The sequence below is a fragment of the Dermochelys coriacea genome, chromosome 19 (assembly GCF_009764565.3).
Source record: "Dermochelys coriacea isolate rDerCor1 chromosome 19, rDerCor1.pri.v4, whole genome shotgun sequence".
Classification (NCBI taxonomy): Eukaryota; Metazoa; Chordata; order Testudines; family Dermochelyidae; genus Dermochelys; species Dermochelys coriacea.
Genome location: NC_050086.2, coordinates 16,020,905 through 16,165,083, shown reverse-complemented (window position 1 = coordinate 16,165,083; position 144,179 = coordinate 16,020,905). Strand labels below are relative to the sequence as shown.

The following is a 144,179-nucleotide window of genomic DNA, read 5'->3' as shown; positions in this document are numbered from 1 at the left end:
CTGGTCGTTGTAAAGAGTTTCCAGGTCCGGAGGAGGTCCTAGTAGAAGACCGGCAGCCCGGAGAGGTCTCGCGGAAGATTTCTCAGATGGAGATAAAGGAGCTGCTGGTCGTATCGGAGGCCTCGGAAGCGGCACAGGAAGGCGTGCGCCAGTATGCTCCACGCCAGACTACCTGCACCATAAAGGAGCCTCTGCAGGGTCCGGAGGTGAAAGACATGGACCTGAGTAAGCAGACATTTTAGGCCCTGCCCTCCCTCCTCCAGAGGTAGATGGAGAACCCCTGCAGGGACCCAGTGCAGTCCTGACCAAAAGAACTCCAGAATTGATGTCCGGAGGTTGGCCAGGAAACCCGGGGCCGGGACCAGGGTGTTGAGCCGGTACCAGAGCATGGACAGGACTAGTTTTAAGCACTAGCGCTCTCCCTCGAAGGGAGAGGCACCGGAGTAGTCCTGTCCATTTCCGGAGCCGCTCTATCACCCCGCTCTCTAAATTCTGCCAGTTCTCCAGCGGAGAGGGATGCGTGGCAGAAAGGTAAACGCCCAGATAGAGCAGCGGACCCGTGCTCCACCGGATGGCCTGAAACGCAGGTGGTTGGGAGCTCGCCTGCCGCCAGTCCCCTACAACCAAGCCAGAGCTCTTGACCCAGTTGACCCGCGCGGAGGAGGCTGCTGAATAGATGGCCTGGCAAGCCTCCACCCGCACCAGGTCGCCCGGGTCCTGGACCACGAGGAGCACGTCATCAGCGTACGCCAACAGGACCAGCCGCAACTCCGGCTCCCGCAGCACCAAACCTGTCAACCTCCTTCGGAGGAGACAGAGGAAGGGCTCCATTGCCAGAGCGTACAGCTGGCCTGAGCGGGGGCACCCCTGCCGTACTCCTCGCCCGAAGCTGACCGGTTCGGTCAGGGTCCAGTTGAGCCTTACCAGACACTCTGCGGAAGTGTACAGCACCCGGAGAAAATTCACAAACCTGGGTCCAAAGCAAAACGCCTGCAGTGTGCTCAGGAGATACCTGTGATCCACCCTGTCGAACGCCTTCTCCTGATCTAAGGACAGGAGGGCGAATGACAGACCATCCCTACACCCAAGTTCCAATAGGTCCCGGACCAGATATAGGTTGTCGAAGATGCTGCGGCCTGGGACGGTGTAGGTTTGGTCTGGGTGGAACAGGTCCGCCGGCACGGACCCTAGCCGCAGCGAGATGGCTTTTGCCACGACTTTGTAGTCCATGCTGAGGAGCGAGACGGGACGCCAATTTCGTAAATCGCGGAGGTCCCCCTTCTTCGGCAATAAGGCCAGCACGGCTCGCCTGCACGAAAGAGGGAGGACCCCGCTCTGCAAAGACTCGGCCCAGACGGTGACTAGGTCTGGGCCCAGGACGTCCCAGAACACGCGGTAGAACTCCACGGTCAGCCCGTCTATGCCTGGAGATTTATTGGTGGGCATGCGACGGAGGGCTTCCGAGAAATCAGCCAGAGTGAGAGGCAGCTCTAGCCGGTCTCGGTCGCCCATGCTGACCGTCGGGAGCTCCTCCCAAAGCACTCTGCAAGCGTTGGGATCGGTTGGATCCGGGGAGAAAAGGCTTGCGTAGAAGGCTCTCGCCATCCCGCACATCTCCACCAGATCTGTGAGGGGGGTGCCATCTTCTGCCAGTAGGCAGATGATATGTTTCTTAGCCCCCCTCTTTTTTCCAGGGCGTAGAAGAAGCGGGAGCCGCAATCCATCTCCCGAAAGAGATGGATGCGGGATCGAACAAAGGCACCCCGGGCCCGATGGTCCTCGAGGGTCCGGAGCTCCTCCCGCTTCTCCCGGCACGCTCCGCAGAGGGGTGGATCCTCGGGGCTGGCGGCCAGACAACTCTCCAGCTCTAAGACCTCCCGTTCCAACTGCTCTATCGCCGCATCCCTCCGTCGGCTGGCACCCCGGGTGTAGTCACGGCAGAAGAGCCGGGCGCGCACCTTCTCTAGGTCCCACCACCGCCGCGCCGAGGGAAAGGCACGCCGCTGCCCTCGCCAGGCCAGCCAGAACTAGGGCCCAGCCCTCCATGGCATCATCCAGGGGTTGGCTAGCAGGGGTTGTGTCAGGGGGCAGAGGCGATGGCTCAGGGACTCGAGGGGGTAACGGTGGGGCAGCACAAGGGAGGGAAGATTCCCCTTGGGGCGGGCCCTTTCCCATGCTTGGCGGTGTCCCTGCCGCACCCTCCTCCACAAGCCCCGCCAGATTGCAAACAGCGGGGGCGGGGTTCTCCCGCTCGTCTGGGCATAGTTGGGGAGGTGCCCCTTGGGCCCGAGTGGGAGCAATGGTGGACTGGGAAGGAGGAGGGGTGGTTTCGGGTGCCGGGCAGCCAGGGCCGTCGGCGATGACGGGGCCAGTGCCCTGCCGGGGCTCAGGGATCCCGGATGCCCCTCCTTGCCGGGCCAAGGGGCAGTCCCTCCGGACGTGCCCCATCGCCCGGCAGAGGTAGCACCGGGCCTTCCCCGTGGAATAATGCACGCGGTAATGGGCCCCCTGATAGGGGACTAGGAAGGACCCCTCCAGCGCCTCTCCGTCACGCGCCGCCAGTGGCAGTTGAAACTGCACTTGCCGGCGGAACGAGAGGACGTGACGGAGGGTGGGGTCTTTGCAGCCCAACGGGAGAGGGCTGATGACAGAGATGGGCTTCCCCAAGGTGGAAAGGGCGGGTAACAAGGCGGCATTGGGTAGAAAGGGAGGGACGGAGGTCAGAACCAGGCGGAGGCCCAGGTCCTCTAGCGGCTCTAAGGGGACGAACACGCCCCCCACCGCCAGGCCCTTCTCCACCGCCTCCTGGGCGGCAACCTCCGATGCTAGGAAGAAGACGACCTTGCCATACATTTTGGAGGCCGCCACAATGGCCGTGGGCCCCACCACCCTCGCCAACGCCCGCACATAGGTCTCCACGTGGGGTGAGGCGGGCACCAGGAGGCAACGGACGCCGTGCTTCCTGGTCATGGTGGGAAAGGGGCCCCGGCCGCTATAGATGGTAGTGGAGGCGGTGGGCTGGAGAAATGACGTAGCGGCAGGCGGGGGGGCTGCCGCCACCTGGGCGTATGCTCTAGGGGCCGGGGGAGGGACACCTGCAGAGCTGGTGGAGGGAACAGCGGGGAGGGGCGCCCCAGCTGGAGATGGGGCTGGGGCATTGGGGGCAGCCCCTGCCATGGAGGGCCTGGTCTTTTTAGCGGGGCCCTTCCCCTTCTTCTTCCCCTGGCCCTTCCCGCCGGCTACGGGGACTCCCCCCAAATCTGAGGGGGTGATAGACGTGGCAGCAGTGGAGGTCACCCCGGTGCCCGTCGCTGCTGGTGCCCCAGCGGGGGCGATGGCAGATGGTTCGGCAGCGGAGGTAGAAGCTTGGGGGGGTGACGGAGGGGCAGGCGGGGGAGGGGGAGCTTGGGCTGCTGGAGGGGTCTCACCCGTCTCATCCCCCGCCATCATGAGCAAGGAGGGAAGGGGGGACACCAAAAGGAGGAGGTGAAAGGGGAAGCAGGTCGACCACTCCTCCCCGCTAGGCTGCAGGCAGGGGAGGAGGGCGCCAAAAGGGGTGGGCTGGAGGGGGGGCAATCAGGGGTTAGGGGTCAGTCACCGACACAGGGTGGAATTCCGGCTCCTCTAGCTGCACTGGTGGGGGGGGGATACAACAGCATTGGGGGTGCAGTGAAAAGGGTTGAAACTAAAATGGGGAGTTGCACAAGTGCATGGAAGGGGGCATGGGCACACGGAGCGAGGGATAAGCGGGCTGGAGTTAGGGCAGGGAAACCAAGGGGCTAGCTTCAGAGGCTGGGGCGGGGCAAACAAACAAAGGCTGCAGAAGGAAATGGGCGGGGCAGGCAAACAAACTGAAGCTAGTAAAGGGGGCTGGAGCAAAAGAGGAGACAAAGCAAGTGGCAAATGGGGCAGGTAGTAAAGGGCAAAGCTGGGGGGTAGGCAGTCCGGGGGGGGCACATGTGCCCATGTGCACTTGCACAAGTCTTTTTTTAGCTGGCTGCTGCTTCTGGCCCAAAGGGTGGAAATAGGGCGTGGCAAGCCAAGCAAGCAGCTGAGTCCAGAGGCAGGAGCTGAGGCAGATGGTATACAGCCAGTGGGGGTGGTGGAGGGGGCAGCGGTGGTGGTAATAGTGATGGGGGTTGGGGGGGACACACAGATGGATCGGGGGGCAGCTCCACGCCACACCCCCTGTGTCCCTACAAACACAGTCAAAACCCCCACCACAAGAGCACAGTTTGAAAATTACTCAGTCTTAGGGTCCCCTCCACGGTGGTCTGCAGAGTCTCTAGGTGCTCCCCACTGGTAGATGATCCTCTTCTTCTCCTCCTTGGGCTTCAGCAGCTCCAGGCAGCGGCCTCTGCAGCAGCAGCAGCTCCAGGAACTCCAGGTGGTGATCCAGGCAGGCAGAATGGACCCCTCTCAGGTGGTGGTGGTGGTGGTGGTGTCCACAACAGCAGTGGCCGGAGTCCCTCACTCCTCCTCTCTGGGGAGTGGGCTAGCAGCCCCCTCCCCACCCCAGGGCTGCAGTTGCAGCAGTAGCAGCACCCAAGAGTGGGGGGTCCAGCAGCCAAGTAGCAGAGAATGGGGGGTGTCTGGCGCAGCCAGGGGAGCAGCTGGAGCAGCAGGGAGAGCTTAGGGCCTAGTAGCAGCAGGAGTAGCAGCTTCCCACCTCCCTCCAAGCTAGAAGGCTATGGAAGAGCAGTGGGAGGGAGAGAGAGAGATTCGCTCCAGGCTAAACAAATCCCTGGTACCAGGATAAGGGAAATGGCAGCTGCTCCAAGTCAATTAAGACACCTGGGGCCAATTAAGAACTTTCCAGAAGGCAGGGAGAAGGCTAGGTTGATTGGGACACCTGAAGCCAATCAGGGGCTGGCTGAAACTAGTTAAAAGCCTCCCAGTCAGTCAGGTGGGGGTGCATGTCAGGAGCTGTGGGAGGAAGTTGCGCGATTGGAGAGGCTGAGTAGTACACACCATATCAGGCACAAGGAAGGAGGCCCTGAGGTACTGGTGAAGTGGAGCTTGAGGAAGTGATGGCTGCTGTGGGGGAAGTAGCCCAGGGAATTGTACTTGTCATGTTTCTAAAAGGTCAGCTACCATAGCTGATACTATTAGGGCCCTAGGCTGGAGCCCGGAGTAGAGGGTGGGCCTGGGCTTCCCCCCCCTCCCATACACACCTTTGCCCCTGATTAATCACTGAGACTGGGAGACAACAGAGACTGTGCAAGGAAGGATAACTTCTCCTCACCTCCCTCACTGGCTTATGATGAAAATGGCTCAGTAGACTGTGACCCTTGTCTCTAGAGAAAGAAGGGTTACGTGGAGGGTCACAGTGAGCCTCTGAGGCTAGCGAAATCCTCCAGGAAACACAGGACCCACGGAGGGAAGGACAGAGCTTTGTCACAATATGTACACGACCCTTCTTGCCTTCCTGCCGAGCATCACCCAGCGCCTATGACAAAGAGGAGGGTTTTACTAACCCCACTGTACAGACAGGAAACTAAGAGACAAAGTAACTTCCCTAAGATCTCACAGTAACTCAGGGCAAAGTCAGAAATTCAGCTCAGATCTCCTGCATTGCAAAGCACTGCCTTGCCTGCGAAAGCACCCCGTCCTGCATTGAAAAATGGTTCTTCTGCCCCTTCCCTCCAGGCAACCATTCCACGCCCTGACAAATCTCACTGCCAGGGCTGTTTGCATGTTCATTATCTTAACTTTTTCCTTTCTTGGTTCCTCCCCAGCACCTAGTTATACCCTCTCGCACTAGCCAGAATAACTCTTCTTCTCCCTCGACATTCACACCTTTTTGGTCTTTGGTGGCTTTTAACATTCCGCACCTCCTGTAACACCTCATTGCTTAGCCAAGCTAGACATGAATTTCTCCTTATAACCAGTCCCTTCACCACTTCCCCATATAATCCGTGCTGCTTTTCTCCAAACTCCTTCCATCAGTGTCTTTTGGCAAAGAGATGCCCAGACATAACTGATTGCCCCTGTTTGTCTAGTTCAGCACTGCTCTGGCAGGAGAGTGCTCCAGCCTGGGGCTCCCTCGACCTTGGTGAGGGGTTCCCATCTGCCAAAAGGAAACAGCTTAACCGTTACTGTCACCCCCTCAGCAATGCTGCATCCCCAGCTGGGTCAGCAGCAGGAGGGATTTTAGCTGGGACGTGTGAAATCACAGGGGTGGTGAAAGGGCCCTAAGGGAGTTAGGCACCCCACTGTCACTGAGTTTCAATGGGATTTGAGGTTCCTGACTCCCCTAGTTTTTTTAGGAAACTGAAAAATCCCATTGTAGAACCAGATTTTCAAAAGCACTCAGCAGCTCCCACTGCAACACGGAAAGCCCAGCCCTTTAAGTTAGGTGCCTAGAGGGGTCATTTACTATGGGGAGGAAAGGGGCAGAAGTTGTCCCCACAACCTTAGTTTGCACTCCACACCCCCAACTTTTAGGCTGCGGCCTAAGGCAGCAGATTTCTGAGAACTGCCAAGGGCTGCTGATTTGGCCCAGCTGCCTCAAACCTCTATGTCCTAACCCAGCACCCTAACTGGCAGGCTGTACAGTGGGACATGCACGCACCCTGTTCTGCAGCTTGCAAAAGGAGTGCGTTTTCTCTAACATTCAGCCTAAATTTTCCTTTGTTTGCGTGTAGGACAAGGGTCGGCAACCTTTGAGAAGTGGTGTACCGAATCTTCATTTATTCACTTCAGTTTAAGGTTTTGTGTGCCGGTAATACATTTTAACATTTTTTTAGAAGGTCTCTCTCTGTAAGTCTATATATTATATAACTAAACTATTGTCGTACATAAAGTAAACAAGGTTTTCAAAACATTTAAGAAGCTTCATTTTAAATTAAATTAAAATGCCGATCTTACGCTGCCGGCCCGCTCAGCCCGCTGCCAGCCTGGGGTTCCGTCCACCTAGACCGGCAGCAGGCTGAGCGGGGCCCTGGCTGGCAAAGGGCCGGCAGCCGGAACCCCAGACTGGCAGTGTTCCCCAGACTGGGGTTCCATCCGCCGGCCCCTGCCAGCCAGGGTCCCGGCTGCTGGCTCCACTCGGCCCGCTGCCAGCCCGGGATCCCGGCCAGCCCACACAGAGTGGGTACCTACCTTCTCCCTGGTTCTAGCCCATTCTCTTCCTCTCTCTCTGCACTGAGCTGAGGGTGGGAGTGCACTGAGCACAGGGCTGGGGGTGAGGGAGCAGGCTGGGGGTTGGGGCGCAGGGTCTGGCCAGGAGCTAGAATGAGGGAGGGGGCTCAGGGTTGGGGCAGGAGGTTTGGGTGTGGAGTGCTTACCAGGGCAGCTCCCATTTGGTGCGAGGGGTGCAGGAGCTCCTGTTTGGTGCTGAATGTGGGGGGTGCAAGAGTCAGGGCATGGGGTGTGAGGGGGCTGGGTATGTGGCGGGGGTGCAGGAGTCAGGGCAGGGGGCTGGCTATGTGTGACGGGTGCAGAAGTCAGGGCAGGGGATATGTGGGGAGGGTGCTGGAGTCAGGGCTGGGGTCGTGGGGGTGCAGGGGTGAGGGCAAAGGGCTGTGTGTGTGTGAGGGGGTGCAGGGGTCAGGGCCTGGGGGTGTGTGGGGAGGTGCAGGGGTCAGGGCAGGGGACTGGGGAAGGGGGCTGGGGTCATGGGGGTGCCCCCAGCCCCCTGCCCAGAGCAGCTCACAGCAGGGGGCTGGGGGAGGATATGCCCTGATTCCACCCCCTTCCCCAAGGCCCTGTCCCCACCTCGTCTCCACCTCCTCCCCAGAGCAGCGAGTGCTGCGGCTCCGCTACTCCCCCACCCCCGCAAGGGCCATCAGCTGATGGGGGGCAGAGAGGGGGAGGGGCAGGACCCCAGCCTGCTGGGGGAAAAGGAGGAGGAGGGGGAGGGGGAGGAGGAGGAGGGGCAGAGACCCAGCCCGCTGGGGGAAGAGGAGGAGGAGGGGGAGGGGGAGGGGGGAGAGGAAGAAGGGCAGGGACCCAGCCCGCTGGGGGAAGAGGGGGGGGGAGGAGGAGGGGGAGGGGGGAGAGGAAGAAGGGCAGGGACCCAGTCCGCTGGGGGAAGAGGGGGTGGGAGAGGAGGAGGGGCAGGGACCCAGCCCGCTGGGGGAAGAGGAGGAGGAGGGGGAGGGGGAGGGGGAGAGGAAGAAGGGCAGGGACCCAGCCCGCTGGGGGAAGAGGGGGTGGGAGAGGAGGAGGGGCAGGGACCCAGCCCGCTGGGGGAAGAGGAGGAGGAGGAGGAGGGGGAGGGGGGAGAGGAAGAAGGGCAGGGACCCAGTCCGCTGGGGGAAGAGGGGGTGGGAGAGGAGGAGGGGCAGGGACCCAGCCCGCTGGGGAAGAGGAGGAGGAGGGGGAGGGGGAGGGGGGAGAGGAAGAAGGGCAGGGACCCAGCCCGCTGGGGGAAGAGGGGGAGGAGGGGGAGGGGGGAGAGGAGGAGGGGCAGGGACCCAGCCCGCTGGGGGAAGAGGAGGAGGACGAGGAGGGGGAGGGGGGAGAGGAAGAAGGGCAGGGACCCAGCCCGCTGGGGGAAGAGGGGGTGGGAGAGGAGGAGGGGCAGGGACCCAGCCCGCTGGGGGAAGAGGCAGGGGAGGGGGAACTTGCCTGCCCTGCAACAGCAGCTGGCAGGACCAAGCTTCTTCACCCTGCCCCGTGTGCCATTAAACATCGGCTCACGTGCCATCTTTGGCACCTGTGCCATAGGATGCCAACCCCGATCTAGATCCATGCTGAACAGCTTCTCTGGCTCCTCACGGGGAGTAATGTCTTGCTCGTGGCGTATGGTGCTACTCGGTGGGTGAAGTAATTCCCTCTGAAGAGGGCCAACACAAGGAACCGCTTAGCGCAACATCTCTAAAGCGGTGCCTAGACCTCGTGCAGGCTCTCTGCACAGTGGGGAATTTCACCCTTCGCTGGCCTGATTTTCAGAGGTGCTGAGCGCCTCCAGCTCCATCCAAAGTCAATGGGAGCTGTGGGTGCCCAGGCTATGGGACTAAGGGTGACAGAATCCTACCCCGAAGCCAGCTTTCTGCAGGGCTGTGGGGCCTCAGGAACCCTCCCTTTCTGATGCCCCATTCCCATGTTCTGTTTGCTTTCTGGGAGCGAATTCCTCAGTCAAAGTCTCTGATGCCCTAAATCTGGCTGGCCTGGAAACTGCTCTCAGCTGCAGTGTCTTGTTGCTCATTTACACTCCTCAGGAGTCTGGCTGAGTTCATTACTCGCTGTCCAAAGATCTTCAGGTGATTACTGAGCTAAATTTAAACCCACCAAACTTGCCCTGACTTTCCTGTGCAAAGTCTCTGGAAACTATTCAGGCTCAAAAAGAAAAGGAGTACTTGTGGCACCTTAGAGACTAACAAATTTATTAGAGCATAAGCTTTCGTGAGCTACAGCTCACTTCATCGGAAAGCTTATGCTCTAATAAATTTGTTAGTCTCTAAGGTGCCACAAGTACTCCTTTTCTTTTTGCGAATACAGACTAACATGGCTGCTACTCTGAAACCTGTCATTCAGGCTCAGGAACCTAAAATGCTGCTACTTCTTTATGGCAAAGACAGATGAACAAAACAGCCCTGAGTGAAGCCCTGCGAATTGTCCCCAGCTAAGGTATGCTGGTCTGGTCTAAAACCCTCTGTCTCCATGCTCTGCCTCTTAGATCTTACAGCTCCCTCGGGATCCCTGGCTCCTAGTTTATGTGGGTAGGGTGTTGACTCTGAGGGCTTGTCTACACGGAAGTTGCTACAGTGGCATAGCTCCTCCATTACAGCAGCTCTGCCATAGCAAGACACTAGCTACCCCAACAGCAGGGATACTCCTGTTGGCAAAGGGACCCCGCCTCCTCAAGAGGCAGTAGCTAGGTGGACTGAAGACTCCTACCATCGCCTAGTGCTGTCTGCACGGGGATTTAGGTCAGCATAATTACTCCATTCAGGGGTGTGGATTTTTCACACTGTTGATCGAAGTAGTTAAACCAACCTAATTTTCTAGACAAGGCCTGAGTTCCAACTAAATCCAGAAACACTGCAGTTTAATTCCTTTGAATTAGTCTTGGCATCTGGAACATCTTTTCACCCTATTATCTCTTTGGAAGACCTCCTCCCCCCTTCCTAGCCCCCTTGTCTCTTCCTCAGCTTTTACTCTGAAACTCAGTTATTTATCCTCTGGGAAGCCCTTTTGCATGCATGTACTATGAAAGACGTTATGCAAAATGAAGCAGGCTGGGAGAAGACAAACGAGCAATACGACTTTGGGAGTGAATAATGACTGTGATGAATTTGCTCTTTGTTAACCAGTGCACCCAAATCAAAGATGCATGAGATTTTGAGCTGTGCATCCAGAGAAGCCTGGAGGATCTATAAGAACAAGGGTTTCCCTGACAGTACATAAGTCATAGACAAGAGAGTGAGTCTAGTTCTGGCAAAAGGCACAAGTCCGGTCACAAGAAAAATGCTGAGACAGAGACAGAAGTGTTGAGTGCAGATGAGTTACAAATAAAGACCAGCCAGCCCTTGCCACTGAAAATGGGAGAAAAGGAGACAAAGATGCCGTGGAGACATAGAAAGGAAAGGGCTGGCCCGAGGCCAAGGAGCTCTTGGAGATATTAGGAAGAGGTCATGGACCAAAGGTGAAGGCAGGAGCGGTATCCAGGCAATGCTACTGGAATGTCTTTCCCTGCAGGCTGGTTGGGGTCTCAATGGAGCAAGCTATCCAAAGAGAGCACATCAATTCCAGGGAAAGGAGCATTTGAGGGTTCCCTAGAAGAGGGGGCAGTCGTGCAGGGGAGCAGGCACTGGCTCTGCTGGGGGAGTTAAGATGCTGTAGATTTGTGATCCCTGCATTTGTAAAGAGAGCAGCTGGTCGGGTTTTTTTTTGCATTTTCATGTTTCTTTCTTCCTAACGTAAGGGGTCTGATTCTGATCTCCCTGACACTAGGGGATCAGCATTGTAACTCCAGGGACCTCAGTGGAGTCACTCCTGATTTACACCAGGGTCAGTGCAATCAGGATTGGGTCCACGTGTAGGTAGCAATGGCTTTGTTGTCAGGCATTGTACACACTCATCCTTTCCCAGCCTGACCGCACCAGCTTTCAGGATGGTCTCTCAGGAGGCCTTAGCATGACTAACTGGCGATGCAGTGTCCTAACTGCATAATACTAATTATAGAAGCACTCGCCGCTTGTGAATTCCTTTGGAGGTGGGTTTCTATGGAGCCCCTCTCTGTGCAGGGACAGCTCCCTGTTTTCTGCCCTCTCTTACTCCAAGTACAATAGCAACCCTTTGCCCTGGTTTAGCGCCTGCCCTCCCTGTTCTTCACCACCAGCAAAGAGCCACATTTCACCACGCCACCCCGTTTTAGAGACGGAAAGCTGAAATACTGAGGATTCTCCCTTCCCAACCCGCCCAGGTCAGAGACACCATTGGCAGAGCCAGGAACAGAACCCAGGCATCCTGGCTCCGCCTCGTGCCCTGATCACTAGATCAGGGGTTCTCAACTTTCTTCTTTCTGAGGCCCTACCCCCAACATGCTATAAAAACTCCCACAGCCCAGTTGCGCCACAACTGTTTCTCTGCATATCCAGCATTATGGGGCAGCAAACAGGGCAATTGCCCAGGGCCCCATGCCACAGGGGGTCCCATGAAGCTAAGTTGCTCAGGCTTCACCCGGATGGTGAGACTTGGGCTTCAGCTTTCTGCGCTGGGCCCAACCAGCGAGGCCCAAGGGCGAGCCCCTCTCTGGTTTATTTTCATGGCCCCCCAGGGGCTCCCTGACCCCTGGTTGAGAACTGCTCCACTAGACCACGTTAAAAACAGTGTTCTGGCTACTGGGTCTCCTTTCTTACCCTTTGTCCTGATCTCCGGTTCATTCCCTGATGTAATGGAGCCACACAGAGATTGACTGCAATTAACTCAAGTTAGCGAACTGTGTGTCAGTGCTGGTCTGGCCACCACACAGATATTTGTTCCAGAACACACAGGTTTTTGCTTTGCTAGGCTGAGTCCAAGGGTAACTAGAGCTAATGTTAACTGGCAATCACCTAGTCTAGCTGCATTAAGTGAGACGGGTACTAGGCCTTATGTGTCTAACAATTGATTACCACCTTGGAATAACCAGTCACCCCTGCCAAATGGGGGCATGCTGCCTGGTGCTGAGAAGGAAAGTAATGACTGAACAATATGGCACGTCAGGGAGGGCTCCTAAACACTCTATTCCTCGGGATCAGGGGCCACTGTTGGACATTTTGGCCTTTGAATACATTTAGCCTGCGTCCAGCATCAGGCTTGTCCCTGGCTCAGATCAGGGGTCAGACAGGGGTAAGAAAAGTGGCGGGACTCTACCTAAGAACCGCCCATAACCTCACACTGCCCCCACAAACCCAGCTCACCTGGGTGGTTCTGCTAACCTGAGGGGAATTAAATCATTTATAGCAGGAAGGCCTAAGGGGGTACGGGTCTGTTTCCATTGCAGTGGGGAGCAAGCCTTCCAGCCCGGGGTAGACAGACGCACACTAGCAGTGTGGATGTTCTGGATCAACCTGGAGCTTGGGCTCTGACACCTACGTGGCCAGGGGGCTGGAGAGCCTGAGCTTCTGCCCAAGCTGGAACATCCATGTTCCTGTTTTTAGAGCACTAGCTCAACCCCCGCTAGCACAAACCTGTCTACCCAGGCTGGGAGACTTGCTTCCACTGCGGTAGAGACAGACCCTGAAAGGCCCAACTCTCATTGTATTTCATTGGGATTTGGACACCCAGCTCCCTTCAGTCCTTTGAAAATCCCAGCCACCATGGGCATTGTTGACATGATGAGTGAGACTTAACTGGGGGCAAGTCTCTGAGCTATTGTTTCAGGCTGTCTGCAGATTCAGGCAGATGGGCCTGCATTAGATCACATGTGGAATGTTTTCTTTGCAGTCATAAGGGCTGGCGGCTTAGGACCTGATGTGCCTCTCTCATTTACACTGGTGTAAATCAGGAATAACTCCACTGAAGTCAATTGAGTTGCACTGATATAAAACCAGTGTGAGCGAGGCTCTGAATTTTGGTTTTGGCTGTTGCAGATGCTGCCAGGAAGGCAGCTCACCAGATACCAGCTCTCTCCCACACTTGCTTTGGGGGATGCATCAGATCCTCTTAATCCATTTGGCACTTGGCCAGAGCCTTGTTTCCAAAGTAAATCCAGATTTAAGAGAGTTTGCCTGGCAATATGTCTGGATTCTAGAACTGCAGGAAACACCCCACCCCTACGTACTTCATGTTGCCAAATGCCTCCAGCCAGGCATTACTGAGAAGGCTTGGATAATGGACAGGAAAGAGAAAGTGTTGCCTTCAATAGCTTTGGGGAGCATATTACATAAGTGTCTGAAAGATCTATGTATGCAGCTCAAGAGGGAAGGGCTGCCACAGCTCTGCCAGGAACTAAGAAAAGTGGAAGGTGATTCAGGAGAATCACTCAGAGAGGTACCGCCTGGTGGGATGGGGTGTGGTGGGTGGGATGTGGCCTGCATACACTGGTTCATACTGGATTTTTCAGAGACCAACGGACCTAGAAAGGGCTTTTGGCATAAAAAAGCTGGGTTTACACTGCTTCAGGGACTTCTTTCTGATCCAGCAAACGGATAGGACCTCCAATCCAAGGGACCCTTGCAGAAGGGTTGGAAAGTCTTTGGCCCACTAAGTGCCCATAAGGCTGATGGGTGACCTCTCGTGAGCATTTAACGTGCATGTGGGAACTTGTATTGTTTTTATGTTTTCTTAGTGATGCTTTTGCCTTAAGAATAAAGGTGCTTGCTCGGAGGAGCTGGCTGGTCATTTGTAACTGCCTGCAATACATGGGTAATAGCCCTTGGAGAGAAAGTAATATGCAGGAACTGGCCTTTAGGCAGCCTGACTTGCTAGTGATATCACAGCGCAGGCAAGGAGCCACCCTTAAAACCCCGCAGTCAGAAGGGAGAGAGACGCAGGTTTCCACCCAAGAGAAGTGATGCTTGGGAGCTGGCAACCTTAACTGGATGCCATCAAAGGACCATGGAGGGGAAATATGGGTGCATTTACCCTGAAACTGACAACCAGTTCGCTGGCCTGCTCTCAGGGAGCTGTCTCCTGCCTAGCCGGTGTCCCAGGCACTGAGGTGCAGGGCAGCTCCAAGCTGTCTGTGTGGAGTTGGAGAGTCATTTCAGTGCCTGCCTTCCTCTGGAGAAGCAGCACAGCTGCAGCTTTGCAGCACATCAACAATTTGCCTGGTAACTGGAATCTGGGAGCGTGCTCTGCTCGGTAGTTGGGCTGCAGAGAGTACAGCCTGGGAGCTAGGGAGGGGGAACTGACGTAGACTTGCCAGACACCCAGCCCAGCTCCTTAGGAGCAGCAGTCTGCTGCATGTATTCAGAAAGGTGGTGAGGGGAAGGAATCTGGCTGGCTCGGGGGATTAGGAAATGGATATGCAGAAACTTCCATCTCTAGGTCATTGCTCTGTATTGGACCTAGGTCAACAGAGGCTGAAAATTGTTGCTATGCTGACTACTCAGTGGTTTGTGGGCCCCAAACTACTGGGCCTTGCTCCAGTACCCGGCGGGCAGGGGCTCAATTTGCAACACCCAGCTGGTGCTCATTGTCCCCTAGGCAGGAGGGCCAAGGGCTGTGTACACCATGGAGCCTGACCTCCCTCCACCGGCATCTCTGCAGGGCAGGGCTGAGGATACCCATTGCTGCAATAGGGAGTATGGGTGATGCTTTCGCTGCTGTTTTCCCTGCTCTGGGGATAGACAGAGGATTCCTCCCCAGGGCTGCTAATCCAACACCTTTCAGTAGCAATTAATTCACTGGCAGCGCACACACACACACACCCCCTCCTCAGCTGTCCAAATCTTTGGTATGAGAAGAAAGTTGGCTGGAAAGAAATGTCTGTGATAAACGATTCTTTCCTGCTGGAGTCAGTGTGAGAAACAACCGCATAGGTGTGCAGGAGACTGGACTAGAAGATCTCTCGAGGTCCCTTCCAGTCCTATAATTCTATGATTGTACGGGACAATGGGCATTCTTTGTAGATTGGATGGAGTTAGAGGGAATACAGAAGGAAGGGAACTTGGGGAAGAGCTGATTTCAGGAGCTATAGGCCAAATCCTACCTTGAGTTAGTCAACTGTAGATTCATAGATTCCCAGACTAGAAGGAACCATTGTGATCATCTAGTCTGACCTGTTATGGGCCATAGAACTTCCCCAAAATGACTCCAATTGCAGATCTATTGGGAAAGATCAAAATAAAACATAAGGAAACACGGTAAAGGGTTGGCTGTAAAGAGGATCATATTAGGATTATAGAGACTGATCTGTGCCCCCACACAGAGCATGTATTGGATTACAGTCCATGGGGCTATCACTTGCTATCAGTTACAGGATCATGATCCTTACATTGCAACAAGGCCAATGTAGGCTAAACGTTAGTAAAATTTCCATAAGTGTATGTTAACTGAGGGTATCACAGAACGTTTCAGAACTGCCATCACTGGAAATATTCAGGGCTGCATAAGGTGACTTTTTTGGTTCATTTAATAATAATAAAGTACTTCATTTCATAATTCAAACTTTTAATGCATCGGCTAGCTCTTCCCAACCAAGTTATGTATGGTTCAGCAGGGGAGACTGAATTAGACATGAAAGGCAAAAAAAAATTCAGCTGAATAGAGCCAGTTAAAAAACAATTTATTGGAAAGAATATGTGTTCACCAATGAAAAATAATCCCCCTTATGATCATAGATCTATGACTGCTGTTAAACCCGGGAATACTTGACACTTCAGTACAAGCCTGAGCCACATTGTTGACTACATCTAATTTAATGCGGTGTACTAGGCACTACTAATGCACAATGTGTATTATGTGTGTAAGGGAGCCAAATGTTCCATTAGTGTTTTCAACGCTGGTATCTCTCAGGCATTGTAAGATGAGTACAGTGTGCACTTCATCAGCCTGGATACAAAATTTGCTCATTGGGGCAGACATTGCCAAAAAATGGTCCAATCTGAGTCATTTCCCCCCACCCCCACCATTTGTAGAAGACGACATTAGAACAAAAGGGATGACAAATGAAAGTCAGATATGAAGCTCCACAAGAGATTTAAATGTGAAGGGTTTAATAAGAGCCTTGCACAAAGTCTGAGGACTTGGCTACATCGAAAACACTACAGCTGCGCCGCTGAAGTGCGTACGTGTAGACACTACCTATGTCCCATTGACGTAGGTAATTCACCTCCCTGAGAGGCGCTAGCTAGGTCAACAGAAAAATTCTTCCTTTGATCTAGCCCTGTCTATATGGGGACTTAGGTCACCTTAATTGCACTGCTCAGGGGGGTGGATTTTTCACACCCCTGCCTGTTGTTAAACTGATCTAATTTTCTGGATGAGTGTCATTAATGACCCAGTTAAAGGACTTGGGTGGAGTAGCCAAGCTCCACAGAGGTGCTTCAGAACTGCCTCTGAAAAAGAAGAAAGGCCTTGCAAAGGAAAATGGGACAAACCCTGAGGCCTGCTCTATGCTAGAACATTAGGTTGGCTTAACTGCATCACTCAGGGATGTGAAAAATCCACATGCCTGAGTGGCCTGGTTAAACTGACTGAAGTCCCCGTATAGAGAGTACTAAGGGCTTGGCTACACGTGCGAGTTAGAGCACATTAAAGCAGCCCGGGCGCCCTAGCTCACTACCTGTCCACACTGGCAAGGCACGTAGAGCGCTCTGACTCCATGGCTAGAGTATCCTGGTGCTCCACCTTGGCGAGAGGATTAACACTTGTTATGCCTTGGCTGAAACACCCGGGCGTCAGTGTGAATGAGGTGTTGCATTACTGTGCTCTGATCAGCTTCCAGGAACGTCCAATAATCCCCTTAAGTCAAGTGTCCACTCTTCTCATTGTTTTGGAATCGCTGCAGGAATGCGGATATGCCCTTTGAAAGCTCAATTTCTGACAGCCGGCTGCTTATCTGCTCCGGGACAAAGCAACCATTATTGTGGAATGCTGTGTGAGAGAGAGAGGTGGGGGGCAAGGAGGGTCTGCTGCTGTCTGAATTTACAAGACAGCATGCTGACATGCTCTCTGCCCCCCCAAAAACCCACTCTCTCTCCCCCCACATACACACAACATACTCCCTGTCACACTCCACCCCACCCCCCATTTGAAAAGCACATTGTAGCCACTTGCATGCTGGGATAGCTAACACAATGCACTGTTCTCTGCAAGAGCTGCTAATGTGGCCACGCCAGTGTGCTTGTAGCTGTCAGTGTGGACAGATTGCAGCACTTTCCCTACTGCACTCTATGAAGGCTGGTTTAACTCAAAGCACTCTACATATGCAAGTGTAGCCATGCCCTAAGTCCCCATGTAGGCTAGCTATCGCCTCTCTGGGAGGTGGATTACCTACGCCAATGGCAGGATCCCTCCTGCGACATAGATAGTGTCTATGCTGAAATGCTGCAGTGTTTTAAATGTAGACATACCCTGACTGTAAACATGGTGCCAGCCTTCCAGACCCATAACTCTTAACTTTCTTGCCTTTGCCTTCCCACAGAAAGGTTGCAAAAGTAAATCCAGAGTGACTCCTCCTCAGAGATCCTTTTTCATGACATAGGCAAGTCGAAGGCCCTGCAACCTGATATTATAACGGATGGGCTCCCTGGGTTTCCCAGTTGTCACAGCAACTCTGAGGGGAAACAGCTCCATTGCATTCTTTAGCTTCTGCCTTGTCTTGGCTCTGATTGCATCTTGGGGCATCTATTTCACCTACCTGCTCTCAGCTGCCCACAGTTTGAGCTGTTCTCATCAAACCCCATGGGACAGCTGCCCTCCCACACAAAACCTATCTGAAATCATTGGTCTGCCAAGCTTGAGGACCCCTGCAGCCTGCCAACTCTGCATGTCGAGTAATAGAACCAGAACAAGATCTACATGGTTTTGAGAGGGACCCAGGTCTGGGCATGCAAATGGGCGGAGGATGCACGGGGTCTTTTTTCTCTGATCCTTCTCTCCCAGGTATCGGTGCAAGGTCAGCCAAATCGTGAGTGTTCATGCCCCTGATCACAGGGTGCAGGGGACTGGGGCTTTGTCTTCACCGCACAGAGAGGGGTGTTTTTACACTAAGATCACTGACTCAGTGTAAAAGCCTAGTGTAGACAAGTCTCTGTTGCTTTTACCCCTGTGTTGCTAGTCCAGGTCGACCACAGGAGCCAGCCACATGGATGAGCTCAACTAGCTTCATCAAGGTATAAACTACCTGTGTTTTGTCTCCACTAGGATTTTACATCCACTTAGCTATCTTGAAGTAAAAAAACACCTCTTTTTGCTGTGGAGATGTAGCCTGTTACAGCTGCCAATGGTGATGTGTAGTGTGTGGGGCGTGGCTCGGTGAGGACACAGCTGCAATACAAAGTGGTGAAATGACTCACCCAAGGCCACAGAGTAAGTCAGTGGCAGAGAGATAATGAGAGCTCAGGACTTCCTGGCTCACAGTCCCTGTTATTATTATTAATTATTTGCATGGTGGTAGCTGCTGACAAGTAGGCAAGTGAAGCCTTTGTCATGTAGCTCTGGCAAAGACTGTTTCACAGTGGTCCCCAAACTCTTTACCTTGTGCCCCACCTTGCCTCTGTCCCTCTGTCCATGCCCCCCCCCAGCTGGGGCTGGGAGCAGAGCTGCGGCTCCAGGAGGGGGGACGTGGACAGGGTAAGGGGGCCAAGGCTGGTACAACAGCTGTGGGTGGGTATGTGGCCAGCATCCAGGAGCCCTGGGGATGGGACCAGCAGTCAGGGCTGGGGCAAGGAGCAGATATGGGTAGCGCTCCCTCCTGCCCTCATGGCCCCAGTCCCAGCTGCACCCCCCCCCGCACATTTCTTCATGCCCCCCTGCAGGGGGGTGACCCATAGTTTGGGGACCTCTGCTTTTGCGTATCCCTGGATGCAAAAGACCACAAATGCCCATGTTAGAAATAGGATGGGAGAGAAGAGAGATTTCCCTGCTGTTGGAAATCAACAGTTGCAAACCCAGGCCCGCTAGGTTCATGGAGCTGGAACGCTTGAACCGTCCATGCAGCAGCCTGCTGGCCAGAGCTCTCCTGGGACCCACAAAGCCCAGCCCTAGCATGAGACTAGCCCCTGAGGTCTGATCGGCGGAGGGCTAGAGCAGCTGATTGGCTCCCTGGCCCTACTTAAGCCAGCAGCAGGCCCAGGAAGCTGTCTGAACCAATGGCTCCACCCTGCTCTGGACTGTCTGCGGTGTGCTTCCTGCTCCCCATTCCCACTTCTGCTGCCCCAGCTTGGTTTCCTGGCATCTGACTTGTGGGTCCCGATCTCCAGTTTGTCTCCTGCCTCTCCTCCCAGTATCCTGACTCAGCCAACTCTTGACTCCTGTCTCATGGCTGTGAACTTGGGCTCTGACGAGTCTGGCCACCCAACAACCCAGGCGGGATACTTACGTACGTTGGTCAGATCAGGCGTAAAGATGGAAATAACCTAGAGAAAGTTGTCATGGTGGTGGGTCATTATATTAGGGGATGACACACCCTAGTTTGTTACACTCGAGTGCCCCATCCCTTTATCTTCCGTACACCCGCAATGTACACTGATCCACTGCCTCCATGGAGACAGTGCACCCTCATTCACAGTTTCACCTCAGTTGAACCTCTCCTTAGCACAAGGCACTTGGACAGTCTATAGTACAACCAAACTGGAGTTTATTTTACAGAGCTTAGATACAAATTCAAATAAAAGCAAGTGTAAAGGTTTGGGAGCATAAGGTTACAAGTAAAAGAAAAACATAAAACACAATGTAGCTCCTATACTAATTAACAAGTTACTTTCCTGTCTAATAAGGTGTTTCTCCTTCTTAGAAATCCTGCATCTTGTCAGGGGGTTAGATTAGATCACCCTTGTGATCCCTTCTAACCCTATGGTTCTATGATTCTCACCCAATGGTTAGTTCTTATAGCGCCTGTCCAGTTCAGAAAGACTGGACCCACCTTTCTGGAGACACCCCTGCTGACAGAGTCTCTCCTCTGTAATGGATAAAATCTTGTGCCCTTTCCTCTTTTAATAGAGTTACAGACTATGTATCTCACCCGCCGGGTCCTCTGCGTAGAGGTGTTTCTTGGGCTTCTTTTGTCTTTGTAAATCCCCACGCCGGCACCTGGTCTAGACAGCAAACACAGGGCTGGCTCCAGGGATGACCATAGTTCTCAGTGTTAACTGACAGGTTTCAGAGTAGCAGCCGTGTTAGTCTGTATTCGCAAAAAGAAAAGGAGGACTTGTGGCACCTTAGAGACTAACAAATTTATTAGAGCATAAGCTTTCGTGAGCTACAGCTCACAGCTCACTAAAGCTTATGCTCTAATAAATTTGTTAGTCTCTAAGGTGCCACAAGTACTCCTTTTCTTTTTGCTAATACAGACTAACACGGCTGCTACTCTGAAAACTGTAAGGAGAGTGATCACTTAAGATAAGCCATCACCAGCAGCAGCGGGGGGGGGTGGGGGGAGGAGGAAAACCTTTCATGGTGACAAGCAAGGTAGGCTATTTTCAGCAGTTAACAAGAATATCTGAGGAACAGTGGGGGGTGGGGTGGGGTGGCGGGGAGAAATAACATGGGGAAATAGTTTTACTTTGTGTAATGACTCATCCATTCCCAGTCTCTATTCAAGCCTAAGTAAATTGTATCCAGTTTGCAAATTAATTCCAATTCAGCAGTCTCTCGTTGGAGTCTGTTTTTGAAGCTTTTTTGTTGAAGGATAGCCACTCTTAGGTCTGTAATCGAGTGACCAGAGAGATTGAAGTGTTCTCCAACTGGTTTTTGAATGTTATAATTCTTGACATCTGATTTGTGTCCATTCATTCTTTTACGTAGAGACTGTCCAGTTTGACCAATGTACATGGTAGAGGGGCATTGCTGGCACATGATGGCATATATCACATTGGTAGATGCGCAGGTGAACGAGTCTCTGATAGTGTGGCTGATGTGATTAGGCCCTATGATGGTGTCCCCTGACTAGATATGTGGACAGAGTTGGCAACGGGCTTTGTTGCAAGGATAGGTTCCTGGGTTGGTGGTTCTGTTGTGTGGTGTGTGGTTGCTGGTGAGTATTTGCTTCAGACTGGGGGGCTGTCTGTAAGCAAGGACTGGTCTGTCTCCCAAGATCTGTGAGAGTGATGGGTCGTCCTTCAGGATGGGTTGTAGATCCTTGATGATGCATTGGAGAGGTTTTAGTTGGGGGCTGAAGGTGATGGCTAGTGGCGTTCTGTTATTTTCTTTGTTGGGCCTGTCCTGTAGTGGGTGACTTCTGGGTACTCTTCTGGCTCTGTCAATCTGTTTCTTCACTTCAGCAGGTGGGTATTGTAGTTGTAGGAATGCATGATAGAGATCTTGTAGGTGTTTGTCTCTGTCTGAGGGGTTGGAGCAAATGCGGTTATATCGTAGAGCTTGGCTGTAGACAATGGATCGTGTGGTATGATCTGATGAAAGCTAGAGGCATGTAGGTAGGAATAGCGGTCAGTAGGTTTCCGATATAGGGTGGTGTTTATGTGACCATCGCTTATTAGCACCGTAGTGTCCAGGAAGTGGATCTCTTGTGTGGACTGGTCCAGGCTGAGGTTGATGGTGGGATGGAAATTGTTGAAATCCTGATGGAATTCCTCAAGGGCTTCTTTTCCATGGGTCCAGATGATGAAGATGTCATCAATATAGCGCAAGTAGAGTAGGGGCATTAGGAGACGAGAGCTGTGAAATACTTATCGGTGGAAAAGCAGCATCGCTTGCCCCATAACCTCAGCCATGCAGAAAACAATGCCATCCACAGCCTCAGAAACAACTCCATCATCATAATCAAAAAGGCTGACAAAGGAGGTGCTGTCGTCATCATGAATAGGTTGGAGTATGAACAAGAGGCTACTAGGCAGCTCTCCAACACCACTTTCTACAAGCCATTACCCTCTGATCCCACTGAGAGTTACCAAAAGAAATTACAGCATTTGCTCAAGAAACTCCCTGAAAAAGCACAAGAACAAATCCGCACAGACACACCCCTAGAACCCCGACCTGGGGTATTGTATCTGCTACCCAAGATCCATAAACCTGGAAATCCTGGACGCCCCATCATCTCAGGCATTGGCACCCTGACAGCAGGATTGTTTGGCTATGTAGACTCCCTCCTCAGGCCCTACGTTACCAGCACTCCCAGCTATCTTCGAGACACCACTGACTTCCTGAGGAAACTACAATCCATCAGTGATCTTCCTAAAAACACCATCCTGGCCACTATGGATGTAGAAGCCTCTACATCAACACTCCACACAGAGATGGGCTACAAGCCGTCAGGAACAATATCCCCGATACTGTCACGGCAAACCTGGTGGCTGAACATTGTGCCTTTGTCCTCACCCATAACTATTTCACATTTGGGGACAATGTATAACTTCAAATCAGCGGCACTGCGATGGGTACCCGCATGGCCCCACAGTATGCCAACATTTTTATGGCTGACTTAGAACAACGCTTCCTCAGCTCTCGTCTCCTAATGCCCCTACTCTACTTGCGCTACATTGATGACATCTTCATCATCTGGACCCATGGAAAAGAAGCCCTTGAGAAATTCCACCAGGATTTCAACAATTTCCATCCCACCATCAACCTCAGCCTGGACCAGTCCACACAAGTGATCCACTTCCTGGACACTACAGTGCTAATAAGCGATGGTCACATAAACACCACCCTATATCGGAAACCTACTGACCGCTATTCCTACCTACATGCCTCTAGCTTTCATCAGATCATACCACATGATCCATTGTCTACAGCCAAGCTCTACGATATAACCACATTTGCTCCAACCCCTCAGACAGAGACAAACACCTACAAGATCTCTATCATGCATTCCTACAACTACAATACCCACCTGCTGAAGTGAAGAAACAGATTGACAGAGCCAGAAGAGTACCCAGAAGTCACCTACTACAGGACAGGCCCAACAAAGAAAATAACAGAACGCCACTAGCCATCACCTTCAGCCCCCAACTAAAACCCCTCCAACGCATCATCAAGGATCTACAACCTATCCTGAAGGACGACCCATCACTCTCACAGATCTTGGGAGACAGACCAGTCCTTGCTTACAGACAGCCCCCCAGTCTGAAGCAAATACTCACCAGCAACCACACACCACACAACAGAACCACCAACCCAGGAACCTATCCTTGCAACAAAGCCCGTTGCCAACTCTGTCCACATATCTAGTCAGGGGACACCATCATAGGGCCTAATCACATCAGCCACACTATCAGAGACTCGTTCACCTGCGCATCTACCAATGTGATATATGCCATCATGTGCCAGCAATGCCCCTCTGCCATGTACATTGGTCAAACTGGACAGTCTCTACGTAAAAGAATGAATGGACAAAAATCAGACATCAAGAATTATAACATTCAAAAACCAGTTGGAGAACACTTCAATCTCTCTGGTCACTCGATTACAGACCTAAAGGTGGCTATACTTCAACAAAAAAGCTTCAAAAACAGACTCCAACGAGAGACTGCTGAATTGGAATTAATTTGCAAACTGGATACAATTAATTTAGGATTGAACAGAGACTGGGAATGGATGAGTCATTACACAAAGTAAAACTATTTCCCCATGTTATTTCTCCCCCCCCCCACCCCACACTGTTCCTCAGATATTCTTGTTAACTGCTGGAAATAGGCTACCTTGCTTGTCACTATGAAAGGTTTTCCTCTTCCCGTCCCCCCCCACCCCGCTGCTGGTGATGGCTTATCTTAAGTGATCACTCTCCTTACAGTGTGTATGATAAACCCATTGTTTCATGTTCTCTGTGTGTGTATATAAATCTCTCCTCTGTTTTTTCCACCAAATGCATCCGATGAAGTGAGCTGTAGCTCACGAAAGCTTATGCTCTAATAAATTTGTTAGTCTCTAAGGTGTCACAAGTGTTAACTGAGTTAGCCCCGAGATCTGCCTCACCTCCGGGGACAGGTTTCACTTTGACAGTTTTGAAACCTAATATTCTACATTTGACATATCTCGTAAGCTATTTCCCAGACAAATATCTTGCCATAACCATGATGATCAGCTCATTTTTAGCTTTTGGCAGGGACCACACACAACCCCTTTGGGTGAAAAATGGAGAAGATGGTCAGACACGGATAATATACCTGCCTGGGCTTGGCTGCGTCACAGGTACCTACCTCAAAGAGTTTATAATCGAAGGCAGTGGTTCCCAAACTTGGGACACCGCTTGTGCAGGGAAAGCCCCTGGCGGGCCCGGCCGGTTTGTTTACCTGCCGCGTCCCAGGTTTGGCGGATCGCGGCTCCCAGTGGCCGTGGGTCGCTGTGCTCAGCCAATGGGGACTGTGGGAAGTGGCGCAGGCCGAGGGACGTACTGGCCGCTGCATCGGAACAGAACGTGCAGCAGAGTCCCAGAAATGTAAAGGTGCAGTGCACAAAACCAGTTCCATTAGCAACACATGCCATAACCTTCAGAGGCTTTGATGGGGGGCTGCAGCATCCTGGAGTTTTCACGTGGTGGTGAGTCAAAGTTTTACATGACAGCGAGAGAGAGAGCACATTATATAACACTCGCAGAAAATGTTGCATCTGTGCTAAACTTCCTGCCAGGCTTCATCCATTTCTGCTGTGAATGCTTGTGCAGTTGGGCTGAAGGAATGAATTATTCAGAGTAACCTGTGTGCTGAACCTGCTCCATGCTGAGGCTGTGTGAGAGAAAGCGCTAGACTAAAGAGAGCAGGCAGTGATAGCTTGAGTGTCAGCGGCCTGAGAGCAGGAAAGGCAGGGAGGCAGAGGGTCGGAGCAGAGCAGGGCAAGCAGGATAGATGGCACACAGGCAGCACCTATCTCATGGCCTTCCCTGCAGTCAGGAGCATCCAGCCTGGAGATCTACGATTGGTGTTTATACCATCACCCAAGCATTTATAATTCAGGGGATGAGATGAAATCTGATGTATTAGCCCACTTTGGAGCCCTAAATTGAGCTAACAGCGTACGAGCAAAAATATGTAGCAGCAGCAGCAACATGTGGGCTTTAGATCAGTGGGGAACACAAGTAGAAATGCAAGGAGGAAAGAGCTCAGCAGCTGGCTGGTTAGTCAATGGAGAATCCCGTCCAGCAAGAACAGCTCCAGAAAGTCATACTCTTGGTATTGAAATCAAACCAGCCATCCTCCTCGCTATTTGCCCTAAACCCAAATGAAAACGCCATGTTAGCTTAATGATTCAGTCCGAGGGACCCAGGTGGCATCCGTGGTAAGAAATGCTTTCTACTATCCGTGGCTGCATACTAACCTGCACCCTTCCCTCTCTTGTGAGGATCTTGGCTCTCTGACCTATGTATTTATCGCCTCCTGGAAAATAGGTAGAAAACCATCCTGTCAGCATCATCTCCCCAACGGAGGGTCAGAAGTCCCATTGCTAAAATTAGGCAAAGTACAAGAAGTCTAATCCCAGTGGGTACTGGCCCACTGAAGGCAAAAGAAAAATTATCCTTGACCTCAACAGGCTATAGGAAATGCACCACAGGGAACTATCCTGCAGGACCAGGGATTAGAGACAGCTGAATTATTCATTGCTAATAAATTACCCCATGAATTTAGCCTTTTTCTCCGTGAATCATTCATGAGCCAACCGAGATCTTTTCAAACAGATTTATTATTCCTAAGGATTCACTGACTTGCTCATGCAAACAGGTAGCAGGTTGTGGTGTGTTTATCGATAGGTCACTTTGCCTATTTGCTGTGCATGGTGTGTGAACAGTCATCTAAGTCACGTGGTACTTTTACTGCTCAGTGATTGAGTGACAGAAGCTTTCAAAACGGGAATAATGGACAACAGATGGCAAATAAACAATAACACTCTGTGCACAAACACCCTTGTTCACCTGTGAATCCTGGGGTTCACCCAAAGAGCGATTGTTCCCCAAACACCCACTGACAAACAGTGACTAACAGGAGTGTTATGTTCATGGCATACACACAGCGAAGTTAGAGTATTTTATGTTTTTATCTTTCTGGACAGTTGCAACATAACACGACCTTTCCAGAACCTGAGCACACAAGAACCAAATACAGAGAGAGACAAAGCAGGCTGAGAGGCACCGCTGACCCCACCTTGCTGTAGGCTGGCTCGGCATACTGACTGACTTCACAAGGCCCAGATTGCACACTTCCATACAGAGCCTCCTAGCCTGCAAGCAGGATGGAGAAACCCCTTACAAACTTAGCGTTTCTGCAGCATTCAGCCAGCTGTAGCCCGGAGTGGGTCTGGAGCATATCAACAAGGGTATCTCAGACTTTGTCATAGTGTGGCCCACATGTCAGTAAAGATAAGGAGTACTTGTGGCACCTTAGAGACTAACAAATTTATTAGAGCATAAGCTTTCGTGAGCTACAGCTCACTTCATCGGATGCATTTGGTGGAAAAAACAGAGGAGAGATTTATATACACACACACAGAGAACATGAAACAATGGGTTTATCATACACACTGTAAGGAGAGTGATCACTTAAGATAAGCCATCACCAACAGCAGGGGGGGGAAGGAGGAAAACCTTTCATGGTGACAAGCAGGTAGGCTAATTCCAGCAGTTAACAAGAATATCAGAGGAACAGTGGGGGGTGGGGTGGGAGGGAGAAATACCATGGGGAAATAGTTTTACTTTGTGTAATGACTCATCCATTCCCAGTCTCTATTCAAGCCTAAGTTAATTGTATCCAGTTTGCAAATTAATTCCAATTCAGCAGTCTCTCGTTGGAGTCTGTTTTTGAAGCTTTTTTGTTGAAGTATAGCCACTCTTAGGTCTGTGATCGAGTGACCAGAGAGATTGAAGTGTTCTCCAACTGGTTTTTGAATGTTATAATTCTTGACGTCTGATTTGTGTCCATTCATTCTTTTACGTAGAGACTGTCCAGTTTGGCCAATGTACATGGCAGAGGGGCATTGCTGGCACATGATGGCATATATCACATTGGTAGATGCACAGGTGAACGAGCCTCTGATGGTGTGGCTGATGTGATTAGGCCCTATGATGGTATCCCCTGAATAGATATGTGGACAGAGTTGGCAACGGGCTTTGTCTGGCTATGTAGACTCCCTCCTCAGGCCCTTCGTTACCAGCACTCCCAGCTATCTTCGAGACACCACCGATTTCCTGAGGAAACTACAGTCCATTGGTGATCTTCCTAAAAACACCATCCTAGCCACTATGGATGTAGAAGCCCTCTACACCAACATTCCACACAAAGATGGACTACAAGCCGTCAGGAACAGTATCCCCGATACTGTCACGGCTAACCTGGTGGCAGAACTTTGTGACTTTGTCCTGACCCATAACTATTTCACATTTGGTGACAATGTATACCTTCAAATCAGCGGCACTGCGATGGGTACCCGCATGGCCCCACAGTATGCCAACATTTTTATGGCTGACTTAGAACAACGCTTCCTCAGCTCTCGTCCCCTAATGCCCCTACTCTACTTGCGCTACATTGATGACATCTTCATCATCTGGACCCATGGAAAAGAAGCTCTTGAGGAATTCCACCATGATTTCAACAATTTCCATCCCACCATCAACCTCAGCCTGGACCAGTCCACACAAGAGATCCACTTCCTGGACACTACGGTGCTAATAAGCGATGGTCACATAAACACCACCCTATATCGGAAACCTACTGACCGCTATTCCTACCTACATGCCTCTAGCTTTCATCCAGATCATACCACTCGATCCATTGTCTACAGCCAAGCGCTACGATATAACCGCATTTGCTCCAACCCCTCAGACAGAGACAAACACCTACAAGATCTCTATCATGCATTCCTACAACTACAGTACCCACCTGCTGAAGTGAAGAAACAGATTGACAGAGCCAGAAGAGTACCCAGAAGTCACCTACTACAGGACAGGCCCAACAAAGAAAACAACAGAACGCCACTAGCCATCACCTTCAGCCCCCAACTAAAACCCCTCCAACGCATCATCAAGGATCTACAACCTATCCTGAAGGACGAGCCATCGCTCTCTCAGATCTTGGGAGACAGACCAGTCCTTGCTTACAGACAGCCCCCCAATCTGAAGCAAATACTCACCAGCAACCACACACCACACAACAGAACCACTAACCCAGGAACCTATCCTTGCAACAAAGCCCGTTGCCAACTCTGTCCACATATCTATTCAGGGGATACCATCATAGGGCCTAATCACATCAGCCACACCATCAGAGGCTCGTTCACCTGTGCATCTACCAATGTGATATATGCCATCATGTGCCAGCAATGCCCCTCTGCCATGTACATTGGCCAAACTGGACAGTCTCTACGTAAAAGAATGAATGGACACAAATCAGACGTCAAGAATTATAACATTCAAAAACCAGTTGGAGAACACTTCAATCTCTCTGGTCACTCGATCACAGACCTAAGAGTGGCTATACTTCAACAAAAAAGCTTCAAAAACAGACTCCAACGAGAGACTGCTGAATTGGAATTAATTTGCAAACTGGATACAATTAACTTAGGCTTGAATAGAGACTGGGAATGGATGAGTCATTACACATAGTAAAACTATTTCCCCATGGTATTTCTCCCTCCCACCCCACCCCCCACTGTTCCTCTGATATTCTTGTTAACTGCTGGAATTAGCCTACCTGCTTGTCACCATGAAAGGTTTTCCTCCTTCCCCCCCCTGCTGTTGGTGATGGCTTATCTTAAGTGATCACTCTCCTTACAGTGTGTATGATAAACCCATTGTTTCATGTTCTCTGTGTGTGTGTGTATATAAATCTCTCCTCTGTTTTTTCCACCAAATGCATCCGATGAAGTGAGCTGTAGCTCACGAAAGCTTATGCTCTAATAAATTTGTTAGTCTCTAAGGTGCCACAAGTACTCCTTTTCTTTTTGCGAATACAGACTAACACGGCTGCTACTCTGAAACCTGTCAGTAAAGATGTAAGCCTCATGGACCTAGTGTGGCTCTTTGTTCCCATCTCCTGGGCAGACCTTTGAAAGAGGATTATGAGCGTTGAAAATTTTCAATCCAAACTTTTTTCTGTGAGGAACTGGGTTTTTGCCAAAACAAACATTTTTGCAGAATACTTTCTGCTTTCTTGAAAATGTTTGAATTGTCATTGGGAAACCCCCAACATTTCAATGTATGTTTTTTTGACAAATTTTCTATTGGAAAAGTCTCCCTAGTTTCCAGCCCAGTCTTGTGTCTGAAGGGACTCAGGGAGATCCTGCTGTTCATGACGTTTTAACATCACGATTGTTATCTATTGGAGAGCAGAGCTGGTCTGGGTCCTGACCCAGCCACAGTGATGCTGCCCTCCTGGGGCATCTGGAGGGAGGAGAACTGTGAGCTCTCAGGGGCAAGGGATGGAAATTGTTAACAAAGTTCAGAAAATGGGGTAAGGGGCCTTTCTGTACAATCTGCAGCCTTGTGAGATGTCCAGAGCAGAGAGTTGGGCTAGTTGGTCGCAAACCACAGACACCAGGCCCTAACCAGTCATCCAGTGCGAGAGATAGAGTCCAAGCCCTAAAACCATGACCATCATGGGCAGTAGAATCCGGGTTTGTATCTTCTGTGGGCATCTATCTAAGGTCCGTATATGGCCTGATTACCTCACACTCCTTAACGTATTCATCTCCACAAAGCTCCCTGTCAGGAGAGACTGGGGAACAGAGGCACAGAGAGACTAAGGGCAGGTATACACACTGCACCAATGCAGCTGTGCCACTGTAGCACTTACGTGAAGACATTCTAATGCTGAAAGGAGAGCTTATCCCAGCGACATAGCTCTGTCTACACGGGAGGTAGGTCGGTATAACTGCGTTGCTCAGGGTGTGGATTTTTCCATCCCTGAGCAATGTAATTATACCCGTAGGGGTCTGAAGTATAACTTGGCCTTAGGTCACACAGGAAATCTGTGGCAGAATAGGGAACTGAACCCTGGTCTCCTAAGTCATAGGCTAGTGCCCTAACCACTGGGCATTGCTTCCGACCCACCTGAGAGTGCAGATGTACTGCAGCAGATCTTATTCCAGACAGCAGAGGGAAGCAATGCACACGGGCTCCCCAGGATGTTAGGGAGGGACAGACCCCATATTGCAAGCTGGATTCCCAGCGACATCTCCTGTCTTGCAGAGTCACAGATGCTGGGAATGGACCAGCCTTCTCCAGCCTTCTAGGCCCATCCCCAGCCAAGGCAGGACAGTTCCCTGCAGCATGTACTCCAGCCTTTTGTCCAGTCAAGTTTTAACCTCTCAAGCAACTGGGAGATGGTTTCACAGCCGAGCTCATCTCACTCCTCCAATGCGTTTCCACTGCTATTGGCCTTTTGCGTCATTCCCTCCCCTGGCACCACCCTAGCCAGCTCCTCGCCCTCTGGGACACTGCCAATCCCCTCGGCTTTGCTCATGTACCCTACCAGCTCCCACCAGCCTCTCTTGGGGATGGAGGGATCAGCCAGCCGGCCTCTCTCTGACTGCCTCCTTCCAGCCTCGCCGGCCGGGGAAGTGTTTGTTTCCTATGGAGGTATTGCCCAAGACACAGGAGAGCTGGTAAAAAACAGCATTCTGTGTTAGTGGCCATGGCTTCATTCCTATAATCATCAGCAAGCGCTCCAGCACTGGAGGAGCAGGGTGGGCGCGGGGGCAAGGTGAAGCGCTGGGCACTGAGTGGGGAGAAATCTCCAGCCCCCGGCGCACTCATTCCCCCGCTGTCATGGGGCGGGCTGGGTGGAGAATGGGCCTGTCTGAATAGAGAAGGGTCCTTAGCTACCTGCTCCCTTCGTAGGCCTCACTCCAGCTGGTAGGCAGCCATCACTTGGAGGCAACACAGCAATGCTCTCAGAGTCTGCTGTGCTCCCCTGCTCTGCAGGGACTGGTGCTTCTAGCCCCCTGCTCGGCGCCTCCGCTGGGCTGGATCAAGCCCTCGAAGCCACGGCCTGATGCAAAGCAGGAGGCTGTTTGTCCCACGTCCTTTGATCTGGATTATTGCTCCAGCAGCATGAGCGCAATCAAGGCAGCATCCTACCCCTGGCCCGTGCCGCCCCAGGGCTGGAGACCCACTGGGCACACAGGCAAAGCAGCTGGTGATTACAGACCTCTCCAGAGAGGTCCTTGTAGTTACCAGCATGCCAGGGAAAGGATCAGCTTCCCCAGGCAGCTCCCTGTGGTTCCCACAGCAGAATGGAGAGCCCTCAGCATGGGGCCTCTCCTAGCAGGGCCAACTCCACACGAGCAGCAGGAAGGAGCCTAGCTCCAGCCTTCACGCTTGACAGGATGACATTAAGTGGAAGGGAAGGAGAGCAATTAGCTGGCAGCCCTCGCCTTGCAACTAGAAGCAGGTTGCTGCTTAGCAAATCTTAGAGGATTTAACTGGGGAGGCGATTAGAGAGACGTGACAGAGAGAGATGCAGCTAGGACTTGCCTAGAGTTTAGGGAACTTCTCTTCAGACTAAGTGGCTGAGTCATCGAGTGGGAGAAAGGTGTGGTCACTGCTGGCATGTTGTGAGCTGTGAAAGAAGTCCAGGGGTGGGGAGTGACGAGTGACTCCAGGTCTCTGGAGGTGTTAGTGGCAGGGCTCCACATTCAGAGCAGGGTCTCTAGCTCAGGGTGCTCTACTCAGGAAAAGGTCAATGTACGGAAATCCCCTCCCAGCGCTGAGTCCATCTGCACAGCCACATCCTGCCACTGCTCGGATTTTAGTGTGTGGCTACTGGGGCAAATTCTGTGCCAACATGCACCTCGTATGGCCCCCTGGAAGCAATCAGCAGCAATGGGGCTGTGAGTCAGGGGAGAACAGGGTCCATTGAGCTATAGATTTTGTTTTAGCATGAAAAAGAAACATGAGCTATATTTTGTTTTGGTCGTGTTGCATATGAAGTGGACAGTGGAACAACGTTTGAGGAGTGGAGGCCTTTACTTCAATTCATGCACCAAATCTATCATTTTCCATAGCACCAGAAAAACCATTGGTTGCTTGGGTGAATCTGGTTAGTGGAACTGCTTCTAGCTGAGGGTTTAAGAATGAATTTACCTTCAGGTCTGTAATTTAGCTTCTTAGAGCCAAGCACAGCTTATGGGTTGATCCTGCCACCAGCCCTGAGGCAGGGTCTTCTGTGACTGTGAGGGGCACCCAGAAATTTGCAGGACTGATCCTTCCTTGCAAGATGAGAGCTATGCACTGTAGTGTATGGAAAACTGTATTAAAAAGTGTAAGCTATTTAAAATCCTCAGGGGTTTCCTGGTCCTGCTTGCAGGCTAGGGGGCTCTATAGGGAAGTGTGCCAAAAGTAGTCAGTTTGCAGACAACCAGCTTACAGCAAGGTGGATGAGTTGTGAAGATCTGCCTTAGGGAGCAGCCTGCTTTGTCTCTCTCTGGTTTTCGTTCTTGTTTGTTACAGTTCTGGATTTTAAGAAATAAAGTCGTGTTACACTGCAGCCTTCCAGCAGGAATACTCTATATTTTATAAGATGCATCTGAAGAAGTGGGGTTTTTACCCACAAAAGTTTATGCCCAAATAAATCTGTTAGTCTTTAAGGTGCCACCAAACTCCTCATTGTTTTTGTGGATACAGACTAACATGGCTATCCCCAATACTCTGTATTTTATATCCTACTACGTGTGCATGTCAAAAACATAACATGAAATAGAGGTGGTCAAAAATTTTCAGAGGCAATGTTTTTCCATCAGGAAATGCCACCTTATCAAAATCAAAACCTTGTGGTGGAATGTGACAGTTTTGATGGAATTTCATTTTGAAAAATAAATCAAAACCAAGCGTTTAATGTCCATTCTGTATTTTCAAAGGGGAATCTGATTTTTGCATCAAAATGACTTTTTATTTAGAAATTTATTTTATATTAAATTACAGATTATAATGTACATTTTTCCAATAGCCGAATCAAAACAAATCATTTGAATTGACCCCAAATTAATTTTTTTCCAGATTTTTAAAAATTCAACCTCAGAATGAAAACAAACCTCAAAATTGTGGAATTTCCTAGGAATTCTCTGGTTCCTGCTTAGCTCTGCTGTGCCCTGGAAACCAGGATCACCTCTCTGTCCTTGACCATGCCCTTTCTGAGAGGGCTTTTGAGCTTCAAACAGAAACAAGTGCCCTTGATTTTGATGCCAAGTGTCCCCACTACTGCATCTACCCAGTGTTGTATTCAATGACAAACCCTAATCTCCTGGTGTATGTGATGTGGTTACTATACCTCTTGTGACTACACAACAATCCACTGCCCTGCCAGCCATTGTGGAAGCTGCTTGGGAGCCTCCGTACGTGCAGCTCAGTGGGGCAGGCTGGCACCAGAATTAATACCCGTACTGGAAACAACACATGCAAAGCCTGATTCTCTCCCTTCCCCAAGGTCTTGTGGGTAAAGCACAGGAGAAAGGCTTGGGAGACCTGGATTCTCCTCCTGGCTCTGCCGTGGCCCATCTTATGTGACCTTGGCCAAGTCACTTACCCTCCCCGTGCCTCAGTTTCCCATCTGTCACATGCAGATAATGCTTGCCTGCCTCCCAGGGGTGCTGTGAGGCTGGAGAATGGCAGAGTGCTATATTAACGGGTCTAATTAAGGATGGATATTGTGGGATGGGGACTGAGTATGCCAATGATGCAATATAACAGGGGTGGTCAAAGTGTGGCTTGCGAGCCACATGCAGTTCTTTTACAGTTAAAGTGCAGCTTGCAGAGCCCCACACCCCACCCCCATTCTCTACCTACCAGATGCAGGGGAAGAGGAGCTCAGGGCTCCTGCCCTGTGGTGAGGCTAGGAGCTTCTGCCAGAGACGACTGATTCCTGGTGAGAGTGGAGGGGCATAATTTAGAGGTTTGCCCCCACCAACAGCTTCAGTCACACCCACCCAGACACCCCCCTTTACCCTTAGCAGCCCCTCCCTGCGGCTCCCAGTGGCAGTAGTAACATGTGGAGAGGCAGCGGCAAACAGCTGGGAGCTGCAGGGTAAATTTGGCCACCCCTGCACCATAAAGTTAGTAAGATGGGGGGACAACGTCAAAATTCTGGGTACAGACCCTGCAGACCTTACTTGTCACTAGGGTTGGCCTCTCAGGGTGTTTGTCCTGTTGGACAGGTTTGCCTCTCCCAAGACCCGCTGGAATATTTAGTGACATGCCTGTCCTGCACCAGCGTGTCACACCCAGCCGGTGGCATGTGGTGCTGCATCAAAACATGCTCCCAAGGTGGGGACCGCTTACAGGCCCCCAAAGGGACACCTGACCCAGAGGATTTAAAACCCAGAGGATCCCTGGAAATCTAACAAAGGTGGCAACTCTCCTGAGATGTGGGGCAGACCTTGGCACCAGCTTAGGACAGGAAGTGAAGAGGAGTGGTATATCCAGTGGGCATGCAGCATGAATGTACAGCAAATAGGCAAAAATGGGAATTAATATCCCCTATGGGAAGGGCCACAGACGGCTTCCTAGCCAGGCACTTACCCAACCCACATCACCAGAGTCTCCAAGCCCTTCCCAAGGATTTATGGATAGATCCTCCCAACCCCCCTATGGGGCAGGGCAGTGTTAACCTCCTCCATTGTAGCAGGAGAGCCAAGGCCCAGCAGTGATGGAGCAGGGATCTGAATCCAGCTTGAGAGGCAGCATGGTCTGGTTGCAAACGAGCGCTAGGCTGGAAGTAGAAATGGGGTGTGTGGTCCCATCTGGGGGGACCTGGGTGAATCATTCCACCTCTGGCATCTCTGTTTCCTCGCCCACCTTGCGTCTGTCTTGTTTGTGTGATCGTAAGATCCTGAGGGCAGGGAGGGACTGTCTCTCGCTCTACCCCTGCCTGTACAGCACCTAGCACAATGTACTTGCTCTACCTGCCTATACTTAGCCACCAGACCATCCTTCCTCTCCTCTAATGAGCACCAGCTCCCATAGCCGGAGTGTAACGTCTCAGCTACAAGCTGGCACCTACCACAGCCCAGTGCACCCTGCAGGGCCTGGCTCCCTTATCTCCTCCCTGAACACCATGCTCGAAGGAGCTGTTGTCATCATTTACGTGCTGGCATTTGGGGCTTTGTCCCAGGGTCCACGATTCCATTCAGCCACCTGCCGCCTCAGTGCCCAAGGAGCTGGTGAGCTTGTTGCTGCCCTGGCTGCCGCAGGACCAATGATCTGAGGTGCTTCTACAGCCCCCATCACGACAGTGTCTGGTCAGCTCCCACTCTTTAAAGTCATCATAGAACATCAGGGTTGGAAGGGACCTCAGGAGGTCATCTAGTTCAACCCCCTGCTCAAAGCAGGACCAATCCCCAATTTGTGCCCCAGATCCCAAATGGCCCCCTCAAGGATTGAACTCACAACCCTGGGTTTAGCAGGCCAGCGCTCAAACCACTGAGCTATCCCTCCTCCCCAAAGTCCTTACCCTGACAACACCCCTGCAAGGTAGGGTGGAGCTATTGGCCCCATTGGACAGAGGGGAAATTGAGACACAGAGAGACTTGCCTAAGGCCACACAGGAAGTCTGTGGCAGAACAGGGACTTGACCTCTTATCTCCCAAGAGTTAGGCTAGCGCCCCCACCACCAACGCATCATCGACTTCACTCCTTGGCAGCCCAAAGCCTCTCAGGGTCCTTAAAACGACGGCACTGAGTTGTCCCTTCCGCCCAGGAGTCTGTAATAAACAACCATCTCCAGCTGATCGAGGCTTCTTACAATACGGGCTGGCACTGGCTGCTGTGAGAGCATTTTGACACGGGGCAGACATGGCCTGCTGCTCTCATGTACCAGCTGCTGTATGGTTTTGTCTCTCCAAGGATGGATTGTTGCTTGTGTTTGGCACCCTGCAGGCCTCCCCTCCATCTCACACTGCAAAGAGGGAGCATGTTGCAAACCACTTTAGGTTCATTTTCCCCTGGATTTATTGAGTGTATTGAGTCCCCTGCAGTGTTCCTGTACTCAACAGCAAATACACACAGCCGTCTGAAACCTTCCGCACACAGCCCTGAACTGGGGGGGAAAACAAACAATAGCAGGTGACGTTCTGGGACGCACAGAGAATGGAACCAAGTAATGGCCAGGCCCAGAGGAACTCCTTCCAGTCTCTAAATCATCCGATGAAGTGAGCTGTAGCTCACAAAAGCTTATGCTCAAATAAATTTGTTAGTCTCTAAGGTGCCACAAGTACTCCTTTTCTTTTTGTAAATCTTTTCACAGGCTCAGAGAGGGGAGCCAGGGTCAGGCAGCTTCAGGGCATAAACTGATCACCTGCAAGAGCCAGGAAGGATATTTTCCCCCACCTCACATCATCCTGTCCTGCAATGGGCCATGGACCTACCCCAGTCATGCACAGGCCCTGCATTGGCTCTGGTCCTCACTGCCCCGGCCTCATGGTGGCATGGTCGCCATACCACTGTGCTCCCAGGGGCTCCCCTTGGTGTTTGCTGCCCAAGGCACACGGGGATAAGATCAATATGACCTGGACCCATGTGATCTTGTCAATTCCAAGGAAGACAATGTCTTTCTCCCTCTGTGTGACACATGTTCTTCCCCCTAGCCAGGCCGAGTCTGCACCCACTCCCCCTGCATAGATCCCTGGAGAGACCTCCATTGGGACCATGTTGCAGACAGAGGTTGACCCCCCGCTTGCACCACTCTCAGAGGTATGAGCCAGGGCCATCTGATGAATGGATCTTGTCACTCTATAAAGCCCGGGGGCTGTGGACAGGTCTCTCAGTGCCCTAGGCCAACAATCAACGGGAAGGCGTGTGTCCCACTGCTTGCCAGCCAGCCCTGCAGGTCAAGCTAGGAAAGCATCCGATGGCCTCTGAAGGGAAAGGAGCTGCCAGATCCAGGAGAACCGAAGGAGGTTTTCGCATGAAGGGACAGAGTACTGGAGTCTCTATAAAAGACATTGTGGCTAGCTAACGAGAGAGAGAGAAGATGCAGCAACTGTTACCACAGCAGGGATGTGTGTGTGATAGCCACTGTCTTGGCTGCCACGAGGGATTGAACCGGAGACCTCCAGAGCTAAAAGCATGAGCTGCTATAGCTTGAACTAAAAGGCCACCTCTTGGTTGATGCTATAAAAAGCCTCATGTTCTCAGTGGCTTGAACCTGTATCTGAGTTATTGAACCTGTATCTCCTGAGTCCCAGTCCAGTGCCCCTCTCCATAGGCTCCTCCCACTTCTCATTCTGCATTGTGTGGGTCTGGGAGCCTGGAAGCCAAATTCCTAAATGCAGGAACAGGGGATGCTAGGGAGACTTATTTCCTAGAGCAGAACCAATCCTCTTGAATGGGAAATACCAGCTTTGGAGTTTCCAGACTAAACAGTGAGTATTTCTATCCATTTCTATTAATTTTTCTATAAAGGACCCAGGTGGGATGAGCTGAAGAGTCTGTCTGGACCCTCGTGAATTCTGGCTGATGCTATGCACCTGTTATGAGATTTGCTGAACCATCAGCTGCCTCGGTGAGTGTGGCGTGCATCACATATTAATAGGGGCCATGGCATGTCCCTCCCAGACCAGTGACAATGGTGGGTTGTTAGAATTTAATCGCCACCTCTTCAGGGGGAACCACCATGACCCAACGGGTTAGCTCCAGCCTAGGAGAACCAGTTTTCTCCTGACTCTCTGCAGGGGCTGGTGTTTGCAGAGTGGGAGAGCCCCAAACACAGAGCTACACACCCAAGGTCTTGATGCTTCTGAAAACCGTGCAGGCTGAGTGAGTGGGGGAAGATTCACGGGAAGCTTTGGGATGAGGTGGGCATGCTTTCATGGCAGAGGTGTCCTTTGTAACTGCAGACCAGCCGAGGCCAGAGGAAGCTAGCCAAGATACAGAAGAGAAGCCATGAGCTGCCGGGGAATGATCCTGGGGCCTCAAGAGGGCTCTGCTCTAGCCCGAGCAGCTCTCCCGAGGCTGGGGAATGCATGTAGGTGTGTTCGTTACTTTGTGGAGATCACTGTAGCTCTCGTACTGTGAGGAGTACTAGGGTTTTGGATCCGTGTGTGAAGTCTCACTGTCATGTGTCCCTGAAGAGCTGCAGTGGAAGCAAGACGGCTCACCCCTTCGAAAGGGCTCTGGGGAGTGTGACAGAGCTGCTGGGGAGGCTTGGGAGAGATGGCACTAATTTCAGGGCCTAGGTAACTGGATTGGGGGTGGTCCTGAGGGTGTCTAGATCCAGACGCGGGTTAAGGTTTCTTGGGGCCATGGGCCACAGCAAGTGGGGAACCCCTCCCCACCGCTTCCACCTGCAGTCCCACCCTCTGTTCTGCCCCTTCCCGCCATGGCACTGCCCTGTTCCATCCGCGGTCTGCCCCATTCGGCCCCCACCCACCCCTTGCGGCCCCGCAATCCCATTTGCTACTTTCTGTCTCCCTCCCCCACTGTGGCCCCAAGACCAGAGATGCTCTGTTCCCCCCACCCCACCCTGCCATGGCTCCGGGGCCGCAGCTGGAAGTGAGAGCTGCTCCAGCCCTGAGACTGCAGCCAGGGTCCAGGCACTGGGGCTTCCCCTGCCCCACCTTGCCAAGGAGCAAGGTTGGGGGGTGGGGGGTGCCCATTTTTCCGAGGGCCCCGGGCACGGGCCCACAGAGTCAGAGTGTAAATTGGTGTAACTCACTCAGGTGGGGCTAGAAGAGGCGTGCAGCAAGAAAAGCAACTAACAGGACAGCCTGAGTGCGAGCAGATCAGCTCTGATTTAACTGACACCTCCCTCCATTTCACTTACCTCAGTTTAAATCCCCTTGTGCTCACTTCTGTATTGGTAGGGGGTGAAGTAGTTACAAGAGACTCACTTTGTCAAAAAGAAGCACTGATTTTTGGGATCTCGCTTGAGACATTTGGGGCCTGATTTTCAGAGGTGCTGAGCACCTGCAGCTCCAGAGATAAAGGTGCTTCAGCAGCTCTGAAAATCAGGCCCAAGGTGGACATTAAAAAATTGAGACACCCCAAATCAACAGCCACTTTTGGGAATGGATGCTCAGGGAGTCTGTAAGTGCAAGGCAGTCTAGCTTCCATCACTTTACACAACATCTCTGACTTTGGCCTGCTCTTTGCATCTCTACTTGCAGTATGTTGTTCTACTTGATGTTAGCAGAAGGTAACTATTTTTGCCTCTGTTTTCCCACTCTGATCTCGATTCTGATCCACTTACATTAAATGAAGAACAAAGTTCTTTCTAAAACTATTACCCAAAGCTAATGTTAATATTGGATAGCCGTGGCTGCTGACTCTAGAATACTCTCTATTTTCAAATGCTTCTCTAGCAATCTCATAATGGGGCAGCTATGTATCAGTATGAACATGGCATCTTTTAAAAAATTCATGTGGACCAGAGGGTGATGGAATGTGACGTGAAACAGGGAGGCAAAAAGACCTTGCCTCTTGCATGCATGAAACGAGTTCTAATTTGTCTCTTATGTATATCTGGGAAACTATTTGAAAATACAGACGGGCTGTAACCAGAACCTTCTCTGTGAATCAGTGCAACTATGCTAGTGTAAGTAAAAGGATGTAGGATATGGAGGAGAAGAAGGCGGGTGGTGGTGGTCGAGGACTCTCTCCTCAGGGGGACTGAGTCATCTATCTGCTGCCCCGACAGTGAAAACTGAGAAGTCCGCTGCTTGCCAGGAGCTAGGATTCATGATGTGACCGAGAGACTGCCGAGACTCATCAAGCCCTCAGATCGCTACCCCTTCCTGCTTCTCCACGTGGGCACCAATGATACTGCCAAGAATGACCTTGAGGGGATCACTGCAGACTACGTGGCTCTGGGAAGAAGGATAAAGGAGTTTGAGGCACAAGTGGTCTTCTCGTCCATCCTCCCCATGGAAGGAAAAGGCCTGGGTAGAGACCGTCGAATCGTGGAAGTCAACGAATGGCTACGCAGGTGGTGTCGGAGAGAAGGTTTTGGATTCTTTGACCATGGGATGGTGCTCCAAGAAGGAGGAGTGCTAGGCAGAGATGGGCTCCACCTAATGAAGAGCATCTTCACAAGCAAGCTGGCTAACCTAGTGAGGAGGGTTTTAAACTAGGTTCACCGGGGGAAGGAGACCAAAGCCCTGAGGTAAGTGGGGACATGGGATACAGGGAGGAAGCATGAGCAGGAGCGTGCTAGAGGGCAGGGCTCCTGCCTCATACTGAGAAAAGGGGACGATCAGCGAGTTATCTCAAGTACCTATACACAAATGCAATAAGCCTGGGAAACAAGCAGGGAGAACTGGAAGTCCTGGCACAGTCAAGGAATTAGGATGTGATTGGAATAACAGAGACTTGGTGGGATAACTCACATAATGGAATACTGTCATGAATGGATATAAATGGTTCAGGAAGGACAGGCAGGGCAGAAAAGGGGGGGAGTTGCATTGTATGTAAGGGAGCAGTATGACTGCTCAGAGCTCCACTATGAAATTGCAGAAAAATCTGAGAGTCTCTGGATTAAGTTTAGAAGTGTGAGCAACAAGGGTGATGTCGTGGTGGGAGTCTGCTATAGACCACCGGACCAGGGGGATGAGGTGAATGAGGCTTTCTTCTGGCAGCTAATGGAAGTAGCTAGATCGCAGGCCCCGGTTCTCATGGGAGACTTCATCACCCTGATATCTGCCGGAAGAGCAATACAGCAGTGCACAGACAATCCAGGAAGTTTTTGGAAAGTGTAGGGGACAATTTCCTGGTGCAAGTGCTGGAGGAACCAACTAGGGACAGAGCTCTTCTTGACCTGCTGCTCACAAACTGGAAAGAATTAGTAGGGGAAGCAAAAATGGATGGGAAACTGGGAGGCAGTGACCATGAGATGGTCGAGTTCAGGATCCTGACACAGGGAAGAAAGCAGAGCAGCAGAATACGGACCGTGAACTTGAGAAAAGCAGACTTTGACTCCCTCAGGGAACTGATGGGCAGGATCCCGTGGGAAAATAACATGAGGGGGAAAGGAGTCCAGGAGAGCTGGCTGTATTTTAAAGAATCCTTATTGAGGTTACAGGGACAAACCATCCCGATGTGTAGAAAGAATAGTAAATATGGCAGGCGACCAGCTTGGCTTCACAGTGAAATCCTTGCTGATCTTAAACACAAAAAAGAAGCTTACAAGAAGTGGAAGATTGGACAAATGACCAGGGAAGAAGATAAAAATATTGCTCGGGCATGCAGGAGTGAAATCAGGAAGGCCAAATCACACCTGGAGTTGCAGCTAGCAAGAGATGTTAAGAGTAACAAGAAGGGTTTCTTCAGGTATGTTAGCAACAAGAAGAAAGTCAAGGAAAGTGTGGGCCCCTTACTGAATGAGGGAGGCAACCTACTGACAGAGGATGTGGAAAAAGCTAATGTACTCAATGCTTTTTTTGCCTCTGTCTTCATGAACAAGGTCAGCTCTCAGACTACTGCACTGGGCAGCACAGCATGGGGAGGAGGTGACCAGCCCTCTGTGGAGAAAGAAGTGGTTTGGGACTATTTAGAAAAGCTGGATGAGCTCAAGTCCATGGGGCCGGATGTGCTGCATCCGAGAGGGTTAACGGAGTTGGCGGATGTGATTGCAGAGCCATTGGCCATTCTCTTTGAAAACTCATGGCAATCGGGGGAAGTCCCGGATGACTGGAAAAAGATAAGATAACTGGCTCTGTGGATGAGGGGAAAGCAGTGGACGTGTTGTTCCTTGACTTTAGCAAAGCTTTTGACACCATCTCCCACAGTATTCTTGCCAGCAAGTTAAAGAAGTATGGGCTGGATGAATGAACTATAAGGTGGATAGAAAGTTGGCTAGATTGTTGGGCTCAACGGGTAGTGATCAATGGGTCCATGTCTAGTTGGCAGCCAGCATCAAGTGGAGTGCCCCAAGGGTCATTCCTCGGGCCGGTCAATATCTTCATAAATGATAGGTTTCAGAGTAACAGCCGTGTTAGTCTGTATTCGCAAAAAGAAAAGTACTTGTGGCACCTTAGAGACTAACAAATTTATTTGAGCATATGCTTTTGTGAGCATATATCACATTGGTAGATGCGCAGATTGACAGAGCCAGAAGAGTACCCAGAAGTCACCTACTACAGGACAGGCCCAACAAAGAAAATAACAGAACGCCACTAGCCATCACCTTCAGCCCCCAACTAAAATCTCTCCAACGCATCATCAAGGATCTACAACCTATCCTGAAGGACGACCCATCATTCTCACAGATCTTGGGAGACAGGCCAGTCCTTGCTTACAGATAGCCCCCCAGTCTGAAGCAAATACTCACCAGCAACCACACACCACACAACAGAACCACTAACCCAGGAACTTATCCTTGCAACAAAGCCCGTTGCCAACTCTGTCCACATATCTATTCAGGGGACACCATCATAGGGCCTAATCACATCAGCCACACTATCAGAGGCTCGTTCACCTGCGCATCTACCAATGTGATATATGCCATCATGTGCCAGCAATGCCCCTCTGCCATGTACATTGGTCAAACTGGACAGTCTCTATGTAAAAGAATAAATGGACACAAATCAGATGTCAAGAATTATAACATTCAAAAACCAGTTGGAGAACACTTCAATCTCTCCGGACACTCAATTACAGACCTGAGGGTGGCTATCCTTCAACAAAAAAACTTCAAAAACAGACTCCAACGAGAGACTACTGAATTGGAATTAATTTGCAAACTGGATACAATTAATTTAGGCTTGAATAGAGACTGGGAATGATGAGTCATTACACAAAGTAAAACTATTTCCCCATGTTATTTCTCCCCCCCACCCGACCCCCCACTATTCCTCAGATGTTCTTGTTAACTGCTGGAAATAGCCTACTTTGCTTGTCACCATGAAAGGTTTTCCTCCTTCCTCCCCCCCCCCCCCCCCCGCTGCTGGTGATGGCTCATCTTAAGTGATCACTCTCCTTACAGTGTGTATGATAAACCCATTGTTTCATATTCTCTGTGTGTGTATATAAATCTCCCCACTGTATTTTCCACCGAATGCATCCGATGAAGTGAGCTGTAGCTCACGAAAGCTTATTCTCAAATAAATTTGTTAGTCTCTAAGGTGCCACAAGTACTCCTTTTCTTTTCATATATGATCTGGAGGATGGTTGGATTGCACCCTCAGCAAGTTTGCAGATGACACTAGGGAGGAGAGGTAGATATGCTGGAGTGTAGAGATAGAATCCAGAGGGCCCTAGACAAATTAGAGGATTGGGCCAAAAGAAATCTGATGAGGTTCAACAAGGACAAGTGCACAGTCCTGCACTTAGGACGGAAGAATCCCATGCACCGCTACAGACTACGGACCGAATGGCTCGGCAGCGGTTCTGCAGAAAAGGATCTGGGGATTACAGTGGATGAGAAGCTGGATATGAGTCAACAGTGTGCCCTTGTTGCCAAGAAGGCCAATGGCATTTTGGGCTGTATAAGTAGGGGCATTGCCATCAGATAGAGGGACGTGATCGTTCCCCTCTATTCAACATTGATGAGGCCTCATGTTGCTGCTAGCAGGCTGGCTTACAGGACAACTGACACAGTTGCTGGTAAAAAGCACTTTATTTCCCTTCCCACAGCCATATATATACAGCACTTGTTTATTCCTTTTCTGTTGTTTATCACCCAATGTTCTCATCATTCTTATCTTTGGGTTCCATTATCTTGTGGTGGTAAAGACTCTCAGGTGCTGCTTATCTCATTAGTCCTTAGTTCAGCCAAAGTTTAGTCCTCAGTCCAGCCAAAATCTTCTGGCCTTGTCCTTCAACTTGCCACCCACAGCCCCGCCTCTTGTACTGTTATTTTCCATTACTTGGCACACATTTCTAAAACATCTGATACTCAGCATTTCCCACATCTCCCCCTTTTTGTTAAAAAGCAGCTTGAATCATCCGTGACATTCCCCAACGCATACATTGAACTATATATGGACCACACAAACAAATTATACCAAGACAGATACCAATTAATAAAAGAGTGTGCTATAATGATGTTATTCATATTTTGTTCTAATTTTGCAAGTAACTCATGAACAGAGTGAGAATGATCTGACAAATTAACACAACACATACCCTCAAAATCTTCACATCCGTGTCCATGTGCTAATAACAAAAATTCACTCGCAGCACTATTATATAAAACTGCATGGCAAATGCTATCTACATCGATTAATAACTCAGTTAATATTTCAAAAATTAGATTAAACTGTTTAATACTCCAACACACTAATTTCTCTAAATTAAAAGCATTTTCCATAATAGCAACACCAGGGATGCTTAAGCAATAGAAAATCAATCGCAGCTCGATTATCTAAAATGGCATCTCTTAATTCCTGTTGTTCCATACTTAAAAGAGCAATTGCCTGTGATGTAGCATTAAGCGCTTTAACAGCAAAACAAGCTAATGCATTCAAAGTTTGCACCGTATAATAAGTTGCAAAGCCAGGAATGCCTGCAACGGCATTCAGCAAAGCCAAATATTCTGAGTAACTATATAAGGTAACATCGGCGGAACACGTATTTTGCAGGGCCGTGCTTCGCCGATTTCGCTGCTGATTCTTTCCGGGCAACAAAAGGGTCATTCGGCTAAGACAGCACAAGGTATTATGACTTAGATTGGCAGGAATATAACTAAAGGTTCGTTCGCCGCAGGTAAAAAACCAACCAGACGGCAAAATAATATGTCCATAATTAAAAGAAACATTAACCGCATTAGTACAATTCAAAAGGGAGGCACTTACGGTTTGGCAGCCCATGGGTACTTTTGCGCGTGTGCAATTAACCACTCGCGCACATGTTACATTATCTGCCCCGGCTGGGTACGGGGTATGTAAAGATAGGGCCCCAGGGGGCAAGGAGTAATTGGCGGGGCCCCAATTTGCCATATTCAAATACTGTGAAGACAAATTGGCATAAGCTGCAAGCATGGTGTGACTGCCAATTTCTTCGGGATGATGACATATGGGCACAAGACAAGTGCCCAGTAGTTCCCTGGCTGCCACAGAATCAGACAAACAAAAGTGTGTGACATTGGCTATCAATGCTAGACGTTCCCATAGGTTATACGTCATTCGCACACGTAGGGGTACAAGGAGTCCCCCCTGTAACCCAAGCAATAACACTATAACAATATCGATAACCCACATCCTCATTCTCGAAATAAACAGGATATGGCCACAAGCACAACCTCCTCTGATGCTTCCCCTCCAAGCGCGGGACCTTGTTCTCCAGGCGCCGGGTTCAAGGGCGAGCGAGGTTGCTGTAGCCACGGCCGCACCCACTTAGCAGGTATCCACCGAGGACCCTCATCAAGGGAAACACAAGCATAACCCCGTCCCCAGGTTAGCAATTGTGCTGGCCCCTTCCATTGTTGAGAGGCATAATCAAACCATTTCACCTTAGGTTTCTTCTGCTCATGTTCTATCCCAATACTTCCTAGATGTCTTTGCATTGGAACATGATTGTTATCAGCACTACTAGGTTGCAACCAATTAAGGACATATACCGCTTTAGCTAATCGCCCAACTGGTGTCTGAACTACTGCATCCTGTCCAGTTTGTGCCTGCTTATCCAACATTCCTTTCAAAGTACCATGAGATCGTTCAATAATGGCCTGGCCTGTCGAATTGCCTGGCACCCCTGTTTTGTGTGTTATCCCCCACATTTGTAAAAAGGTTACGGTGCGCCTGGCCACATACCCAGCTCCATTGTCTGTTTTTATCGATCGGGGCACCCCTAATGCAGCAAAACATGCCTGCCAATGTTTTTTCACATCCTTACTGCCAGTGGACACGTGGGGTGTAGCCCAGATAACTCCAGAGAAGGTGTCTACTGACACATGGATGTATTTCTGCTTTCCGAATTGGTTATATTGGGTGACGTCTGACTGCCATAATGTTAAAGCCTCTAGACCTCGGGGATTAACCCCAGCGGGAAAGGTGGGTGTCAACCTATTACATTCTGAGCAAGAGGCTACAATACTTCGGGTCTGGGATATAGGTAGAGAGAATTGTCGTGCTAGGGCTTTCGCTGATTGATGGAAAAATCCATGAGACAGGCGAGCTTGCTCAAACCGATTGGGTACTACTACGGATCCCACTAGTGCATCCGCCTGATCGTTGCCCGTGCTTAAGTATCCAGGCAGGCCAGTATGGCTCCTTATATGGCCTACAAAGTATGGATACTTTCTTTCATTAAGTCGATGCAAGAGGCGCAAGAGTATCTGTTGCAATGCTGGATTATGAACCTTTCCCAGCATAGCTCTCTCCAACCTGTTTACTAACCCCACGGCATATTTAGAATCGCTCATCACGTTGAGTGATTCTTGGTTCCAGTGATCAAATGCCAAAAGTATAGCCAGGAGTTCTAATATCTGTACCGACCCCTCACTAATAACCTTCTTATGGGCCCAAGTATGTCCATCCCACCAGACTACCCCTGCTCTCCCTGTTCGCCCCGCCGCATCGGTAAATACTGTTATTCCTGTCACTGGATTCTCCTGCCTCATAAGGTGTTTTTCCAACTGCAACGGGGAAGAAAACAGGCGGTGGGGAGGGTAATGACAACTCAATTGTCCCTGATAATTTGCTAGGGCAACAGCAAACACAGTGTCATACATCAACAGATGTGTAATCATCGTTTTTGAAAATGGCAACAAAATCTGATGCGGATTAATTCCTGTCATTACAGTTACTCTTTTCCGCGCTTGCACTATTAGCATGGCTATTGCTTCAATTCTGGAAGTTACCGTACGCACATTTTTACACGGTGGAAATATCCATTCCAAACCGACTAGGGGGTCTTTATCCCTTGTATCCCACTGAAATAATAGCGGCTTCCAATACTGCAGCTAGGCTAAAGACCGCTACCACAAAGGGTAAGTTTTCCCGATATCTCCCGGAATAACCCTCCCCCACCTTCTGTCCTATTCGTTGTAATGCTTGCTTCTGTAGTACCGACAGTTGTCGTTTATCTCCAGGGGCTCTCCCCCCTTCTAATAAAGGAAGAAGAGGAGTTATATCCTGATTTGTGATGCCACAAAGGGGGCGAAGCCATTGCAGTTCACCTAGCAGTTTCTGTGCATCATACAGTGTGCGCACATGAGGAGAGATTTTCAACTGCTGGGGGCGTACGGTGCAGTCAGTGATCCAAAGTCCCAAATACAAAAAAGGGGCTTTAGTCTGAACCTTTTCTGGGGCCACAAACAGACCAGCTTCTGCTAACGTGGAGGTGATCTGTGTTATAATCATGGGTTCAAAGGCTACAGGTGCCGCAAATAAAAGATCATCCATGTAATGATATATTTTCCATTGGGGATATTTCACTCGGATTGGGCGTATTGCCCATGCAACGAAGAGCTGGCAGATGGTAGGGGAATTTTTCATTCCTTGGGGCAAAACCTTCCACTGCTACCGTACGGAAGGTGCTTCACGATTTACCATCGGAATAGAGAAAGCAAAGCGCTCTCTGTCTCTCGGGTGTAATGGAATAGTAAAATAACAATCCTTCAGGTCAATGATTAGTAATGGCCACCCCGATGGGAGCATGGACGGGGCAGGTAAACCGGGCTGTAAAGCACCCATGTCGCCCATAATAACATTAATGGCACGCAGATCTTGGAGCAAACGCCGTTTTCCTGATTTCTTTAGGATAGTGAATACAGGTGTATTCCATGGACTAACTGAGGGTTCTAGATGGTCAAGACGTACTTGCTCCTCTACTAGTTTTGTTAATGCGGCAAGTTTTTCTGTTGGCAGCGGCCACTGAGCAATCCAAATCGGCTCATCGGATTTCCATTCCAATGCCAGGGTTGGCCGCTCCTCAGTGGCCGCTACTAGAAAGGGGGGGAGCTGATCACCACCCCCCATTGACTCAAGCAATCCCTCCCCAACAACCAAATAGTTGTATCGACAAGGTAAGGGCGGACTGACCCCCTTAACGTATTATCGATTACATCAGTAATGTCAATAAAAAATTCACTCAGCCTGGGCTCACGCTGTCCGCCAATGCCCTGAAGAGGTGTGGTTACCGGTCGAAGTGGCCATGTCACCGGCCAACCCTGCAGGGGCAACACCGTCACATCTGCCCCAGTATCGATAAGGACCTGATGCTCGAAAGAATCACCATCTGGGCCCTTAAATTGAACTAATCTAGTGGGACGATCTTGTCCCACTGACAAAACAAATGCCGTTGTTAGTGGTGTGGGGTCTACCTGACTGGACGACCCGAAGCCCCCAGTTCCTCTTATCTGGGGTGACTTCACAGGAACATTCGCACGAAAGGGTATTAATTGTGCAATTTTGGTTCCGGCCATTATTGTAATAGGCGGGCATATAGCTCGTACCATAATCCCAATGTTCCCTCTATAATCAGCATCAATTAGCCCTGGAAGCACAAAAAGCCCCTGTAAGGAGGCGGATGATCTACCTATTAACAATGCGCTTAATCCATGCCCCAACGGTCCAGATGCCACCGATGGAACAAGCGTCACCCTATCATTCTCTAGGGAGACGTCGGCGGCGGTGGCCAAATCAACTCCGGCACTGCCGGAAGTTGCCCCGCGGAAGCTGTCCAAGCAGCCGGCGTATTGTTTGTCCTCACGCCCTGCCGGCTGGCGCTCCGCGAAGCGTTTCCCGACCCCGACAAAGGGATCCCATCTTTTTTAAACCGGGAGTGACACTCAGTAGCTTTATGACCGAATTTTTCACATCGATTACATGTCCCAGGAAATGGGGAGGGAAGTGCATTGTTTTGTGGCTGACCTCTTTTCTTGGGGCAATCCCGTTTTAAAAGACCCATCTTTCCACACTGATAACACGCCCCCTCCCTTCCTCTACGCCAATTCGACTTGGAGGTATTCAAGGCTACCGCCAAGGCGCGTGCATGAATCTTTGCCTTATCCTCCTCCTCCACCAAAGGAGCACGAGTGCAGGTTTCAATCATGTCGACTAGGGAGGCCGATTTTGGTAAAGTCACCAAAATCTTCTTACACGTGGGGTTAGCATTTTGAAGGGCTAAATCTACCCCCAATGCTGATCTGGCGTCTGGTGTTAAATTAGGGGCCCTATCCAATGCCGTCCTTAGGCGGTCCAAAAAGAGGGCAAAAGATTCGCCCACTCCCTGCGTGACTTTCAAATAGGGAGGTGACGGGGCGCCCAAATCAGGGAGCTCTTTGAATGCCTCCAATGCTAGAAGCTGAGACTGTTGTAATATTTGGGGTACCAATCGCGCCTGTAGCTGAGGCTCTTCAAATCGTCCCTGTCCCAACAACATGTCTATACTTGCTACATGGAGAGGGTCGTCCTGGGGTCTATCTAAATTAAGCACTGACGCGTGCTCAGCCTTCTTTCTCCATGAATCCTTCCATAATAATCTCTGTGTGGGTGTTAACAACATATCTGCAAATTTCTGGGCGTCAAAGGGACACATCGCTTGCCCCGAGAATATTTGTTCTAATAACGCTTGTACATACGGATTTTTCAAGCCGTACGCCACAATAGCTTTCTGAGCCTCCCTCATCAATTTCCAGTCTAACGGCACCCAAGATTTAACCCCCTCCCTTGATACCGATACCGGGAAAGTAGCCGGCATGGCATCCAAAAATTCCCCTTCTATTATAGCATCCTTTATCAATCCATGCCAGCACTTAATTGGGTCAGGAGATCCCGCTCCTTCTCCCACATCCCTCCAAATCACCCCCGTCCCCCGTTCTTCTTGCCCTCGTCCAATTGAAGAACACGTAGGTGGCGGAGGTTTCACTTTTGGTCGAACCGGTTGCGTAGCGGGGGCATAAATTTTGCGATATTCTTCCTCTGCTGTCGGTCGCAACTCTCCCTCGGGAGTGAGGTGCTCCGTACAACCATAATACCCACACAACCTACAAATATGGGGCAAACGTGAGGGGTCAGGTATGCCGTGCTCTTGAAGCTGTTGCAGCAAATGCGATCGTGACGATCCTTGCGGTCTGTTTTCCTTTCTATCCAGCTCATCCATCATCTGTTGAGCTGCAATACCTTCTTTATATAACCACCGAATTATCTGGTCCTGCGTCAAGTTATCAAACTCTCCAGTTTTAGGCAAGTCAATAATCCGAACGTGTCGGGGAGGGGCTGATGGCACAACCGCGGGCGGCAATCCTGACCCCCCTTGTAACGGTTTCTCTGGATTGCCCGATGACAATTCCCCCGACACAGGCTGATCCACGGCCATCGGTTCGCCCCGATCTGAGTCGTCATCCTTCAAGGGCAACGGGGTCTCACTGGGGTCCAACGGCGGCAAAGGAATCATAGGCGTTGTTTTACCAAAAAAGTCTTTCGCTCCTACCGTGAAGGCCCCTTTCGCTGATGATTCTAATGCCTCGCATAAGGCAATACGCGCCCCTGCCTGAGCCGCTGCGGTGGTAACAGCTCGATGAACTGTCCGCCAGATAGGGCTCAAGGCAGCAGCTTCTTTATTTCCAACCCCCACAAAGTCCCACAGGTCTTCCCCCACTGTTTTCCACACCGAGGAGTCAAACGCATTCTTTGCATTAACCAGGACACCCCGTCGCTTTCCCCACCGAAGCAATTTTTGAAGAGCTTCTGGGGAAAATTTTTCTCCCTGGTTATTAAGCAGATTGCTTAAGACCTTAAACACGGCCTGCTCATCTGCTGATGCTGCCGCTCCCATTATGAGAGATATTCCCCGCCGCTCACCTTTCAGTGGGAGCTCCCCCGCCTCAGTTGGGCGTCCCGGTTCCTCACCTGAACGGAGGACACCGGCAGCGGCGGTCCCTGCTATTTCTTCCTCTGTCCGTGGTATCAAATTCACAGAATTCTATCACGTCGGGGTCACCATTTGTTGCTGCTAGCAGGCTGGCTTACAGGACAACTGACACAGTTGCTGGTAAAAAGCACTTTATTTCCCTTCCCACAGCCATATATATACAGCACTTGTTTATTCCTTTTCTGTTGTTTATCACCCAATGTTCTCATCATTCTTATCTTTGGGTTCCATTATCTTGTGGTGGTAAAGACTCTCAGGTGCTGCTTATCTCATTAGTCCTTAGTTCAGCCAAAAGTTTAGTCCTCAGTCCAGCCAAAATCTTCTGGCCTTGTCCTTCAACTTGCCACCCGCAGCCCCGCCTCTTGTACTGTTATTTTCCATTACTTGGCACACATTTCTAAAACATCTGATACTCAGCATTTCCCACAGCCTCATCTGGAGTACTGTGTCCAGTTTTGGGCCCCACACTACAAGAAGGATGTGGAAAAATTGGAAAGCGTCCAGTGGAGGGCAACAAAAATGATTAGGGGACTGGAACACATGACTTATGAGGAGAGGCTGAGGGAACTGGGATTGTTTAGCCTGTGGAAGAGAAGAATGAGGGGGGATTTGATAGCTGCTTTCAACTACCTGAAAGGGGGTTCCAAAGAGGATGGATCTAGACTGTTCTCAGTGGTAGCAGATGACAGAACAAGGAGTAATGGTCTCAAGTTGCAGTAGGGGAGGTTTAGGTTGGATATTAGGAAAAGCTTTTTCACTCGGAGGGTGGTGAAACACTGGAATGCGTTACCTAGGGAGGTGGTGGAATCTCCTTCCTTAGAAGTTTTTAAGGTCAGGCTTGACAAAGCCCTGGCTGGCATGATTTAGTTGGGGATTGGTCCTGCTTTGAGCAGGGGGTTGGACTAGATACCTCCTGAGGTCCCTTCCAACCCTGATATTCTATGATTCTATGATTCTATGATATGACACTGTTTACAATGTTTTGGTTACAGTGTGGAAACAAAATGGTATGGTCTTCGGACCCGGTTTGGCTCCCCTATGTCATCGGGAACTGAAATATTACAGTATATCGTGTAGCACAGAAACTGCCAGCATACACAGCATTGCCTGCGAGGCCACACATAGGAAAAAGATACATGAGCCCTGGTGCAAGTAACTCAGTGGCAGTGCAGATTGTTGTATATTTCAGAGGACTCTCCAGGACATAACTGTTAGTATAGAGGCTCGTTTGTTGGCCTGAAATAGAATTTGGGGGTTGATTTTTAATACTTTTATATTTTTACTAGCATGTGTAAAGAACAATGAACAAAGCTATTATGTGTTGCATTTTTTACAACCAGATTGGGCTTTTAGTACAATAAGGAATAGAGCTAAAAGTGTTACAGGGTATGGTAAAAGTGTAATATACGAGCATACATTGCCTGGCTTCTTTTTGAAGCTAAGGTCAAGCAACCAGTTAGGCAGGGCAAGCGGGGCTGGGGCGGGTGGGCATATGACACATTAAAAGCCAAAGTAAAGCCTGGCCTTGGCCAGAACAAACCTCACTTCTTATCCCTCCCTTAGGATACAAAAGAGATGGAAGGAAGACTCCAGACTCACAAACATCCAAAATGGATCCTTACCATAAGTTGTAAGGGGTGTGACTTGGGGCGTGCATTGCAGGTATATTTGGGCCTGCTAAGAAGGAGGAGGTGGGAATAGGGAACGGGGACACAGGTAAGGCTCTGTGGCATCAGAGCTGGGAAGGGGGACATGGGGTAAAGGCTCTGCGGCATCAGAGCTGGAATGGAACACTGGGAAACAGACTCTGCCAGCGTGTAGAGCTATGGACATGCTTGCTTGTAACTAACCCCAATAAACATCACATTGCCTGCACTTCAGACTTCTGGTCTTCTGCTTTCTATCTGCGTAACAAGAACCAGGGGAGGAGGTGGAGGGAAAACCCTCTAACAATAACCAGCCAATTTAATAAAGCCAATATAAACAGTCTGAAAGATACCAGGGAAATACATAGTACCAAGCTGCATCTCTACAAAGATGAGTAAATCCTAACAAGATATGCATGTAGCCAAAACCACTGTGGGCAACATGTCTCACGTTCTGTAGAGGAGTTTTGTCAAACACTGGGGTCATATTGACCAAGAATTGAATTATTAAGTAGATTAAAAAGACATGCGTTGCACACAGAAGATTGCAACACTGAATCTGGAAACAGCATGGTGTCACACAAAAGATGAAATTTTATGTTTCCAATCCTGTAGTGTCCAGTACCTTACGCTATGATTATGAAACAGGAATGCTGGCACATTAAGTCAGAAGTGTTTCATCAATGGCCCTTTTAAGCTTATCAACGGGCATAAGAGAATAAGGTCATGGGAAGAGGTTGCACAAATAGTATCGAAATGACACTTTTAAATGCACAGCTTTGCTAGTTAGCTCACATCTACTGTATATATTTAAGGCCCTTCATTTCTGATTTTTATTTTTTTTTAAATTTCCTGGGAATTTATCAGTGTTTATTTCAAAAAATGGGTGAAAATCAGGGCAAAAATTAACTTCACCGTTTTCTGGGTTAATACTGGGGAACAGAAGGACAGGAAAAAAAGTGACAAATAGAAAAAAGTAAGAGTTTATTGTTTATAAAACCATTTTCTATAATGCCCATTACAAAAATGAACCTGTCTTTTAAACGAAATCAGCTTTACTGTTTGGGACTTGTGCAGTTTCCCTCAGCACAAGGGGCTTCAGGGTGAATTCCTGGGGAACGTAGGGTCACAGTAGGGTTTCAAAGTGTTTTTTTCTAAGGCTTTTTCCACTGTTTCAGGAAAGGCTCTTTCCAACTGCCCCAAATGGGTGGTTACTACCTGACGGACACCAGAGTCAATAGACAAAAAACAGTAATTGTACAGAACCCCCAACCCCAAATCATCAGCTTTCCTGTCACAGAGATGGGACACAGGGGCAGTAGCTTCCCCGCCTGGTGCTCCTGTCAGGGAGCAGGGTTGGGGCACAGGGGCACTCATTTTTCCGGGGTCCCCCAATTGGCCGGGGCTTCTGGGCAAGGGCCTCGTTGGCCCAGTGGCTAATCCGCCACTGCCTAGATCCCAGGGCCAGGAAAAGGGCCTCAATTCTGCCCAGCCCCAGCAGGCTAAAGCTATAGGGGAAGGCAGCCGTTGGATCTCCTTGCAGCAGTCTGGTGAGCGTCCAGCAGGGGGAGCACAACCCAGATATTGCTCCCTTCCAAGCCCTGCTCTGATGCCAGGTGTTGGCCCATCCGGCGCCCAGGCAAAAGCCACAACGAGAGCAGGAGCCTATGAGCTGGTGACATAACTTTTAAGCCTCTCTTGTTCATTTCCCCTAGAAAGTGTCATGTTAATCCTTTGAGCACTGCTGAATATTCCAGGCCCATCCTGATCAAACGCCCACATGACAGATGGAGCCAGGTACACACAGGTAGATGGCACCTGATGAAGGGTCCAAGGAAGGGCAGGCAAAATACAAAATACCCCTTGTGGGAGGGTGGGAGTCCCAGGTACAGCCAGGTAGTGCTCACCTGCTGTCTGCTGAGTGACCCAGGCACATACAAGCTGCCAAATGGGCCGAGTACAGGCAGATATAATGCTCCACAGTCCCTAAAGGTTCCCAGCTACACCCAGGCAATTTGCACCTGCTGGCTGTTCCAGGCACCTGCAGCCAGAGCTCCCCTGCTAGGCTGCTGAAAATCCCAGGCACACCCTGGTATTTAACTCCTTTCAATGGAACATTAACGGAGCGACAGCAACACAACCAGGGGGCAGTCACAAAAGGGTTAACAACAACCCCCATCCCCCACCACCACACACACACACACACACACTCAACCCCCCCCTAGAATCTGTAGAAGTGTTGTCCCAAAGCCCAGTCACCCGTATGGATGGCACATGACAGGTCTGCCGCAAATAGGCTCCTGGCCTCAGTCTAGCCGAAAACATCCTTGTTTCAGAATCACCCAGCTTTGCCAGCATAGAACAAACCCAGCGAATTACCATGCTTTTGTGAGAAAGAAGCAATAACCTTTTATGAGTGTGCTTCAGGAGCCAGCCCGATAACACAGGCAGGAATGCCTTTTTACACACAGCGAGACACAATGATTTATTTACTCCATACAGTACACTGGGAAAATTTACATCTCTGTCTGACCCTCAAGGACAGCTCTTTGCCTGCTTTGGTTTATGCACCCCATACACTGCTGGAGGCTCAGTAATATGCAGCCCTCAGGAGCTGTATTTCGCCTCTCTGCAGGGCACTTAAAGTAAACTCTTCTGTGCTGTTAAATACATGGCTAATAAAATGCCTCCTTTACAATCACCCACACTGGGTCTATGTCAGTGCAATGTACTATCCAATGCACTGTCCAAACAATGTACTGTGCCCGGCAATCTGAGAGCCGGGCAGGCCCAGACAGAGCAGGCAGAGAAGCCCGCGATGCACAACAACAAAACAGGGAGTCCATGAAGCCACACGGCATGGACAGGAGCATGAGCCACAAGCCCAACAGAGAAGCTGGGGGCAAGATCTGCAAGACCCAGGGATTTCCCTCCAGTGTATCAGCAGATCCATTAATCTCCCAAGAGATTCAGCTGCCTTGTTTCTACCTGTGTTTGTCTGCACTGGGTGGTGTCCCGGAAAAAAGGGACTTTAATTGTTTAAGGTTGGTTTTCAAAATAGGAAGTTGATTATTGATTATCATTATTCATTAATTACTGTGATGTAGCTTTACCCCTAATAATGCTCAGCCTCAGCCTTCTTGGCCATGCCCATGGCTAATCTAGTATTGTCCCAGATTTAGTAACAGGAGATCACTTGTTTCCAGCATCCTCAGCCAGGAGAGCTGTAGCTAGCGATCTGAACCTGGCCATTGTTCACTGGCCAACCTGGTGCCATCCCCAACTACACTAACCCCATAGCCCAGCAAGTCAGGTACAGAATTACACACGGTCTGATTCCTAATGCAGCAGATGCAGAGGAGAGGGGACTCCAGCAGGGGAATTGAGAAAGGTGAGAGGAAGAACAGAAATTGTCCCATCCGGTCTCTTCTCTAATCTCTGTGGACACAGAACTCCAACTCAGAGAAGGCACCTGCACTGGAAGTGGGGCTGGAGGCTCCTTCACCACCAGTTATGCTCCTGTTACTGACCAAGAGGGCACGATAGGCAACTAGCAGTGTAATGTAGGGTTAAACACTGGGCCAATCACACTACCGGGTATGCTGGTGCAAATCAGGAGTAACTCCATGGAAGTCAAAAAGAAAAGGAGTACTGGTGGCACCTTAGAGACTAACAAATTTATTAGAGCATAAGCTTTCGTGAGCATCGGATGCATCCAATGAAGTGAGCTGTAGCTCACGAAAGCTTATGCTCTAATAAATTTGTTAGTCTCTAAGGTGCCACCAGTACTCCTTTTCTTTTTGCAAATACAGACTAACACGGCTGCTACTCTGAAATCCATGGAAGTCAGTGGAGCGATTGCTGATTTAAACCCAATGTAACTCATAGTAGACTCCGGCCTTATGTGCTTAATTTGCTTGGTAGTCATGTGCTGGGGACATGAATTTTTCCCCCTTCACTTCTTCCCCCATCTGAGCTACCACAGACCCTGATTCAAAGCCAACTAAAGTCAACTGGAGTCTTCCCATCCATTTTAGAGGGCTTTCTTTCAGGTCTGTGCAGGTTAGTACACAGGGGTCTCAGCAAAATATGCACTGTCCAGACAATGCACTATCCAATGTACTGTCCAGACAATGTACTTTTGGTACAAACTGTTACTGTTAAAGAAAAAAACCCAGCAAGGTGCCATTATCATGAAAAGGTGCACTTCTCTCATCCCCAACCTCCCTGAGAAGGAGACCTCCAAGGAATACACCTGCCAGCACCCAAGCATTAGTTCAAGACAGACAATCCAGCAGCCTTGTTACAGGACAGACAGGCATCTCAGCAGCATTCCAGAGTGGAGTGTTGTTTCATGGGAAATGCAGGTGCAGATGAATGGATCTACTGCTACATCAGAGGGAAATCCCTGAGTCTTGCAAATCTTTCTTCCAGCTTCTCGGTTGGGCTTGTGGCTCATGCTCCTGTCTGTTCCGTGCTGCTTCATGGACTCCCTGCTTTGTTGTTGTGCATCGTGGGTTTCTCTTCCCACTCTGTCTGGGCCTCCATGTCTCTCAGACTGCAGGGCAAGTCACTAGCTGCCATCAATTAGTTTCCCACCAGGGGCTCTTTTCTGCAGTGGTCTCAAATCCCAAGGACACAGGAATCTGGCCTCCCACTGTACTTAATATGGGCCGGAAGGGTGAGCATGGGGAAGTGCCTTAAAGACCATGTTATTGTCATTCTCATACTGAACAGTGCAGCTTCACTTTGGTGCTGCAGTTGCTGAGGGTCTCCAGCTGATGAGGGGAAGGTGAGTAGCGATAAAGGAGAGAATCCAGGCTGGTGTGGGAAACACAAATGCAACATTCCTGAGATTCCAATCTTAAGGGCTCTTTTAAAGGGTGATCTACTCTGCCTTCCCTCTGACCTGAGGAAGACTTTGAGTCTGGGAATTAGTGTCTACTGAGCGCCTCTGTAATAAATGGTAGGTGTTTTATAGGCCCAACAAAGAATATCTGTGTATTATGATGGCCTCTGATTATGTGGAAGAGCAGTACAAAGGCCAGGATTAAAAATAAGAAATGGATTTCTGCAGAGAGGCCCTGGGCTGATATCTGGAATCAAAGCTCTCCCTAAACGGGATGTGTTTATTAAAGAAAACCACTTCAACTACAGATACAAACAACCAGTGTTCCACACTTCTCGAGTTTCAGCTTTGTCTTCTTTGTTTACCAGGGAACTCCACCAGCCCTCCGATCTGCACCTCTTTACAGCTCACAGTGACATCTAGTGACTGAACATGGACTGCAAGTAAACGTATCTTTACAGACCCTATTCGCAAAAAGAAAAGGAGTACTTGTGGCACCTTAGAGACTAACAAATTTATTAGAGCATAAGCTTTCGTGAGCTACAGCTCACTTCATCGGATGCATTTCAATTTTCTGCACCCTTGGCCATATCACAAATACTAGTGCTGTCTGGTCTCCCAGTCCAGCATGCTGCGCGCAGCAGACAAACTACCCATGCCTGATCAGTACCACTGGCCTGATCAGTCTCAGCATAGGAGCCATGGGCTGATTGGACCATGGACACTTCTTAATCCTAGGGCTAAGCACGCCAGGTGGAGCAATCTTGGAAAGGGGTGGGGACTCAGTCTGTTCTGAGGGGTTTGCTATTTGGGGCTGTCATTCCAGGATCCTTTCCCAGCTATGGATTCATTCTCTCTCTCTCTCTCTCTCATTAGAGAGAGAGAGAGAGAGAGAGAGAAAGAGAGAGAGAGAGAGAGAGAAATGGCCCAATCAAGAATTTACACCAAGCAAAATAATGCCATTTTAACAGACCAAATGGGATTCCCCCTTGTGTTCTCACGAGAAGTCCCGGGGCAAATGCTGAACATTTCATTTGTCACAAAATGGGCTAAGACACGATTTCTTCTCACCAATGGCCAGACGGAATAGTCTTTGCAGCTCCCTGCTGCAGCCGCAAGGGGTTACTGTGTGATAACAGAGGGAATCCCAAACCCAACTCTGCCCTTTAAGCCAACCTTAGCATAAGGTTGAAACCAACCAATTCACTGGCAGCCAAGTTGCCTACGGTGGCTCCCGGCTGCCTTAATATTTCCCTGCCAATTCAGGACAGGCTACTATTTGTCTTTCTCATTATCACCACCAGCTGCAGTGACTGGCAGTGGACTGGAACCTGTGGGAGGCATTTCTGCAGTGTCACACCAGCTGCTTGTCCTATTATAGAATGGAAGAATTGTGCGTCTGTATTTGATTTCTTTTCCAAGGCAGAGGAATCTCCTAGGCCAGAGAGAGGAAGTGGGGAGGGAATGCAGGGGAGACAATCACCTAGCGACACACTTGAGACATGACTCGTGATGCAGGGTCACAGCACACTGCAAGGGGAAACATGGTTCTTTTTTTAGAGCCATGAATAATGGAAGTGTTGCACTTTGAGAATTCCCCAGTAGCAGCCACGGGAACAAATGAGACCGGAGCTGTCAGCCCTGTTCTCTCTTGTTATAATTCTTGACGTCTGATTTGTGTCCATTCATTCTTTTACGTAGAGACTGTCCAGTTTTGGCCAATGTACATGGCAGAGGGGCATTGCTGGCACATGATGGAATATATCACATTGGTAGATGCGCAGGTGAACGAGCCTCTGATAGTGTGGCTGATGTGATTAGGCCCTATGATGGTATCCCCCGAATAGATATGTGGACAGAGTTGGCAACGGGCTTTGTTGCAAGGATAGGTTCCTGGGTTAGTGGTTCTGTTGTGTGGTGTGTGGTTGCTGGTGAGTATTTGCTTCAGATTGGGGGGCTGTCTGTAAGCAAGGGGAAAGGAGTACTTGTGGCACCTTAGAGACTAATGTGATATATGCCATCATGTGCCAGCAATGTCCCTCTGCCATGTACATTGGCCAAAACTGGACAGTCTCTACGTAAAAGAATGAATGGACACAAATCAGATGTCAAGAATTATAACATTCAAAAACCAGTTGGAGAACACTTCAATCTCTCTGGTCACTCGATCACAGACCTAAGAGTGGCTATACTTCAACAAAAAAGCTTCAAAAACAGACTCCAACGAGAGACTGCTGAATTGGAATTAATTTGCAAACTGGATACAATTAACTTAGGCTTGAATAGAGACTGGGAATGGATGAGTCATTACACAAAGTAAAACTATTTCCCCATGTTATTTCTCCCTCCCACCCCACCCCCCACTGTTCCTCTGATATTCTTGTTAACTGCTGGAATTAGCCTACCTTGCTTGTCACCATGAAAGGTTTTCCTCCTTTCCCCCCCCCCCGCTGCTGGTGATGGCTTATCTTAAGTGATCACTCTCCTTACAGTGTGTATGATAAACCCATTGTTTCATGTTCTCTGTGTGTGTGTGTGTGTATATATAAATCTCTCCTCTGCTTTTTCCACCAAATGCATCCGATGAAGTGAGCTGTAGCTCACTAAAGCTTATGCTCTAATAAATTTGTTAGTCTCTAAGGTGCCACGGGTACTCCTTTTCTTTTTGCGAATACAGACTAACACGGCTGCTACTCTGAAATATTTCATACAGCGTCACAGCTCCCACATCTGAATTTACACTGCAGTCAATAGCATTACACCAGGGATGGATTGGGCCCATTGTGAGGAGAGACAAGCAGATAATTTATTCTCTGAATTTTACTTCTTTTTCTGTTGATGAATTGTCCCTGAGAGTAATACAATTTTCTCCAATTTCCTTATCATTCAGAATTGTTCACTGAGCAACTTCAGCACATAGATGGCTGTCGGTTGTGTGTAATTTGGATTTTTTTTATGAGTATCAATCTCTGTCAATTACACCACCGCCAGCAGGGTAGGACAATGATCACCCCAATTCTGTATTTGATACTCAAGCTGGGTTGGTTGGTTTTCACTGAATGCTTTACTTACACTCTGCTCCCTGAATGATCCTAGCTCATAGAATCAGTTTCCTAGAGCAAACACCCAGGCATGTGAATTCAACATGGACTTTCTATGAATATTCTCTACTATTTGTTTAAAACTCACACTTCCTGTCAGCAACTAGAATATTCAGCAACAGCAAACAAAGCTGGAGCATCCACACAGATAAATTACAGGTTTCAGAGTAGCAGCCGTATTAGTCTGTATTCGCAAAAGGAAAGGAGTACTTGTGGCACCTTAGCGACTAACACATTTATTTGAGCATAAGCTTTCGTGAGCTACAGCTCACTTCATCGGATGCATTCAGCAGCCAGCTCCTCCCTGGCACAACAGGGCCCTGGTCTCCCTTGGATGCTACTGAATGATGAGTAATTTATGTGTAAAAGAAAAGGAGGACTTGTGGCACCTTAGAGAGTAACAAATTTATTTGAGCATTCAGCATCCGACGAAGTGAGCTGTAGCTCATGAAAGCTTATGCTCAAATAAATTTGTTAGTCTCTAAGATGCCACAAGTCCTCCTTTTCTTTTACAGATAAATTGCTCATCATTCAGTAGCATCCAAGGGAGACCAGGACCCTGTTGTGCCAGGCGCTGCACAAACACATAGTGAGAGACCGCCCCTGTCCCCGTAAAGCTTACAGTCCAAATAGACGACACAGACAATAGACATAGCATTATATACATTTTACAGATGGGGAATTGGGGGTCAGAGAGATCAGGTGACTTTGCCCAAGGTCAGACAGGCATTCTGCAGCAAAGCCAGGGACTGAACCTATTTCTCCTCAAGCCCAGGCTAGTGCCTGGCCCACAAGCCCATCTTTCTTCTTTTAAGAGAGAGATCATGTTTAAAAAGTCGACCACAGAATCCTGGGAAATTGGCTGTCATCTCTGTGACACTCCCAACCACAGGCGGCGGCTTCCTCCTTTCCCATGGGATGCTCAACCCCTGCTCCACCCCAGTCTCTGCCCCCACTCCACCCCTTCCCCCAAACCCCCTCCCCTGCCCCTCCTCTTCCCATCCCTGCTCCGCTCCAGGCCATGCCCCCACTCTCCCCAAGGCCCCACCCTGCCCCGCCTCTTCCCACCGCCGCTCCGTCCCGCCCCTTCCCTGCCTCTTCTTGCCCAGTTCTGCCCCCTCCCCTGAGCACTGCTCCCCGCTCCCCCACCAGTGCCTCCTGCATGCCATGGAACAGCTGATCCGCAGCAGGCAGGAGGCACTGGGAGAAAGGGGAGGAATTGATCGGTGAGGCCACCAGTGCACAGTAAGCTCTGGGGTGGAGGAGCTGGCGGCAGGTGGGTGCTAATTATTTTCCATGGGTGCTCCAGCCCTGGAGCACCCCTGGAGTCAGTGCCTATGCTCCCAATGGTGACCCAAGAGTGTGAGTACCAACCTTAGGGCAGACTGTTAAAAACCAGGGCACAAAGCCCAAGTTGGCTGTGAATTCTAAACTTAGATTTCACCAAACTCTTCAGGCACTTTATCAGTCTTAACCCAGAGTCACAGACTGTCCTCATAGGTACTGCAGTCTGTGAGGCCCCCCACGTGAGCACCACTTTGTGACAGATGGCCCCTTACACCAAGAATCATAGCAATATCCAGGTCACTCCTAATTAAGGTTGTCAACAATGTATTTCATACCACCTCCCGATATTATTATCAGCATCTTTCTTAAATAATAAGAATTATTGTCAGCAACTCCCGATCTTGTTGTACAGAGATGAAAAAATAAGGGATGTCCCTTGTAATAATGGGCTGTTGGCAGCCCTACTCCTAACCCCAAAAGACCAGTCGTTTACCTCAGGTCAATTGTGCCTTAGGTCTCACACCAAGGACAATGCTTGTAGCCAATTCCATAATAACTATATGAAGATTTATGAAATAGCAAAAGGAAATTAGAGCGTTATTTACAAGGTGAAAGCAAGTGAATATGGACACACAAATCAGTTACACTCTCAAGTTTCAAAAAGTAATATAGGTTTCCATACTCAGCAAGCTCAATTTGTCCTTTAGGACTAACCCAGGCTAAGCACCTGGGGATCACTTGCTTATGCCTAGAAACACCCTGCCCTCCCAGAGTCCAGCCAGCACTGCATCCTAGTTCCTTTGGTTTTGGGGTTTTTAACCCCCACTCCTGCCATGCACTCCAAACTCAGCTGATGGGAGGAGACCACTGGTATGACTCACCGTCACAGGGTGTGGAGCAGAACAACAATAAGAGTCTTTAGTCCTTGGGTTGACCGTTTCTCAATCCAGGGATAGGGAGTTCCCAGCTGTAAGATCCAACCAGAGCCTGTCTGGAAATGACGGGTCTCCTCTTTTGGGTGAGGTGTAACAGGTCCTGGAGAAGAGCAGCTCTTCATACCAACTGACGCTCTCCTGCATGGCGATTCATACGGCCACAGAGGCTCCTAGTACAACCACTCAGATAGTACCTGGCCATATGGCACACGGATAGGGCAAGTGAGATTCATGCAGGCCGCATCCAATAAAGTCCAAACACTAAACACTTTTTTACCATTCCAGTCCCTATTTTATAATTATTAACCCCCAAGTGGGCCAGCTGATCCAGCCATGTATCAGTTAGTGTCCACTTGAGACATGAGGAGCATGACAAGAGTAGGCACATGGCCTGCCAACATCACAGTCTCTACCCAGCTCTGGCCAGTAGCCGCGGGACTCGGGTTGCATCTTTCTAACAAATATGGACTGGTCCCTAGAGGACCAGGGGAATTTTCCTGGCTATGTATAAGGAAGGCAGGCTTGTGGAAAGATATTTGGGCACCAGCAGTTTTCTAGCCTGTTAATTTTTCAGCCATGCCACTTAATTATTATTCCTTTTGGACAAATGATTAATGAGCCATGGGAATCCAATTAGATTTCTCTTCTGCCCCAGTTGGCATTTTGTAACATTCATTTCTGTTTAAAAACAAAAACAAGAGCAGGAGTGTCGAGACAACTATACTGGTGTCTCTAGAATGACTTCTAGAGTCATTAGTGAATGACTAATTCGCCGCTAGTGAAACAGTAGAAAAGCCAGACTCCAAAGGGAAGGGGCTCATGTGTTTCATAAGACCCCTCTGTCCCCCACCTCCATGCCTCAATAAAGTCTCAATATGATCCTCCTAGGTTCCCTTCAGATCCCATCTGCTCATATTATTATTGAGTAGCACAAGCAAATCCCAAAGCCCCATAAAAGGGGTCAAATCCCAATTGCTCTCTATGAAAGAGTGATTTTGCTCCGTCCCCAGATCTGCTGTGTATTGCATAAGCATGATTCACCCACTTGGCTCTCCTTAGCCACACAGCTTTATTATTAAGTACAGTGTCTAGCTAATGATCAAGCCAAATTTGCGTCTGTGGAATTGTAGCTGTTAATGATCTCCATACTCCAAACACTTCCCAGAAGTAAACAGCAGCCAGGCTTAAAAGAACAAGCACATCGTTGCAATAGTAGCAGAGCCACTGGGATGCGCCGAAGCAAGAGATGGGGTCTGTGTGCAGAGTCTATTTCAAAATAGAGGGAGAGCTGATGAGGCAGCAAGGATGCTCCCGATGGTGTAGAAGAGGGTTCTGCATGGATGGGGGTAAGATTGCAGGGATGCCCAGAGAGTGCTGGATAAGAGGAGCGGAGAGAGACCAGGGCTGAGAGCTGAATTGGAGCCTGCCTGCAAAGGGCACTTCTGACAGCACGGGGGACTCTGGGGAGGTGGGGATTGGAACTGCAGGATGTAGAAGGAGAGTCCAGGAGGAAATATGAGGGAGGGAGTCAGGCAGCAAGAGGAGAAGGGAAGTTCAGGGCGACCGATTGCACCGGGATTCTGGGGCAAGGCGGGAAATTGGAGCCAGAGGCGAGGAAGGTGAGAGAGGAGGTGTCACTGTGATTAAAGGGCCTGACGGAGAAGACCTTGGGCCTGAAAGGGGGCAAAGTGGCTATGCCATGCTTTGCAGGGGACGGTGACTCCATCTCCTGTCACCAACCAGAGGCTCCAATGTTCACCCAGTGGAGGCTGTGGCGTTTCTCGCCCCGCGCGGCCCTGATGAGCAGCTTCTGTTTAGCATGTGGCTATACTTAGCTCCCTGTAAAAGGGGTTAGCGAGCTGTGCTGGAGCCGGTGGCATGGCTAAGGCAGCCAGGGATCAAAACAAACCAACCCAAATGCCAAGAGCTTTGAGCAAATCCCTCTGGCTGTTTGAGATGGGAACGGGCTGAGCTGGAGCAGGAACCTGACTCGGAGAGGTCTCTGGTACCACGCTTTCTCATTCTTACAGAGCAGAATCTGTGAATCGCAAAGCAGGGATAGACATTAAAAAGCATCGTACAGGTGGGGAACTGAGGCACACGGTGGGGCGGTAACTCTCTGCCCTAGGACATCCAGGATGCCAGTGACAGAGCCAGAAATGAATCCTGGTATCCTGAGTCCCAGCTCACTGGCCCATGCTGCCTCCTCAGCACTTTCATAAGAGCAGGGTTCGTCCCTGGGCAGGTTTCCTTCTTCTCAGGCATTCGCAACCAGGCTTTGGAAACCCAGAAACCTCCCTGCCAGCCGGCCGTGACCCATCAGTGCAGCCAGCCCCTGGCTTGTTTGCAGCCTGGCCCCTCTCCTCTGAGAGGGGCTGAGGGAGAGATCTGCTCCAGCCTAATTTTAAACCCTGACACGAAGCTGAACTTGGCAGATCTGACCCGGCCCAAGCAGGTCGAGTTTTTTTCACTCCCAATCCAGGTCTAAATCAGCACCACTGCCTCCTGCCCATGGGACCAGTGCATGGGCAACCACATGCCCTGTCCCTGTTGGCTGCTGCCACTTTGGCGTGGAGCGAGAGGCGCTGCAACCACTCAGCTGAGCACACTCGCTCTGCAGGAGCAAACACACTGAGCGCAGCGTGGGGTGGCGGCCACCAGGAGCAGAGCATACAGCTGCCACCGCACCAACCCCATGGGTAGGAGGGACAGAGCCAACCCCTCCCTCACAGCCCAAAAGGGCCTGGCTATTTGCCTACCCAACCCAGCACTTGTAGGCAGATCGTAGGGCTGCAGGCAGGCAGGGTATCTGAGTAGTCACATACCTGTGCTCCTTTCTGCCTCAGCAGGACAGAAAGCCAGGGGGCAGTGATCAATCTATTGCAGATACTTACACTGTTTTCATCACCATCCTATGTGACAAGTTTAAATGCATGTATGTCCCCAGCACCCCTGCACAGCATGGCAGTGATCCCCACTGGGCAGAGAGACTGAGAGAAATTGACTTACCCAAAGCCACAGAGTAAGTCTGAGGAATGGCTTGGAATTGAGCCTCGTGCCTCTGAGTCACAGATGAGCACCCTAACCACTAGACCAGCTGACTTTGATGGGCTCTAGCATGCAGCGCTTGCAGCCTCCCTGAGCACAGCCCTGGTGTAGCCTGCCCATGCCATATGGCAGAACTGCAGCATTGACAGGCCCTCTGCCATAGATAGATTCACAGGCTCCTATATGGCAAATAGAAAAGGAGTACTTGTGGCACCTTAGAGACTAACAAATTTATTAGAGCATAAGCTTTCGTGAGCTACAGCTCACGGCATCCGATGAAGTGAGCTGTAGCTCACGAAAGCTTATGCTCTAATAAATTTGTTAGTCTCTAAGGTGCCACAAGTACTCCTTTTCTTTTTGCGAATACAGACTAACACGGCTGCTACTCTGATATATGGCAAATGTCACCATAGGCTCCCTGTATGGCCCAAAGGAGTGGAAAGCTAATGTGTGCAATCACGCCTGCCTGTGGGGTCCCTCCCAGCCCAGGGCTCCTGGAACAGGGAGCAGGATTTTGCCCCCTCACGACACTGCAGTAAAGCAGCGACAGCACTTCCACTGTTTGCAGCTGTTTCTTTGTCTCTAAACATGGGCTTAGGGCTGAGTTGAAACTTTGTGCCCCTGAGGTCACCCCTGGAAGTGATGGGCTTTGGGAAGCTTCATAAAAAGCCACCCAGCTTCCTGGGCATTATCAGAGCATGAATGACAGATATTTTGTTTTTCTCATTGGGACATTTTTCAGATGCTTTATTGCACTCAGTTAACTCACAATTGCTTTAAACAAAAAAAAAAAAAGGCTTCAAACTTAAGGCCAAATCTTGAAGCCCTTCCTTATCCCAGTAAAATGAGAGCCAGGCAAATCCTGCCCCAAAAAAAAAAAATTCCAAACCCCTCCTTGGACATTTTGAAATGAATTCATGTCCCCTGGGTCTGGGACAGGTTTGCTGTTCATTTCTTGCAATTGTAAACCAGTCTGCTGGCAGGAAGCAGCAAGTTTGCAGTGATAATTGGAGAGTATTAATGGAAAATAAATTCCAGAATTATTCATGCAAATATTTGCATTGATTTGAATTGTTACACTTGTCCAATCAGGGAGCAGAAATATGCCATGTGACTTATGTCCATTGAAAGCAGATCTAGTGGGGAATGCTGAATGCTCCAAACAGCACGCAGAGAGAACCATTTGAGAGCATCCTGGGAACTGAAATACATTTGCATAAGAAGTTTTGGGTGGGATATTACAAAACCCTAAGGGATTCAGGAGCACACGTCCCATTGAACTGTAGGGATGTGTGTCTTCAATGGTGCTTGTGCTCCTAAGTCCCTTAGATACTTTTGGGGAAAAAACTATGGTCAATTAATAAAAGATGCAAATGTATGGAATTTGGGGTCCCCTTAATGGGCAATTTATGAACAGAAGAAAGAGCAAAATTCTATAAATAATTTGTTTGTTGTGAGTAACTTCTAGCCAAAACCCACACTGAGCAAAGGTAGAAGGATTTAGCCCTTGGCAACATAGTTGTCAGACCCCTAGCTAAGCCTTTCCTAAGTGTGGCCTTCCCTATAGCATATCCTATTTAAGCCTTGTGTTGTGGACGTGTCAGCCCTAGAGCTGAGTGAAAATCGGAATTTCCATCCCAGGGAAAATTCCAATAGTCCAGGGTGTTGGTTCTTTAGTCCCGAGGGTTTAAAGAGTTACATTTGTCATAGACTGGAAAGTTCTGAAAAATTTCAATTCAGAAAAGGTGAGATTTTCCATTTCAGGTCTATTCAACATTAAAGTGTATTTTCCTGTTATGGAAGATTGCCTCATGGGAGGTGTAGTTCAGGAGGCAGATGCCCCTATTCCCTCCTATGGCCAAGCTCCCTAACTGGACTATATCTCCCATGATGCACCTGCAACCATAAGACTCCCTTATGAATCATGCCACTTGGTCAGAGGGGAGACTGCTTGGCATCGTACTGACCAAATATTTTGTTTGGGTTTTTCTTGGCAGAAAACTGAGACATTTTGGCAAAATCTATTTTTTTCCAGGGAAATTTTGATTTTTCAGAAAGTGCATTTTCTGTCAACAAATCATTCCGACTGAAAATTGCCAACCAGCTGCACTCAGACTAGGAAGCAAGTGGCTGTTTGGCCATCACTGGAAGCCAGCCTGGTCGCTTTGTAAAGAGCAGATGGAGCCACATGCAACTGCTTCATTTCCACCTCAGAAGGACGCAGCAGGCTATGAAGGCTCCCGCGTGCCTCAGTGTGTCTGCAAGTGGGGACCAGAATCTCTCCAACCCACGGAAGCCTCAAGGAGGAAAAGGCCACTGCATAATTGATGTGTCCTGACTTTTCAGCGAGAAGGACCATGAAGACACCTTAGATTCAGATGCCTGAATGGTCACATCCATCTAACTTGACCCCAAGTATCCAGTAAAGAAAGGGCAGAGATTACTCAGATATTGGCCTGTCCTGCCAGGGAAGGTGCACCAGAGTTCTGTGCGATACTCCGTTCCCATCTAATACCAGATCGTGCCCTATGATACATTTGCTAGTATTGTGCCCAGTCTAGTTTTAAATGACACATACAATGAGGTTACTACCACTTCCCTTGGGAGCCAATTCTGTGGCTTCAGAGATCTTACTGTCAGGATGGCTCTCCTGAGATTTATGTAATTATCTTACTTATCAAAGGTATCTATTACAGTAGGATCTGGAGGACTCACAATCTTTAATGTGTTTAGCCTCACAGCCCCATAGGAGGCAAGGCAGGGCTATTTTCCCCGTCATAGGGATGGGAAACTGAGGCATGGAGACACTAAAGGACTTGCCCAAGATCACACAGGAAGCCTACAGCCCAGCTGGGAACTGAACAATGGCCTCTGAGGACTCAGCCTTGCACCCTAGCCACTGGACCAACCTATTTTCACACTAAACTTTCCTTTTCTTAATCTTATCCTGTGGCTCCTAGTTCTACCCCCCGAGACCCACCCTCAATGGCTCTTCTCCCTCCTTTGCACTGACAGCCTTCAAATACTTGTGGATCATTGCCCAGGCTCCCATTAGGCTGGAGCTACATCACCCATGATCCACCACGTGCTTGGACACAGAGGAAAGCCTGCACTGCATCAGATTTGGAACTAAATCTCCCTCCCTCCCCACACCTAAGTCCCAATTTGTGCAGGGGAAATGTGGGGTTTGGGACGACTGACTCTTTTTCCCCACTAACAGCCTTTGGGTTCTAGACCTACAGCTGCAGCTGACGGCACACAATGCTCTCACCCTTGAGGTGGTCCAGCAGTTCACAGGTGACTCTAGAATGCACCTCCAATAGCCCATCAGCTTCGTAGCCCCCTGCAGAGGAAAAGCACAGCATATGGGGCTTGCAGCGTTTGGCCACTGGTCCTCCAGGCAGCACCAAAATCAGCTTGACTGTGGAGACGAAGCTGGGTGGAGGAGCAATGTCACCTCAAGACCAAGGTGCAGTGGACAGCTGAGCCCAGCAGACCTGGGCTACAGAGGGTCAAGCTGTATATTTTTAGTGATCTCCTTGCACAAATGTGATAAAGCGGCTTAGCAGCATTCGAAGAAGCAAAGTGGTGATCTTGTTTCAATCAGATATAAGACTCTCCTGACCCCATTTCCCTGAGACGCTGATCCCTTTTCCTCCAGGCAAAATAAGATTTAAAGCGAGGGTTAGTCTACAGGCTGGTTACGCTCTGGCAGTGACTAGCTTGGATCACCCGTGTAAGCGGTGCTGGGGCCACTAACCTGCATTAGAGCACAAAGAGATCTGTGCCCTGATCATTTCCCTGTCAATTCCCGGTCAACTGGAAGTGCTTCTAGAAATAGGCAATTTGCATCAATTATTATTAATAATAATTATATTAGCATAGCACCAAGGAGCACTAGTCCTGGACCCCGTTGTGCTAGATGCTGCACACAAACAGAACAGAAAGAGGGCTCCTGCCCCAAGGAGCTTACAGTGGTGCTGAGTTTTCGGTTGCTTGCTTGTAAGATCAGAGGGGATGGTGCATTTTAAAAAATGAGCAAACTGAGCACTGAGTCCGAAGTCTGTGATTTGCTCACAAAGCAATTTACAGTGAATTTAGTGTTAGTAGAAGGAGCCATGTTGATAGCCCTGGGCAGCAAAGGCCTGTGGTTAGTTTCAGAACAGGGTAGGTCACATTCAAAGGCAGGGTAAGTGCTCCTCATGTACTGCACCCATCCCCCTTCAGTGCACCTGACTAGTCCTGCCCCTACAGCTACTGCATCAAGGACAGAGAGAGAGAGAGAGGTTATCTGAATGTCAACATCTTCATGCCATTTTTCAAACAATGTTTATAGGTCCCTCTTTAGGTAAAAGGGATGGTAAGATTGTAGATAATGATGCGCCAAAGGCAGAAGCATTCCAAGACTGTTTCTGTTCTGTGCTTGGAAAGACGCTGGATGATGTATTCCCATTTACAGTGATAATTACTTAGATTGTGAGCTCTTGTCTTTTTGTTCTGTGTTTGCACAGCCCTAGCACAAAGAGGTCCTGGCCCACAGCTGGGGCTCCGAGGTGCTATGTTAATGCAAGCAATAGGCAAGAATACCCAAAGAAGAGCTCTGTGTAGCTTGAAAACTTGTCTCTTCCACCAGCAGAAGTTGGTCCAAGACAAGATATTATGTCACCCACCTTGTCTCTAACAATAATCATGGCATATGTTTCATTCCAACAGTGATTAGGGAGGGTGTTAAACACCAACTGCTTCGGTTACATATTTTTATAGCTACACAATTGGATAATTTGCACCCAAGAGTTTTAAAAGACTTGGCTGAGGAGCTAACTGAGCCATTGCTATTTAACAACTCTTGGAATACTGAGGAAATTCCAGAGGACTAAATAAATATGTGTAGTGATGTACAGAAGACTGCAGTAAAAGAATGACATAAAATAGCTGAGGGAGCGCCACTGCAGACCTTTTGTGCTATGTAGATAAAAAAGGCCTCAGTCCTCTGGATTGCAGAGTTCCTCTTTGCATGATTGGAATTAACTAAAAATAGAACTAAATAAAACCCAGGTGGCACCGGTGCACCATCGGAAAACAAGATGCTTATTGAGACACTGGCTATAAAACTCCTGATTTTTGCAGCCCTTATAGACTCTGGGGACTGCTACTATTAGTAAATGCAACTCTACGTGAACAAAGGCCGCAGAATTAGCCTCTACAATCCCACACTTATAGAGGGGAAGGAATGCAGTGTTGTGGTTAGACCAGGAGATATCCATCTGAGCCACCAACTCATTGTGTGAATTTGGAGAAGTCCAAGAACCTTTTTGAGCCTCAGTTTACCCCTCCCCTGCACTGCAGGATTACAAAGGAATTATGATCCTGAAGTATCTTACATGCAATTTCCAGCAGTTTAACAAACAGCCCCGTGCTGGAAAGCATTAGCCCATCATACAGCTCCACAGGTAAATCCCATACCAGACTCTCCAGTGTGTTCTGGCCCTTTTGCACTGGTGGTGGAAGCAGCCCAAAATGGCCAGCCTGGGCAGAATGGGTGTATTCCACTCCTGCACCACCCCGCACCCTAGATCCAGATCAAGTTGCACTACAACTATCCCCAGCTGGCGTAGCATCCCTTGGCATCACAGGCAACTGGTGTAGATTAGAACAGCTCCCAGGCTGTCCTAGCCTAGAAGCAGATCCCCCACCCCCACCCGAGGTCCAGGGGGCTGTAACAGTTTCCATGATGCACCCCTCCCCACCACTTCTGGTCCAAGTGGAAACTTGGCACCACGGAGAATCTGCGCCCCAAGGACCTACTCTCCTCTCGCTTCAGAGTAGCAGCCGTGTTAGTCTGTATTTGCAAAAAGAAAAGGAGTACTTGTGGCACCTTAGAGACTAACAAATTTATTTGAGCATAAGCTTTCGTGAGCTACCGCTCACTAATGCATCTGATGAAGTGAGCTGTAGCTCACGAAAGCTTATGCTCAGATAAATTTGTTAGTCTCTAAGGTGCCACAAGTACTCCTTTTCTCCTCTCGCTGACACTTGTGTAACTCCATTGACTTCTGCGGAGATGGCCTGATTCAGAGCAGTGACAGCAGGCCCTGTTTATTCTGCACAGATCTCTTGTGAGGGGTGGAGTTTCCTTCATCCTGCCCCCTCCTTCTGCAGCATCTCCATCCAACCTGTTACTTCCCTGGTCTGCATATGGGTTGACCCTGAGCAGCGCCGGATGGTGTGGTGACATCTCCCTTCAGTCGCGTGGAGCAAGGGGGGTAATAACCATGGTGCCTCATACGTGTCAGAACAGCTCAGGCATTGTGTGTTATAAATACACACGGCGGACGTCGCTTCCCCTCCCGCTGATCCGCAGGGAAGAGGGGCAGGGGCAGTGAGACAGTATAGAACGAGGAGCTAAGAATAGCACATGGAAATACGTCCCTCCGCAGAACGCTGTCAAAATGCGCCTCTCCTCGTGGCTGAATGAGCAGAGAGGATAAACATGCCCTCCCGCAGACCAGCAGGTGAAAACACGCTGCAGGCCCTATGGGGCTCCTGCCCGGTTGCCAGCCTTTGATTCTCTACCTCAGAACACACCCTTGTTTACGGCTGAGCTTGGAAGAGCCAAAGGATGGCAAAGAGAGACTCACAGGCAGAGAATGCCCTCTGGCCAAACGCTCGATTGGGCCGCTCCCCTGTTGGAGCAGAACAGCCCAGTGCTTTCTGGCTGGGACGCCTTCCTACCGGCCTTCATGGCCATCTTTGATGACCCGCATCGCATTTGCTCTACAGAGGCTCCCTCCGGAGGCTTTGCCAGGACAAGGGCCGGGCCAGCCACCTCCTACACCACCCACCTCTGACGGCTTGTAGATGATGTGGAGTGGAATGAGGCACCTGAACCAATTCCACTGGGTCTCCATGATGAGGTAAAAGACGAGCTAGCCCGCATCGAAAACCTCACCCACTTAGGCACCTTCACCTTGACTATCGGCTGCGTGAATGAAAGGAGGAAAGAGGCATGCCCCAATATCTGCATGCTTGCCCCCCATGCCAAGGCCTGTAGAACCAAGCTCCGAACCCACGCAGGTCATCCTGGGCCGCCAATGTCTGGCCCCGGAGGAGACAGAGCGTTGATGACAGCTGAACTACGAGGGACCAGGACACGCCCTTGCCTCCTGCCCAGCTTGGAAGAACTCAGGAAACAGACCTGACCAGGCCCAGCAGGGGCCCTACCAGAGCTCCATGCTCTGGAACTGCCCCCCTGCACTGCAGTAGAACCTGACCTGGGAATCATGGTACCTCCCAACATTTCCAGTTGTTTCTGCAGTTGCAGGTCTTGGGGTAGGCACAGCAGATCCTCCCTGCCCAACTAGCAATGACAGATGCTGGGGCTGCTGCCAGCTTTATAGACGCTAAAACCCTGCAGATCCCCCTCAGGCTGAAACCTGCACTGGACCTGTTGGAGACGATTGGGGAGTCACCCCTATCATTGGGACTGGTGAATCAGGAGAGCATCTCCTTAGAGGCTGTAGTGGAAGGGCACCAAGAAGCAATGTGCTTCCATGTGATCTGCTCCCCATTCTTCCCAATAATTCTCGGCGTTCCTTGGCTGGAACATATTTCCTGGTGACAGAGGAACAGTAGCTTCTCCTCCAAACACTGTCAGAAAGTCTGCCGCCAACAAAGCAACTAACACCCAAGTGACCCACCTCAGGGGCCCCAGGATGGGACGATAGAAGCAGAACCCCGGACAGGAGGGTCTAGCCAGGTAGGAGCAGCTCCAGGCCAGAATCTCAGTCACCCAGCAAGTATCGCAACTGCCCGGATGTGTTCAAGAAGAAGAATTCAGATTCACTATCCCCACACCCAGACTATGACTTCCCGACAGACCTACAGCCTGGGGCAAAGGTGCCCTATGGATGGATATATTCCATGTCTGAAACAGAACTGGAGGTTCTACATGGATATATCCAGGAAAACCTCACCAAGGGCTTCATTTGGTGATCTACTTTTTCAGTGGGGGCACCAGTCTTCTTTGTGAAGAAGGAAGACAGGTCACTAAGGCTCTGCGTAGGCTATTGTGCATTGAAGTAAGTGACTCTATGTAACTGGTATTCCTTGCCCCTCGTTCTGGAATTGCTGGACCTCCTGAGGACAGCCAGGATCTTCATGAAATTAGGTCTTTGGGGGCATACAATTTAGTGCGTATAAGGCCTGGGGATGAGGAAGACTGCTTTTTGTACACAATGCAGACACTTTGAACACCTGGTGATTCCATGTGGCTTGACCAACAGCCCTGCAACTTTTCAACATTTTGTAAATGATGCATTCAGAGATATCCTGGATCAATACATGATTATCTACCTTGACAAATGATACTGATATTTTCTGAGAACCTGGAGCAGCACTACCACCATGTTTGGTACATCCTGGGGAGACTATGGAAGCATGGAAAAATGCACCTTCAACCAGGCCACCATTGAATTTTTGGGGTACATCATCTCCATGGAGGAAATCCAGTTGGAGCCGCAGAAGGCGGAAGCCATGCATAACTAGACAGCACAACAGACCCTATGGGATCTTCAGTGCTATAGGAGATTCATCACCGACTTCTCTCAATTAATAACCCCCCTGACTTCTCTCCTTGGTAAAGCTGTGTGATTGGCTTGGTTGCCCAAAGCTCAGTTGCTTTTGACCAGCTAACGGCTGCCTTTACCACAGCCCCAATCCTGGCACACCCTGACCTGACTCATCTGTTTATAGTGGATGCAGATGCATCCAATGTGGCCCTAGGGGTGGTACTCTCGCAGCCAGAGCTGACTGGTACCTGTTGATAGTGTGTGTGGGGAGATAATTTAAAGGTTTCCCCCCAAAAGCTTGAGTCATGCCTATGGGTGGCATGTGAACTGCTTGCTGGGGGAGGCTAGCCCCCTGCCCTGCCCCTTCTGCCCAAGGCCCCACCCCTTCTGCACTCTCCGCTGGAGCCCAGAGCCCCCCTTCCCTCAACCACCACTGCAGCCGCCAGCCCCGGCCGCACACTAGTGCCCCCAGCCCTGAAGCACCCTCAACCCCTTGCCCAGCCCCAGAGTGACGTGAGGGTGGGTGCAGCCCCCGCAGCCCCGGAGCGCCAGGTAGGTGGGTGGCACGGCCCAAGCTGGGACCACCCCACAGGGAGACTGAAGCCCCAGCGAGCGGGAAGCGGGGGGGGGCAGAGCATGGGCGGGGCCATGCCTGACTGTTTGGGGAGGCACAGCCTCCCCCAGCCTATGATACCCGCCACCCATTGTCACGCTCCCCCTCTTACCCTCACTGGCCCTTCCCTGCAGCTCTCAGATGTTTGCTACTGCCTCTCCCCACGGCTGCAGCTTGCAGCTCACCAGCTCCAGGAGCGGCCGTAAAGGGAGGGGGCCTGGCTGGCAAACCCTGGCAAAAACCTGGGGGGGGCATGCATGCCCCCATGTGTCACCTCTGCTCACAGTGACTAATGCCTCAGTCGGTTCTGCACTCTTGCGCATTCTATTCCCAGAAGCCCATGAAGCTCATGGGCAACCCAAAACCACATGCGCACAAATCATGGCAGATGCAGATACAAATGGAAAACTAAAGACTCTCCATTGTATGACTGTGATCACCCAGAACAGACCATGGAACATAACACAACTCACTTCCCGATTCACAGATACGAAGGAGGCATGACAGCAATACACTCTGCAATTATTCGGCTTAACCATCTGAATGTAAAATTATAGTTATTGCTCTACATTTCCATCAGCCATATGAAGAAGACCCCCACTGAAATAAAATACAAAACAGTGGACAAGGAGCTGCTCACCATAAAAATGGCATATGAAGTACGGAATCACTACCCTGCAGGGCTCGGCAGCCATTAAAGTCTTCACCGATCATAAGAACTTTGAGGACCTCGGCAAGGCCTGAGCACTGAACCAGAGGCAGCTAAGGTGTGCCTTGTTCTTTTCTCAATTTGAGTTCACAGTTACCTTTCTCCCAGGAAGGCGAAATGGGAAAGCTGATGCTCTATTGCGGAAGAGGGAATACTACCAGGGAAGCAAAGAAATGACATCCGAGACCCCCTTCCTCTTCAAGCCTGGGAACTTTGTCAATGCCACAAACCAGTGAGACCAGCTTTCCCTCAGCCGGTCCATCCTGAAGGGATACGCACTCGCCCAAGGGATACAGCCCCTGCCACTGAGGGCTAAGATGTACCATTCCATGCAGGATGGGGTAATGTACTTTGATGAGCACGTAGCTGTTCCCTCAGGGTGCCCCTGACTGCAGGTGCTACGGCTGTGCCATGCAGTGGGGCACTTTGTCCACTGGAAGACTTCCTGCATGGTTGCCTGCTTTTTCTGGTGACTCCACATGCGGGCTGAGGTCCTAGCATTCCTGTGAGTGCTGTACATGTACCAAGATGCCCCAAATCAAACCCCTTGGCACCTTAGTACCCCTGGAGACTCTGGCAATGCCTTCATCCGCCATCAGTCTAGACTTTGTCATGGAGTTCCCATCATCTGATGGCCATACTGTAGTCTTGATGGTTGTGGACCGCCTGACCTAAATGTCACACTTCATCCCCTGCAACCAGCTGTCGTCTGCCAAGAATACTGCCCAACTCCTACTGCACAATGTGGCTCCGCTCCATGGACTCCCAGACCACATAGTTTCTGATTGAGGCCCCAATTCACCTCTTCCTTCTGATGTGAAATGTTCAGGCTACTGGACATCTGGATATACACCTCCATTGAATACCACCTGCCAAACAGACAAACAGAATGGGTGAACCAAGTACTGAAACAGTACTTGAGCTGCTTTGTAAATTATCATCAAGACAGCTGGTTCATGCTCCTGCCATGTGCAGTTTTCATACAATAACATCGACCATGCCTCTACAGATAGGAGCCCCTCCTTCGCTAATTATAGCTTCTACCCCCATTTCCATCTGGCGTTACCAGCAGCCTCCCCAAACCCTGCCACCACCAACTGGGTCCAACAGATGCACCTTACTCAGGAAGAACTCAAGAACCACCTACTAGAGGCAAAGAAGCCCTACAACAGGCGACATCGGCGACAAGAAGATCCGCCATTTATGGTAGGCCAGAAAGCATAGCTCCCTGCCAAACACCTCCACACCAAGCAACCTTCCTGCAATTCGGACCACCAGTTCCTGGGACCTTTTCTGCTATGCCAGCAGATTAACCCAGTTACATTCAAACTCCAGCTTCTTCTGTCTCTCAAAATACACCCATTTTTCCCTCTGTTTCCCTTCTGAAGCCCTACATACAGAACTCTTTCCCTGATCACAACACACCACTGCCTCCACCAGCTGAAATCCAGGGCCACAAGGAATATGAAATGCATGCCATCCTCCCTTCTGGACATCTGTGCTACCTGGCGGATTGGGAAGGTTATGGCCCTAAAGAGGCCTCCCATGTCCACACCCCTCACGGGGTGGAGGAATTCCACAAGAGTCACCCAGATGGGCACCACCCCAAAGGGAGGCCTGCAGTAAGACCCTGCAGGGCTAGAACCTGGGACCATAGGGGTTCTGATGCCTCCACATCACCACAGAGGCTTAGGTTGGCCTTCTGTTGGAGGACCCTTTGAGGCTTGGCCCAGCAGGATGTACTGCCCAGCAGGACCCGAGCGGCAGCTCCTCGCAGCCTGGCAGTGGTGCATAAGCCAGAAAGCCATGACAGGGAGCTGACTGAGCAACAATACAGACTGCCTGCCTGCATGTGAGAGATCCCAGACTGGCTTCTGACCCTGCCTCCCTCCTGATGCCTGACTCTTCGTTTGCCCTCTGGCCTGTCTTGGACTCTGACCCTCTGGTACCCGACTCCCACTCTAACTACTAGATCTGACTGCCCATGACACGCTTGTGATAATGAGAGTCGAGAAGGGTTCAATGCTCTGCTGAGCCACAACCTCCTTAGGTGAGTCATGTAAGGTTTGTCTACACTGTGAAGAGAGGCCCACGGCAGCAAGTCTTAGAGCGCTGGTCAGCTGATGAGGGCTAAAAATAGCATGGTATACCTGTTGTCTTATCCATGTGGAGTGCAAGCTCTTGGAGGCAAGGGTTGTTTGTACCGTGCTGCGCCTGATCTCAGGTGGGTGCTACCTTCATGCAACTAACATCATGCTTCATGACATAAACTGATCACTGCAGGGCCCAGGAAGGAATTCCCCACCTCTAGGTGCAACACCGTTCTTCTATCTCCACCGACTGGGAATCTAAGCCCACATCTCTTCCTCAGGAGAGTCATCTTTACCCATACAATGGTCCCACTGAAGTTAATGGACCGATTCTCGCACACAAGGGTTTTCAGGATCTGTGCTTAGATCCTTTGATGTCACTTACATGCATCTGTCCTCTTCATTAGAAACCTTGTGACATCAGACAGTTCTAGTATATAGAGGGGCCTCTTCTAGTCTGTGCTCAGCCACCGTAGGACGGTCCCATAAAAAACCTTTGTATCTCCAGCGATGGGGCTGCCGTTGCATTTTCCTTGGTGGGCTAATCCAAAAGCCAATCCACATTATTGTTTGCAAAGATTCCCTGATTGAAAGGCTACATTTTGCTTTGCCCAGTTTCACTCTGGTCACTCTTACATCAGCCACTGCGTGAAGAGAACATTTAGTGTGACGGGGCAGACACTCCACTTCATCCCCAGCACATCAGGGGTTAACACCAGTTTCCTTCCCCCTCTGCTCTCCTAGGTGTCCAGAGGAAGCTCGGCTGGTGAGACAGAGGGTGGAGAATACCAGGGCTCTCACCCCAGGCTGGGTGAGATTTTGGCTGCTGTTCTTTTCGCCCATGTTATGTTCCTGCCCGTGGCTGTGGTTTGTTTCAGCTCAGCCATCCCTGCTCCCATTTAAGGATCTGATCGATGAGTGAGGTTGTCGGTTCTTCTCTTCTGCTCCCCTCAGTTGCGAAGCCAGGTGCCCCATCTGCCAGGGAGCAGGTCTTCAGCACCCAGCCCCTCTCACAGAGACCAATGGAGGATTCCCCTTCTCACCCCCTCCAACACGGACACTGAACATGTCTGAAAATCTGGCTCCCCAAGTCCAATTGCATGGGGCTCAGAGGGAGCCATACGACTTCTCAGGTCGCTCTTCTGTCGACGATGTGTCACCATTCTCAAGGGTGAGCTCTCGGGACTTCCCAGCGTTAGGGGCTGTCAAGCCAGAAATCTCCCTTTTCCCAGGCAATAAAGTTCCTGTTTCTAGCCCTGCAAAATGCAGGCCTTATGCCAGTCACTAGTGCAGGAAGAATCCCGTCCATCCTTGGGCAGGGTGGTTATCTGGATGCCTGGATCATTCCATACTGGGGGAAGGGGGCAGCTTTTCTCCAGCATGGGGAATTTAAAACCAGCAGCCATTTGAAGCTGCTTAGGGGTTGGCTAGACTGCAGCTGGGAGGGGTGATTTCCACTGCTAGGGTGACCAGATGTCCCGATTTTATAGGGACACTCCTGATTTTTGGGTCTTTTTTCTGATATAGGCTCCTATTAACCCCCACCCCTGTCCCGATTTTTCACACTTGCTGTCTGGTCACCCTACCCACTGCAGGCAGAAGGACTCCCACTAGCTCAGCTTGACCTAGTGTGCTAAAAATAGCAGCAGGGATGTTGTGGTGCTGGCTTGGACTAGCCACCCAAGTCCAAGCCTGCCTGGCCCCTGAGTCCAAGCTCGGTGGCTATAACGTCCACACTGCTATTCTCAGCACTCTAGCTCAAGCTGAGCTATTGCAAGCCTGTCTCTCCAGGCTGGGACTCACGGCCACCAGCGGCAGTGTAGATTTACCTTTACAGGTTTAGAACGTAAGGCTCAGCCCAGGAGTAGACAGATTAGTGGGCAGAGTGCAGGGGAAACAAAACTTTTCTGGATCGAATCCTGATTCCTGAACAGGCTGTGTTTGTTCCTTACACACCAAACCAGCCCAGGCTGTGAATGAAGCAGGCTTCCTTAGAAACACAGCTCTGTTCAGTGACCCAAAGAAAGAGACCAGAGCCCACGATTGCCTGGTGTACCAGGAGTAGGGTGACCACCTTTTCAAAAGGCAGAAGCAGGACACATGCAGGAGCCCTACCCCCCTCCATGGCTCTGCCTCTGCTCCTCTTCTCCTCAAGGCCCTGCCCTCTGGCCAGGTCAGAAGTCGGAGCTAGGCCGTGGCAAGAGCTGCCAGGGAGCCCAGGCTGCAGTGGGGGTCCGGACCCTCCACCTACCCTGGGTGGGGTGCCAGGGTGCCTAAGAGCATCTCCAGCCCATGTCCAGAGCATGCTGCCCAAGGCAGGGGGAGTGTCCTGGAGTCTGGGGCTCCCCCAGGGACCTGGGCTCCTTGAGTAGCTCTTAACATGGCCCAGGCTGGCTGGGGATAGGGCCTTGGGGGAAGAGGTGGAGCAGGGGCAGGGCCTGGGGAGAGGTGGATGGAGGCTGATGCTACCCCTGAGCCTTGGGCAGGCATGGAGTGGTGCCACAGGGAATCCGGGGCAAATACTGTCCTGGAATCATTCAGCCTGGGACCGGCACTTGAACTGTCCCACCCAGTTTGGGACGGGTGGTCACCCTCAGGAGGAAGGAAGAATTTCAGGTCCAAGGCACCATGTAGAAGAAGCAAGTAGCCCAACAGCAAGTGCTAACTTCTTCCAGCAGAAGACAGGAATTAGCAGGAAAATTGGTTCTGGATTTTCACCAGTAGGTGGCAGTAGCAAGTTCTACACTTCAGTAAAATGGAAAGACTAAAAATCAGCAGCGCCTCGTGCCCCAAGCGATGCGTGCTGCGGCGTGGCGTGTCCCGCAGCCTAGAGCGTAAGGCTGGACCAGCTCAGGCAGCTTCATTTGTGTTTATCATTCATTTCACTTCCTGCATCTCACCCACTAGCAACCCCGAAGAGGAAGGTTTCAGATCAATCAGAAGATTGCTGGGATTGGCCTTTTGTAGCCACCTGTCATGGAGCCCTCTCTACTCATAACATTACGTGAGGAGACTGCGGGCATCTCCACTCCGAAGAGCAGGAGCTGTTACCACTTGAGCTAAAGGAGTAGCTAGTAGCAGTGGTAGACTTGTATGTGGGACAGCCACTAGCAGGGACCACAAAATACACACAGTTGCTCTTAGGTTTTGTACAATCTTGTTTGTATGAACTGGCGATGTTGGGCGTAGCTGGAGCTAAATTCATGTTCCTTGGGGGGAGTGCCAGGATAAACATAATTTTAATAAACAACACAGAGGCAAGTTCCTCACCCGTGTCACTAATAACCCCATTTGACATTAGAGCTGAGTGATAAAACTCTCTCGTTCACACACACACAGAGCACCAGTTCTCATTTACACCACACACGGCCTGTTCTGCTGGCAAAGTCGAAACAAACTGAAATCTCACAAGTTTAAGAACAATCCTTCCCCTCCTGCACAGGGTGTTCCCTGTCCAGCTTCCAAGCTGGAGGGTCCTGGCTCTCCCTACACAGCTAGCACCATGAAGTAAAAATAGATCAGCAGCATTCTCCCTGCAGCAAGGAAATACCACCACTTCCACCCACGTTTGTCATGGAAGAGACCATTGTACCCCATCCCTTTCCCAATATGCCCAGAGGTGCAGGCCTGCAGAGCCAGGTGGAACCTTAGGACTGCATTTCTCAGGATTCCTTCTGAGAGGCGAAAGAGGGGGAGCCTTGCCTTGCCTGAGTTTTGCCCACCCCACTTTGCCTTGCCTCCAGTGTGGGCCCTGGCTGTCGACAGAGTCGGTGGCCTGGGTTCTTCCAATTCAGTACAATGAGCCGTTATTGGCGTGATAAGAGGATGGACTTCAGGTGAAGGCACTGGACTGGGACTCAGGAGACTTGGATTCAATTGGCTCTGCCACAGCCTCCCTGTGTGACTTTGGGGAAGGCCCTTAAGCTTCCCATGCTCAGTTCACCATCTGTGACAAGGGATAACAGTGTTGCCTGCCACCCTTTCTCTGTCTTGTCTGCTTAGGCCCCAGTTCAACAGACTCTTACACACGTGTGCTTAAATTTCCTCTGAGTCAGTGCAGGATTGGGGCCATAGACTGTAAATTTCTGGCAGGGCAGGGACTGTCCCATATGATGTTTGTAGAGTATCTGGTTCAACAAGGCCTTGGTTTCTTTTGTGCCCTCGACATGCTGCTGTGACACAAGTCACACATAATAATCGATGTCTAAACAGGGGTTTCATAGATTCATATTGGCCAAAAAGAACTGTTACATTATCTAGCCTGCCCTCCTGTATAACCCAGGCCAGGGAATTTCACCCGCTTACTCCCGTGATGAGCCAGTAATTGTGTCTGGCTAAAGCGTATCTCCCAGACAGGCGTCCGGTCTTGATGGGGAGATTTCAAGAGCTGGGGAATCCACCATCCCCATGGCAATTTGTTCCAAGGCTCAGTCGCTCCCCCTGTTAAACAAGGAGGAGCCCACTTCCGAACATTTTGGCTTAGTTTTTAATTTTTTAAATTTATTGATGACATCTAAAGTGTGGGCCCAAATGCGCTGCTTTTCAGCCTGAGAAATGTGAATTTCCTGGCTTCCATGGGCTTCAGCCAACAATTTTCTTTTCCTGCCACCCCTGCATGCGGGTCGCTACCCCTGGAGCCTCAGAATGTCATGGATGCTCGGTGGAATTTCCGTTCCTTTGAGAACCGTTTGGATGGCAGGGGCCGGGGGGGGGGGAATCCCCTGGCCGTAGCAGCAGCAGAAACGGGCGTCTCAATAGAAATATCAAACAAACAAAAAATTATTTGTTGATGGGGGAAAAAACAAATCCAACAACCCACCACCCAGTCATGCACAGCACTGCCAGAAATGCTAATCCACATCTTCGGCACTGCTCAGCAGCACTGACTGAGGAGGCAGCCAAGGGGGGACTTGGGGATATTCCTAAGGGGGGCTCAGGGGCTTCTTTACAGGGGACTTGTCTGGAAATGGCAGCCCTGATCTCTGACCCTCAGACAGGCTGGGACAGAGAAGAGATGCTCTTGTGTTTGGCACAGGGATAGAGAGCAAGATTAATTGCAGGGACTCTCCCCCTGCAGAATGAATGGTATGTCTCTCAGGCAGGCAGCTGGTACCCCAAAGCATTGTGAGTGCAGTTCAGCTAGACAAGGAGATGTCTTAGTGGCTGTGCTGGTCCAGGGACTTTACTTGGGTTTCCTGCAGCTCCCGGCTCCTTGGGCAGCAGCTGGCTTCTTCATTTCACCCCCTTATGGTTCAGCAGCAGGATCAGCCCCTCCATTTCTCCCCATTGCATTTGGTAAGTGTTGGGGCTCTGGCTTGCCCTGGCTGGGGAGCTGCTGGGATTAAGGGAGAATGAGGAAGGGGAGGAGTATTGAGGGGTGGGATAGGCATTGTTCCAGGCTGTCATAGGGTGCCCCAGTCAATTTCACACACAGGGGAGGGAGGTCTTTGCCCCATAAAGGGGCTCGTAGGCAGCATGCTGCCAGGTTGGGGGAATAAAGGGCAAAGAAGGATGAAGAAGCAGAGGGAGAGAGATGTCAGGACATGGCTGACTCCAGATGGATGAGGGGTTGGGGTGGTAGGACATGTGTTTGAAATGCAGGGAAATCAAACTTTCCAGTGGATTAAAATCACAGAGGGCTGATGATGCTTCCATCTTTGTGAGTATGTAGGATTGATGCCCAGACACTACGTTCACCCAGGGGTTACAAATACCCTGGACCCAGGGAGAGGTAATTAACAATTGTCAGGTAGTAAGGGGTCACAAATGCAAAACTGCTCCAGGGACACGGCTGGTATTTCTTGTAATCTCTAATCTAAGTGGTGCCAGCAGCAGTGGCGGGTGTTGGACAGAACCAGGGCATGCCAGTGTCATGGCCGGGAGTTTTCTGTTTGGTAGCTGAATAATCCCTGGTGTCTGTGCTGCTGTGATTATTTTGTGATATTTGTGATTATTACACCTGGCTTGGAAGGCGGCTCTAGAAGTGTGGTCACAGTTTGCAGGTCAGGATGTGAGGATGAGTTAAGCTGCGGGATCTGGTGTCAGGGAGCTGAGAACAGGCTGAGTGATTCCTTTTGACACACAAATATACTGTGTATGATTAAAAAATATTACAAATGAGCAACTAAGCCCCCAAACACTAAACATTCACTCCAGATCCCTATCATTCCAACCCGCCATCTCTGTCTTCCAAGGTACCTGTAACCCCCACCCATGATCCCTATATTCCATCTCCCCCTGGTCCTAGTTTCTCATTACCTCAGAAATCACATCCTATCATCCAAGGCCTGATACTTTGCGCCCATGGACCTCATATCCATCCTATCCTAGTTCCCCATCACCCCGAAAACTACACCCCTATCACGCAAGGCCTGATGATTCCCAATACTGGTCCCCATTACCCCCAAACCCACACCCCTATCACCCAGGCTCCATCCCAAATTCCCATACTCACCCCATCACCTTACCCCCACTGCAGGTCACCATGGCCACCCCCTCCTATCTCCCCATCACCCCCAAACCCATACCTCTATTGCCCTCATGGCCCCCACCCTCAGAGTCCTTACCCCAGGTTCACCCTAGCCTTTCTGTCCCAGGCTTCCAGAAGGAAATCAGATTTCAACAGCTATGGGAACAGAAATGGCTCCAGCAATGCTGAGCTGTGTGTTGTGATGAGAGCTTGAATTCAGGGGACTTGCTGGTCACCCCTAGACCTCCTAGCTAAAAAGCAGCACGGGGGGTGTGTGGTTCCCGAAGCTACGCCCTGCCTGTTGGTAGATAGCACGAGCATTCCTGGCTTCTTGCCTTTCCTCCCAGGCGCTCTGGGAGCTGTGTGTGGAGGATGAGGCTACACAGAAATGATCGTTCCCTTTCCAGACACTCACAGTTTCACCAGGGCAACGGCCTCTGTGCTGCCCTTGCCACTTGAGTGCAGCAGGTTTCCCCTGGAATACCCTGTCTCCAAGCCCCTGGCACCCAGGCCCAGCCCGTGCCCCCTGACCACATGGGAATCTTCCAGACAGGAAGGCAAAGCAAAGAGGTCCAGTGTGTGGGGTTCCCCTTGCATCACCCATTTGGGGGAGGTGAGTGCCTTGCCCCCTCTCATCCCCCACGGAGTGGACAGGGGGTGTGACCATGTGAACCTAGTGTGGCTCTTGGGGCACTGAGCTGGGATATTCACGCAGCTGCCCAGAGCCCCTGCATTGCTTTCCAGGACCTGCCCTTCTCTGCTAGCACTGCTCCCCTGGGCTGCCTTGAACCCTCCAGCGCAGCGGGGGAAGTGCTTGGTGTAATACTGATGGGTCCAGCCTGACCTTACATGTGGACATCCCCGGAGGTTTCCAGGGATTTGTGTGATCCTAGATGGAGAATGGCCATGCCCCACGGCTCTGCCCCACACCACCTCCCCCAGCCACCGAGCTCCAGATGTAAGGAAGGGCCTTTCAGAGAGCTGGGGGTGGGGTGAGAATTGCTTTTAGGCTCAGCCCCTCCCTTCCCTGCCAATCGAAAAGTTCCGTGATTTCCCCGTCCCCTGCTGGATTTTCTAAAGGCCACGTTCTGGCCCATGGTTTGGAGCTGAAGGACACAATGATATGCAGGAATCATTTCCACCAGCCGCTGAAATGCAGCTATTGCTGGGGTGGAGTGCGGCAGTGGTTGAACAGCAGTTTAGGTCAGGCAGGGACGATGACACCCAGCAGGGCTTGGTATAAATGGCGGGAGTGATGCAACAGAGGAAGAGATGGGCTCATCCCCCCACCCAGCAGGAAGACTCACACATGGCCGGTGCTATTTCTGCCGCCATAAAAGCCCTGTCTCCCCACCCCCCCAAACCCCCAACCTCCACCCAGCAAGTCCGGCTGATAAACCGGGACCCAACGCTGCCCTTAAATGCAAGTGGCCCAGGCAGGCCTACGGTCTTGCTCTGCTGCTAACCGCGCTCTGAGGTCTCGCACTTGCCGATGTCCCTGGAGGTAGATGGCGTAAGGTGGCATGCGGCCGAGGGATAAGGAAGGTTTGGAGAAACCTTGTGCCTGGAACTCTGGAGGCAGGAGCAGGAGATGGGAGGCTGAGGAGGATGTGAGGTGGCAACTGCAGACTGAGCTGTTTTCCTCAAGCCCCTGCCTTTAATTTCACAACCTCCTGCTATGTGCCAGGGCAGCCACTTAATGAGATAAGGGGTGGGCCTCGAGGTGCTCTCGTCGCGGTGCTCAGGACTGTTCCTAACTAAGACCCAGCTACTGGGGATGGAATTCAAAGCTCAGCCGTTCAGAGGCACATTTCCTCCTTGGCTGGTAGCTTTCACGAGCCCCAATGGGCCAGATGCTGCTGTCAGTTACTCTGGCTCTGTGCCAGTGTCACAGGGCAGTTTGGCCCTTAATTTCAGGTCTCTCACGAGCATGCAAAACGCTGCTAACTTGGACCCACTTACACTGTCTTGGAATTGGGCCCTGTGACTCTGTCTGGGCTGAGGCTGGGATATTAGCTGGAGGGGGACAGATGGGGTGCCCTGGAAAAGGGCAGCAATGTAATGTTTGTGGGAGGGTCTCTGATCACTCCAGGAGAGGAGCCCAGAATCTGGACCCACTGTGTGACCACAGCCAGTATCCCAGGAAGAGCCATTCGGAACTGATGAGTCACCTAGTGCCCAGGTCCCACCAGTAAACAGCACGGGCGGGCGCGGGGGAGTGTGGTATAATAGAGAAGAGGATGGTAGGCCGTGATGGGATGCACCCAGTTCACTGCCGTACGCTTGATGTCCAATTGCTGCTGAAATTCTCCTGCCAGGACTAAACTCGTAAAAAATACTAGCTGCTTCTGAGGAGCTCCAAGCTAGGATCTAAGCGTCTTGATTCCCCTGCTCTGCCCTCTAAAGCCCAGTGCCTCCTGGAGCACCTTGATCTAGTGTGCCTTGATCTCCTGACAGGTGCTGTGGGCTCCTTCTTTAGGTCCTGGCTTTGTTTAATCAGTGGCTTGGGTCCCAAAATGCTCAAGTGCTGCCTCTGAGCCAGGAATCTGCAATCATGGGCCCAATCTCATACACACGCCAGGCTTTATTCTCTTCTCTGGGGGTCCTGTTGGGTCGGTGGAGCCTTGTGGAATAGCAGGGAAGGCCCTGTAATATCTGCCTGGAGGGGATGGCACATGTGTCAGGGAATCACAGCCTTTGAGGGGGAGGAAACAGCTGGAGGCTCAGACAGGCCTGGGCAGGTAGGTCATTCCCTCCCATGGGGAGCGAGACACAGGTATAAGACCTTGGAAAATTTCCACCCTCCTTCCTGGAAGGGAAGCGGTCACATCGGTCACATCGCACAGGAGAAAATCTGCTGAGTGCAAAGGGCCCCAGCGGGGGAGTGATGACGAACAGCATCACACTCCGCTTCTGACGAGAGACTCCCTGGGGAGTCCCTGAGACACCAGCTGTAGGCACGTGGCCCAGGAAGCCATCCACTGGCTCCGGTCCCCAAAGGAATTAGCTGGGAGTTTGCATATGTTCAGCCACGGAGGCAAATTGAGTCACTTCCCCTCTGACGTCTGGGTGTCTATTTCCTGGCGGGTGTTTGTGACTCGGAACGAAGGCTCTGAGGAGGCCGGCACCAGGCGAGACGGGGGATTGGTTACTGGGTGGGGAGTAGCGGAGGTGGAAGAGGAAGGGACTGGCTGTGAGGGGAGGCCTGGGAAGGAAGTGGTTGCTTACTGGATGGGAAGCCGTTGGTTCTATGTGGGAGGAACAGAGAGACTGATTCGTTGGGGGGTGGGGCTGGAGAGGAGTGGGTGTTGAGAAGAGGCATGTCACTGGGAGGTGGAGCCAGAGGTGACAGGTTAAGTGACTTGCCCAAGGTCCCACAGGGAGTCTGTGGCTGAGTCGGGAGCAGACCCTGGTGCCCAAGCCTGTGCACTAACTGCACCTCTCCTGGTGCACCCTGGTCCTGCCTCCCTTGTCTCAGATCACCAGACTCAAGCGCAGGAGACACACGGCTGAGAGGAATTCATCAGTGGTGCCTCTCTGCGTCACCCTCACTGCTTCATGCTGCCCCGCATTAACTGTCCTAGCCAAGGACAGCCAGCCAGAGCCCTCGCCAGAACTCCTGGTGCTGCTCCTGAACCAGCCAGAAGGGGCTCCTGTGAGCTTCACTGGGCAGCCTGTCTCTTGCAGATGGGTGGGGGGCCTGCTACCTTCGCAGGCAGTGCTCTGCATTTATTGCAAAATCCGTGCACTCAAAGCGGGTCACTGCCTGCCTGAGTTGCAGCCCAAAAGCCAGCTCCCTGCCCTGTAGATCAGTGTTTCTCAACCAGGGGTCCAGGGCCCCCTCAGGAGCTGCGAGCAGGTTTCGGGGGGCTACCAAGCAGGGCCAGCATAGATATGCTGGGGCCTAGGGCAGACAGCTGAAGCCCCTCTGCATGGGGCAGAAGCCCAGAGCCCTGCCATCCAGGGCTGAAGCCAAACCTTGAGCAATGTAGTTTCCTGGGAGCCCCTGTGGCATGGGGCCCCAGGCAACTGCCCGGCTTGCTACCCCCTAACCTAATGCTGGCCCTGGCTTTTATAGGCAGAAAAACAGTTGTTGTGGCACAGGTGGGCCGTGGAGTTTTTATAGCATGTTAGGGGGCCTCAGAAAGAAAAAGGTTGAGAACCTCTGCTATGGATGACTCCAGCTCCACTGCAGGCCTAGGCAGGGAACCTGCCTCCTTTTGACCTTTGTTCTCTCTGGGAGCAATGTCTTTCCTAGCCCCCAATAACAGAATACATCCAACCCCTCATCTCTGTCAGCAGCACATTTCTGGCTGATACCTCAGCATAATGGATCCCCTGCTCAGAAGCCTGGACTGGGGAGGAAGGGTGCGGCAAACCCAGGGTGTGGCTTGTACACAAGAGGGTGTGGATCATACACACAGGGCACAGCATGGCATGGGGTTTGGTAGTGTTTGCAGTAGATCGGTCTCCCCCGAATGCTGATTAATTAGGACTTCTGGGCCCTGCAGAAACGTGCTAGGTGCTTTACAGGGCAGATCCACAAAGGTATTTAGGCCCCTAACTCCCCTTGGTTTCAAATCCCTAAGGACCTTTATGGATCTGGGCCACCCGCCCCGGCCAGCCTCGCTGTGCAGTGAGGACGTGGCAGCTAGCACAGGGAAGCCTGACAGCAAATCCAGGTGTTGCGTTGGCCAGCAGGAGCCTGGCTTTGAGTCCCCCGCCAGCCTGTTTATTGGTGACGTGCTGCACTGTACTGTTGGAGGAGACGCAGGTGTGATTCTGGTGCCCAGGCTGGCAAGGCCCTGGGGGGCTGCAGAAGGCTGATGTTACTGTGTTGGCACACAGGTGTGTTGGAGTGAGGGGTGGGCAGCACGCCCAGCCTGTGGAGGAGGCTTTGTGCCGGCTGTTTGAGGAGCAATGCTGACGGGGTCTGGCCTGTGCAGCTAGCGGGACGGGGGGGGGTGACCCTGGACAATGGGTGGCGGAGTAAAGTCAGGGCCTGGTGGGAGTGGGAGATCCTTAGACCTGGGCAGAGAAGTAGAGGAACCTCCCCTTCATGGATCCTCAAAATGATCCAGGCCCATGCGGCCTATAGTTGAGTCCATTTGTTAGCTGCTGCGTTCAGTTCCCGAGCTCCCCTCCTGGGGCTTGGGAGCCGGGTCAGCCCTGGCAGCAGCCCTGAGCTGAGATGGAGAGTGAGGGCCAGGCTGGCGGTGGGGACGCCAGGCATCGTCTCTCGTTCCCCAAGACATCATGAGCAGACTGCAGCCCTCTCGCAGGAGAAGAGGGCTTGTCTGGAGATGTAATTGCTGGCCAGGCTCTGTATCCGCTACACAGTGCTGTCCCCGATGAGGATGGTGAGGCAGTCGAGCCAGTGGAATCTCAGGGAGCGGAATCTGTTGAGAATAAAATCAGGCCACAAAACCAGCTCCAAGCATCTGAGCTAAAAGGACTGTGGCAACCAGATCAAAGAGGCATCAAGATCAAAGCTGGGCAGTGTGGCCTAGTAGGAGGGGTGGGGAGTATGGGCACTAGAGCTCTGTGCGACTGGAAGGGAAGGAGGTCTCATGACTGAAGCCCTGGCTTCGAATCTTCTCGTGAATCTAACATAGGCTTCCTCTGCAGCCATGGCCGAGAAGCCCTGAGGGCTGTCGCACGGGTTAGGAGGTGCCGGCTGGAGGAGTTTGGCCCCCAGATGCCGTTTTCAGGATTTGTGGAGCCCTTGTGCCAGCGTGGCATTCCCCGCGCAGCACTGCAGGGTGCGCTCCTCAGCACGGAACCGTTGCTCTGCAGACGCGGCCAGTGGGGGTCTGAACCATGCTGAGCCTCTGACTGAGGCACCAGATTCTGGGCTTTTCCCCAAACGTTTCCTAGCTCTCCACTGCTCAGCACAGGCTCCAGGACTGAGCCCTGCAGACTAGAGGAAAGGGGCAGTCTCCGGCCGCGAGCCACACCCAAGGGCACTCAGCCTTCTCCAGCTGCTGGAGAGCCGCTTTGGCAGGAAGGGAGCCTGCAGCCAGTCAAGACTGAAGTGGATTTAGAACATGAAAATGTGGGTGACACGTGTATTACATAAAAGAATAGTTTGTGCAGTCATCAAAGCAGCTAATAAAGGTTACTATTAGATCAGCTGCCTTGCAACTGAGACACTTCATAGCAGAAGTTTCTATTTTCCTTCAGGGGCTAGCAGAGCAAATCTAGATTTCACCTGTGTGTGTGTCACACTGTCTGAGTGTGTGGAGGGGCTGACATCTCTGTATGTGTCTGTGTGTGCCTGTCTCCCCTCCCTCCCCCCCATTATCTAGGGAAAGAATCCAAGGGAAGTAACGAAAGTTGACAGCAAACAAAAATCACCCAAGAAGCATGTAATAGTGAAGAATAACTGTGATTTTCAAACCAGACAAGGGGAAAACTCATCCCTGCTGCCAGCCATCAAGGTCAGTGGGAGGTTCAGCTGGTTGAGCCTCAGCTGACTTTGGGCCTTGGGCTCATTACTGTGATTGTGAAGATCTCTTAGGTGATCAGCAAGCAGGAGTGAGAGAGAGGAGAAGAGAAAGGGAGGGAGTGGGAGAGGTTCGGCTGTGAGGGGAAAGAGCAAAGGAGCTGAGTCTGGCATCTCATCTACCCTATGCTAGTGGGAGAACTTGAGACAGGAGTGGGGGACAATGAATCCCTCTGCTGTGTTCAGGGCACACCCCTACAGGGGCACTGCAGGTGGGCGGCCATGGCTCCATGAATATATTCATTCTCTACATGTAATGTTATTCTGCGCTGTTAAACAGTCCCTGAGTTCCACCTCAGAAGTGGCTACATTTCAGAGACAGAAGAAGCGATTTTCTTATCTACTGCATGCTGTTTAGAAAGTGCTTTGGGCTCCTTCAGGACTGGAAGGTGCTATAGAAATGTGAGTTTCTGTTCTATAGAAGGGAGAACTTTTATGAAGTCCCCATCTCCTCTCTAACATCCATCCATCTCCATCAGCGTTAGCGGGCCAGACACTGCAGAGGCTTTCGGAGTGCGTCTAAGGGATGGTGGCACATGAACAGGGCTCTTGGAGTCAGCTTGCTCAGCTCTTAAAGGCTGCCCTGTGAGTGCACATCCTATGGGGGAGGGGGGAAGATGCTGACGCCCGTTTGGGGACTGTGGCTTAATGGATAAATGCCACCTCTGAGGTACAAGCCCCGCAGCTACTTCAAAAAAGGGGCCATTCTGGAAAGTTTGGACAGGTGGCAAAACCTAATGAACATGACAGCTGGAGAGAACATAGGCCATGTGCACCTATTAGGACACATGGGATTTCCTGGGGCTCCATGACCTTCCTCCAGGCAGTAGAAGGGAAGTGACAGGTGAAAGCACACGCCTCCCTGCGTGCACGTGCACACGCCCCACTGGTTAACTCAGGAAAGGGTTTCTGCCTGGCAGATAGACGTGTTCCATGGCCTGAGGCAGTGTGGGGCCGGGTGGGTGGAAGTCACCCCAGAGATCACAAGTGTTGCTAGGCTGCACAAGCTTTCCGTGCCTCTTATAGCAAGAGCCAGGGTGTGGAGGAGAGATGCTGAGAAGGATTTGGCCCTGGGGGGAGCAGGACGAGCTGGCTAGGAGTAGGGGGCTATCTGGGACTGCATGCAAATGCAGTTGCTCTAGGTGTATCCCCACCCCAACCCCAGCCAAAATCTCCCAGGGGCCTCCTTTTTTCTAGGAACGATGCCTTGGGCAAAGCCTATGAAGCTCAGAAAGGATGAGCTTTAACATTTGCTCCCAGTCCCTAAGCCTGTTCCTCTGTGGCTACCTGACCGAAACCCAGATCCTCAGCTGGTGTAAATCAGTGAAGCTCTTTGAAGTCAGTAGACCTACCGCAATTTATACCAGCAGAGGAACTGGCCCTAAAGCTGTGGCGTTAAATGATTGGCTCAGGCCCAGTTCCAGTCAGGTTGCAGTGGGGACTGAGGCAGGAACCCCATAGCCCGCCCGTGATCCTTCCTTGCTGAACGATTGCAGTAGTTGCACTGGGCTGGGATTTTTTAAAAGGGCTAAAGGAGGAACCCAACTCTGAAAAATCCCAACCTTAGTCTTTGCTCATCAGCTGAGATCTGGGGGTTAACATCCCAGCAAGAACCAAGGGAGCCATTTTCAAGCCGTGGCTCTCCAGGAAGGATGAGAAGGAGACACCAGTCACCCCACAGGAATTATTAAACGTAAAGCCCTGCCCCCAGCCCATGCACCCACCCCCTTGTCATCGGAGCATCGGGAACGATGTAATCTTTTCCACTATGGAAGGAGAGGAGTTTGGAAAGAGTGCCTGGGTCCTCGAATGGGGAAGGTTATTAGAGATTGCAAAATTTGCTCTAAATTGCCACCCCCGTCTTCTGGGTCTCCCTGCCCGACCATCTCCTCAGTGGATGTAAATCAGCACAGTTCCATTGATTTCAGGGCCAAGGATGAGGATGTAGCCTGTTGTCTTGTAGGGTATGTCTACAGTGCACTCAGGTGTGACGGCAACAAGGGCAGACATACCCTCACTAGCTTTACCTACCATAGTACGGCTGAAAATAGCTGTGCAGATGCAGCAGTGGCAGGCTTCAACATGGATTGTACAAGCCCCCGGGGACCTATTTGCATTGCTGAACCCTATTACTCTGCTATTCTTAGCCATACTAGCATGAGTAAAGCTAGCGCAGGTATGGGCTACCTGAGCTCCCATCATACCTTGGATGTAATGTAGCCCTACACAGAGTTTACAGTCTAAGAACATTTGTGCATGCACATATGCAGTGTGGTATTCATGAGTGTCGGCATGTCCTTGTCGGAGTGCAAGCATACATGTGTGTTTGCCTGTGTGCACAAGCACATGTGTGTGTGCATACCTGTATTTGTGTGTGTGCTCATTTTTGTGTGTGTGAAGTGCTCTGTTGCATTGCGCAAGCATGTGTTTGTGTGCATGAGTTTTTATGTGTGCTAGTTTAAACATTGCTTGTGTTTGTACACTTCTTTGTTTTGCATAGGTGTGCATGTGTCACTGTGCAGACACACTTTGCACGTGGACATTCTGAGGTTTGGGGTGTGTATATTTGTGTGTGTGTAAATATAGCTAAGTTTTTGTGCAGTGGGGGTGTATGCATATTAATAGATATGAACATCTGAGTTTTTTAGCTGTGTGTGTATCTTTGTATGTGTAGGCTGTGAATGCCTCTGTGTGTGTGTGTGTGTATTTGCATATATATGTGCCTGAGGGGTTATTAGCTTGTTCTCTGCTCTAAAGACCCGTCTGATGTGTTCAGCATGGGGTGCCCTACGTGGAGCGTCCAGGGGACAGCTGCCCAGGCTGCCTTGGCTCAGGAAATGCTCAGGTGTGGCCGTTACCTCTCCCTCATCACCCCCCACGCAATCCGGCAGAATCATTCCGCCTTGCAGGGCTTAATAATCTCTCATTTCCCCACAATAAACAGCCATTCCCCAAATACTGCTGGTGACTTCTCTCAGTGCTCCCAGACTGGGATGGCGGTGGTGGGTCCAATTAGCACGCAGGAGTGTTGCTGGAATAGCTAACATGGAGCAATACAAGCTGCTGGCAATTACAGAGCTGTTCACTATGGAGTGTATGCTGGGGCTGTTTCCAGTCCATGTTTGAATGTCCCAAGTGATGGGGCCATGGGTCCTTTTCTTGAGATGACGTCACACCCACTGAGATCTCACTGCCAGAGTGGTTTTCCTGATATTCAGCCTAGATTGTATCATTCCGAAGGGAATCTTGTCTTTGTGGCAATCCCATCATTTCTGGAAATGCTGTACCTGGTGTGGTCACCTGTGGAACCTACAGTAACAAGAACTGAGAGATGTTAGCAAAAAATCTGTCCCCAGTCTAGATTTCCCATTTATTTCCTTTGGACATTTAGCAGTGCTTTGTGCACTGTTTCTCTAGCATAGTTAGGGCAAGAATCATAGAATCATAGAATATCAGGGTTGGAAGGGTCCTCAGGAGGTCATCTAGTCCAACCCCCTGCTCAAAGCAGGACCAATCCCCAAGGGTCATGGTGGGTTCTCCATCAGTGACAATTGTTAAATCAAGACTGGATGTTTTTCTAAAAGATCTGCTCTAGGAATTATTCTGGGGCAGGTCTCTGGCCTGTCATGTACAGGAGTCAGGCTAGAGGATCACAATGGTCCTTCCTGGGCTTGGAATCTCTGGATTTTCCCATTATAAGTAAAGTTTCTAGTTTCCTGATTTCCCAAAGCACTGAGCCCTCAGTAGCGTCCATGGCAATTACCTGCAGCAGGACAGTCGGGACACCAGTAGGAATGGGCCAGGGCAGTACACCCAGGTTGGTGACATCCATTGACTTCAGTGGGAGTTACTCATCTCTGGAAGGAGAGTCAGGAACAGGCCCCGGACTTTGGTTGTTCCAAAGAGGAGCCTCTGCACAGGTTTTACTCTGAGCCCAGTACATACTGGGAGTTTTGTCAGTGCTGGGAGGTTACCCAGGCTGTGCAGACACGACTGATAATGCTCATGCTTGAACTTCCCTGTGAAGTCAGTGCTTTGGTTTGAGGAGCTCCCAATGTCAGGAAACGCTGCCCTTGGGCAGCTCACATAAAGCATAGCCTTCAATTTCCCCATCTGTAAAATTAGAGTAGCATGTATCTCTGCGCCCATTATGATGCCCTGTTTTCAGTTGCTTATAACTTTGCCAAACTTTAACCATTCAGGCTGAAGTTCCCCGTGCTAGTTATCTGCCTCTGGTTGAATTTTGTTGGAAAATTCAGCAAAAATGGCTTAGCAACTTCCAAGAATGAGCATAAGGAAAAATACGTTGTTTGGTCCATGTTAAAATTCTTCTAACCACTTTGTTGAAAAGCTCTAGTAGGGGCTTGACATTGGGACTGGGATGGAGTAGGGGGCAGGCGGGAAAAGTCACCTGGTGTCAGGGATGTGCCTTTTGCTGTTCCTGTGAAAAACTACCGAAATTTGGCCACATTATAAACTTTTGAAAAAATCAGTGTGCACATGCTCAGGAGAGACTTGTTAGAGTCTGGGTGCTAAATTCTCTGAAGATCCCAGCTGCACTAGGCCAGGGCTGCAGGGGCTACAGGGATTTTGTTTGCAGTTGCTGCTTCTGGCTGCTCTGGGCCAGGGTGGGGACAGGCACAGAAACTGAGAGCAGGGCGACTGTCTCTCCTGGGCTTGTGATGCCCTCTGTGTTGGCACCCAGGAAGCATGGAAGAGGAAACAGCCTGACACAAACACAGATTGGACAAGAGCTAGACCTAGAGATTGGGGGAGGGAATAGATTGGGACAAGGATGGAGAGACAGGAGCTGGAGGGGAGACTGGGGAGGGATGTCAGGGTTTCAGGGGAGACTTGGACAAGGAGCTAGGGAAGTGGGGGAGAGACAGGATGGGCACAGGGACAGCTTGGAGGGAGTGGGGCAGAAGGTTTCTTGGGGATTCAGATTGGGAGGAACAGAGGCAAAAGGGTCTGTGACCACTAGACCACATTCCTCTCTTGAGCCTGAAATGGAACCAAAGGCTCCCGAGTTTCACCATTCCTCTGCTGTCAGCAAATATCTATTAAGCCCACTGACAAAGAGTGTGTATCATCGCCCTCTAGTGGCTCGTCTGCTTAGAGGATGACAAACTACTACCGGGGTCAGTTCCTCCGTTAGCACAGATGGCATAGGTACAGTTGGTGCTCATAAGGACTGCGTGGGGCGAAAGGATGCTGTCATGGTTAAGGCAGTTGAATGCTGCCCTGGATTCTATCCCTGCCTCTGCCACAGAGTTCCCATGGGATGTTGGGGAATTTACTGCTCCTCATTTTCCAGGTGCCTCACTTGCGAGCCTGGGGTCTGGTTTGCAGCAGTGCTGAGCATTCACAGCTGCAGCTAAGGTCAGTCAAAGCTGTGCTTTATAAACAGCTATCGAAGGCTAAGGACTGTGAAAAAAATCAGGCTCAGCTATCTCAATCTGGGCACCCAAAAGCAGTGGACATTAATCTCTGGGCCTCAGCTCCCCATCTGTAAAATGGAGATAATACCCTGGCTCAGCCCCACAGAAAACTCCCTGAGGAGCTTAATGATTCTGTATTCAGAGCAGGGTTTGAATAGTGTGCAGTTAATGAGGCCTGGGCCACACATTGACCAATTAGGATAAAACAAAATATTAACTAGCTGCCATCCTCCCTGTGCACTGAGTGAGAAAATCTCTGTGGAAAAACTCGTATGTGCCCATGTAACTAAGGTGTGTATTATATAATGCATATGCAACACCGACAGCCTCCAGTCATTGACGGGCGGGATCGAACCGGGGATCTCTGGGGCTTAGTGCATGAGCCTCTACTTCATGAGCTAAAAGCCAACTGGCTGCTAGCTAAGGCTGTAGAGCAGACTCATTTTATCACTCTCTCCAAGTGCCACTAGATGGGCCAGAGCACCACACCCGGGAGGTGTGGGGGTTACATATGGGCACAAGGAAGCTTAATTGACTTTGCAGCCGTCATGTTCTTTTAAAGTAGTTTTTTGTTTGTATATATTATAAAAATGGAGGGCAGAGCCTTTTCCTCTCAAGGTCACCATTTGATCCCACACAGCAACACGGGAAAGGTTGTCTGTTGCTAGGGTGATGAGCATGGTATCTGTACTTTGGGAGATAGAGAAATTGCCTCATTAAAGAGCAAGTCCAAACTCATTCTAGCACCTTTTCCCTTTGTCCTTGAAATTCTCGGAGAAGCTGAAAGAGTTAGAGGCCAGAGAACGCGTAAGCCAGTGTCATTGTTACTCTAAAGCAGTGCTTGTCAATCTGTGGTCCGTGGGCCGCCGGGGCTCTGCAGACTGTCGAGGGGTCTGCAAAAAGTTGTTGTTACCGTAGAACACTGGTCGTCTTCCTGTGGTGTGTGGACCCCTGGGGGTCCACAGACTATATCTAAGATTTCCAAAGGGGTTCAGACCTCCAGTCAAAAATTTTTAGGGGTCCTCAAATGAAAAAAGGTTGAAAACAACTGCCCTGGAGCAGAACTTGTTCTGATTGTGTTTTGATCACATCAAGTAAAAGCGAAAGTTTATAAAAAACAAACCCAAATTCTGCCTGGAGTGGCAGAAGTTTGAAATTGGACAGCTTTCACGTGGGTACTGAAGACGCTGGGGCTGAACTTTGCTGTCCTCACACAGCCGGTGACTCACAGGACAATATCACTTTGTTCATTTATCTGACTAGCCTCAGTTTGCAGCCCACGGATCTCAGCAGAAATCTCTCTCTCATTGGGCTTCAGGGAATATGGGTTGCACATTGAGATCATTAGAGTCTCCCGTTTTAAGTGGCTTCATTCTAACTGTTTGTGTTGGACTGAAGTTTGAGTACAAACCTTTAACTGCCCCCCTTCCAATTGTATCCCTTGTGCAATTGAGATATACTGCATGATGCTTCTCCGACAAAGAGGAGCTCTTACATTCATTCTAGATAAATGGCTCTCAGCCTTTCCAGACTGCTGCACCCCTTTCAGGAGGCTGATTTGTCTGGCCTACCCCCAAGTTTCACCTCATTTAAAAACTACTTATGTACAAAATCAGACATAAAAATAAAAAAGTGTCCCAGCCACACTGTTACTGAACAATTGCTTACTTTTGCATTTTTACCATATAATTATAAAATAAATCAATTGGAATATAAATATTGTACTTACATTTCAGTGTACAGACGCTCCCTGACTTACACAAGCATTCCATTCCAGAACGCCTTGTGTAAGTCGAAATTTGCATAAGTCGGAAACGTATCTCCGGCCATTATGCAAAAACCCCCATAAAAAACAAAAAAACCCTCCTATTTCTAGTTTACAGCAGTTTTTCCGTAAACTCGGATTTGCGTAAATCGGGTTTGCGTAACCCAGGGAGGGTCTGTATAGTATATAGAGCAGTATAAACAAGTCATTGTCTGTATGAAATTTTAGTTTGTACTGACTTCTCTGGTGCTTTTTATGTAGCCTGTTGTAAAACTAGGCAAATTTCTAGATGAGTTGATGTACCCCCTAGAAGACCTCTGCGTACCCCTAGGGGTCCACATACCTCTGGCTGAGAACCAACTGGTCTAGATTAGCAACTGATTACATGACACTCTCAGCTTTCATTTAAAAAATGAGTACGTTTCTAGCCCTCATGGTTGCAGAGAAAACCCTGACAATGTAAACCCAGTTTTCTTCCCCTCCAGTGAGAGCCCTAACCACCAGGCCAGAGTCATTCTCATTCTCGCCTTCTGGCCTAAGGATTAGTCAAGTATTTTGTACACAGTGGAACAGCTTCAACAAGAAAGCCTGAGAGAGACTCCCAGCCCAGCATAGCCAATAGCCTGGTGTTTAGGGCTGTCATGGGGGATGTAGGAGCCTTGGGTTTAAGTCCCTGCTCCAGAGCTGCAACTGAAACTTGCCTCTCCCATACTCTGGTGAGTGCTCCAACAGCTGGGCTACTGGGTGCGAAGGCAGCAGCAGCAGCCCCACCTCCTGGGGCTGTGAGAATCTAGCCTTTCATTTCCTTTTATTTAAAAAAAAATGGTTTAAAATGCCCCAAAATGAAACATTTCAGGCTGAATGAACAAAATTTTTCTGGCTTTTTTGATTTGTCAAAAAATCTGAAAACTGCTGGTTTTGGTTTGACCCTAAACTGAAAAAAACTTTCCTCATTTTTTTCGGAACTTCCAGCAACCTGAAACCTCAGTCTCTAGCTCGGCTCTGCACAGCTCTGTACTTGTGGACAAGTCACATGACCTGTCTGTGACTCAGTTTCCTCCTCTGTATCATGGCAATGATACCTATCTGGCCGGGGTGTGGCGAAGGTTAATTAATTGCATGGGATGGTCACTTAGGTGCTTGGGAGAGAAGCAGTACTGGCGAAAGGCACATCCCTATGGAGCGTTAATAGTGGGGGGGATTTTAAGGATTATTCCTCATCTGGGGCTGACCCTGATGCACGGTTCTTACTCCCCTGTAGTACCGGGCTGCAGTGGAAGTGCTCATACCTTAGACTGGTTTCAGAGTAGCAGCTGTGTTAGTCTGTATTCGCAAAAAGAAAAGGAGTACTTGTGGCACCTTAGAGACTAACAAATTTATTTGAGCACAAGTTTTTGTGAGCTACAGCTCACTTCATCGGATACATTCAGTGGAAAATACAGTGGGCAGATTTATATACATAGAGAACATGAAACAATGGGTGTTACCATACACACTGTAAGGAGAGTGATCACTTAAGGTGAGCTATTACCAGCAGGAGAGCGGGGAGAGGGGGGGGAACCTTTTGTAGTGATAATCAAGGTGGGCCATTTCCAGCAGTTGACAAGAATGTCTGAGGAACAGTGGGGAGTGGAGGGGGAAATAAACAGGGGATGTCAAATAATAATAATAATGTCAAATAAACATTGTTTCATGTTCTCTATGTATATAAATCTCCCCACTGTATTTTCCACTGAATGCATCCGATGAAGTGAGCTGTAGCTCACAAAAGCTTATGCTCAAATAAATTTGTTAGTCTCTAAGGTGCCACAAGTCCTCCTTTTCTTTTTGCGAATACAGACTAACACAGCTGCTACTCTGAAACCTGTCATTATGCAAGGCACTGAATTTAGCCGTCTAATCTATCAACTTCATGAAAAAACTCGTACAGATATAGACAGACATCATCTTCCTTTCCAAATGCAAACAGATGGACATCATACCAAAAAGACTGAAGCTAAAAAATCCATTACAATCTACATACCATACAGACTATGCTGACAGTTTGTGCCACACGCTCTCAAAGAAACTGCGGAACCACCTGATCAACATCCTCTACAGCAAACAGGGAAAGATTAAGAATGAGCTCTCAAAACTGGATACTCTCATAAAAAAACAACCTTTCACACAAACTTCCTCATGGCTGAACTTTACAAAAACTAGACAAGCCATTTACAACACACACTTTGCTTCTCTACAAAAGAAAAAGGACACTATAAACTATCTAAACTACTACATGCCACAAAAGGGGCCACAACAGTGCTTCCCTTAACCCACCCAGCAATATTGTTAATCTATCCAACTATACTCTTAGCCCAGCAGAAGAATCTGTCCTATCTCGGGGCCTCTCCTTTTGCCCCGCCACCCCCACGAACATGATACAGTTCTGTGGTGATCTAGAATCCTATTTTCCACGTCTCTGATTCAAGGAATATTTCCAACACACCTCTGACCAACATATTAACCCACAGAGACCTTCCTACCAAGACTACAAAAAGAAGGATTCTGGGTGGACTCCTCCTGAAGGTCGAAACAATAGACTGGACTTCTACATAGAGTGCTTCCGTCGACATGCACGAGCTGAAATTGTGGAAAAGCAGCATCACTTGCCCCATAACCTCAGCCGTGCAGAACACAATGCCATCCACAGCCTCAGAAACAACTCTGACATCATAATCAAAAAGGCTGACAAAGGAGGTGCTGTCGTCATCATGACTAGGTCGGAATATGAACAAGAGGCTGCTAGGAAACTCTCCAACACCACTTTCTACAAGCCATTACCCTCTGATCCCACTGAGGGTTACCAAAAGAAACTAGTGCCTTGCATAATGACAGGTTTCAGAGTAGCAGCAGTGTTAGTCTGTATTCACAAAAAGAAAAGGAGTACTTGTGGCACCTTAGAGACTAACCAATTTATGTGACATAAGCTTTCATGGATGAAGTGAGCTGTAGCTCATGAAAGCTTATGCTCAAATAAATTTGTTAGTCTCTAAGGTGCTACAAGTACTCCTTTTCTTTTTGCAAAAGAAACTATAGCATTTGCTCAAGAAACTCCCTGAAAAAGAACAAGAACAAATCCGCACAGACAGACCCTTGGAACCCTGACCTGGGGTATTCTATCTGCTACACAAGATCCATTAACCTGGAAATCCTGGACGCCCCATCATCTCAGGCATTGGCACCCTGACAGCAGGATTGTCTGGCTATGTAGACTCCCTCCTCAGGCCCTACGTTACCAGCACTCCCAGCTTTCTTTGAGACACCACTGACTTCCTGAGGAAACTACAATCCATCAGTGATCTTCCTAAAAACACCATCCTAGCCACTATGGATGTAGAAGCCTCTACACCAACATTCCACACAAAGATGGACTACAAGCCGTCAGGAACAGTATCCCCGATAATGTCACGGCTAACCTGGTGGCTGAACTTTGTGACTTTGTCCTCACCCATAACTATTTCACATTTGGGGACAATGTATACCTTCAAATCAGCGGCACTGCGATGGCTACCCGCATGGGCCCACAATATGCCAACATTTTTAGGGCTGACTTAGAACATCGCTTCCTCAGCTCTCATCCCCTAATGCCCCTACTCTACTTGCGCTACATTGATGACATCTTCATCATCTGGACCCATGGAAAAGAAGCCCTTGAGGAATTCCACCATGATTTCAACAATTTCCATCCCATCATCAACCTCAGCCTGGACCAGTCCACCCAAGAGATCCACTTCCTGGACACTATGGTGCTAATAAGTGATGGTCACATAAACACCACCCTATACCGGAAACCTACAGACCGCTATTCCTACCTACATGCCTCCAGCTTTCATCCAGACCACACCACACGATCCATTGTCTACAGCCAAGCTCTATGATATAACCGCATTTGCTCCAACCCCTCAGACAGAGACAAACACTTACGGGATCTCTATCATGCATTCCTACAACTACAGTACCCACCTGCTGAAGTGAAGAAACAGATTGACAGAGCCAGAAGAGTACCCAGAAGTCACCTACTACAGGACAGGCCCAACAAAGAAAATAACAGAACGCCACTAGCCATCACCTTCAGACCCCAAATAAAACCTCTCCAACGCATCATCAAGGATCTACAACCTATCCGAAAGGACAACCCATCACTCTCATAGATCTTGGGAGACAGGCCAGTCCTTGCTTACAGACAGCCCCCCAACCTGAAGCAAATACTCACCAGCAACCACACGCCACACAACAGAACCACTAACCCAGGAACCTATCCTTGCAACAAAGCCCGTTGCCAACTCTGTCCACATATCTATTCAGGGGATACCATCATAGGGCCTAATCACATCAGCCACACTATCAGAGGCTCGTTCACCTGCGCATCTACCAATGTGATATATGTCATCATGTGCCAACAATGCCCCTCTGCCATGTACATTGGTCAAACTGGACAGTCTCTATGTAAAAGAATAAATGGACACAAATCAGACATCAAGAATTATAACATTCAAAAACCAATTGGAGAACACTTCAATCTCTTTGGTCACTCGATTACAGACCTAAAAGTAGCAATTCTTCAACAAAAAAACTTCAAAAACAGACTCTAACGAGAGACTGCTGAATTGGAATTAATTTGCAAACTGGATACAATTCATAGAATCATAGAATATGAGGGTTGGAAGGGACCTCAGGAGATCATCTAGTCCAACCCCCTGCTCAAAGCAGGACCAATCCCCAATTTTTGCCCCAAATCCCTAAATGACCCCCTCAAAGATTGAACTCACAACCCTGGGTTTAGCAAGCCAATGCTCAAACCACTGAGCTATCCCTCCCCTCAATTTAGGCTTGAATAAAGACTGGGAGTGGATGGGTCATTACACAAAGTAAACTATTTCCCCATGTTTATTCCCCCCCCTCCACCCACCACTGTTCCTCAGACGTTCTTGTCAACTGCTGGAAATTGCCCACTTTGATTATCACTACAAAAGGTTATTTCCCCCCGCTCTCCTGCTGGTAATAGCTCACCTTACATGATCACTCTCATTACAGTGTGTATGGTAACACCCATTGTTTCATGTTCTCTATGTATATAAATCTCCCCACTGTATTTTCCACTGAATGCATCCGATGAAGTGAGCTGTAGCTCACGGAAGCTTATGCTCAAGTAAATTTGTTAGTCTCTAAGGTGCCACAAGTCCTCCTTTTCTTTGTACCTTAGACTGTGTCTACACTTGGAGCTGGGGTTGTGATTAACAGCTTATGTAGACGTACCCACACAGTGTAGCCCGGGCGGTGGCTTGGGCTAGCCGCCCTTGTACATACCCGGGTGTTGGGGCAGGTTACAGGTATGTAGTTGAGCTGTAGCTCAAGCAACCTGTGCTCCCACAGCCAGCCTGTTGTTTTTAGCAGTACATCGACATGAGCTGGGAATCACACCCCCAGCGCCCAGCACAAACGTGGCCCTAGAGAGCCAGTGAGGAAACAGCGTCTCGCCAGCCAAGCCAGGAAGAACCACTTAGGTCCCCACTGCAATCTTGATACCGCAACAGTAACACGATCAGCGAGACTCCTGGGCTGCTGGTCCGGCACCTTTCATCAGGGCTGGATTCATGGTAAGGAGGAAACACCTTTACTCTGGTTGAAACGTTAAATCAAGGCCTGGGGAATGTCAGTCGCTCTGATTGAATAACAGTCAGTTCCCATCAAGTGTTCAGGCCAGTTCTAATGTAAACGAAGCAGACAACTAGAGCAGCCGGCTCCGCAGCTGCCCGTCCAGTGCCAGGCTAGAGCCAACCATGGTGTTTTTTAACACAGCTTTTGTCAAAACTGTGATTACTCACCAATGGTGTCTCTCTTGGTCACTCTCTCACACACATGTGCATGCACTGCCCACAGAGTGCAGACCTACAGAGACGTGTACACGCACAGGTACACACATGCTGTTCAGACACATGCATTTAGTCCAGGTACTGTACACACAGAGTACAGGCACACACATCTGCACAGCTGCATATTTATGCCGACAGACCCTGGTCGTTGGTGGGCAGGATTGAACCAGGGACCTTTGGAGCTTAGTGCATGAGCCTCTACCACATGAGCTAAAAGATAGCTGGCTGTTAGCTAAGGCTATAGAGCAGACTCCTCTCACTCTGTGTGGTCTTGGTGCCACTGAATGGGACAGAACACCACACCCAGAAGGTGTGTGGGTTACACATACATTATAGAAGCCTACAGCTCTACAGTCCCGACACATCGTTACAGATCAGACACATGCAAAGTCTGGCACACAGCTATGTACACAGAGCTCACAACTGCATGTGCACACCACCACTTATCACAGGCAAAACCAGCCTCACAAGCATATACTGGTGTGCACAAACACATTCACATACATTGAGCCAGCTCCTCAATGGAGCTGTGCTGATTTACACCCGCTGAGGATCTTCCTGCCCAGCCAGACATGGCCACCCTCACAGCTGTGTTCCCATGCATGAGGGGGCTCATGCAGCAATTGCTGTAGGGAGTCAAGGGGAGAAGAAACCATTTTGTCCTTGCAATGCCTGCAGAGGCTTGGAGAAAGGAGCGTTTCTCCCGCACCCCAGGCACGAAGCCACCCATGCTGGTCACAGCTTCACTGCTGTTGTTACTCTAGCTAGGTTAAAGCTGGCTCTGGATGTCTATGCGTGCTGCCGTCTCACTTCCCAATTGCAGGGTAAACAGACCTTCAGAGAGTTCCTAGCCAATGGAAGGGGCTGGATTGACAACCTGAGTCAGTGACTCCCTTTAGCTATCTGCAGAACAGGGATGCTCTGGGTATCTCTAGGATGCACTCCCTACATCCGCACTGCTTGACCTTGGTCAGGAGAGACTGTGCTCAGGATGGGAGTCACCGTGGCCCTTCCACCCCATGTTCTCTCTGCTCAGATTGACACCTAAGGTTCTGCTAACACTGGTGACCTCCACCAGCTCCTCTCTCACAAGCCACCAGGCCTCAGAGAGCAACAGCTTCCAACATCTACTGATTGGGGCTGGCTTTGAACCAATGATCTATTGGCAACAGCTTCCATAGCGTAAGGTCAGTTCCCTAAATTGTGCTGTCCTGTTCCTGGGCTAATGTTCCTTTCAGGGACGATGGACAGGTCTGGTAGGAAGGAACAGGACAGGCCTCCAGGAAACAGTGGGTTTCCCACTATTTCCTCCCTGGTTCCCCAAAGCTCTCAGGGCTCTAGCATCTCATTGCAGGATACCAGTGAGTCCTATTGAGATCAGTAAATGTTGCTTGTACTCTTTGGTGGGAGGATTAGGCCCCAGTGGGTATCCAGGATCTGGATCAGGCCCTTTTCGCTCCTGCTTCACTTAGGGTGAGATTCAGAGAGGCAACACGAGCCCTGCACCAAAACCCGATGGGCTGAAGTGGGTCTTATGTGGTGCTTAGGCCTGGTAAATTTCACCCCCAGGGAGTGGTTCCTTTGTATTACTTGTTCAGGTAGTTGTAGTACTTTCCAGTCACACTGTTCCCTGAGCCATCCTGCATCTTCTTTGCATGCACTGTGTTGGTCACTTGTGCACGCATGTGGTGAATTAAATGTATTTGTGTGGACAACATGCACAAGCATGGTAGCTGTGCGTGCAAATTAAGTGTGCACTGACATCCCCTAACCTGTCTGGAAAATAAGGATCCAGGTTATTGAAGTGTTAAAGGCAATTAAAGTTTGGCGATGAGTTCAGGAGATGGACACCCATGTGAACATTTTAACCCTTTATTCCCAGTGGCCCTGCCCTCTGAGGTGGGTTCTGAATCAGATGCTTCTTTCTTTGTTTCCCTTTATGAAGATTAATAAAAAAAGGGCACCAATCTGAAACCCTAGGACCCCGGATGTAAATGACACTCCCCTCCCCCACACACATACACAGATAACTAGCAGCTTAATCTCTCCCTCAGCTGACAATACACCACCCCCAGTAAAACTCCCTCACACTGCCCTGGGTTCCCAGCACCCTCCTCCCCTGCTGCAAAAGCCGAGGGAACCAGCTGAATCTTGCAGTGTGTCATGAAGGTCCACAGAGCGGTGTGGGCAAGGATGGGGCTGCAGCTGAGTTCTGTCCTCCCCAGCATCTCTGCTGATCACTGCTATAGCATCATGACCAGGGAGAGAGCTGCCCCCCTCCACCCCATTCCCCTTCCCCCCAGAGAGAAGCATTTGCCTCCTGGTCTTTCCCTGCATTGGATGTGCTGGCAGATGGTTTCAGAGCAAGCATGGTTTGCAGGAGGGACTTTCCGACAGCCTGAGCTGAAGCACAAACCCGGTTAGTTCACATGTTGTCAGTGATCATTTTTCTTACAGCGTTTGCTTGTTCTCCAATAGACTTGTATATAAACAAGAAGCTTGGCGCTTTCCCCAGCACCACGTCCCTTCCCACACACCCCTGTTGGGAAGTCAGAGAACACCTGAGTTGAGGCAGCATGTTTGCTTCCATTTTTTTCTGCTCTGTTTCTAGCAAGCCCCCAGGAAGCTGGTTATTTTCTCTCTCCATCTTCCTGAAAGCACATATTAGGTTTGTTTCTAGGGGGCTCTTCATTTGTTCAGAACAGTTGGTAGGTTGCTTATGCTACAGGACTGGGTGTACTGGTTTGTTGTTGTAGTATTGCACAGAAGCACTGGACTGCTTATGCTGGCTTGTTATAGTAGGGTAGCTCAGAAGCACTGGGCTGTTTGTTACTCGTGAGTGCAAGGCTGCTAGCACTGACCATTTGAAAAATAGACCTTCATATCCTTTGTTTTCATGTCACCTAGAAAGAACCAAACAGGCTCTGCAAACAGATGCAAGAGACTAGAAAGGCTGGTCCAGCTCTGAGTTTCCAGACCTTGATCCTTCTAAACCACAGCACGACATTCAAGAGCATTAGGCCCAGTTAGTAAACACACCAGGGTCTCTCCCCAAACCTCAGGTGCCTTCTTCTTATGTGCTCACTCAGCTCCTCAAACTCCTGGCTTGGGGTTAATTATCACCATCTGCTCTGTCAGTCTCCAGGGGCTGGCTGGTTTGCTGCGTGGTTGTTTGTCTGGGATTAAATGAACTCCACTGGGTATTCTTGTTTGTGTGACCTCCCTGCTTATTTTTCTGGTGTTGACTGTGCTGTGTTTCCATTCTAATATGGAGGCAGCTGTCGCCATCCTATTCGGCAAACCTCGTCCTTGTTCGCCTTTGTAGTGACAGCTCTTTAGATAAACTCCTTGAACCCTTTTATTTTTAATTCTGATTGTTGCCTTTCGGTGATATCAAAAGTTTCACATCTAGTTTTCCTTGGTTATGTTGGGGAATTCACTGGAGGGCTCATCTCCGGCGGAGGGACCTGGGTGTTGAATTTTTAACAGAGAGAGCCTTTCTCCAAAGAGTTTCTCAGGCATTTGATGGGTGCTGACAAAAAAACTAAACAAGAATCTCAAACAATCTGAATGAAATTTCCCCTCTTAATTAATCTAGTTTTACTCACTTAAAACTGCAAAGTCCTGGGTAAGTCCCAAAGAGACTTAAGTGTGTGCTTAAAGTTAAGCACATGCAATCTGCTGTCATAAATCCCCTAATCCTGGAACATGAACATGCCACGTGCCCTGTAGGGAGAATTCTATTGAATTGCATCGAGTTCCTGGTCAAGAGGGCAGGTGGAACACTAAAGCTCCAGGCAGTGTGGCCTATACCCATGATTTTATTGAGACTCTCGCAATATTCAATGATTTTCCTAAAGCCCTGCCTCCTAGAGTGGTGCGATGATGGGAGAATCTCAGCTTTCATTTAAAAAAAAAAACCCAAAAAGTAAATTTCCCATCCTCATAGTTGCAGAGTAAACCTGAAAAACGTGACCCCCAAAGGCTATGACACTAGAAGACCAATAAAAAGAACCCTGACGTTACTGGTTTTAAAAGCTGCATCATCTTTAAGCCAATCGCACAGTTTTGTGGGGACTGAGTTATTGTTTTTTGATCATGTGGGGTTGGCAATATAGGCAGTTCTCCTGTCTGCCATAGTGTCTTCTGGGGAAACCAGGCTAGAGAGACCTGCATTTGTAATGTAAAAAAACAAACAATTTTTTTTTAAATACGTTTCAAATTTCTTTGGATATAGTGAGGAAATAAAGGGGGCAAGCCTAGTGTTTTCCCTTGCGTCCCAGCTGAGGCGAAGACGGGTTCACTTTATAGTGCTGACTCATCCTTGCTGTCGAGCGTGGCTGTGCTCCACCCCAGAGCTGAGCGACATGATCCAGTATACAGAATACATGCCTTTGGGGTGGAAGATGCTATATTAGGCCTTACCTAAAGAACTCTTCACACTACAGTCTTTGATCAAGCATAACCCCCCACACACACACACACACCAGGACTCCTCACAGTGGGTGTGTCTTGTTTTGTCCCCCCCACTTAGCAGGGCTGTACGGCTGTTACTGGGTTCTACACTGGTGCGTAGGGACCCCTGACTGTGTGTGTCCAGCCACACAAGCCATCTCAGAGGTTCCCAAGGAGCCAGTACATTGAGACAGGTCAGAGACGAGAGGGCAGACGAGTCTGTAGGATGCAGGGACACCCAGCCACCCGCACCTTCTCAGTCACAGCTCTGTGAGCCTGATCCTTTGCCCCTTGGAGTTGGGGGGAGCAGCACTGGTGCGAACTCCAGATAAGACTGAAGTCTCTGTCTCAGTTTCCACATCTCTCATGCCATGCAAGGAATGGGACGGCGTTTCGGGGAAGCCATTTCCTGGTTTCAGGGCACACCCTGCATAAACAAATGTAGCACTTCTGCACTGTGTTCCCCATCACAGACGCTTGCAAAGCCCAATGAGAGATCAGCTCATGCCCCCCACAGTGTAGAATTGTTCCCAATGGAGACTTTCCACTGCTTCGTTCAGAGTTTTAAGTGGCTCCAGCAATAGGGCTGTCATGGTTGCAGGCTGGCTGCCCCTCTGGCCTCTCGAAGTCAGGCCTGTGTCTTTACCTCTCCTGGGGGTGGGATCACACGGTTCCCCCACTCTGAGACCAGGCCCTGGGCTACAGCACCTTGCAGATCAACGGTGCTTAGCCAGCAGGTCCGACTGGGTTCAGCACTGGTGGTTCTTCCCTTCGGGAGTGATGACCAGTGGTGGGTAGTGACCCGTCAGCCTCCTTACACCACCATGCTGTTTACTCTTAATAGAGAGAATAAAGCATAACATGAGAGAGAAAGGATTGAAAACAGCAAACCGGCTGTATGCGGAGCTACCCGTAGAGCCCTGCGGATATCCTAGGGTTGCCAACTTTCTAATTGCACAAAATCGAACACCTTTCCCCCACCCACTTCCCCAAGGCACTGCCCCTGCCCCATCCCATCTCTGAGGCCCTCCGTCGCTCACTCTCCCCCACTCTCACTCACTTTCGCTGGGCTGGGGTAGGGGTTGGGGTGCAGGGGGGGTGAGGGCTCCAGCTGGGGGTGCGGGCTCTGGAGTGGGGTCAGAAATGAGGGGTTCAGGGTGCAGGAGGGTGCTCCGGGCTGGGGCAGGGGGTTGGGGTGTAGGAGGGGGTGAGGGCTCCAGCTGGACATGTGGGGAGCTCACTCAGTGGGTTGGTGTTTATGGGGTGTCACTGCAGAGTTTCTTTCTTGCAGTCCAATAGTCCTGGCTTGTGGGCTTCCTGTTCATAGGGCAGGTGAAATCCCAGCCACCACAAACCAAGTCTAATGCCTCTTCGCTCCAATTTAAAATCCATTAGCGAGATTCTGGCATGGCCGCATGCTCTGATTAGAACAGGGGCACCTTGGAGTGAAGTAAGCAGCTTGCTAAGAAAGCCAGATGGGCTCTGCCTGGAATAACCGAGGAAAATGAAATATGAGAGAGTGAGAGAGAGTTAAAATAACATTAGGAAAACTGGGAGTGAGTCTAACACAGTCACCTCCAGCCTTGGCCCATTAAGCCTTGATAACATTGGAGACTCTCAGAATAGGCTGTGGGGTCCCTCCATGTAATGAACCGATACCGGCCCTGATCCTGCCAGCTGCTGAGCCCCTCCTGGGAGCTGCTGTGGGTTTTCAGCTTCCTATGAAGCTGCCAGGAGTCGGAACTGCTTAGGAAGACTCTTTGCATGTGTAAGGGAATGTTGTTAGTCTTTAGTGGCCATCTCGTGGAAAGTCTATGAGGCCTATATGGCCATAGCTAGCTAAGGGAGCTCTCCCTTGGCTAGCAGGTTGAGAGTGTTTGAAGCTGAAGGCTCAAGTTTCTAGTCCTAGCTCCCCAATAACAGATCTCACCTCACCCATCTTGTCTGTCTAAATCTTGGGACTTACACAGCTACAACACCACCGGACACAGATAGTCATTATGTCTTCCCTGCAGGAATGGATTTAATACATCCACCTTCTGTACCACAACCCTCACTCGCTGAGAGGCTCAGACCTGGCAGATCCTCAGCTGTGACTGTGTTTTCTGGCTTTGGGAGACAGTGAACATACAGGAGTGTTTGGTGGAGGAGGGTTGAATAATAAGAAAAGCTGTGACAGCTTCCACTAGCGACAATATTAGGCAAGGGGTTTGGGCTCGGGGCTGGGAAATCAGCTGTAAGGGATATAAAAGGCTGGAGTTGAAATGGATTCTCTGCTGGGGCCTTTTCTCACAGGTGCCATGTTTAAACCTTTGCCCAGTTTCCTGGCTGCGACCATGTCTGTTTGGAGCCAGGAAACAAAGGCGCTTCTATGCAAGGAACCCTAGGCCAATCCCATCCCAGGGGGTAACTCCAGTGATGTCAGTGAAGTTACAGCTGGGTTGAATTTGGCCCATTGAGACTAGAGAGCCAGAAATGAGTATCAGCTGGGAATACACTGCCAACCTAAGGGGAGCTGGACAGCAAAGATTGGTTACCTATTGTCATCATAATACCAGCACTTCCTGCTTTATTTGTTTGGATTGTAACTACTCTGCACTAAGAGGAGCCCAGCCAGTCCTGGGTGTTCTGACCAGTCTTTTACAAGCCCTAATGCTGAGCTGGAAGAACAGACTGCCTGAGGGATAGCAGCTTGGCTGACCGGGAGGCTAAAGAGCAGGTAATGTTTCAGAGAAGCGGGACCTCGGATAAATGTGAAACAATTTGGTCTAGCTTTTTAGAAAACTTTGCTTAATCCCTTATGGCTGGAAACTGAGATGTCGCTCTCCTTTCTCCTCCCCGTCCCCCTCCCTTCCCTAGCTAGCACAGCCGGCGGTGAGTTAGAATTCAGGTGCCATTTACACTCTGCAGTGAGGACACAGCCTAAACAACTTGAGTGCTGATAGTCCTCCAGTGCCTCCCCACAACTCCCCCCATGTGCCCAGGACAGACAAGGTTTCTCACAGTTCACTGGGAGAGATTCAGAGCGGCTCAGCATAATGCAGTGGTAAGCACCATGGGATGTGTCCCTTCAACGCTAGCGACACACGGGAAACATAGCACAGAGGACATAGTCGCCAAGGCAGAGTTTTGCAACATGGCTGCTCACACTCAGCCTGTCTAACCCAAGCAATGAGACCCGGGTGCCAACAGTGCAGGAGGCACTGGTGGGGGAAGAGCAGGAGCTGGAAGAGGTGGGGGAGGGGCAGAATAGGGCGGGAAGGGGTGGCGGAGCCTGGGGTAGAACAGGAATCAAGCACACCCCAGGAACTGGGGAAGTCAGTGCCTCTGTTACAAGCTCATAGAAAGTCAAGTAATTTCATCAAAAGAAATTGTTATCCCAAATGGAGTTTCCCCAAACACTTTCATCCAAGCACATTGGTTAAGATAAAACAATAAGATATCTTTAACTACAGAAAGATAGATTTTAAGTGATTATAAGTAATGACACATAGAAGTCAGGATTCAATGTCTTTCAAGCATTGTAGCTGCCATGAGAAGAGACTGGGAGGGAGAGACAGGTGAGATGGAGGCCACTGTCTCTCATTTTTATACTCCTCTCTTCTCTTTGAGCACAACCCCCCTGCTGTCTCTTGTGGACATGAGGTCTAAACCATCCCTGTGATGGCTGCTTAAGCAGGTGATAATTTTTTAACACCTGACTGGGTGTTGGTCTGTCCTTTATCTCTGAAAATTGGTTTAGGCCTACTTTTCTTCACCTTGGAGCATGTTATAACAATCTTATACAGTATCATCTTGTAACTTTACATAAAATACTGATACACCTATTTTATCTGGACAATAATGTTCAGCTGATTACAAGTTTTCAAATGATACCTCACAAGGCATACTTTGTACAAAATTTATCATAGGCTTGTAAAAGTGGTGAACATAATAGCAGAGACTGTCACAAATGCACTCCCATGCAAATCCAGTCACAGCCCAGAAGTGCAGCCAATCAGTCTAGTTGTGTTATATGAGCTGAGTGACTGACAGGGCTGCCCATCAAATACTTTTCACTCCTCTAAATTTTCAAAGAAAAGCAGGCACTGCTGGAAGTAATGCAGCATGAATTGCCTCCCCCTGCAGGGGATGCTGTGGAATACATGGCAAACCACAGATAGGGTCCTGCTCTCAGTCTCCATGTGAGCTAACATTGACTTCAGTGAGCTTACTCTTCATTGAGCCCAGAATCAGGCCCCATGGCAGCAAACAGGATTCTCGCTAGACTTGCTTTTCTGCCCTGCCCAGCATAGGTGGGCCAGGGGGAATGGCAAGCAGCGTCCAGCCCCAGCCCTCGGCTGGTGCTGGGCTAGTCATTTAATTATTTGCAATTGTGTATTAATGAAACCAAACTCCGGCAAGCCAGACTCTGTGGTGCAAGGGTCACAGTGCTGGGTGTTCCTGTGACATCATTAGATTTACTGCCTTGTGTTTATGGTGCGCAGGGATCTTCAGGTGATTGTTTATGGCCCCGAGGATGAGGGAAGTGTGACTGTTGTTTCCCATTTCATGGTGTTTGAGACACAGCAGGTTTTCAGAAGTGACCTGTTTGGGGTGAATTAGGTTTCAGGAGCCAGGGCTCAGCCAGCGTGGGCCTGATTCCCAGAGGTGCTGAGCAGCTGCAGCTCCCATTGGCTTCAGCACTTCTGAAAATCCAACCCAAAGGATCTGTGCTTAGGTCTCCAGAACTAGAGACCACTTTGGGAATGTTTTAGTCTAAGCAACTTGACCATGACAGCACATCAGTGGCAGAGTCAGGGAAAGAACCACAGAGTCCTCAGTTCTGGTCTATACAGAGAGCTTCTGATTTCATGTTTTAACTAATCAAATATCCCTGGCACATCCCCGGTCACGGAGTCACTGGGTGATGCTCTGGAACTACTCCATATGAAGCCAGTCAGGACTCTGGGGGAGCCTCTTCTCTCTGTCTCCAGGGCAAGAAGCTTATTACACAACTTCAACCTTCCTGAGTCTGACCTTGGAACATTCAGCATCCCCTTCCTCCCTGTGCGCTTCCTGCAGTGAGACCATTTGGGTGGGGCTCCTAGGGAAGCCAGAGGGCCCTGCACCCCAACTCCGCAGTCAAACATGACTCTCAGCCAGCCAGTAAAACAGAATGTTTATTATTCAACAGGAACACAGTGTATAACAGAGCTTGTTAGCACAGAAATCAGTGACTTTCAGTGAAGTCCATCTTGGGGAGTCCTGGGCCAGATGCCCTGGACTCCCCCTTTTCCAGTCCCCCACAGCAGACTGCCAGCTTCCATTGACCTGACCTCAGACTCCCCCGTTGCTCCTCCTCCTTGTCCTTGTCTCTTCTCCTTTCTGGGGCAAAAAGTCTCAGGTTACGAAGGGCACTGGTCATACATATGTGCAGGCAGTCTCACCTTCCCCAGAGGTCTCAGCCAAAGTCAGACACCCCTATTCCCACCACTAAGGTATTGTTGCAGCACACAGGGAAACTGAGGCACATATAGTATTCATGCAAAACAGTAAAACTCACATAGGCTCAACAGGAAGACTCACATACAACATAACAACGGAATATCCCCACTTTGTCACTCCCTCCCCAAAATAAACAGTTAGCGTTTCTCCAGTAAACAGTAGAAAAACACTGGAGGGGGTGACTCAGTTTGTGCTGACTTCACCCCTTTCCCAGAGCAGTTTGTTTATGCAGGCGATGCCTCTGCTCCTTGGCTCAGATCGAAGGGCTTGGCTACACAGAGTAGTAATCAGGCTACGGGGGTGTGGTTTCTAAAGTGCACTGAAGTGTTGCACATTAATTGGTCCATGTAGACCCTGCTGGGTGCTTTAACATTAGGGCTGTTTGAAACAACATTGTGTTAAAGCTCACGAAGGAACAAATGCACTGAACTCTAAACCAGCGGTTCAGTAACAAGGATACAAAGCTTCAGCTAACATGTACACCATTTTTATACATATAATAATTAAAGTAGTTCCTATTTAGACAAGAATTTGGGGAAGTACCTGATAAAAATCTTCTTATACAGGATCAAAGAGAAAACCCCAGAAAACCCTGATGTTCAGACATCTACAGAGAACTTTAAAATTACTAAAAATAATTCCCCCCCCCCAAAATGAAATTAATAAACCCTGAAAACCAGAAGCCCTTTGTGCGTATTACACTGTGACGGAAGTTAGGGCAGGTGAGAGCTGAGGGGTTCCTGGCCCCCACGGCCATGCCCCGTGTACTAGACAGCTTTGTCCCTCTCATACAGACTCCATACACTTCAGTGCATTTCACTAGCTCTATTTTTACCACACCCTCAAATATCCTCATTAGAAGGATTTTCTCAGGAAACACTTCCTTGTGACCCTGGAAGCCTGGTGAAGCAGAGGCTGCACTAAGCCTACAGGAAATCAACCCTGCTTACAAAGCCCTGAAATGAACCTGCTGCCTTGTAGGAGTGGAAGCCCACTTGGCTGGCTCCAATCCCAGGGGCGCCAGCCGCCACCCAGTGCATTGGCTTTGCTGCAGGCTGTATTTATTCAGATTTATGCAACACAATTAGCTCTCATTAAGCAGCCCCTGTCTCCTTGACCTGTTCTGGATTAGACTGCAAACTGTGGGGATCCACAGGAGCTTTCTTAGTCCAGGGATTAACCTCCGCAATGGAAGTGCAGCACCTGGGAGCTGGGAATGTTTGTGTGAAAGGGACAGGGCATGCTGCACAGGGAGAGCGGACAGAGGGGATGATGACGCTGCAACCACAGGTGTCGTGGCAGCATGTGTCGACCTACCCAAGCTAGCTTTGAACTAGCTCAACTAACAAGAGTGGTGAACCTGCGGCAACATGGGCAGCATCCCAGACTGCCGGTGCTGCTGTGGCTTCCCTGCTGTTGTTACCTGAGCCAGATAAATCCAGGCTAGCTCGGGCGTGGCAGCACGTGCTGCAGTCGCACCTTTGATGGCAGGGGAGACGTACCCTGCCTTGGCTATCCATCCCCAGAGTCGGATGCCTTAGAAGGGGATGCGGTAGCTGACAGCTAGGCTCAGTGGATCTTAGAGAGCAGCCCTTTCCTCTGTGGGGACGGGGAAATTCTGCAGCAGATGTGCACGCAGCCTGCAGCACCAGCAGGCTCTGTCTGTCCTTCACTGTATTCGTTCGCTTTCCTATGGCCCCCATTGCGCTGCACAACCTGACCCTCACAGCAGCTCCATCAGCAAGGTGAATCTTTTCATCCCCATCTTGCAGGTGGGGAACTGAGCCCCAGAGGGTGAAATTCACTCCAGCCACAAGGATCCACTTCCTAGCCCAGGCCAGCAGGTGAAATCCCCCTTCTCCTTCCCCATAACCCCTCCTCTCCCCAAGCCACCTCCACCCTGACTTCCAAATGTGCTGGGCACCAACAGCTCCCATACAGCTTTCTGTCGAGCTGTGGGGGCTCAACATCTTGAAACTCCAGCCGTAGACCCCTTAAGTGCGGTGTTATTCTGGCTCTCTCCTGGAGCTTCTCATCCAGCGAGCCAGACGGCTTGTTTTCCACACTGCACGCATCTTGGTTGGGGAGACAGATTTGGAGCAGCAGGGAAAGCCAAGAGGATGGGGCTGGGGTCGTTCTCCTTCTTAAGCAGCCCAGCTGCCTCATTGGCTGGGCTGTTCTGCCTTTATGTCCGCCGTAGAGACGATGGGAATAAAGGAAGCCCAATTATTATGGAAGGGAGAAAAATGTCCTCATCTCTGAATCTCACCTTCCTGATCCCAGTCATCAAAGGGATAACCAAGTTCCCGGGAGCACTCTCATAGGAGGCAGCAGCAGAAGCAGCTTGGGATTTGATCCAGTGTGTTCACAAGGACTCGGAAGGACACGTGTTAGCTCCAGGACATTTTGAGGGAGGCAAGGAGCATGATAACATCAATTACATCCTGCAAATGGAAAAGGAGTACTTGTGGCACCTTAGAGACTAACAAATTTATTAGAGCATAAGCTTTCGTGAGCTACAGCTCACTTCTGCTCTAATAAATTTGTTAGTCTCTAAGGTGCCACAAGTACTCCTTTTCTTTTTGCGAATACAGACTAACACGGCTGCTACTCTGAATCCTGCAAATGAAAAGAGTCGCTTGTATAAGCCTTGTGCTTGACCCACAGCCTGAAGGAGCAACGTCCTGCTCTATTGACATGGTGATTAAAGAAGAATCTTCTGCCCCCAGGGACTGAGCTTTATTAGCTCTGCTTATAGAGCGAGCAGGGTTTGTGTGTCATCTGAATAATATACCCCACCAGGCACCAAGACAATCAGGCTTGACAAAGCCCTAGCTGGGATGATTTAACTGGGACTTGGTCCTGCTTTGAGCAGGGGGTTGGACTAGATGACCTTCTGGGGTCCCTTCCAACCCTGATATTCTATGATTCTATGATTCTAATAAGGGGAATTTACTTGGAAGCAACTGATGTGCTTCTGGGCATTCTGGGGATAGACTAGCTGGGAAAGCCCAGGGCTTTGCGAGCACACAGCACGGGCCCTATGGGCGAGGTTTGGATCTCTAATTCTAGTGTGACTCCACATCGCCCAGTGACACAGCTGGGCAGGGACTGGACCTTCCATTCTACAGGAAATGCTGATATTTCAGAATTCGTTTTCATTACAGATTGGAGCAAAAAGCCAAAACTTTGAAAGTTCCTGTGGAACAAAAATTCTGGAATTTTTTTTTTATTTGGAACCATCCAAACATTTAGGTTCAATCAAGTTAAAACATTGCTGTTTCAGTGTTGAAACATAATATAATCTATTTAAATTAATATTTACTATACTGTGAATCAAAATGTCTTGAAATGGGAGTCAAAAGAAAATATTGTTTTTACCTTATCGAAATGAAACATTTTGACATCAATTCAGTTTTTCCTATTGAAATTTGTTGGAATTAGACACATTCTTACAAAATGTTTCCAATCTGATGAAACTGCATTTTCCAATGCAAAACTATTCTGTCAAGAAAATTTTGACCAGCTCTGCCCAGTGTGATTTCCCCACCAGACAGTATAAGAACAATAGGAGCACTCACAGTTTGAAAAGACAGCACATTTTAAACAGACAAACAAGAAATCAAGGTAGCACACAAACTGGTGGAACTCCCTGCTGCAGAGGGAGGAAGACAACAGCAGGGACCCGATGACTGTCTGACCCTCTGTGCTAAGATTATGACAGGTGAGGGTGACTTCCTGCTTCAAGGTACCAGCTGATGCCTTCCAGGGGTCACGAAAGGAACTAACCTTCCGTTTGCTACTGTCACATGACTGGGATGTGGGCAGTCATGCCTCATAGCTGGAGCAGGAGTCAGTAGCCAGAGGCCAGAACCAAAATCAGAACTGGGTTACATGGAGCAAGGCGAGGCAAGGCAAGGCAGTGCTGGAACAAGCAGGCACAGAGGCTATCTCAGGGTAGCTGGGGGCAAATGCTTTGAGTAACCACTGAACTACTGCTGGTGCTGACTTCAAGAGCTGGTCTGCTGACTTTTCCAACTAGTCAGAGGGTGTAACGAATTAGGCAGTCTACTACAGGCCAGCCATGCTTGTTAGGTTGCCTGGAGACTGACTCTGCTGCAAGCCCTGCTTCCTGACAGCTGCCCTGTATAATTGGTCTAGTCCACTACTAAGGGTTTTCAGCTTCCACCACACCACCAGGCATTGGTCGCTGCTGGAGGCAAGGTCCAGACTGGATTGCCCTGGGCCGTGGACCAATGTACTGTCTGTTGGCAAAGATCTCTCAAATACAGATTATGCTCCAAATCTGACCAAACTTGAAATTATTCTCATCTGGTGGGAAATGACTTCTTTATTCAAGTTGTTAAACAGAAATAAAATCTTTTTCACCCATCAGTGTAGAAATTTAAAGGAAACAAAACAAGCACAGTTTATGTAGGACCTATGCAAACACATTGTTTTGGCTCCCCCTGCTGGTTTGTTTAGCAACAGTCAGCTAGCCAACATTAAGCCTGGGTCTCCCTTGTCCTGCACCTTGTGTCATGGCTGACCACTATGCAGTGGGGAGTGAGCCCGTTGCCAGTGCTGAGCGGAGGCAATTGGCGATGCAAGGCAGTGAACAGAAAATCCAGGAATGAATGATCACGTTTCTGCTGCTTCACTTCCCCTTTAATATGCTTCAGCATCTTTGGAAAGGAAAAGTAGTCCCCCCTCTCCTGCCCTGCTGCCCTGAGACAGCACAGGCCCTTGCTGTGATTCACCGAAGGGTTTCGTGGCCAGAAGGTACAAAATAGCCCCCAGCAGAGGAGCCAGAGACACTTGCCAAAGTGCCAGTGAATCCAGACGACCTTTCAGCTCATTTATCAAAGCTCCTGCTGTCATCCCTTGCAGTCTGCGAGACAGTGATCGATCGCCGGGAGAGGCCGGGCGGCAGGAGCCAGAGCAGGGGGTGGGCCAGTCCTGCTCCTCCTAAATGGTGTGGAGCCAATGTTGCGTCGGATGGAGGAGAAGCACTAACTAAAGCCAAGAGCAGTGCAGCAGGTTCCCCAAATACAGCTCTGCAGCACGTCTGCACTCCTGGGCCCTTACTAGCTCCCCCTCCGTCCTGATGCTAGGGTTGCCAACTTTCTAATTGCAGAAAACCAAACACCCTTGCACCGCCCCACCCATTGCCCACTGCTGCACCCCTTCCATGAGGCCTCGCCCCTGCCCTGCCCCTTCCCGAGGCCCCGCACCCCGCTCACTCCATCCCCCCTCCCTCCGTCGCTTGCTCTCCCCCACCCATGCTCACGTGCTCATTGGCCCAAACAGGCGTATTTATTGTTTTGACAGTTGTATTATGCTAAGTTCAGGTTTTATTTGTTACAGGACGGTAGAGCTGGCAGCAAAATAATCAAAAAGGGCAATTTTTTAAAAAATGAAATTTCACAAAGGTTTTCATGATTCTTTCCCTCCCCTCTTCCCATTTTTCATAACCAGCTCCATGTTTTTTGTTCACTGTTATTGTAATTTTATGTGTGGAATTAGGACCACACATTATCACAGCTGCAATGGGTCCATTAAAGGCCACTCCTGAAGCCCAAATACAAATCCATAGAGCACAACCACAGAAATGCACACCTGTCCAGATACCTATATAATTAAATCTGTAGAAACTGACTCCCACACCTACATGCGAATACACACGTGTATTCATGTGTACACATCTAGCATGCACTAACACATATACGTCCACATTATTTATTATTACAATTGTTGTTTAGTGCCTAGAGACCCCAACTAAGATCCGGGCTCCAGGGTGGTCGGTGCTGGACATACACATAAAAAGAGAGAGTCTGCACCAAAGAGTTTATAATGTAGCTAGACAAAGGTGGGGAGAAATGTATGATACATTGGCTAGTCAAAATTATTTTAAGAAATAATACATTTCTCTTAGAGTTCCCTTCTCTTTTAAAAACTTGTTATGAAATGAATACACACATATTTTATGTCATCAATTTTTTTGTGCGTGAGCCAGCAAAAGAAATAGAAGTCAAAGCATTAGGGTGCAAATTTTATTCACACAGGTAAACACACATGTGGCAGTACCCACACCTCCCTACACAAAGACACATAGTCTCTTACACACATACAATGCCTGCATGCACACACTTGCCCACACAGAAACACTTTTTTATACACTTTTTCAGGGGCTGCCTAAATCACCCAGCCAGGAAGGGAGGAGGGTGGGCTGGAGGGGAAAAGATGGGGGTGGAGGAGAGAGGTTGGGGAGGGAAAGAGGCCACGGACGAAAGCAGGGTAGGGGTGAAAGGGGGCAGTGAAGGGGAGAGGTGGGGGTAGGTGGGGTATGTGGAGTGGTTGGGGATGCAGGGGGAGGCAGAAGGCTACAGGTGCATGAGAATGCAGGGGGCATACGGGTGTATAGAGACATAATGGGGGTGCAGCAGTGTATGGCGGTGGGGGGGTGAGGGACATGGAGATGGCAGCTCTGGGAGGTGGAGAGGATGGGTGGGAGAGTGCTATAAGGGGTACAGGGCTGGGATGGGTAGGTGATGGAGCAGGAAGGGATGGGACAGGGAAGGGATGCAGTGAGGTGGAGGGAGATGCACCCCATTCCCAGCACTTGGATACACACACCTCCAACTCCTGGGTGCAATGGTGGGGCAACAGCGGGAGAGGCCTGTGCCCGGCGACCCCTCAACAGCCACCGGCTGAGTGCTCGAGTGGGGCTAGTTCCTCCCCTGCCCTGACCCAGCCAATGGGAGCTGTGCCTGAAGGTGGGGGCCGGGCAGTATGTGGACACCCCCCTGGTAGCCCCTAAGGCAGGGAGCCAGACATGCCGGCTGCTCCCCGACCCAGGAGCCACGGTCTGCGGCGCGGTGGCTACCAGGGAGCCTGCTAGCCCCACTGCAGCGCCACACGAACTGGACGTTCAACACGATGCTGACTGGAGCCACCTGGATCCCTTTCGGACCAGGTGTTCCAGTCCAAAACCGGACACCTGGTCATCCTACCTGACACCCAGCCCCCTGGGCCCTCACCCAGCTCTGCCAGTGCCCCTCACTCCTGACCCAGAGCCCTACCTACCCCTCCCCTCCAGCTCTCCCAGATCCCGACAGTCTGTCCTTCAGCCATCCCTGCCCCTCCCACGGCTCTGCGAGTGCCCTTTAATCCAGACACTCAGCCCTCCATGGGCCCCCCACAGCTGTGCCAGTGCCCCTCAGTCCTGACCCACAGCCCCCCAGACCCTCACCAGCTCCCCCTTCGTCCTGACCCACTGCCTCCCAGGCCCTCACCTAGCTCTGACAGTGCCCCTCGGTCCTGACGCACAGCCCCCAGGCCCTCACCAGCTCCCGCTCTGTCCTGACCCAGAACCCTACCTCCCCCTCCCCCCAGCTCTGCCAACGCATCTCAATCCCGACCTGCAGCCTCCCTGCTATTCCAGTCCTGGCCCCCCCCCCGCAGCTCTGACCATGCCCCTCAATCCTGACCCACACACCCGCCCTCCCCCCGCTATTCCAGTGCTGAGTTTAACATGAGCACGTCTGTCTGTCCTACAAGTTGTACGGTGGTTTTGCAATGGAGACAAATTCCCATCAGGGACTAGAAGAAGCCTGCTGGATCCTTTCCCACTGTGAGTTAGCCAGCATACCCAGTCCAGATCTGGGGAGGGATACAGCTGGTGAGTCCACCCACTGGGCTGTCTAGTCCTGGGATGCAGGTTTTCAGACTATTAACTTGTCACAGACAGACCAAAGTCCTGATTCTGCAGAGCCAGACCCCCACTGGTGCAATAAACAGAGCTGGCTGGGCTTATCCACCACCGGTACACCCCGGTCAATGTTGATGGCCAGGAGGAACAACCTCGGTCACCAGCAGGACAGTACAGGGGATAGCGCCTCAGTGTCCCCAATATGGTCTCTGCTCAGTTAGGATTTACAAATACAAAGAGCTGACTAGAGTATATATCTCTCCCTTGCAGAGGTAGTAGATGGTGTCTGGTGACCCGGTCTACGCCAAGGAGGGGGTTGGGTTTGTAAACCAACCAGAAGTATGTTTCAGACAGGGGATGGGTAGGAGTGTTTGGGTGTAACACTGTCTTGGGGGTCATACTAGAAAAAACAAAAGGGGTGGTACTCTCTCAAGCTCCACCCACAACCCAGGCTCTACCAACATCTCAAGCTCTGCTGACTTGTCGCTCCAGAATGGGATGCCACTCAATAGATTGTGCGGATTGCCATAATGCTAGGTTCACCACTTCTCTTCCTTGTATGCTTTGATCAGCAGCGAAACATTTACATTTTCATAATTAGACTTCACAGTCACTGCCCCATTGAGATGAATAGGGGAAGTTCACACTTTCGTTGGAGCTATTGGTTCAGGCTGTCTGCAAACTCAGGCAAGCATCACTGAATTCCATTATACCAAGTTCCAGTTCTGCAGAATTTATGTGCAACTGGAAGCAAACAGAGACTTAATATTTGTAATGGTTTAATATTTGAAGGTTTAAACTGCAGAGCACAAGCTGTCTGCTCCCAGAGGAAAGCACTGGCTCACTGAAACACCGCAAACCAGCCCGGTCCAACTCTGGCCTGCCCCAGCCAGCCAACATGTATCAGAACAAGCATGGTGAAAGCCAACTTTGAACCTCCTTTTAACAGGTTCTCAAACACCCCTCCCTTTAAACAGGGAACTGGACCTTTCCTAGCTATATCTGCATCCGCAGGTGGGGACAGAGAATGGAATGAGAGGCAGCCTAGGAGATTCTTGCAAGATAAGTTTGAGTCGTGGCTGGTGCCCCTCAAGCTGTGACACCAGCCTGATTTTTTTTTTTTTTTTTTTACTGAAAGGCTTCCCTGGGCACAGAGCAGCCTCCAGGCAACTGAAGCAGCCCAAGAAAGGCTGACAAAGGTGGAGTGTGCACCCATGTGTGCATTGTACACTGGATTAGCCGTCCATTGCTTTAACCACTCAACCACCTTGCCACACAAAAGGGGCCATTTGGCTACTAAGCAGGGACTCTGCGTGGCCGTGCAGTGGGGAGGGTGGGGGGACACATCTGTGTGCAAAGCCAAGTGTGTGAGGACCAGATTCAGACCTCGCAGCCGCCAGGCCCTGCTCCTGAACGGTTGCTATGGAAACACACTGGGGGTTGCCTAGGGCCCCAAGGTCTGTGCTGAACTCTCCATTGTGCTGTCACGCTGGAAGGTTTGAGCATCAGGGAGATTGGACCTGGCTGGGCGACTCCTAGGACAGGATTATACAGGCCAATGGCACAGGAGGAGCCTCTTTCCTGGGCTGGCATTTGTTGATTGTGGCTGGGTTTATTGTCTAGGCCATAAAACAGAAACTTCCCCAAGGTCGTGTAGTGGTTTAGTGCAAGGTAAAACCTAGGCTTTGTCTACACTGGCACTTTTGTCACTAAACCTTTTGTCACTCAGGAATGTGAAAAACACACACACACAACCCCATACGACAAAAGTTTTAGCGACGAAAAGCGCAGTATAGACAGCACTTCGTTGGCGAGAGCCGTTAGAGGTGGTTTAATTTTGCCGCCGGGAGAGAGCGGACAAACAGCGTTCCTTACAATGGCATGGCTGCAGTGGCACAGCAACGCCGTTGTAAGGTGCGCAGTGTAGACATAGCCTAAGGAACTTAAAGAGCCACTGTGGAGCACAGCCGGTGACCAGAGTAATATACTAGCTGCTAGTGTAAAGAGAGCTGGCACCTGGCAGGCAAGCACCAATGTGAACAGCTGGGCACACGCATGCACTGAGATGCACATCAGCGCACCTCCATACACTAACACACAAGCACCACGGACACATGTGTACTGCACATACATGCACACACACATATGTAAGCAATATGCCCCTGGGCATGCATATACTGTGCCCTCTCCAGTTTGACTATGCGCACTGGCACAGTTCTGCTTTCATAGAATCATAGGGTCAGAAGGGACCACAAGGGTCATGTAGTCTAACCGCCGAGGGCTTTGGTTTATCCCAGGTTCCTGGATTTATTCCTGTCCACATTGGGGTGAGTCACTGAGGACCTGATCCTGTACTTCTTGCACACACAAGATTCCCACCAAGAGGCCTTTGCCTTGCTGTGCTTCAGTTTCCCCATCAATAAAGGGCCCACTGACACCATCTGGAAAGCAGAAAAACTCAGATCCAGGTCTGGCACATCTGCTTTCCTCCCTGCTAGCGGTTGCTTGTCAGACAATTTCTTCCATTAGGGTTGGACCAGATGACCTCCTGAGGTCTCTTCCAACCCTAATTTTCTATGATTCTTGGTGGGTGGTTGCTGGATATTGCACTTGCTGAAAGGCCAAGGCAGAGAGTGGTTTTAGTTCCTCCAAGGGAGGTGTGACACTGACATGCTGCTCCAGGCAGCGATTCAGCCCCTGGGTTAATCATTGACTCCTCCCTTCTCTCTTCTCCCTCTCACGCCTGAGCTCACTTTTATTCCTGCCAGGAGAGCCTCTGCTCGCTTCCCACTGGTTTATTTCCGTCTGACCGGATGGCAGATGCAGCATTCAAGGACTTCAGAACCTTTGATTTAATTGCTCAAAAAGTAACATCAAAGCACATGGGCAGCTCTGCCTGAAAGCGGGAAAGTCTGGGTGAGTTGGTTATTTTTGTCTGCTTGGCCCAGGCCTGTGTTTTGGGAGTGTTACACTAGCACAGGGCAGGGATGGGTCCCAGCACTGTATTCAGTCACCTTGACCACAGGGACATGCTTGCTGCTCATATGCCTGGCCTAAATTTCTCTCTGCACCTCCCACTCTAACCCTAATCCCCCCAAGACTGCCTGGATCTCATTGTTTCCAGCCCAAGTAGCAGTGGCTGGTTGTTTTCTTGCTGTTTGTTAATTGCAGGGTGTCAGGCATGTGCTAGGCTGAACAGGCAGGGAGGGGCCTTTTGTTTCATGGAGTCCCCCCTCCTCTCAGATCTCTGTCCTGGGCGAGGTTTGGATTCCTTCTGGTGCCAGCCAAGGGGCTCTGTATTCGACAACTTTGCTCAATGCTAAGAAATTCTGGGAAATTTCATTTCACTTCCCCTGCCAGAATTCCCCCGAGAGGGGATACTTCCCCACTCCCCCTCCTAGTGCCGAGCTCCGTGGCAGTTGAGAGGACTCACAGGATTGGGCCCCGACCTGATGTGTGGCGTGGCTGCCGGATGTTAAACAGCAGCTGCCACGTTCACCAGCCGGAAGGAGCTGGAGGTAGCATGCCCTGTAGGGCTGCCAGGGAGGGGGGTCATTGTCCAGAGAGGGATCAGGCCACACCAAAAGCCAAGCACCTGGGATTAAACATTCTCTATCACATCAATGGCACCTCCATCCGTCCCATCCTCCTGCATCCCTGCCCAGACAACTGGCTCTGTGTGGCTGAGACCCTACCTGGGAAGTGCCACCTGGCGCTTATATCTGCAAAGCAAGAAGAGGGGAGAGATTTCTCCTGGAAACCCTTGGCACCTCCCCCAGGCAGCTGGGTGTGCCTGGCATAAAGAGCAGGAAGAGTTCCTGCCCTCTTCCAGGCACTGTCTGTCTCTTGCTATGTAACACCTCTGAGCAGAGAAGACATAGGACAAAAGGGTCTCACAGCAATAGCTTTAAAGGCCCCGCACTCACCAAGAAATAGCAGCAGGCAGTTCCTCTTCCTGCTCTTCCTTTGTTTTGTGACTAGAAAATCGCTGCTCTCTTTGCCGTATTTGATTATTAATGTATTCATTATGTGATTGTTGGAGCTAGCTGAGCAGCAGTCCAGTCCAGTCCAGTCCAGTAGCTCTCTGGCAAAGTAAAGTAAGTTTCTAGCCAAAGTAGGCTAGTGATTAAACAAGAGGCTGTGAGCCAGGACTCCTGGGTTCTACTCCTAGTTCTACAACTAACTGCCTGTATAACGTTTGGCAAATCAAATCCCCCTCTCTGCGTCTCAAATTTCCTTCTTTTGGGGTCATTCACTTACCAGCCTCAAAGGGAGGTTCAAGGCTTAATCCACTGCTGTTTTCAAGTTACTTTGAGATCTCTGCAGCCAAGTATTGTTATTTTAATGGCATCACTAGTTACTGACCTTCTCTTTTCTCCTCTATGAGTAACTTGTGCTCAGCCAGCCGGTCTCTCTCCCTCCCTGGCAACCTGCTCTGTGTACACTGTTCAAAGTGAAAGCAATTCCCACTTTGCTTCTGATTTGATCCCAAGCGACTGTTTCCCCAGCCCAGGCTCCAGCCGCTGATGCTGAGGGATTTGCAGGGTAAGGGATGGAAAATCACCTTCAAATAATATTTGCTAAACTGAGTAGACAGGGAGGGAAAGGACTGACTTGGGTCACCTCTGGCTGCATGATGCAGTTTCACTGCAAAACTGACCTCACAAACCCTATAGGGTTCCTCTGCCAAATTCAGAATCTGCCAACCAAAGAGGGTCAGATTTTGTGCTCAGGTACACCCATTTAGATCAGGACTATCTGCACTAAGACAATTAGCAACACTGCAGTAAAACTGGTATGAGAGCAGCAGTATTACCAACCTCAAGAGATCAAAAATCAGGAGGCAGACCCCCCAAAATCATGAGATTGACCCAAAAAACCATGAGGGTTTTTTTTTAATCAAATCTTTTTTTTTTTCAGCCTGTCCTTTGACTTTATCAATCCCCTCTTTATTCCTGTGCCAATGTTCAGGAGAGAAGTTCAGGCTGAAAGGGCAACCTTTAAAGCGCACAGAAATGCACGTCTCTTCCTGGCTGGTCTGGTGGAGACTCCACATCCCTTGTCCTCAACCCCGAGATAGGGGAACTGCCAGCTATTCCTTCACTTCTTGCCTTCTCCCTGCCCTGGGACATAATGGCCCCACTTCCCTGACTCCCCATTCTTCTGCCTGGATCCCACAGCACCACTTCCTCAACTCTCCTCCCCCGCCTTCTGCTGCCCCAGACCCTCTCTCTGCTCTGGGGCCACATGTGAAGGCATGGTCCAGTGGCAGGCCCAGAGGCTCTCACGCAGAGCTCTGCCCAGCCCTGAAAAGCACCAGATCAGAGGAGATCACGACAGCTCCTCCTGCAGTCGTCAAAATCCTGTCACTCGAGATCAGCTCGAAAGAGTTGGTGTGATGCTTGTGATGCTCGCACACTGCCTTTTCCCCTGTCCCTTCCCCACCAGCACCCAAGCTGGGGGAGCTGCCATCTGATCCCTCCATCGTCCACTCATCACTGTCATTTGCACCCCCTCAGCCTTCCCTGTCCCCTTATCCCCCCACATCAGCCTCCTGCTATACCCCCACATATCTCTGCACCCCCTTGTCCCCACACAAACTCCTGGCCTCATCGGCACAACTTCCCACCCCCCTCAGCTTTCCCCCTGCCCAGGACCGGCTCTAGGCACCAGCAAAGCAAGCACATGTTTGGGGCAGCACAATTCCAGGGGCGGCTTTCCGGCCATCCTTGGGCAGTTGCGCTCTCGGAGCTTGGGGCAGCACATTTTGTGCTTGGGGCGGCAAAACACCTAGAGCCTCCCCCTGCCCCTTATACCCCCATCTGCCTCCCTCCTGCTCCCATGCACCTCTTCATACCCCAAGCCTCCCCTTGTTCCACCACATCCCCTAAGCTTCCCCCTTGTCCCCATCCCTCTGCACCCCCATCCCTCTGCACCCCCCTCAGCCTCCTCCTTGCTCCCCCATCCCTTGCACCCTTCTTGGCCTCTCCCCGTTCCCCTCCCCCTATTGCCTGCACCCCCTAAATCTGCCCCCATGCTGCCCCTCACTCTCCCGTCACTCTCCCCATCCCCTTTTCACAGGGTCTCTCCTGCTCCCCACAGTCCCTGGATCCCACCAGCCCCGACCCATTGAGTGACAGCTATTTGGTCTCTGAGCATGGTGTCAATCTCACTGAAACCAGCAGGAGGCAGCAGCCGTCTTTGCTAAGGGCAGGCACGTTCCCGATGGGTCTAGACTGTGGGGAAATGGCCGCCGACGTGCTGGTAATGGGAGATGGTGGCCATTTTGAATAAGGGAAGAATTGTGAGTTGGGGCCTTTCATTATGTTTTCATGAGACAGGTTAAGTCCCCCTGCTCCAAATCACTAGAGTTGTGGTCAGATTGCGGGAGTCGGCCAGACTGGATCAGAATCTGGCCCCGGGGTTCCGGGACAGACCTTGGATCATTGGGGCCCGATTCTCCATTGCCCCGCGCCTTGCAGGGTGAATTGCACCAGCTGGCGCAGCGTGTGAAATGCTGCCCTCATCGGAAGGGTGGCAGCCTTTTGCACTGGCGTAATGGCAACAGGAGGTGTAGAGCGACAGAGGGTTGGGCAGCAGCAGGCCTCAGTGTGATGTTTATTTTATTCCCTGCGTCCTAGAAGCAGAGCATGAAAGCCTCCCAAGCAAGGACTGTCATTCTTCCTATAGTGCAGCCCTGCCGGGCGGTTGGAGGTGCATGCTACAGAGGTTGTTGTTGTCTTTAATGTAATTTCCTTTGAAAAACAAGGGTGTAAATTAAAGGGGAAATCTGAGGCTGTGTCATCTCCCCAGTGATAAGGAAAAGGGAACATAGGTTGCCAGCTGGCAGAGAGGCAGATGCAGCCTGCAGCCACTTGCTGAAATATTGTCATGCTAGGACAACAGCTGCTTATCTCTGCAGCATTTAAAGGGACAGTGACAAGAAAGAAAAAATAAAGCAAGCTGAGAGAGGGTGCTACACAAGGGTGATGCTGCAGGGACGAGGAGGGTCGGTAGGGAGTGACCAGGCTGTATGGAGCGGACTGTATGGAGGTGGCTGTATGCAGGGGACTGGCTTCCTGCCTTTGGAAGGGCAACGGATGTGGCTGGGAAGACATGCTCAGGGTTGCAAGATCGGGTGTTTGAAACGGCTGTGGCTTTTCGTTGGCACCGTTTCTCTACAATACAAACAGGCAGTTTTGTCATCACCTGCTTTGGGCATGCAGAACCCAGACCTTGCCCCCAGTAGCAGAGAAGATGTCTTGGGGAAACTGAGAAACATTTCACAAAGGGCCATACTTTGAGTTAGCAAGTTACAGAGGCTGCATCAAAGCCAACTGCCACCCTCTGTGGTTACTTTCACCACACTAACAGCGAGAGGACCCACTGCATTAGGTGCTATACATACACCAAGTGAGTGACAATCCCTGCGCCACAGAGCTTACAGTCTAAATAGACAAGGCAGAAGTATTATCCCCACAGGGAACTGTGGCAGAGATTAAGTGACTTGGCCAAGGTCACACAGGGGTGCGGAAGAAGTCAGTGGCAGCACCAGGACCTGAACCCAGCATTGCTGAGTCCCAGTTCAGTACCTTAACCACAGGATCGTCCCTGTCTGCACACTGAGTTACCTGACTCTGCAAGTACAGCTGGTAGTAATGGAGAAGAATGGCTATACAAGTATCTCCTGGCTATTGTGTCTGTCTATGAGTGTCCTCTTGTGCCAGTCTTCAGTTAGGATCAAGTCATTTTATACCAGAAACGGAGCAATAACCAGTTCTGAGCAGATTCTATGTAGAGAAAAAGCGATATTTGGGTGTATATTGTAATCAGCAGTTCAATCCGTGACAGCCCAGGCCGGAGTCGAGAGCACAGGCCGGAGTCGAGAGCACCACGGGGTCTCTCTCTGGCCAGCAGCCTCAATAATGAATCCCCTTTAGAGATGTTATAGCCGAGTGCTGGCTCTTCTCTGCCTCTGGAGGGAAATTACATCCATCTTGTAAAGCAGAAGGTTTTGCTCCCCAAATGTCGTGGCTTGGGGAGTTTCTTGAGTCTTGTTGATCTGTAAAGGCAGTTTTGGAAGGAGACTGAGGGTATGTCTACACTCCAAGTGCTCCGCTGAGGCTACTCCGCTGTAGCGTAGACACTTACTACAGTGACAGAAGGGGGTTTTCCTTTCGCTGCAGTAAATCCACCCCCTCCATAGGCAGTAGCCAGGTTGATAGAAGAATTCTTCTGCCAGCCCAACTGTGTCTCCAGTTTGAGGAACCTGGACGGGATGGGGCTGTGCTTTGGGGTTCAGGGCTGGTCTACATTTTTCACAGCTCTGAGCAATGTAGCTAGGTCGACCTATGTTTTAGGTGTAGACCAGGCCTGAGCCCCAATGCACAGCTCCATCCAGTCCAGGTGCCTTTCATGAGTGAGTCCATGGCTCTGCTCCTTCTCTGCTCCACTCCTCATCTGATAGCACAGTGACAGCAGGCTGTCAGGGCGCTTTGGGACCACTGTGGGCAGCCTGTCTGGAGTGAGCGATGGGTCCTGAGGGGCCCAACCCTGCCTGCCCTGCCCTGCCCTGCCCTGCCCTTAGGACTCTGAAAATTTTGGGGGGCATGAGTGATGCCCTTGAATTCCTATAGCACCTAAGAGCCCCTACCAGAAGAGGGTCCCTTTGTGCTGGGCACACACACACAGTCATAGCAGTGCAGGGCAGGAAGGGACCTTGAGAGGTCATCCCTGCACAGAGGCAGGACCAGGTAAACCTAGACCATCTCTGACAGGACTTTGTCCAACCTGTTCTTAAAACCCTCCAAGGATGGGTTAGTTCAACCTCCCTGGGGAACCTGCTCCTGTGCTGACCTAGCCTCAAAGTTAGACCGTTTTTCCTAACCTCGAATCCGAATCTCCCTTGGTACAAACCTAGCCGATTCCTTCTTGTCCTAGAAGAATGTAGAACCCAGTGACAGACAGCAAACAGGCCATTGTCAGAGCTGCTTATTTGCACACCCTGCCAGCCTCCCCTCAGATAACAGCCCTGCCCCCTCCTATGCCCTAAGTCCAACTACCAATGCCCCTGGTCAGCCAGTGCTCATCCACTTCCCGTCCCACCTCCCCAGGCCCCACAGTAGAGGAGTGAGCCTGGCTCTCGGTGGGGACAGTCAACTGCTTCATTCCACAATTTCAGCTCAGCATTAGTGGCACAAAGCTGCTGAGCAACCCAGCCAGCCAGTGTGCTGAGCCCAGGGCCCAAGGACAGCCCTGCAGTCACAAAGCAGCTTGCCAGCCCATTGCCCGTGTAGCAAAGCCCTGTGCCCAGCGCAGCTATCACGAGGAACCTGACAATAGCAAAGCAGGGGCTGCATCAGTCTGACTGCCCATGTAAGTGTGGAGCTAGGTTCACCCTGACTGCAGATGATCGATCTAACCTTCAGCATGATGAGCATCTGCCTGGGGCAGCAGGGCTGGGGATGGTAAATTAATGAGTCTGCCATCTTTATCTGTTTCACCATCTGTTCTGCTCTAAGAGGGCTCATTTTCTTTCATGCTACCACTGGGTAATTACCAGCATGGCGCTGATGGTGCCCCTTATCTTAATGAAGTGAGCATCCTCTCCAGACACTCTGCAAAGGAGCCCATGGGGCCGGTTCCAGCTCCCTACCCCCACAGGCTCATTGCATGGGCACTAAAGAAGGAGACACCTTGGGACTGGATGCGGGGCTGGCAGGGTATTGCATGAATCTTTGTTCCTAAGACACTCATGCATGCAGAGATGTCCTTGTGCTCTTCAGAACAGAGCAGTTATCACTTAATGCCACTGACAATGAGGATGGAGGGATGGAGTTGGCCATGTTCCCCTGGAGACACCTAGGTACATTGACGGAAATGCCACAAGGGCCCTGCAGAGACTGGAGAATTAAAGACAGTCCTTTTATATGAGGCTGTTGTGCAGTGTCCCATAAGTTCCACTAGGGCACAGGAAGGCAATGTTGCCAATTCACCTGACGCTATCACAAGTCTTGTGATATCTGATTTCTTTCTTAAAGCCTCACCTCCTGGAGTCATGTGATTACACGAGACGCTTAGCTTTCATTTTTTTAAAAAGGAAGTTTCTAGCTCCTATGTTGGTGGAGAAAATCTTGAAAACGTGACACGAGTGAGTCCGCAAAGCTCCAAAACCAGATGGCAAAGAATTACTATGTAATCCAAGCTCATGCTTGTGATTTGGGAACTTGTGGGGCTGATGGTACCAGGAAGACCATTTTCCAACAGTCTCTTGGACATGCCCGAAACAAACCACCTCCCTGAAATGATTTTTAAAGACAATGGAGAACGAGCAGTGAGCTGCCCTGGCAGCTCTAGACACTGACTGTCCTGCTTGGAGAATGGCCCCTTCTCACTCAGCAGAGCTGCCCCCCATGCATGTCCCGAGGCAGCATGTCAGGGACCAATGTTGGTGTTCACAGCTTTCATCCCCATTCCCCTCTGGGGGACGGAGCTGGATTGGGGGTGTGACTTGCCCGCTCTCAGCAGCGTTCTGTCCCAAGGCCCGGTAGCAGGACCTTTGGGGAAGGTTCTGCAGTTGCACAGGCAGTTACACAGCTGCGAGCTCTGCACGTACGAAGCTGCCTGCGCCCCATGGGTATGTGCGTGGGGCGACTAGTCCGTGCCGCTGCTGCTGTCGCCTGTCCACTATTTTTAGCCTGCCTGCTCACGAGCTGGGAGTCACATGCCGAGCTCGTCGTGTCAACCAAGCCTTAGAGAAACATTTGGCCCCATGTGAGTCTAGTGGCAGGTCTAAATATAGCACTTCATAGCACAGGAGATGGAAAGTTTGGAGCATTAAGGCCTGGTGCATGGTTAGCAGTCAGCCTCATCGTCTGCCCTCTCGCAATCTCCCTGATGCTACAGGGGGCTGCTAAGAAGAGGGATTTAAAGGAGGAAAGCAAAGTTACTTGGCATGAGGTGGTTGCAGACTCCCCTCCATTATCAAGGTCCAGCACCCAATACCCGATCAGAGCCAGCTTCCAAAAAGCAACCACACAAAGGATCCGATGTTGTGAAACTGACAGTGGGTTTGGACCATGTGGGCTGCTGCTATCCCATAAAGACCTTGTGCTGTGTTATTTCCTACAGATGCCCTTTAGTACTTGGCAGTGTAGGTGAGTAGATCTTGCCCTCAGTCCCTGCAGCTGTAACATGGGGAGAGGAGCACTGCCTCACCTTATGTCGGTACTGGGAGACTCTAATTCAGGAATGTTTATGTGGTGCTTTGAGATCCTCAGATTGGAGGGGACTGGATACCTTTCTTATGCACCAGCAGCTCTGACTGGTCCTGGTCACATTGAGAAATTTCCCCCCATTTCCCAAATAGTCGTTTGTGCTCAAGAACCTCTGACTTTACAGTTTTGGGTCTGGGTGAAGGCTGGCTCCTTGCACTCTCTCTGGTAGCCACCACGCAACTTGGCCCTGCAACACTGTCCCCTTTCAGCATGCCCACTGGCTGGGTCATGTTCTGTGTTCCAGGACGGAGCCAGACAGCAGCATCGCCGGCAATCAGAACCGGAAAGGAAAGGAACACGCCCTCCTGTGGGCTGTGGCGCTTTGGTCTGGTTTCAGTTGTTGGGTGTAGTGTGCGGGGGCTGGAGGGGGTGGTGGCCGGTGATATACAGGAGGTACGACTGGATGATCTGGTGCCTTTCGGGCATTAAACTGTGTGACTCTGTGGGTACATCTACACTGAGATGAGACACCCACGGAGGGCCCAGGCCAGCTGACTGGGGCTAAGGGGCTGGTTAATTGCAGTGTAGACGTGCTTGGACTGGAGCCTAGGCTCTAGGACCCTGAGAGAGGGGAGGGCCCCAGAGCTTGAACTGCAGCCTGAGCCTGAACAGCAACACCACAGTGAAACAGACCCTTGGTCTGAGCCCCGTTAGCCTGAATCAGCTGGCACAGGCCAGCCACGGTATCTAATCGCAGTGTAGACATGCCCTCAGACTCCTCACCTGGAGAATGGGAAGGGCAACATCGGGCAGACCAGTGAGTCTGGCTGGCTCTGATTGGCTCTGTTACTGTTATTGGTGCAGGAAGCCAGAATAACACAGACCCCGTCTCTCCTTTCCCTAGACGTTGGGCATATGACATAAAGGCCTGTCCTACTGTGCCATATTGCTCGGGGCGCTTGCATTTGGGAAGATTAATGCTGTTGTGCAGAAAAGCTGATGCTGATATTTCCATCCCTGGCCCGGGGAGCAGAGGCCAGCACCCGCTGCCCAGAAAGCACTCAGTGCACAGGGCTGGCTCTAGGTTTTTTGCCGTCCCAAGCTCAGGTGGGGCTGGGGCTCACGGATGGCACTGGAAGTGGAGGGACTGATGTCACCTTCTCCCAGCACATGCAGGGGCTTTCCCCCTCCCCTGCCCGGCCGCGCAGAGAAGCCCCGATATAAGGGGTGGCACAAGGCAGCGCAGCAGCCGGTGCGCAGATGAGGTGGCGCAGTCCCGGCTCCCTGGCAGGACTCGCCCTCTCCTCCCCAGGTAGCGGCTGGGCCCTGGCAGCTCAGCATCCCGGGGCTGGGGCTTCCCCTTCCTGCTACAGCCGGGGGCACAGCGCCCTCGCCCCATCTAAGTGGCGCAGCTCCGAGAGCGCAACTGCCCTGAAAGAAAGGGTGGCCGGAATACCGCCCCGGCAATGTGCCGCCCCAAGCACGCACCTGCTTTGCTGGTGCCTAGAGCCGGTCCTGGCAGTGAATTAGCAGCCTGATGCTCTTCAACAGGGGGGCCGTGAAGGCAGTGAGCTGGTAGTGCATCTCCCTGTGATTAGCTCTGTCTAGAGGAGTTTTGAGCCCCACGTTGTTATTTGTCTGGTGAGGTGTCTAGATACCCCCATTAGGAATCAGGGCCCCATTGTGCTCGACACCACACACACATAAGGAAACAATGCGCAATGCGCCGGGCCTCCCTCTGGATTTCATTTAACACCCAGGATGCTGGGGCGCTGTGAGTTCGGGGCTTGCTGACCCAGCCTGTGCCCATGCATGAGGCTGTCACGGTAAGACTGGGCTGTGATCATTTTCAGGGGTGCTGCGGTTATCTGAATGGATTATGGGGATGGGGAACCAGGGCGGCGCCAGACTCTTCCCAGTGGTGGGGCTGAGGTGGGCTAGAGAGAAAACTGGGGGCGGGGCCTGCACTATACATCTCGTGGGCACACATACAGAAACACTGAGGCTCGCTTGTCCCCGACACAGGGTCCGGGAGGAGCAAGAGGGCTCTGACCCCTCACTGCCTCTTAGTGGAAAGGGCCCTGGAGCCACCCTGGGCTTGAGGTCAGCCCCGCACCCCTCACATTGCCCACCGCACCGCGGCATAGCTCTGCTCAGCGCCTGGCGAGCCCGCCACTAGCAGCCCGCAGACAGCCACAGTGGCAGGACCAGACCCTTTGCAGGGTCCACTGGTGCCTGCCTGCCCGGCTCACAGCAGCAGCATCCCCTGCACTCCCAACTTGGCTGCGGACCCCCCTCCCTCTGCCACCCCCATGGCGTGCAGTGCCCCACACCAGGCTGCACATTACCGCTTCACCGTGTGTCAGTCCCCTCCTTGCATGGTCCGGGACTTCTCCCCCACCCACACTTCCTCTGGACTGGGCTCTTTGCCCCTCATCCATGCCCCGCTTCCTCTAACCATGCCCCCTTTAACCTGTTGGTAATCCCCCCCTCCCCAATGCAGCCTCCCCCCTCTGTGATCCCTTCCCCAAGCATGTTCCTCTTCCCTTGTTCTGTGACCCCTCCTCTAATCAAGCCCCACCTTCCCCTCTGTGATCTTCCTCCCCCATGCATGCTCCCCCCGTCAGTGATCCCTCCTCCCCTATTGATGCTCCCCCTCCCCCGTCTGTGATCCCCTTCCTTAGGCACCCCTCTCTCTCTCCCTGCCTGCTTCCTCCCTTGTGTGTTGTTATTGCCATGTCCCCACCCCTTTGCATGCTCCACGTGCCACCCTTATTTCTGTGCTGCTGCTGGCGGCAGCGCTGCCTTCAGAGCTGGGAACCCGGCCAGCAGCCGCTGCTCTCGGCCCCCCGGCTCTGAAGGCAGCACCAGCAACAGCACAGAAGTAAGGGTGGTGATGCCGCACCATGCCACCCTTACTAATGCGTAACGTTTGAACTTTGCGCTGGGAGGGGTGGCTACAGGGTCCCCCCCAGCACCGCCCCTGCGGGGAACAGAAATTGACCCACTGTGGCTTCTGACCCAGTGCCCATTTGGGTGGAGCCCACTTCATGCTTGCCAAAGGGCTGGGGGTGCAGAGTTTATACTGCAGGGAGCAGTTCTAGGATCTTATATGGCATGTAAATCCGATAGGAAATAGTCATCTCTTGCCCCTTGAATGAGGGCATGGTAGAGAGAGGCCAGGCTGCGGGAGCTGGGGGAGTTAATCGTGGAGGACATTGGGGCAGCTCTGCCTGGAAGCTGCCATTGGGTTTCCTGTGGCATCCCCAGGATGGCTCTGAGGGTTTCACTCTCTCTTTGCACAGGCCGTGCTGCGTCGCTCTGTGGGCAAAGGCCAGTCACGCTGGGACCGAGCCCCAGTCTGAGCCCCAGATTCTCTTGGTGAAATCGCTCCCCAGGCTGGAGGACGTCTGGAGGGGGAGACCCCACCCCAGGAAGCCTACCCCAGGCAAGCAGGATCCCTGGGAACTCGGAGAGCCAGAGCCAGCCCCTTTTGGAAGGCTGCAGGTAAGGCTGCACCTCTGCTCCTGTCCCCTCTGGGCTTGGCTGAGTGTCATCCACGTACCATGCACCAGGACAGAGACAGGGCTGCTGGCAATGGCGGGTCGCTGGAGATGGTCAGCTGGAGGCTGTGATTCCCCCCAAGGGAAACACCCTGAGTCCTAGGGCTGTCACCTCCGAGGCACAGAAAAACCAGCTGGTCTGTGGGTGGGGCCACATCCCAGGAAGGCGGGGTTGGTCTGTGGGTGGGGCCAGGTCCCAAGACTGGGGGGAACCATGGGGAGGGCCTACTTGAGACCTGGGGGTATTCGAGGCAGGACTGGGGCTACGCTTCCCCAACAGCTGGTGGCTGCTGCAGGCATGCAGAGCAGGACCTGGGTGCCAGCAGGGCAGCTGCAGTACACTGCCTGCCATGCGGTGCTGAGAGCCATTGAACCAAACTGAACCCTGCATAGGATGGAAACCACTTCAAGCCAGGCGGTGCGACAGCCCCCCCCAACACCGCGAGTTCCAGCCCCTATGGCCATGTGTGGTCGGTACTTAAGATCACCCAGCAAAAACACTGGCATATTTTACTTCTGACCAGAAAGCAGCAAGGCACTAGAAACACCAGCCAGGTGGCAGCTCTGGTACCACCAAAGTCCCATAAAGCGACTGAGGACAGGAAATGGGGTAGGGAAGAAACGCAGGTCAGTACCCCACCAGGAAAGATCAGAAGCCCAGGTTACCCACCGTCCAGTCCATCCCCCTCCTCTACCGAGTCACAGAGGAGGTAAATCTGTTGTAGCCCCAGCTACAGAGCCAGACTCTTAAATTCAAGCTATGGATCCCCTGGCTCCTGCCTCTGGAGTTCCCCAGCGCAGTCCCTGATGCCAGCCCCAATGGCTGCTGTCACTGCCCCCCAGTGCCCCTGCCAGGCAGGGCTCTGCACTCCAGCTCCCACGTCCCAGAGTCATTCCCAGGGCCAGCGAGTGAGTGTCACAGACAAACGGCCTGGATGGACCAAGGCCTGGTGCTGGGGGTACTGCCAGCTCAAGGACGCCCTGTACCATCCCCTCCCAGGAGCCCCTGTCTCCCCCACCCTGCTCCTCCCCCTGTAGCAGCAGCCCCAAGAGGACCTGGGTGTTTAAAAAACCCACTGCCAATGCAAAGTATTTCTACAGAATCCTAGAGGTTGGTGGTGCAGATTAAAGTAAAAGTATGATCCCTGCCCCCAAGAGGCTTACAATCCAGGTTAAATGTAGCACAGAATGGGGCCAGTAGATGCTGGGTATAGTACGGCCACACTCGCAGACGTGACGTATGTGGTAGTTACAAAATGACATGTGCACATCTGACTGAGAGGGCTGGTCCCAGCCAAGGGGAAAAAGCCAGCACATTACATCTTTTCCCCAGCAAAGCAGCACCAAACCCAGCCAGATGGCCAGCCTAGTCTTGGGGGCATGGGGAAGACAGGATTTCTCTGCCTCCATTAAGGTGACCAGATGTCCCGATTTTATAGGGACAGTCCCGATTTTGGGGTCTTTTTCTTATATAGGCTCCTATTACCCCTCCATCCCAATTTTTCACACTTGCTGTCTGGTCACCCTAGCCTCCATCTTGGTTTCAGTTCCTCTCCCCGCATGTGCTCTGCTCCAAAGGCTCTGAGCTCCCCAGTCAGGCCCCTGGGGTGAGATGGGGAAGCAGGAGGTTCTAGCCTGACCTGGGTGTGCCTTCTAGGGGAAGCATGACTGAGGTGGAGCCTGTGCTGGACTTTGCATCCTCCGGGAGGACTGGCCGCAGGAACGCCCTCCCTGACATTCTGGGCTCGCCGGCCGGCGTCAGCCCCTCCGACCTGCCTCTGAAACTAGCTGAAATGTCTCTAAGCTCAGGTATGTACCAGACAGCAGGTCTGGCCCTGCCTGATGGGCCCTGCCCTGCCCTGTGTCCCCCAGAGAATCTGGTCCTGTGGGCACTGGGCCACTGGAGACAGAGGGCAAGTGTGCCCTGCAGAAGGGTCACAGTGCCTAGAAGCATGGGCTAGTGGTTACAGCAGGGAACTGAGAAACTCTCGTCACTTCCTCTCTGCGCCTCTAATTCCCCATCTGGAACAATGGGGATTGTTATGTGTTATTACTCTGATAGGCATCTCTCTAGTGTGAGTATCGTTATTTATCAGTTGTATTACCACAGCGCTTGGGAGCCCTAGTCACAGACCAGGCCGCATGGTGCTAGGTGCTGTACAGACGCAGAACGGACAGATGGTCCCTGCCCCAAAGAGCTGACACTGAGCAGTGCCATGGCCACAGCATGCGGGTGCCCTGCCAGAGCACACAGACAGCCTTTGCCTAGCGCTCTTCGCCCCGTTCCAGCGTGGGGGGAGCCTTGCCTGATGGCTAGTTCCTGGGAGGTCACTGCCTTGAACAATACTTTTGGCACCCTTGGCAGTCTCTGAATAAGCCAAGGATATGGTCCCTTCAAGGTCTGAGGGTTGGGCCACTCGGGGGCTGAGAGAAGTGGGGCTGGCCCGGGACAAGGGTACTGGGGGACTGCTGGGGCTGCCTATGAGCTGGAGGGCAGGGGCAGTGCGGCCACCCAAGGACAGGGGATCTGGAGGGAATGGGGCTGTCTGTGGGCAGAAGTGCTGGGGGAGTGGCTCTGGCTGTGAGCAGTGGGGCTGGCTGGGGGCTGGGAAGCTGGAGGGAATGGGTCTCGCTGGGGCTGGGAGTGGGGCCACCAGGGGGCTGCAGGGAGCGGGGGTTGGTGGTGGAAAGGAGAGTAGGGAGGACTGTGCTGTACCCGTTTGTGGACAGAGAATTGTGCTTTCCAGGGCTTTTCACTTCATTTGCCTTCATTGCTCTCTCCACAGACAGATCCCAGGAAATGCAGTCCCCGTCCACAGAGGTGCCCCCGCAGCAGCCCCAAAGCCCAGAGCTGAAGGACACGTCTTAACACCTCCCCTGGGATGCATTTCTGACCAGCAGGGAAAGGAGAGACTGCTGAGCATCAACACAGCTTGATTGGTGGGGCCTGGAGTTTGCTGGGTTTTCCTTGGTGCTATGCAGCAAGAACATCTTGTGTTCCTTGGAGTGGGGGAGTAGAGGAACCTCCAAGGGGGAATAAGCAACCACGTGTCTGGCAAAGCTGGGGAAAACCCCTGCAGGGAAACGTTTCTTCGGTGGCATTTAAGGACACAGACTTAGGAGCCAAGGGCGTTTATTTGGGGGTATTTTCTCGTCTTCACACCCAAACAGCTGAGCGGTGCTGACACCTGCGATGTCTCTGTGCTAGGAACGTGACGAGCAACCAAGGGTTGTTCTTAGCTGAGTACATTTGTTCATTGATGTTCTGGGGCACAATTTCCTTGTTTTTTCTTTTGTAATAGATGATCCAGTATCCTTATTCAGGCCTTCTGAGAAGCCTGGGGCAAATGGCACAGCGGGGGTCCGTAGGACATTCTCCTCTCTGACACCCAAAGGTGAAGCCCTTGTCTGACAAACAGAAGCGAGTCCCTTCCCAGGCTGGGTCCTGCTTAAGCCGGGACCCAGTATGACCCCTGCAACTTGCGGGATAAAGCTCCCTTGAGCCCTGGCTCCCTTTAGAAGCTTGCCAACCAAACGGGATGAAGTTTGGCAGTTTCACCAAAGTCTCAAAGCAGCCAGCAGGCCACACCGGGGCGTCAGTGACGCCAGTCCACGGAGCTTAGTGTCACTGGTGAACCGGGCTCAGCCCAGACCCCCAGGCTTGCCTGGATCCCCGCCCCTCATGCAGCACCCCCTGCCCCGGGTTGTGGTTAGGGTCCTGGGCACTGGATATACTGTGCACAACTACCTCCCCCGAGGACTGGCCTTCAGGAGCAGCGCTGGCTCTGCCCCCAAGCCATGGCTGCCGCCTGCTCTAATCAGGAGTATCCAGCCCTCTGTACAAGGGATGAGAAACTGCCAGTTGGGCTCTGCAGGGAGAGAAGCGGGGTCAGTGGGTTTCACAGCAAACCCCAGAGGGGGCTGCCCCCTACACAACAGCAGAGAACCCGAGGCCAAGGGTTTTGCTGCCTAAACACAGGCTCTGTCTAAACACAGCACTCTGCCCTCTGCAGGGAGATCGGTGCATTACACAGGGGGGCTGTAGCCCCAGGTTCCCATCCCTTACTGGCCAGGATGGCAAGGAACCATCTGCAGGTGGTACCAGGCGCTACTCAGGTTTTGGGGGGCATTTAATGTTTGTTTTTCACTACGGGTGTAGAGAGACACCCCCACCCACCGTGCCTGGATCCTCCCTGCCCCCGCGAGGAGGAAAATGTAAAGGAAACCTAGTGGTTTGGCTCAGATATACTGTGGCACTTTAGCGAATGCTGCCATGGCCACACAGGGCAGGGTTCTGGATTGATAGAGGGGTCCCTCCTGCTCTCTTGCAATGGTCCCCCCAGAGGGGAGCTTTGGGGCAGAGAACCCTGGTGTTCTGCTCGACATGGCCTCTCTCTTACTGTTCCTGTTGTTTGTATTGTAGCAGTGCCCCCGTCACAGGCCCAGGCCCCAGTGGGCTGGGCGCTGTGCAGACACATCGGAGACACTCCGAGCCCTGAAGATCAGATGTGCAATATGCCGTGCCCCAGGCTGTATGAGAGCTCATGCTGGGTTTTGCCCCAGCACTCACTGTGGCCACCTGGCTCGCGAGAGACGGGCTCTATGAATCCAACAGGACTCACTGCCACTGGCCTCGCATCCAGCCTTGGGCACACCGGAGCCAGGAGAATAGCCATAGGTCTGGGAGGACTCTGCAATGATTCCCCCTGGGGAGCGAGTTAGTTTAGATTCAGGCCTTCCCCTCCCACTTGTGTCCCCGGGTTCACTAACTCCTCGTTGACGTGGGCACCCTGTGCCTGCACTGCCAGCCCCTCCACGGTGCCTCCAGCCATGGTCTCTGGTTTGGGTGCTCAGGGGACTACAAAGGCCCATGTGGATTTTGTTGTCCTTTCCCTGGGAGCTGGGCGCATCACTTTTGCTGGCCTTTCACCTTCTGCCAGTGCAAAGGACCCAGGAGCCTGAGGCTCCCCCAGTCTCTGAGAATGCAGAACTGCTGCCCAGGTTTCTTATTGTCCCTCCTGGGCTCCCAGACCCAGCAAACTGATGTGACGAACACTCCTTCCCCAGCTGTCACTCTAAGGTCAGGTCTCCAGCGTGGTGTTTCTGGAGCGGTAGCCCCTGCCTTGGCACTGGGAAGTTCCTTCTGGGAGAGGATTGAGCCATGCAGGGGCTCTGGTCTCCCAGCTGTGGAATCAGGGTAAATCTTAGTGCCCAGGCAGGACTGGGGTCATCATAATACAGCTGCAATGCAGAAACACATCGGTGTCGCAAGGAACAAGATGCTTCTAATACACCTGGAAGGACTTTGTGCTGCACAGTGATACCAGCCCTTTGCCATTCTCCAGCACCTTCCATCTGAGGACCTCAAAGTCCTATACAAAAAGATCACATGTACCCAAAAATACAGCCCAACCCTGGTTATTGACGGGAATGAATATATCGCTGCTCCAAGGTACTTGCTACACCCTGTGTTGGGCATTTAAAAAAAAACCGTACAGCTCCATTGATACACATAACAACTCCTAAAGGCTTGACATAGACTTAAGAAATTCATTTCTCACAAACTACCTAGGGGACAAACTTCCTGCCATTAAAAAAGCTGGTAGTCTCAGTTTTCCAGGGGTATAAAGCACTAATTTATAATCATCAAAGGTCATTTTATCAGATCTTTTAAAATCACACCACTCCGATTACCATCTTCCTCCTCCACACTTGCATTCCAGTGTGTTTTGGTAGCTGCCATCTCAAGAACTACTTGAGATAGAAACTGATGCTGCCTGTCCTCTTGAGTGGAAGATTGGGAATCTCAGATTTCAAAGGTTTCAGAGTAGCAGCCGTGTTAGTCTGTATTCGCAAAAAGAAAAGGAGTACTTGTGGCACCTTAGAGACTAACAAATTTATTAGAGCATAAGCTTTCGTGAGCTACAACTCACTTCATCGGATGCATTTTGAGCTGTAGCTCACGAAAGCTTATGCTCTAATAAATTTGTTAGTCTCTAAGGTGCCACAAGTACTCCTTTTCTTTTTTCAGATTTCAAAGGGGATAAAGCGTCAACCTCTAACTTGAAATACCAGCTGCTAAAATCACCCTGGAATGACCATCACAAACGTGCTTTGTTGATGGGACCACTACAAATGGTTTCAGGACCAATCTGATTTTTCTAAGCACTGATCCTATGCTGAATTTGCAAAACATCTGTCTGTCCATTTATTTCTGGAAGGCTCAGGCCTAGACTCTGATCTCAGTGACTATCAGGATAAATCTGGAGTAAATCCATTTCAGTGAATGGAGTTATTCCAATTTTACACCAGTGGAAATGAGACCAGACTCTGACCCCCCACGGCTAAATAATGCTTGTAAAAGGATACTGGATTTAGCATCATTCCTAACATGTAAACAAGAGGTATCCTGGATTTAATGTCTGTGTAATGTGTCTGTGTGGGTGTGTATTGGATGTGTATAGTGTGTACATGCTGCTTCCTGGAGCGTCTGAGCACAGCTGGGAACAGAGTGAATGTGGAGACTGGTTTGTGGTGGACGCTTGGGACCAGGGATTGGGGCTGGGAGGAAGGTCTGAGGACTGGAACTTCCAAAGGGAAATTTCACATGGGCACATGCCCCCAGCGCCCAAACTGTCAGATCTCATTGGCTTTGACTTGGTGGCTGTCAGGAATTGAGATGGGGCTGGGAGTGCAGTGAACACGGGGGTTCTTTTTTTAAGGGAGCAGTGTGCATCTCTGGGAGAGTCCTGAGCTGCTCCCACCTGGGGACTTGTTTGGGTAATAAATTGTGAGTATTTTCCTGTGCATCCCTGTGCAGCGTGTGGCTCTTTGGTTGCAAGGGTGTAGCCATGGGGAGAGGGCTGTCCAGGAGAGAGCGGGACTTTCCAAACTAAATCCCTCTCTCTGGTTTGCAAAGGGGCCTGTGAGGTGCATAGGGAGCTAAACTGCCTGCAGAGTGTGTACGTTTGTGTAGGGTGAGCTGTTGCAAGGTGGGAGGATTCTGGGGTGAAGATCTCCAGGGCTGCAACACATCTGTGCTCACTGTCGGCAAGAGCTAGCAGACAATCAGCGGGGGTGGGGTAAGGATGTGATATTAGCGAGAGAAGCAGGTAGCTCGTTAGGGGAGAGCCATTCAAAAAGGGATTGGACGTTTATATGGCTATCAAGAATAGCCAGAGTTCACACAATTGGCCATGCAGAGCATGGGGTGAGGACATACACTCAACTCGACAGCATTTCTCTGCATTTTGGTGACAATCTGAAACCCCAAAAAGCCTTGTTTCCACTAGAACCAGGCCCACCAAGTGCCAATTTCATCAAGATAGAGGGGTGAGACAAAAAGAAAAGGAGGACTTGTGGCACCTTAGAGACTAACAAATTTATTTGAGCATAAGCTTTCGTGAGCTACAACAAATAAATTTAATTTTAACAAATTTTAACTAAATTAATAAATAAATTTTAACAAATTTAATAATAATAATAAATTTAATAAATAAATAAATTTTAGCAAATTTTAACAAATAAAAGGAGTACTTGTGGCACCTTAGAGACTAACAAATTTATTTATAAGGTGCCACAAGTACTCCTTTTCTTTTTGCGAATACAGACTAACATGGCTGCTACTCTGAAACCTGTCATTATGCAAGGGGTGAGACAGTGACCTCACAGAGGCTTGGGGGAGGGACAGCCTTTTCTGGTTTTCACCTGAATCAGTGGGGTACTGACCAGAGTATGGAGCAAAGGGCCTGGCCATCATATGGGTGAGGGCCCAGCTGGGTGTACAGCATGGCCTACATAAGTAAAGACGTGTGCAACCTTCTGGTAAAGCTGCGCGTGTAATATGAGATTCCCCTGGGTCTCCTGCTGGGCTCTGTTAAACTGAGATGGGTGCTATAACATAGTGCAGCCGTAGCCGTGTCACCAAAAGCAGCAATGAGATCTGTCTGTCAGCTCAGAGTGTATCGCAGACAACAAGCATGCTTGGATTTAAATGGAGTGATTAATGGGGTGCGGGGAGGTTGGGCTGATGTGAACTGCAATGGTGGCCAGCACAAGACCTGGCACAGGATACACGATGATGGATGA

General features: G+C 50.7%; 1 long non-coding RNA gene across 3 annotated transcripts; it reads left to right on the top strand.

The window, feature by feature from the left end:
* Nucleotides 1-82,685: 82,685 nt before the first annotated feature.
* LOC119845446 lies at nucleotides 82,686-142,900 on the top strand. 3 transcript variants are annotated; one of them, XR_005289593.2, is made up of 6 exons: nucleotides 82,686-82,862; nucleotides 124,081-124,228; nucleotides 135,834-136,035; nucleotides 137,749-137,900; nucleotides 138,878-141,910; nucleotides 142,132-142,900. It is a non-coding gene; the product is annotated as an uncharacterized LOC119845446 (long non-coding RNA). The 3 variants fall into 3 exon arrangements; XR_005289594.2 differs by lacking the exon at nucleotides 124,081-124,228; XR_006278271.1 differs by lacking the exons at nucleotides 82,686-82,862; nucleotides 124,081-124,228 and adding an exon at nucleotides 125,760-125,857.
* The last annotated feature ends 1,279 nt before the right edge of the window (nucleotides 142,901-144,179 follow it).